This window comes from Pristis pectinata, chromosome 5, assembly GCF_009764475.1.
Source record: "Pristis pectinata isolate sPriPec2 chromosome 5, sPriPec2.1.pri, whole genome shotgun sequence".
Taxonomy (NCBI): domain Eukaryota; kingdom Metazoa; phylum Chordata; class Chondrichthyes; order Rhinopristiformes; family Pristidae; genus Pristis; species Pristis pectinata.
The window spans coordinates 104,512,297-104,622,218 of NC_067409.1; the positions used below are offsets into that span (position 1 = coordinate 104,512,297).

Sequence of the window (109,922 nt, forward strand, 5' to 3'; positions counted from 1 at the left end):
GGGGAGTGTTGTGCCCGTGATGGAGCTGGCTGAGTCTACAACCCTCTGCAGCCTCTTTTGATCCTGCACATTGGAGCCTCCATACCAGGTGGTGATGCAACTAGTCAGAATGCTCTCCACCGTACATTTGTAGAAATTTGCAAGTGTCTTTGGTGACACACCAAGTCTCCTCAAATTGGACCTCCTAAACCCACAGGAATGACAAGGGCAGCAAACGTATTAGAACACCATCACTTGCAAGTTCATCTTCAGGTCATACACCATTTTGGCTCGCAAATATATTGCTGGTTCTTCATTTTCACTAGTTCCAAATCCTGCGATTCCCTATCCAACAGCACAGTGGGAGTACCTCCACCAGAAGGATCATGGCAGTTCAAGAAACAAGCCTTGCCAGAGATGCCTACATCCTGAAAAATGAATAAATAAAAAAAATAAACAAAAAGCAAAATAGATTATTTGACTGTGCATTTGCAAAGTCACCACTACAACGATCCCTAAACCTTTGCGATTGCCATGGATAAAGATACGGTTTTGGTAAAAGGCTCCAAACCACGAAGTGGAACACATTGTTCTTCACATTAAGGTTACCCAGAAGTTAATTGAAAACAACAAAAGTACCAAACAAGACAAGCAAAGGATTGCAAATATTGCTAAAATCCCCCTTAAACATCACCAGTTATCTGAAGAACTAGAATCAATAAAGGACGGATAAAATAAATATCTAACTAGACTGCTAAGGCAATGCAAAGATATATAAATAAGAACAATAAATTCCATAATTGCTTGTGGGAAAACTAGTAGAAAAACCAGTGGGAAAGTTACAGGAAGCTTCAGAAATCATTTATGGTCTATCAGATGATGCACAAACTAGCATCTGTGTTAGAACAGGATTGAGGGCTTTGGTGAAAATTCCTGGTGTCCAGAGTTCTTACAAGGGGGCAAAAGAATTATATATTACCTGGCTTTTTACAAAACTAAAACAGTCTCACTCCAATGTCTGCCCACTGCTTACCAGCCTACACTATGCTGGTGGCTCAAATGTACTCTTATCTTTCAAGGAAGATTTTCCTGGGGGGTTGGGGGGGGTATCATGTCAGCGGCTGTTGAAGAATGTAAATTGTCCTTGATTTGGAAAAGCAGGAGCACTGGCACAAAGCTTCCATTGCCAAGTTTATACTAGAACTTACAACACAATGGCCACAGGAGGACATAGGTCTAAGGTGCTGGGGAGGAGGTATAGAGGAGATGTCAGGGGTAAGTTTTTTACTCGGAGAGTGGTAAGTGCGTGGAATGGGCTGCCGGAAACGGTGGTGGAGGCAGATACGATAGGGTCTTTCAAGAGACTGTTAGATAGGTACATGGAACTGAATAGAATAGAGGGTTATGGGTAAGCCTAGTAATTTCTAGGGTAGGGACATGTTCGGCACAGCTTTGTGGGCCGAAGGGCCTGAATTGTGCTGTAGCTTTTCTATGTTTCTATGTTTCTACATCTCAAAGCTACGCTTTTAGAAAGGAAAACTAACAGCTCATTACTCCTTGTGAATTCCAGAGGACTCAGCTATGATCTGCACTGCTCACACCAATGGCAGTTAGTGTTTAAAGGATCTGAGATACTAATAAATTCAGCTTTTTTTTTAGCAGTTTTCCATACTTTCTGTGAAAAAGGGACATTAACACTAATGCATCATCATTACTTTTAATTAGGACTGCTTAATTAAGCCATTTAAAAGTATATTTATATGATAATATAAAGCGATGCTGTTTCACATTTTCTGTAATATAATCTCTGCTGGAACATATTGGATTAATGTATCTTTAGGACAGAGAATTAAAGCTGCAAAATACACTGAACTACATTGCTATGGAAAACAGAACAGAGTGGGTCAAAGATTCATGACATGATTACAACCAACTATGTCAGACTCATATACCGTATACAGATAAAGAAGGAGATACTTATCCCTGTTGGAGAAACTGCAGGCAAACCACGTGACATGATGGTTACTGAGCCTTTTTGAAGTCTAAGGAGACATTTATGGGTCAGCTTTGTCCTTTGTGGAAGTTGAAGGAATGCATCACAACTTTCTGTGCCATTGTTAGTTTTCAGGATCTGGTACGGACACTTCCTCTTACTTACCCCTCAACCTGGACCCCACCAAGGAGCATCATGCCATTGTCTCCCGCACCATCACCAACCTCATCACCTCCAGAGACCTCCCCTCCACAGCCTCCAGCCTCATAGTTCCTCTACCCTGCACTGTCCATTTCTACCTCCTACCCAAGATCCACAAGTCTAATTGCTCCCGTGGGCCTATTGTTTCTGCATGCTCCTGCCCCACTGAACTCGTGTCCTCATATCTTGACTCCATTTTGTCCCCCTTGGTCCAGTCCCTTCCCACCTACGTCTGTGATACTTTGCATGCCCTCCATCACTTCAACAACTTTCAGTTGCCCAGCCCTGACCACCTCATGTTCACTATGGACACTTCCATCCCCCATCAAGAAGGCCTTAGACAGGTACATGGATAGGAAAGGTTTAGAGGGATAATGGCCAAATGCAGGTGAATGGGATTAGCTTAATAGGCATCTTGGTCGGTATGTATGAGTTGGGCCAAAGGGCCTGTTTCTGTGCTATATAGCTCTATGACTCTATGAAAGTTTACACCAATAGTTCCCAGGGTTTCTAATAGCTTAGTATCAATCAAAGCAGAACTCTACACTGCTCAATAGTGGATGTGAAACCTACTTTGGTTTCTTTGTCTGGGTCCCTCATCAAAATACTTGCACCTTTTCAAAATTTCCCCCTTTACCCCAGCACCAGAAAATGCAAAGCAACAGTGAATCAAAATGGCTGGCTGGGGCATGATGCTCAATGGAATCCATTTTTCCACCCTCGTCCTCTGACGGACACACAAGATGTGCTCAGTGTGACACAGGAGCTTGTCAATTCATCTGCTTCAGCTGCATGGATCCTGGGACCATCAAGGTTCATTTGGGCCTGTGGAAAGCAGGCAAACTGTCAATCATTAAAAAGAAATCTTCCTGGGTTCAAAATAAAACCGTGTTTATTAGACTCAGCAGAAAGGGAGTCTCATGTGCATTTTCAGAGGTTTGTCCAAAGAATGCTGATACAAAAGATAAAGAGAAAAAAGAAGCAAGAACTTTTGTATTAGATTTTGAAAGTATACAGCCTGATGTGCTTTCATGTAAAATGGTGCAAGAGATACATTCAGCTTATGAAACGGAAAGGCTTGAGATTGTTGTTAGAAGCTTTTTTAGTGCATCATGGAATAAAAAAAACTGAGAATTGTGTTGCAACAAACATATAATATAACTCCAAATAAGCAAGTTGAAAATGCTGATGCAAGTTTATGGGCAAGTTTATTTATTTTAAATAATTTACTGCACAGCCAGTTGAGTTTACAATGTGTTAATTTTGATGAACATCTACCAGCTGGACTGCTATAACCTCACATTAACTGCATGAATATTAATTGTCTGTTAAATCCCAGTGTAGACCTTTTCCCAAGACTGTTCAAGAAAACCCAATTGTTAACAGAACTGTTCTCATGGCAACAATGAAACTGAAAGCCAAGGAGCTTTCAAGTCCTGAACTGAGGTCAAAGAAGCTGGATTCAGAGTTTTGACAAACAGTTATGCTTGCTGCTTAAATAGCAAGCTCTAAATATACTTCAGTGTTTTATAGTGTTAGCAAGGTGGGAGTAAGCCAAGTTTCAAATCAGAGAGCTAGGGCCTTAGGAAAAGGCATGAACAAAAGAAATCTTTTTTAAAGTAATTATTGGCCATTACAGTTTGGTAATGTGGATGCATCTGTGGTGTTGATGAGAAAAAAACACAGCAAAGTAATGCATCAAGATTGACAAACTAGAGGAAAGGTAAATGTGGGTTCCTTTTTTAATTACAGCTACACTTGCATATCTATAGATTTGTTGTCACTTCTAATATCTACAAAAAGTATGGTGCTTTGATCTTATGGTCCTGCTCGAGTGATTTGTATTTACTATGATTGGCACGACAATTAGAGACTCCTCCTTTGAGATCAACTATTTCCAGCCTCACCCCAACAATATTATTCAGTGACAATACAATATTATAGTGAAAATATTATTCAGAGATTTGCCTAAAAAATATCAATGCACCTCATTTTCATGCTTCACTGTATACTCCACTAAAAACTATAACTTGCATAAGTAAACAAGTGTAAGTTTACCTTGGCAGTGTTGATAATGTTCATATCTATGTTAAGAGCTTATAAACTTTATGCAAAGTTTATGCATTTATAAAACATCTTCCAGACAGAAAAACCATCTAAAAGCACTTCAGAGGCCTCATTTGAAAAAAAATCTTGCGCCAAACAAAATATTAAAAAAGGTTTTAAAGAAGTAGTTTTGATGTTCGAGAAGATGCGGAAGAGATTAGAAAGTCAATTTCAGTGCATGGAATGACAGGGTATTTCCATTGAAGGAGACTCCAATAATTCCAATATAGATACAACACTAGCATCAACCCAATAAAGTGGAAAATTGGTCAAGTAAGTATGGTCCACAAAAAGAAGAACAAATCCAATGTTGCTAAATACTGCACAAATAATCGACTCAGAAGCATCAACAAAGTGATGGCGATCTTGTCAACAGTGCAATCAGGTAAAACTTTATCACCAATAACAAGCTCACCAATGCCCAGTTTGGCTTTTACCAGGACCACTCAGCTCCAAACCTCAACAAACCATTGGTTCAGACATGAAAGAAAGAGATGAATTGCAGTGGTGTGGTGAGAGTGTCTGCCTTGTCATCAAGGCATCTTTTGACTGAGTGTGGCATCGACCCTGATGAAACTGAACTTAATAGACTGCAAAGTGAAGACACTCCGGTGGCTGGAATCATACCTCACTAAAGAAGGTGGTTGTGGTTATTGAAGATAAATCATCTGAACACCAGGCCATCACTGCAGGAATTTCTCAGAGTAGTGATGGAGGCTCTCTGCAGCTATATTCGTCATAAGGTCAGAAGTGGGGCTGTTTGCCAATGACAGAACAATGTTCAATTCTATTCATAACACCTCACAAATGAAGCAGCAGTCCACATTTGCATGCAGCAAATCCTAGATAAGATGCAGGCCTGGACTTATGGGTTACAAGTAATGTTGGTACCACAGCTAGACAATGACCACTCCAACAAGGGAAAGTCTAATCAGCCACCCTTACATTCAATGGCACTACCAGAATGTCAACATCCTGGGAGTTGCCAATGATAAGAAACACAACAGGAACCCAATGTCTGGGTAAACTCCTGACACCCTGAAGCCTATCCACCATCCACCACCTGCAAGTCAGTGATGAAAATCACTCCCCTTGCTGGGATGTGCAACTCAAGAATCTTGACAACATTCAGGACATAGCTGTCCACTTGAATGACACTCTGTCCACTATCCTAAACATTCTTTTCCTCCACCACTATCACATTGTGGCTACAATGTGTTTACTATCTATAACATTTACTACAGTTACTTATCTAGGCTACTCCCTAACCTGTGACCTTTATCATCAAGATAAAGACAACACCCCTCCAAGTCACTCACAATCTGCAATTGGAAAGCCAATGCTGTTTTTTTATTATCACTGGGTCTAAGTTCTGGAACTCACTACACAACATTGTGGGCCAAACCTTTGCCACGGGTCATATCTCCATCTGAAGTGTGGTGAAATTCTTGGATTCTTAATTTGCATTATTAGGATTAGGTTTTTTGTTTGACATCTCTAACTCAGCATTGGTCAAATATCCTAAAAACCAAGTTAAATAACTAAGAACATCTCAATGTCACAATTAAATCAAATAACTCACTTTTGTGTGGATATTTTACCAAAATTCCCCTTCAACATTTCAGTTACTTTGTTCTTCAAGAACATAGCACAATACAGCACAGAACAGGCCCTTCGGTCCACAATGTTGTGCCGTCAGAGCTAGTCCCTCCTACCTACAGAATGCTCGTATCCCTCTATTTTCCTCTCATTCATGTGCCCATCCAAGACCCTCTTAAAAGCCCCCAATGAATTTGCCTCCACCACCCTATCAGGCAACATATTCCAGGCATCCACCACTCTCTCAGTAAAAAAGTACCCCTCACTTCTGTTGTGAACCTACCCCCTCTCACCTTCAATTGAAAGGTTTTAAACGGTTGCATTCAGGCGCACTGCCTTTCATAAGTAAACCTTGGCATTTGCTTGTTTATCTCATATCAACAATAAACCTTACACTGTAAACAAATGGAAGTCTGGGAGAGAATCAAAGCAATATATCCTAAAGCAATAAACACAGAAGTCTAATTATATATATTGGGTTAAATGCAATGAAACTAAGATTATTTTAAAACACATTAAGAAAATGTTAAAATATGTTAAAACTTGGTTGAGTTCTCACTCATGTCAATGTATTGGAGCTCAGTAATCTGGGTGGGGGGAGAAGAGAAAAGTGGAAAATTCAGCTACAGGATCCGTCCCTTTACATGGTCTGTTAATCTGTAAATACTGACTGCCTGGCTCATCCAAGCCCCTGCATTAAATTTCTGGAAGACTGCCAGAACCAGATTATCCTGAGTCAACCTCTTCAGTGATTGTGGAGGGTGGCGTGCTGTGTCTACGTTTGTGCGTGTGTGTGTGTGTGTGTGTGTGTGTGTGTGTGTGTGTGTGTGTGTGTGTGTGTGTGTGTGTGTTTGTGTGTGTGTGTGTGTGTGAGTGTGTGTGTGTCTGTGTGTGTTTGTGTGTGTGTGTGTGAGTGTGTATGTGGGGAGGGGTAGGAGAATGGGGAAAACTTTTCTTTTTAAGAAGGAATAGGGTGATATTGTGTACTATATGTAAATAGGTCATATTGTACTTTGTGCTGAAGCCCTTACAGCTGTTAAAAGTACTGTACAGTGCTATAAAAGAATAACACAGTGCTTAACAATAATAATATTTTTATAAAATTCCCACGTCCAGCATAATAACATGTAATGAGTAATTTAAAATAAAGAAACAGATTGAGGGCTATTCTGCTGTGACTCTCCTGAATTTACTATTCATGTCACTCACCGTCAACAGGAGGGTGAGAATTTATACCTTTCTCCTTTGTCCCCCTTCTGAAATGGCCATGAGGAAACCACTTTGCTGCTCTCAAAGGATCAATTAACCACAGCAGAGAATGGATGTCAAGGATACGATACAGAGATTCAAGCAGTCCTTAGTCATTTAGAGGCAGCTGAATCCAGCAATCCGGATTATAAATCTAACACTCTCCAGCCTGCTCCTGAAGTATACCTATATAGCATGAATTAAACAACCACGTTGTAAACATTTCTTTTGATTGCGTTGCTGTGCACTGCAGAATAAACGAGGTTGGCTTTATGTTTTCAGATCGTAAAAGGACACAGTATGGAGCTCAGGAGAGAGGAGTCCTTGAATAATGGTCAGAAAGTTACTTTGACGGGTCAGAAGCTAGAAATTGGGGCTTCAAGGATGGAATGGTGGGTGTTGACAGATTGGTGCTTGGGTAGATAGTAAGAGAACACAGGACTGGTGATTGGGCTGGAAGGGGAAGAGGAATGGGAAGGAACGGGATGTAGAAATGTGGGAATCGAGTTCCAGCATTTCATGCAGAGCCAGGAAAAGGAGCATAGTGAGTGGGAGCAAGAGACTTGTCAGTAAAAAGTGAGTGAAATCTGGGAACTTCCAGCAGATTAATTGCTTATACCGTGAGCAAGATCAGCAAGACACAGACTCCACTCCCTTCAGGGAGCAAGTAACACATGCAGGAGGGTAGAGTATGGACTGCAGGAGCCTACTGTACTGCCTCAGAGCAGGGAGGGGCATTCCTATTCCTCAATGTGCCAAAAAAGAGCCATCATTAAAAAAATACTGTACCTTTCTTGGGCAGCATCTAATTATCCCTTTAAGGATATGTTTAGGCCACTGCAGAACGAGGAAAAATACGAGCTTGCACGGCTCATGCTGTACCTTGATTTTGTCACATAATTGCAGAAGCATCCCATTTACGCAAATTTCAGGTGGCAGACCAAAAATAACTCCCACCCAAATACTGGCGTGCATTGTATCCATCTTACACCTAAAAATGGGCAAAATAGCTCAGTAAACACTAATAATAGTTGCTAACTGTGGCTAATGTCAAATATCAGAATGTTAAATCCACTCCACCAAGTAATCTGAGTTCGACAACTCTTGTCAATGACATTCTGTGAACCTCTCAAAGAGATAACTGACTTGTAGTTGATTCTAGCTATCCATCATTCTTTTCTTTTTCTATGAAGGTATGTTTTTATTTCTGTGAATTGTTTCAAAATGCATTAACTTGCTAGAGTTTTCAAATTAATCAGGAACTGCAATGTTAGATTATGAAAAGATTTGTCAATGATGTCTGATAGTAAGCATTTATCAATATTTCATTTGCACTTTTTACAGCTAGGTCATTTGAGTCAGGAATTGTAGAATATATTCATTTGTAAAATTTTTAAAGAACTTATGAAATTATCACTCATGAATTTTCAAATTTTCACCAGTTATCAGGTCTTTCTTCTGAGGATTTTTTTAATATATGACTTTATGGTAAAAACTCTTAAACACCGAGGCTACAAACAATCTGCTAGAGGAACTCATCAGGTCGAGCAGCATCTGTGGGAGGAACTGAATCATCGATGTTTTGGATCAAAACCCTGCATTAGGACTAGCGTCTGCAGTTTTTTGTGTCTCTGAAGTATTAAGGCTGTTTGACATTGAAGAGAACACCGCATACACAGTGTTTTTCATTTACTAAGATGGTGAAATAATGCTTTGGGAAAACTGGAACTTACCAACTCATTCATAACCATGAAATCTATTGTTGGCACGTTGGAATATAATTGAATAATTTTCTAGTCAATGCACAATGGAATTACATGAGGTTTAACATATATGCATAATTACATATATCATTTCTTACATGTTAAGAATTCCAAATTTATAGTTAGAGGAACAGTTATAGGACAAGAGTAAATAAAAATGTTCAAAATTAATATTTATCTTTGGGCTTACACCATTGATACTCAAGTTAATTAGATTGTTCAAATATTATAATATGGTCCAATGCTTCACTAAGCTATACTGCAAGCATTCTAAGTCTCTACATGGATGAAAATCAAATCTGTGTTTTTACATTTGCCAATGGAAATAATATACACTAATGTAAACATGATTAAACAGCCACTACCATATTATAAGTTATAAAGGCCTCATACATTTAAATTTATGATTACTTATTTTCCAGCAAAGCATTCAATTTAATTGTGTACTTATTCACAAACAACACTTCTAGGAAACTGCAAATGAAATATTGTTCTTGGTAAATGAATTAACCAGTGAAAAATTTACAAAGTGAAGTGGATGTAATGATGTATTATAGAAAATGATGCACCACAAGGTTTCAGCAAACTCTAAATGAAAGGAATAGAATACAGCAGTTTTACTCAGAATGGCACTTTATCATACATTGAAAACTCCACATTCCACAAACTTTGCTGTTTTGTGCACCTTCCATACTTTTGCTTCACTGTTGACAGCCAGCTGTCTAGACTTTTACAAGTGGGATCCTCACACTCTGTCTTCTTCCAAGATTCTCTTTCTCCTTTCCTTTAAACTTTGCTGAAGTGTTTTCATTATGCCTTCTTTTATCTCTATATGTATCCATGTCAACTTCTGTCTCATTGCACTTTTATGAAACATTATGAAATTTTGTTGAAATTGAAATGATCATTTTTGCATTTTACACTACTATATACTGAAAGACATGTAAAGAATAGACAAAAGGGAAAGTGGTCATCAACCTTCAATGTTGCTCTGTTATTGCTTGAATTTATTCTGTGATTCCTAATTTTTTTATACACTAATTATAACCTTTTCTTCAGGTCTCATCTTATGATTGAGTTTTTAAGCAGGACAGGGAAAAATATCACAGGCATCAAAATGCTGAAATTAAGTTATAAGAAAATAGTTATATGATACAGAGAGTATGTTACAGAGAATTGGGTGCACTGTTAAAAGACAAATTGAATAATTAAATAAATGATGGCAGCTTCTATCCCGCTGTTAGAAGACTATTGAACAATCCCGTAGTGCAGTAAGATGGACTCTGACCTCACAATCGACCTCTTATGATCTTGCACCTTATTGTCTACCTGCACTGCACTTTCTCTGTAAGTGTAACACTTTATTCTGCATTTCTGTTATCATTTTACTTTATACTACCTCAATGCACTATCATAATGAATTGATCTGTATGAACAGTATGCAAAACAAGTTTTTCACTGTACCTCAGCACATGTGACAATAATAAACTAATAAATTTGGCGAAAAAGTTTTATTTAATTATTTAATTTGTCTTTTAGCAGAACACCCAATTCTCCGTAACATACTCTCTGTATCATATAACTGTTTTCTTATAACTTAATTTCAGCATTTTGATGCCTGTGATTATTATAAATATTTGCAGCAATCCTGCTGCACATGGCTACATTCTGATCATGAGGAAACAATGCAGGTTTTTAAATTGTTAGTTCTTCAAGTTCCTTCTTCCCTTGTTCTCTTCCATCTTAATTTACAAGAGGGATACTAGTTTCTTTCTGACTTTTTTTTGTTGTTTGATACAATTCAAGTACTTCATACTTTATTCTGTCTCTCATGTTACCTCAACTCTTCTATCTCTCAAAGTCCAACTCTCAGCCTCACCAATGAAGATGATAAATAAGTCAGGCAGGGTGACATTGGTAAACCTGAGAGAACAGCTGATGGAGTTCTGGTGAAGTGGCAACAGTCCAGTGTGCCAGTGTTGAAGTTTATATTCCCATGAATAATACAAGGAGATACAAATCTTGCAGGCTTATGATACAGAGAATATGTTATTCTCCTATTGTAGAGAAAAATTCAATACTCTCAGATAACATATGTTGTATGGTATTTCAACCCAAACTAGATCTCATTGCAATTCTCACAGCACCAATCACCTTGAGCCACGAACTGGCAGAGCAAAGCACAACAAAATAACCCACTAACAAAGCAGATTCACATTTATTGCTTTAAAATAATATTTTTAAAGTATATTGCAGTTCAAATTTTGGCAATATATCACTTTCAGGTTATGACATCAACTTAGCTCCCAAAGACTATCTGTAGTCTTGGAAATATCACAAATAAAGATGCTGATAATATAGAATGGGAAAAAACAGAGCAATTAAATTAACCATATCAGAGATGCCAAACCCAAGGTGTTTTTGGCCTGATTATACTCCCACAGACAACCATTGCAAAAATAATGAATCTGTATGATTATTGAAAAATTGCTCAATAATACATAAAGGAATGTGAAATTTTAACAATTTTAAAGCAGATTCAACAGTAAACTTTCAAAAATGTATAAATACCTGAGGGGGAAAAGCTTCAATACCGCGAGGGAGGAGCAGGAGAATTTAACTAATTTACTTCCTTTCAAAGAGCAGGCACAGGCATAATGAGCTGAATAATCTGCTGTGTTGTACAATTCTGCTAACATTTTAAGAATATATGATGCAGTTCACCTGATCGCTCAGAGTTTTTTTGCAAAACACCTGGAACATTTGTGTTTGATCTGCTTGTTCTCAGCCAAAAAAAGATGTAAAAAGCATCTGGCCTTAAGGGAAAAGTAATGTACTTTTGATTCTGTTTGTAATTCAGCAATCTGTACTGAAACACCTTGACTAAAACATGCTTTTCCTTTCTAATTTAGCTTAAAAGAATTTATTTTTGAGACTCATGATTATAATTCCTCATCATTCACTACATAGCCAGTTCTCATGTTAGAAGCCTTTTATGAGAAGCCTTAACAGGTTATTTGACTGCAGAGGGCACATAGCCAAGACTAATTCAAACAAGACTCACATGTACATTTACCATAGGTTGTTGGATAACAAGGAACAAAAGTACATTCACCTTTTACTTTCAACCCAGGGGCACAGATGTGAATTGCAGCATCTGCATCTTCTTAAGACAACCAGTGCAGATCAGATGTTCCTGATCTATATACTCTAGTCACTGAACAATCAAAAGAACCACCTTGTATATATTTTTTTAAAGAATTAATGATCGCATAGCATAGGAAGTAGTTATTCAGTCCATTGTGTCTGTGCCAGCTAAGAGCATCCACTCTCCTACTTTTTCATAATAGCACTGAAAGTTTCCCCTTCATGTATCTGTACAATCCATTTTTGCATTGAATCTGCTTGCATATGGTTGAAATTTCACATTTAAGTAAATTTGCAACAATTGCATTAATTCAGTGAAAGCTATATCCAGACACAAAGCACTCTGGGGCATTTCCCTACATTGAAGACAATAAATAAGTGCAAGATTTTCTTCCCTCTGTGGGAGTCTCGTAATAAACAACGATAAGTAGATGGGCACTACACTTCATGTAGTGTGAATTATTATTGCACCATGTGATTGTAACTGAAATGGAGCTGGATATTTCCACTAGATGTGGTAAGGAAATAGTACTGTGTTATAAGCCACTAACCTTGAGGATTGAAATGACAGAAATATCAAGGGAAAAGTCAGGGTTGTTTTCTCATCAGAACTACCTGATGTCTTACTGGCTTGAAACATTTTGTATTGTGAATGCAATTGGGTGCCCTTCCTAAAAAAAAGCATGCGGGTTGCTTGCTCTGTTGAGAAAAGGTACAATTTTGCAGAAGGTTATTACTTTGCATATACATGATCACATAGCAATAATCTATGATTGCATTTTTGTTTTTTTTAGAATTAAAATTCATATGCACAAATATTAAGACCATGTGAAAATATCATTCAAACTGTCATTTATCGAAATAAAAAAATAGAACTTGCAAATACAATCCCATTTTTGACTCTTTCACTTTAAAAGGAAAGAAAATGATAATCAACTTAATCTACATCCAATATTTTTTTAGAAAGTCTTAAACTATAAGATAAATAAGCATATTTATGGAAAAGAATAAGTGAAATGCAGTTCTAGGGGCTACTTCAAGAAAATCTCTTTGCAAGCAACCCTTATGTAATAAATAGATTCCAAAATAGCACAATGTAGTTGAGATAATGCAACTTCAAAAAAACTTGCTACAAATGAAAGTGGATGACATTCGTTTATTAATACAGCCAACTACATCCATATAAATTGTTAACAATCTAAAACAAATAAAATGTTTGCAACATAAAATTATTTGATTAAATCCATACTCTAAATGAAAGTCTTGGATTTATTTTGCACTCTTTGCAACCTCAGGATGTCCCAAAGTTCTCTACTGTTGACAAAGCATCTTTGAAATGATGTTTTCATTATCCAATGCAGGAAATGGTGCAGCCAATTTGCACACAGCAAGTTCCTGCAAACAGTAATGTAATAATGACTAAATAATGTTTTTGATGGTCTTGATTGAGGGATAAATACTGATCTCACTCCTATATTTCTTTATAAGTGCCTTGGGACCCTTTAAATCCAGAAACCACAGAAGAGAACTCAATTTAACTTCTCATTTAAAAAGTAACATTTCAGCCCTCTACATATTGGAACATCAGCAGAGTGTTTTCCACTCAAGTAGCCTTCTGACTTGGCTGAAATAAGCCTTGGCTAAGCTTGTATCTTGAACTTCCAAGAGAAAACATTACAACCCCCACCTTCACCCCCCCCCCCCCACCCCCGGTTTCAAATAGCACAATTATAGATAGGCCCAGAAGTCTGGCTGAAGAGTCAAGTCATTAAGAGCCGCTTTTAAAACTGTCTGATTTTCAAGAAAAATTAATGACATTGGTAAACAATGAAGGGTTAGTTAAATACCATTATTTTCTGGAAATGGAAGGACAGGTGCCAAATGCTCCATGGGTAAGTGAATTTGATAAAGATAAAGAATTAGAAACATTCTTAAACTTCGGAGCAGGCATACAATGGGCCAAAATATACTGTTCTCAGTGTCTGCCATTTGTCTTTAGTAAGCATCACAACACTCAGATTAAAGGCAGAAAAGATGCAAATTTACAAGGGATCATAATTAAGCAATTTCAAAATATTTACTCATAATTATGTCAAATCTTGAGAAAAATCAGAGCTAAAATCCAATGCAATATCAAACAAAACTCTATCCGATATCCAATTTTAATCTCCAAAACTAAGATCAAATCAGTTGTATATACACATTAACTTCGTGAAATGATGCAATGCTGTCAATGCATAGAATAGCAGCGTACCAAGCTGATGACATTTCCAGTGCTTCTGATAATGATGTGCTCAGTAGTGTAGTGGCTAGCGTAACACTATTACAGTGCCAGCACCGCTGTCTGTAAGGAGTTTGTATGTTCTCCCCGTGTCTGCGTGGGTTTCTTCTCGGTGCTCCGGTTTCTTCCCACATTCCAAAGACAAACGGGTAGGTTAACATGGGTTTAAATGGGTAGCGTGGACTTGTTGGGCTGGAAGGGCCTGTTACTGTGTTGTAAATAAAGATTTTTAAAAAAGTTTTTCATGGTAAAGCTATTTTTATGTCTCTGACACACATGGTTAAGTGAACACTGGATTTCTTCAGAGAACATGGTCATTCTGACATGTCATTCTTTACCCTAACGCCTTTAAAAGGCTCATCCTGGGTCAATGTATCAAACCAATCAAATCTTTACTGATCATTCTGTTGGGGATAAAATCCCACCTAAAACTGACAAATGAATCACTGCAGATGGAGAGAAATTTAGACTCATGCATATATATATTATCTGAGTATGACATCCAAAATCATTGGTGGGAAAGTTGCTTACTGAAGGGAATTCTGAGAGACAGGGTCTATCTGCATTTGGAAAGGAAAGGACTGATTAGCGATAGTCAGCATGGCTTTGTGCATGAGAAATTGTCCCTCACAAATTTGATTGAGTTTTGTTTTGGAAGAGATGACCAAGAGGATTGTCAAGGGTAGGGTAATAGGCGTCATCTACATGGACTTTAGCAAGGCCTTTGACAAGGTCCCACATGGTAGGTCGGCCCAGGTTAGAACACGTGGGATCTAAGGTGGACTAGCCAACTGGTTACAAAATTGGTTTGGTGGAAGGAGTCAGAGGATGGTAGTACAAGGTTGTTTTTCAGATTGAAAAGTGGTCACCAGTGGTGTGTTGCAAGGATCAGTGCTGGATCCCCTATTGTTTGTCATAACTAAACGATTTGGATGAGAATGTAAGTGGCATGATTAGGACGTCTGAAAATTACACCAAAATTGGTGGTGTCGTGGACAATGAAGAAGGTTGCCTTAAGGTAGTAAGAGGATCTAGATCAACTGGGAAAGTGTGCAAATGAATGGCAGATGGAATTTCACTCCGACGTGGAGCGACATGGTAGCGTAGCAGTTAGTGTGACACTATTCCAGTTCCAGCGATCGGGGTTCAACTCATGTTGCTGTCTGCAAGGAGTTTGTACGTTCTCCCCGTGTCTGCGTGGGTTTCCTCCGGGTGCTCCAGTTTCCTCCCACATTCCAAAGTCGCACGGGTAAGGTAACATTGGTTTAAATGGGCAGCGTGGACTCGTTGGGCCTATTACTGTGCTGTAAATAAAGTTTAAATGTGAATTGATGCATTTTGAGAAGTTAAACCAGGACAGGATATAGACAATGAATGGCAGGGCCCTGGGGAGTGTTTTTGAACAGAGAGACATTGGGATACAGGTACGTTGCTCCTTGAAAGTGGGGACACAGATAGACAGAATGGCAAGGAAGATGTGTGGCATGCTTGGAGTACTGGACACCATTCTAAAGGAAAGATGTGATTAAGCTAGTAAGGGTGCAGAACTGATCCACAAGGATGTTAATGGGACTGGATGGCTTGAATTAAAAGGAGACTGGATAGGCTGGGACTGTTTTCCCTGAAGTGAAGACGACTGAAGGGTGACCTCAGAGGTTTATGAAATCATGAGGGCATAGGTAATGTGAATGTTCAGTCTTTTTCCGAGGGTAGGGGAGTCTAAAACTAGAGGGCATAGGTTTAAGGTAAGAGGGGAAAGATTTAAAGGGGGCCTGAGGGACAAATTTTCCAAACAGAATTGGTGGGCATATGGAACAAGCTGCCAGAGGAAGTGGTAGGGGCAGGGATAATTACAAGGTTTAAAGACATTTGGACAGGTGTATGGATAGGAAAGGTTTAGAGGGATGTGGGCCAAACGCAGAAAAATGGACAGCATGGACAAGTTGAGTTGAAGGGACTGCTTCTAAACCGCATAACTCTAAAGTTGGGCATAACAAGTCTGATCATTACTACAAGACCAAAAAAATAGTTTCAGGCTTCTGTAAGGTTACGCCTGGAGTCATGTCACGATGGTTGCTCAGCAAACTGCAACTACAAATTCCACATTAACGCCCTTGATGATGTTCATTCTGCTCATTGAATTCCAAACTTTTGCTTCAACATCCCCAATACATAGAACTGTGTATAGAATTATCTATAATTTGCCCATTAATTTTCTATTTTGTAGTGTTTCAATAATATGGTGAAAAATACCATCCTCAGATACTCCAACTGAACTTGTTTTAGTTCTCAATTTTATTTTAATTTTGATACATTCTTATACCAAATAGGTTTCCAAAGTGGATCCTTGGACCCCAGAGAGTGTACAGGGTCATCAAATTCCTGACAGTTTGATGTAAATCTTTTTCTCATCTTTTATTTATTAACATACTGACATGTTATTTCCATTGCTATACATCAATTTACAAGTATCTGCAATCATAACATTGAGGAAATAGTTACAAATATTAAGACAGTGGGCCCCAGGTTATACTTCAACTGTTCTGGCTGACCACATGTAAACATTGTAAATTATTACAGTATGGCAAGTGGTCAGTGATTTATCCAAAGAGGGTGAAGAACATCGAAGACAAAGTACAAATACATCCGTACCTTAAGCACCTTCTGGAAGCCAGATTACATACTGCATAGTTGTAGATTTTGAAATGGTTCCTTGCACAACTGGTTGGATGGGCCATAGCACCATACATGGAATTAGTGAAAGGGAAGTATGAGAAATGTGCATTTAATTGGCAATTATCTTGTTCAAAGACACTCATGATATTAATTTTAAAATGGCTTTCCAATATGATAGCATATAGGTCAAAAACTTTTGTTCAAACATGTGCTTTCAATAAAAATCCAACCTTAACAGAAAAATACTCTGTTCCCCCCACCCCTTCCACAGTATAAGGAATTGCCAGAGAACTGTTTACTTGACACTAACTAGTACTTTTATAAAGATATGTTGTCAACTGCTGAAGTGTGGGAATGATGATTCCGGAGGTACTTATTAGTGCTTCATAATACACCCAGGAGATACAGCTGCTGCCTCTCAGTATCGGAAACCTGGGTTCAATCCTGACCTCGGGTGTCATCTGTATGAAGTTTACACATTCTCCGTGACCACGTGGATTTCCTCTGGGTGCTATTGTTTCCTCCCACATCCCAAGGATGTGTGGGTTCATATGTTAATTGGCCACTGTAAATTGCCCCTTCTAGGTACAAACTGGGCAGAATGGCTGAGAATGTGGGGAAAATATTTTAAAATGAGATTAATGCAAATAGATGCTTGATGGGTGGTGCGGACTCAGTGGACCGTAGGGCCTGCTCACCATAAGACATAGGAGCAGAATTGGACCATTCGGCCCATCGAGTCTGCTCCGCCATTCGATCGTGGCTGATTTAACGTGCTTACATGCTGTATAACTGTGTAAAGAAAAGAAATTACTGTTTCTAAAGGTAATGCGAGTTGGACTCCAAGAACTCCAGATTCTATGTTATTCCTAACTAGTTTTTTTGCACTCTGGATTTTTTCATATTATGTATCCCTTTAAATTTATGATTTAAAACAAATTAAAACATGTTAAAGCAAAATTCCATTGAGCATTCTGGTAGCAAAGAACTTACTTTATTACAAAAATTGCTGTACAGTCCAGCAATATAGAAATTGAATTCATCATGTATACTGGTACAAAAGTATCTCAAAATCAGTTTTAACTAAATTCATCTACCCCATACAGTTGTGATGTTGCCTTTGTCATCGCACACATACCAACTAAATCCATTCAATGTAAACACTAATGCATCCAGAATGTAAAAAGGCATTTGCTTCTTTCTCAGTGATATTCTGCTGTGCCTCATGTTTTGGAAACAAATGATGTATTCCTTTAAAGCAGTCAAGAGTAATTTCTCAGGCTACATAAAGCTAGCCACATTCAGGTTGGTTTCCTGGAAAAAGGAAGCAATATAGTTCTGCAAAATAAAACACATTGAGTCTAGCTACGTGGGCAGATGATCTTCACATCGGATAGCTCTGTATTTGGACATTTCTTCAGGAAAAACTTTGCTCAGTTCGTGAATCAGAAGTCCCTTGAATTTCTGAAATTAAAAAAAGGATTAATTGCACATTATAGAATATGGCAATAGAACAGGCCCTTCAGCCCACCATGTCTGCACTGCTCATGATGCCAATGTAAACTAATTCCATCTGCCTGCACATGGTCAGTATCCTATTCCCTGTCTGTTCTTATGTCTGTCTAAATGTCTCTTAAACGTTGCTATCATATCTGCTTCTAACACAACCCCTAGGAGCAGGTTCCAGGCACCTACCACTTTCTATGTCAAAAAAAACTTGCCTCGCACACCTACTTTAAACTTTTCCCCCATCACCTTAATCCCATGCCCTCCAGTATTTGATATTTCCACCCTGGGGAAAAAAGACCGTCTACCCTATCTATACCTCTCATAATTTTATACACTTTTATCAGTTCAGCCCTCAATAGTTGATGTTTCATAGAAAACAATCCTAGTTTGTCCAACCTCTTTATAGCTAACACACTCCAATTCAGGAACATCCTGGTAAACCTCTTCTGCACCCTCTACAAAGCTTCCACATCCTTCTTCTAGTGTGGCAACCCTAGATGCACAATACTCCAAATGTGGCCTAACCAAAGTTTCACACAGCTGCAACAGGACTTCCCAACTCGTATACTCAATACCGTGACCGAAGGCAAGCATGCATGCCCTGTCTTCTTTACCACCCTGTCCACTTGTATTGCCACTGCCAGAGAGCTATGGACCTGCACCCAAGATCCCTCTGTATATCAAAGCTCCTAAGGGTCCTGCCATTTACTGTACACTTTCCTATTGCAGCTGACCTTCCAAAACACATCAACTCACGACCGACCGGTTTAAACTCCATCTGCCATTTTTGGACCCAAATTTCCTATTGATCCATTTCCCGCTGTAACCTTTGACAATCTTCCTTACTATCCCCAACTCCACCAATGTCCATGCCATCTGCAAACTTCCTAATTAGACCACCTACATTTTCATCCAAATCATTTACATATATATTACAAACAGAGGTCCCAGCACTGACCCTTGTTATAAAGTTGAAAACAAGCATGTTTATATTTAAGGTCATCATTTTAGTTTGTTTGTTGCCTTAGGTGCCTTGTGAGGCATATCCTGACTCCTCTCCACCACCATGGTTGTGTTCTGTCTAGTGATCAAGTACCGCTGGATGTTTCAAGGGTAACATTTCTATTTTTAAAACCAGAGGAATGCAAATAAGTACACATCAATAATGGAAGAATGATTACTTATTCATTCAATTCTTGGTACTATTACCAGACTTTTCTCAGATTAGAAACAAATAGCACAGAGGTGCTCGATTACCAGGTTATAACAAAGATAATTAACACCTCAAGCTGTCTTGCTCACTTCCTTCCAGTTCACCGTCATAACACAAAGTTGTAAAATTAGAGAAAAGAAAGCAGGGATATGTTTAACAAAAGTACATTAGGAGGAAGTGACTATTTTAATGTACCATGTACCACCAAGCTCAAGGACAGCTTCTATCCTGCTGTTATAAGACTCTTGAATGGACCTCTTATATAATAAAGATGAACTCTTCACTTCTCAATTTACCTTATCACTTTATTTATCTATATGCATACACTTTCCCTGTAACACCACATTCTGCATACTGTTTTGCTTTCCTTTTGTACTACCTCCATGTACTTATGTATGGAATGATCTGTCTGAATGGCAGACAAACAAGCTTTTTGCTGTATCTTGGTAAACTTGACAATAATAAACTAATTTCCAATTAATGGTATTCTGGGAAGGACGGTTTCTCCAAACATTGTAATAACAAAACACCAAAAGGAGCATTAATTGAAACAGGTGTTCAGGCATTTATCATCACATCAACCAGTTTAATCCCATTGTACTTTTTTTTTTAGAAAAACCCACAAATATTTTAGGGATAACAAGGATCAAATCTAACAGACCTGCAAAAGAAATTTACAACAGCCTCTTGAATTCATAAAGGCTTACGGATACAACTTCCATTCCAGAACAGGCAGAAAAAGCTGGAAATTGCATACAACATGGGTAATGATTTATAGCTTCAAATAATTTTTTCTGAATCTCAAAGCTCTGTAAAACTTATTGGTTTGCCCATCCCTTCCTGTAAATCTGAGCACATTGTGCTAAAAAGGACAAGATGATTAACGTATGCCTTTCCACAGGGACAAAAACTTAACCTCAACCAAAAACAGGCTCAAATTAATTTGAAACTTCACCTTTTTGTTTCAGTTTAGTTTGCATCCTGACAGACAAAGCCACAACAGGCAAAAGAAATTCTGCCCTTTTCACTGCAGTATTTTCACTAAAGATTCTGCCCTTTTCACTGATGAAGCAAAACATCAATGAGCCCTGGTAACAATTATGGCAATGGGAGTGAAGGAAGAACTCTTCCCTGGTTGGACGTACCCTGTACAAAGGAAAACTACTACCAAATGCAGGAGTTGGAGGTCAATCACCCTAAGCCAGGGACATTGCTTCAGGTGTTTCTCAGGGCCGTGTCCCAGGCCCAACCATTTTGAGCTGTTTCAATTATCGTTGCTCCATCATTGGGCAAGATGTGAGTAGGTGTGCGCTGATGTTTGCACAATGTTCAGTTCCATCTACAACTCAGCAGAAAAGGGTGCAGCTCATGCCTGCATGCACCAAGGCCTAGATAACAATCAGGCATAGGCTGGTAAGTAGCAAACAACACTCAAACTACACTGCCAGGCAATGGCATTTCCAACAAAGCAGGGTCTAACCACCGATCTTTCACATTCGACCTCATTATTATTGCAACATCCCACTGATCAACATCCCACCAACGTCCTGAATTTGGGGAAGAGGGGGTGCAGAGTAAAACAGTTACCTTTGACATAAATTTAACCAGACCAGGTGCATAAACACTGACTACAAGAGCAGGTAAAAGACTGGATATCTTCTGGCAAGTGACTTACTTCCTTACACCCCTGAGCCTTTCTACCAGCTGCAAGATATAAGCAAGCAGTGCCATGGAATACTTTCCACTTACTTGGATGAGTTCAGCTCCAACACTTAAAATTCAAGACAAATCAGCCTGTTTACTTGATACAACATTCATCCTGTTAAAAATTCACTCCCTCCATCACCGGTGAACCACACCTGCAGTGTGCATCATCTACAAAATTCATCACAATTACTCACTAAGGTTACTTCGATAGACAAAAACCCACAACCTCTGCTATGGAGGAGGATAAGGCCAAAAGAGAATGGGAAAAATGCCAGGTTCCCTCCAATATACATGCTATTAAAATTTGGAAAAACATTGGTGTTTACTTTCTGAAACTCCCTACTCAACAATGCTGTGGAATAACTTTCTCCAGAAGGATTGCAGAGGTTCAAGGCGCTAGCTAACCTCCACCTCCTCAAGAGCAGTTAGTGTTGTGCCATTAATAATGGTCTTGTCAGTGATGCCCTAATCCTGAAATGAGTAAAATCTCAACACGCTTAAATGTCACAGCTTAAATAACACCACCCACCTGGGACATTCTCTCCTCTCCCATCAGGTAGAAGATACAGGAGCCTGAGGGCATGTACCCCCAGACTTAAGGACAGCTTCTACCCCACTGTGATAAAACTATTGAACGGTTCCCTTATACAATGAGATGGACTATGACCTATGACCTCATGATCTACCTTGTTGTGACCTTGCACCTTATTGCACTGCACTTTCTCTGTAGCTGTGACACTTTACTCTGTACTGTTATTGTTTTTACCTGTACTACCTCAATGCACTCTGTACTAACTCAATGTAACTGCACTGTGTAATGAATTGACCTGTACAATCGGTTTGCAAGACAAGTTTTTCACTGTACCTCGGTACAAGTGACGATAATAAACTAATACCAATAAATAAATGTTGCACCTCTAATGCTGAACACAAATACAGAAAAAAAAACTGTTGTCCCCTTGAAATATTCAATTCAAAAATTTCAGATAACATGGCTTTCCTATTTGTTTCAGAACTGGCCAGTTCAGATACAGGATTATCCAACTGTGACATTAACTCAGTTTTTCTCTCTCCGCACATACGACATGATGTTTCATCATCCTCTCTTATCTCAAATTTTTAGCAACTGCCATCTTCTGATCCTCGCTGTTCCAGCATGTCTGACTGTCCTCATTCATCCTCTATTATTCATTCACACTCCTCCAGACAAATCAGGAATGATTAATTAGCATTCATTCCTCTCACTTAGACAGCACTAAAAGCAAACGTGTCACCTGGACAACCTTGGCCTCCACCCAATCCTTTGGTTCTCTCCGTCTTTCCCAGTCTCCACAACTTAAAACACTTGTTTACTCACATTTCTAGTTCTGACAAAGATTTCTGACCCGAAACAGCAATACTACATTTCCTCTCTCCACAGATGGTGCCTGATCTGCTAAATATCCCCAATATTTTTCTGATTTTATTTCAGAAAATCTAAGGTGGAGTGTATTGCATCCAGAAGTCATCAAGTCATCTCCAATTCTGTTATATGACTTTAACTGAGTTGCCTACTTGCCAATCCTTCTACAATTGAAAAAAAGGTTTTTTTTTTCCATTGTTCACTTCGAACAAGCCACCATACTTATTGTTTTCCTTTAACTGCCATGCCTTTCAGTCAAGTTTCAGAAATGATCTTTTTATACCAAAATAAAAATTCACCTGAACTCTTCAAAACACTTTCCATGTGCTCAGCCCTTTTCAAATCCATTTCTAAGATATATTCAAACTTATTCATTGATCTTCCCTTGGCTTTCAATCCAAGAAATTCAACTCCAGGATGCTCTCAATGAACAAGATCAGCTATGTGAATCCGAAGTGCAGGACACTGGGGAAAGTGAGCAGCAAGTGCAGTGGCTGACCTCATTTGGTGAAGTCCAGGCCAGCACGTTTCCAGTTGTCACAAAGAGCCAAGCTGAAGATCACAGATATGTGACAGTCATTTAAAAAAAATGAAATTAGAAGAAACTCATTTACCCAGGGTGCTGGCAATGCCAACACTGCAGAGGAGGAGAGGAGTAGTGCAGATGCTTTTACGGGGAGGCAACTTAGGAATGGGTGGGAAAAGGAATTAAGAGTAAGTTAAAACCATGAGCAGTCAAAGGGAGCATAAACATCAGCATTGGCTGGTTGGTTGAAGTAAATGACATGTTTCTGTCCTGTGTTTTCTTTATACTTCAATGTAACTCTACAGTGAGCAGCACATCTATTGATAGATAAACCATAAATGTTTTTCTGTCTCTGCCTCATCGGCCACTTCTATCATTATTCTTCCTCAACATTTTACAGGCAGTCCCCAAGTTACAATAGGTTCTGTTCCTGAGAACTGTTCATAACCTAAACTGTTCGTAAGTTGAAAATGAACGAAGGTTGTGTGGGAGTGGATCACAGAAACAGCTGTGACAGGAGAGTGAGAGGTGTGGGAAGAGCACCCGCCAGCCTGCCTCACTGAGCAAGTGAGTCCGCTCAGCACTCGCAGCTTTGCTTGGCTTGACCCAGCCCGATTGTTGAGGCTTGGATGGGGGTTGGGAGAGAGAGGAGACGTATAAATGCCCGGATCCCACCTGACAAAGGATGCCTACAACTCCACAGCAGCCAGCAAACCATTCCCCATTCTTCCCACTGATCTCCCAAACGCATGTTCATATGTACAGGGGGTCCATAGGTCGTGCTTTCGTAACCTCGGGAGGACACGTTATGCAATTCAGCCTGTTCTCAATGTGGCCGGTCCTCGTCCACATTTCTCAATCATTTGATCTTCCCTTTTTTTTATTTGCATGAATTTCCACTGGCTTCTTCACAAAAACCCCTTGACAATTTTAATTGTTCAACGTCATTTGATTCTCCTTTTCCCGTGCTATCCACTTTTCATCAGCTCTCTCTATCAAGATCCCCTTGTAGCCTCCTAGATTTTCTTTTTACTATCATCAACACGCAAGCCATGAACTATGTACTTGCACAGTCTATTACTGCACTGAGATTCAAATTCAGAAAAGTTTGCTAATTTTCCTTCTAACCTAACTAGATTTCAACCATGCTGATAAATGTTTTAAGATCCAGAATTAAATTTCACAAAAATGTAAATGTTTTCCATATCAATCCTCATTATCTTCTGAGGGCCTCACAAAACATTTAAACTTCATGGCATTTGCTTAAAAGATGGGAATAAAAAAAGCATTTCAACTCATTGCATATTGAATTGCGTATTCTCCTTATTTCAAATAATAACCTGACTGACATCTTCAAATGGAAGCTTACATCATTCCAACACCAATCAGAATCTTGCCCTCTTCATAAAAATTCTTGAGTCAATACAACAGACAACAAATTAAATTCACAAACACTTCTGTGGGTGCTGTAAACAATGTCAAAATATTTTTCTTCTATTTTTACTTCCAAATGATTTACCGTTCATCTGGGATTTAACACTCCATGTTTGACTGTTATAGTTTTAACAGGACCTAATATTATTAAGCACCAATCTTTGATGATCCCTTAGAATTATGCTTTAACCATTGTTTATAAAAGCTTTCATTAGATTGCATACCTTCAAGGTATCAATTTTCCCTTTGACTTGTTCATTCTTGGCCAAGGCTCTCTCCAGGCATTCTTTGGTGTAAAGTTGTGGGTTTCGACCTTGATCAATGTACCTGTATTTAAAGTTAATAACCACCATATCAATGTGCAATTTTTCTAGATATCCCTAGAGATATCGAACAAGTCATCACCAGAGCCTTGAGATGTTGGAAATGAAAGAATGGCAAACGTCATAAATAATGTCCATTGCTGATATCTCTGACCATCCAATCATGCACTCCATACCCAACCACCAATTTTCACCTCCTGTTCCTCTATATTCACCACTGGAAACCAACTACCACCATCAATCTCTCACTTTCAAATCCGCATCTGTCTAAGTTTGGGCCTTTTATGTCAAGATATCTCTGCAATTGTTTATCTACCCAGCTAATACCCATATCCACCTTTGAACACCATCTTCACCTTTACTCTTTCCCATTTCTAAAATTCCAAATGGTGCAAGCTGTAACTTTCACTCTGACCGATCCAAGGAACACAAATGCTCTTCTACCAACACACAAGAATTATCAATCCATTACCAAAGCTGTAGAAGCACCTCAGGATCCATAGACATCGGTCAAAATCCCCAATATCAACTTGATAGCAAAGTTGGCTTACCTTCATTATCTGCCTCTTTAAATCCCTAACAGCCCTCCACACTCTGCTTCAACAAGCAGCTGAAAGATGTACTCAGCGAAAGCTACCCAGTTACTCCCTGCTGCTACGCTTATCAGCACAGACCAAGTAAAATCAGTCCTCTCAAATCTTGACCAAAAACACTCTTTTCACTTTCTTCAAGATCATAGTTAATGCACTCCTCCCTCAACCTCAATCCCACTAAATAGATATGCACCCAACAATTATGTTTTCTATTCCATTGTAAATGATTCCCTATCTACTAGAATTGTGCCAACCATTAGCACTATCAATTGAAAATTAATCTCTACAATGGGGAAATGCATTGTTAAAACACCAATATTTGGTTTGCTACCATGCTGTATTGTAATCATTAAAATTAGGCTTATGTCAGAATTTTTTTTTGCTGTAAACTTTAAGCTACAATTAATACTTACTCAAATACTTCCAGCGGTACATTAATATCATGCAACTGTTGTCGGCATTTGTCAACATCTTGTAGTCCCGTAATCATAGAATTTCTGAAGGTTAAAAGGAAATTATGCTTTTACTATTATATTTCAAAAACTTCCATTAATTATCTCAGATGCTGGTGGAAAAATATATTAACTTTTTGATTAGTTTAATAAATTTAATGTAGCTTTATCCTAACCTGTTTGAAAAATTGTGTTTTGCATGTGGCATGGGATATACTTTCACAATTTGAGGAATTTTTTCAGCTTTTTAAAGCTGCACTTGCTTTACCTTTTAATTTCAGATTTTAGAGGGCTGATTTCTATTAACTACTTCTCTATATTTACACTATAAACACCTGGACAAGTCTGCCAATGGACTAAGGTAAAAAAATAAGTATGCTTAAAAAAAATTAAGTACACAAAAGAGAAAGAAATAAAATCACATTAATAGAATCAGATGAATTATAAAGTTTACATTGAGCATTAAACTTGACACCGACTAGCAGGGGTGAACAGCATGTTGGTCTTTAAATTCCAAACATTTCTATATAATGCTAAGTTCACAGCATTCTTGAAAAGCCTCCAGAATTTAATGATGCCACTATATTAATTAAAAGGAAAATGTATTTTGACAGGGTTACTCTAGTAAGACAAGTTACTAGAGTCTGACTTTGAGGGGAGAATGCGAGTTGAATACTGAAATTAAGTTCTACACACGTTGTCCACCTACAAAATGGAAACAAATGTCTGAACCACGCAAAACCTTAAGTGTCTGCTGGCCAGCTAGCCTTTAGCTACCCGACCTATTGATGACACCCTCTTCCCCCCACCTCCCTCAGTGCCCTCCCCTTCCCCCCTCTCCCTCAGTGCCCTCCCGTCCCTCTGCCCTCCCACCTCACCTCTCTGTGCCTTCCCCTCCCACCTCCCCTCTCTCTGTGCCTTCCCCTCCCACCTCCCCTCTCTCTGTGCCTTCCCCTCCCACCTCCCCTCTCTCTGTGCCTTCCCCTCCCACCTCCCCTCTCTCTGTGCCTTCCCCTCCCACCTCCCCTCTCTCTGTGCCCTCCCCTCCCACCTCCCCTCTCTCTGTGCCCTCCCCTCCCACCTCCCCTCTCTCTGTGCCCTCCCCTCCCACCTCCCCTCTCTGTGCCCTCCCCTCCCACCTCCCCTCTGTGCCCTCCCCTCCCACCTCCCCTCTCTCTGTGCCCTCCCCTCCCACCTCCCCTCTCTCTGTGCCCTCCCCTCCCACCTCCCCTCTCTCTGTGCCCTCCCCTCCCACCTCCCCTCTCTGTGCCCTCCCCTCCCACCTCCCCTCTCTCTGTGCCCTCCCCTCCCACTCCTCCCCTCTCTCTGTGCCCTCCCCTCCCACTCCTCCCCTCCCTCAGTGCCCCCCCAGTGCCCCCCTCCCTCAGTACCCTTCCCTTCCCCCCTCCCTCACTAGCCTCACCCTCCTCCCCCTCCCCCCTCCCTCACTAGCCTCCCCCTCCTCCCCCTCCCTCCCCTCCTTCCCTCCCCCCTCCCCGCCCTCCCTCCTCCCCCTCCCTCCTCCCCTCCCCGCCCGCCCTCCCCTCCCTTCCCCCTCCCTCCCCTCCCCCCCGTCTCCCTCTCCTCCCCCCCCCTCCCCCCCGTCTCCCTCTCCTCCCCCCCCTCCCCGTCTCCCTCTCCTCCCCCCGTCTCCCTCTCCCTCTCCCCCCCCGTCTCCCTCTCCCTCTCCCCCCCGTCTCCCTCTCCCCCTCCCCCCCGTCTCCTTCTCCCCCTCCCCCCCGTCTCCTTCTCCCCCTCCCCCCGTCTCCTTCTCCCCCTCCCCCCCGTCTCCTTCTCCCCCTCCCCCCCGTCTCCTTCTCCCCCTCTCCCCCGTCTCCCTCTCCCCCGTCTCCCTCTCTCCCTCTCCCCCGTCTCCCTCTCCCCCCTCCCCCCCCGACTCCCTCTCCCCCTCCCCCCCCGTCTCCCTCTCCCCCGTCTCCCTCTCCCCCTCCCCCCCGTCTCCCTCTCCCCCTCCCCCCCGTCTCCCCCCCGTCTCCCTCTCCCCCTCCCCCCCCGTCTCCCTCTCCCCCTCCCCCCCGTCTCCCCCTCCCCCCCCGTCTCCCTCCCTCTCCCCCTCCCCCCCGTCTCCCCCTCCCCCCCGTCTCCCCCTCCCTCTCCCTCTCCCCCCCGTCTCCCCCTCCCTCTCCCCCCCCGTCTCCCTCTCCCCCTCCCCCCCCTCTCCCCTCCCCCCCCGTCTCCCCCTCCCCCCCCGTCTCCCCCTCCCCCTCCCCCCCCGTCTCCCTCTCCCCCCCCCCCGTCTCCCTCTCCCCCCCCCCCCCCGTCTCCCTCTCCCCCCCCCCCCCCCGTCTCCCTCTCCCCCCCCCCCCCCCCGTCTCCCTCTCCCCCGTCTCCCTCACAGTTTCTGGTTGAGGCCCGCCTGGCTGCTGGGCTGGAAGTCGCTGACGATGATGCCGAGCTGCCGAATGTTCTCGATGAATTTCTCCAGATGCTCCTCCAGGCTGTCGAACTTCTCCGCCATGGTCCGCGCCACCCACACCCTCAGGCCGCCACCTTGGGCACTTCCGCCCCGCGCGCTGTGGTCGCCGGGATGCAGGAGGAACGACCGGGTCCTCCGGCGGTCGGGAGCCCGAGCCGGAGCCGAGTGGAGCCGAACCGAGCCGAGTGGAGCCGAACTGAGCCGAACGTTCGCTTCTTGCAGCCTGAGGTCCATCTCTGAAGCAGCCCCAAGTGCAGCGCAGTCCATAGGCAGAAACTGCCCACTCCAGAGTTAATAGAGATTCTGCAGGTGCTGGAATCTGGAGCCTGTGCTCCTCCCCCGACTTTTTTTAAATTCTGGCGTCTGCCCCTCTTCCTTCCCAGTCCTGATGAAGCGTCTCGACCCGAAACGTCGACTGTTCATTTCCCTCCATGGATGCTGCCCGACCTGCTGAGTTCCTCCAGCATTTTGTGTGGGTTGCAACCGAGTCCAGCGTTAGAATGGGTCTGCATTTAATTAAGATAAGATTTCTTTGTCAGTCACATGTACATGGAAACACAGGGTGAAATGCATCTTTTGCACAGAGTGTTCTGGGGGCAGCCCGCAAGTGTCGCCACGCTTCCGGCACCAACGGTGACACAGGAGACTGCAGATGCTGGAATCTGGAGCAATGCACAATCTTCTGGAGGAGCTCAGCGGGGGGCAGAGGAATTGATGTGGGGTTTCAACCCGAAACGTCGACAGTTCCTCCCTCCCCCTCCCACCCCCCCTCACCCACAGATGCTGCTTGACCTGCTGAGTTCCTCCAACAGTTTGTTTCTTTGTCACTTCTTGCAACTTGTTTGTTGCTGGATTTAATTTCTCTGAGGATCTCCCACCACTGCCCTCCAAGTGAAGGAAGTTGCTTATTGTGGTGTAGGATTTGGGGATCAGCAACTGAGGACTAGTTCATCCTTTGAACACAACAGATAAATCGTTTGGGCGCTTGTTTATTACTTGACCATCATTGTTTAGTGGGGTTAGGATGTTTCTGTTCCTTTGGTCAAACTACATGGGCGTAGTGACTGTAATAGTTTTGATATCACAAACTGTTCACTATACTTAAAAAATAGAGACATAGGAGACTGCAGATGCTGGAATGTGGAGCAACACATGAGCTACTGCAGGGAGTCAGTGGGCCAGGCAGCATCTGTAGAGCTAAAAGGACAGTCAACTTTTCGGGTTGAGACCCTTCGTCTGGACTGAAAGAGTAGAAGGGAGATAGCCAGTATGAACAGGTGGGGTGGTGAGGAAAGCGAATTTAGGTGAGGAGGGGTTGATTGGCAGATGGAGTGAGATGGGGGACGGAAAGGGTAGAGGTAGCGACAGGCTGGAGGGTGGTAAATGGAGACAACAAGGGGCTGCAGAGTATGGAATCTGATAAGAGAGGAAGATGAAGTGGTACCAAATAAAGGAGGGACGGTGGGCAGATGGGAACAGTGGGTATAGGGGACCCTGTGGGGGAAGTGTGTGGGTGAAGAGCAGATGGCATGGATGGGGCAGGAAGGAGGGTTGGGAAGAAGGGTATGTGTGCAAAGGCCTGGGTAGATCAGAAGCAGAGAGAGAGGGACAGAGGGGGAGCAGGTTACCTGAAACTGGAGAATTCAATGTTCATGCCATCAAGTTGTAGACTAAGCAGGTGGAATATGAGATTCAGTTTTAGTTTGTGTTTGGCCAAACCCTGGCGGTGGAGGAGGCCAAGGACAGACGGGTCGGTGTGGCATTGGGGAAAGGAATTAAAATGGCTGGCAACTGGGAGCTCCAGATGGCCATTGCAGACAGAATGCAGGTGCTCAGCAAATCGGGTACCTCCTCGGCGCTTGGTCTCGCCGATGAAGAGGAGGCCACACTGAGAGCACCAAATGCAGGAGACGAGGTTGGAGGAAGTGCATGTAAACCTTTGCCTCACCTGGAAGGGCTGTTTAGGTTCCTGGATAGAGATGAGGGAGGAGGTGTCAAGAGACAGGTGTTGCACCTCCTATGATTGCAGGGGACGGGAAGGGGTGAGCGAACCACGGAGTCGTGGAGAGAGTTGTCCCTGAAGAAAGGGGCAGGGAGGGAAAGATGAGACTGGTGGTGGAATTATTTTGCAGCTGGTGGAAATGTTGAAGAACAATGTGCTGCATGTGGAGGCTGGTGGGTGAATGGTAAGGACCAAGGGAACTCTATCCCTGTTCTGCCTGGGGAGAAGTGGGGTGGGAGCAGAAGTAGAGGAGATGAGGATAAGGGCTCCATCAACCACAATGGCAGGGGTTGAAGGTTGAGCCACATTTCCCGATGTCCTGGCGAGAAAGATGTCACCTCAAGACAGATGCAGCAGAGACAGAGAAACTGAGAGAAAGGCATGGCATCCTTACAAGCAGCAGGCTGGAAGGAGGTATCGTCTAGGTAGTTGTGGGAGTCAGTTGGTTTGTAGCAAATGTCAGTAGAAAGTACATTATCCACTGCAAAATGTTTCGGGATGTCCTGAAAGGGATGTGAAAGATGGTATATAGATCCTAGCCCCTTTCATTCTTTGTAAGGGGCAAGTGAGACTCAATTTGATGCTTGCTTTCACACTGAGTTTGTTTTTCTGTGGTAATATTTCAGTGCAGGAAGCAGCACAACTGTGAATGGATTGGAGACTAACCTCTGGAATTTTGCAAACATGCATCCTACCTTTCCCTGAAGATAATACTTCAGAGCTTAGTCATGCCTTCATATCCAGGGACACATAAGATAACCTCTCCAATCATCAGAAAGTCAGAGTCACACATCTCTCCCAAGCCTCTGAGAAAGGAAGTCTAAGAGAAGAAAGACATAGTGAGGGAAAATATCTACATAAGGAGACGTACTAAATGCTTTTCCCCCCTATATATCGGGCTTCCCCTTTTCCTATCTTCAGTCCTGAAGAAGGGTCCTGACTCAAAACGCTGACCGCCTGCTTTTCTCCACAGATGCTGCCTGGCCTGCTGAGTTCCTCCAGCGTCATCGTGTTTTTCATACTAAAAGCTTTGAGCTTTACCGAAGAGAAAAAAGTCAAGGAAGAGGAAGCAGCAAAGATAGTGGATGCATTAGTTGTGAACTTCCAAAATTCTTGAAATTCTGGAAAGGTTCCATCAGATTGGTAAAAAGAAGAGCAGTAGGTCAGTTGATCCTTCAATACAAATATGGTTGATTAACTTCAATGCCCTGTTCTTGTCTTCTCCACACATCTCTTCATCCCTTTAACATTAAGAAATCTATCCGCCTCCTTCTTCACAATATTTAATGACAAGTCTTCCCCTGGCTTCTGTGGTAGAAAACTTCACAAGTTCACCACATACCAGCTGTAGAAATTTCTTCTGATGTCAGTTCTAAGTGGCATACCCATAACCTGAGGCTGTGATTCCCTGATTCTGGACACCACAGCCATCCAAGAACATTCTCCCTGCATCTTGGTCTGTCCAGTCCTATTAGGATTTTACAAGTTTCTACCTGACCCTCTCTCATTTGTATATACTCCAGTGAATATCCTTCTTCTCACCAAGACAGTGCACAGCTGCAGCAAGACATCCTTGTTCCTGTACTCAAAACCTCTCGCAATGAAGGCTAACATTCTATTTGCTTTTCTAACTGCTTGCTACACCTAAACACTTGCTGTCTGCAACTGGTGTTCCAAGGAACCAAGGTCTTATTGCACCTTCCCTTTTCCTTTCACTTTGCACCATTCAAATAAGGATCTGTCTTTCTGTAAATAATAAATTTTCCACCACTATTAAAGGAAGGAAGAAGAGAGAAAACAAAATTACTGACCAATTAGCTTAACACCAGCAAAATGTTGGAAGCTATAACTTAAAGAATGATTACAGAGCACTTGAAAATCATAACACTATTATTATGGCAGAATTAATATTTGTCTTCAACACATTTATTAGAGTTCTTTAGATAAAGGGAAACTGGTGGATGTAGTATATTAGGATTTCTAAAAAGTATTCAATAAGGTGTCATAAAAGGTTACTGTATAAAATAGTCTGGGGTTGAGAGTAATGTGTTACTTTAGATAGAGGATTGGTTTTATTTTGATAGGAATTAATTGATCATTTTCAAACAGGCAAGTTGCAACAAGTAGGGAACCTCGAGGATCAGTGCTGGAGCCGCAGCTATTTGTGGTCTATATTCATGATTTAGAAGAAGGAATTGAATATGACAGACTTGATCATGCTCTCTCTGATTCACCACCTGCATTTGCCCAACCTCTTCCAGCCTTAGATGGCCCCATAGACTTGGCGATGGGAGGCTTGGATTCCACTACTGTCCCATAAAGTGGAGCCGGCTTCAAGCAACAACTATGTGGATCTTGAGAGATTGTCCCGCAATGCCCTGCTAACCTTTAAACAGCACAGTACTGGTAAAGAGATGCCTGACTTTAAAATTATTTTAAGATACCTTAAACTACAAGAAACTAATTAAAACAAAAATAAACTAAATAAAGGAAAAATAAATTACTTACCTGTGTTTTTCTATTTAATCAAGAAGGCAGCTGTATTGAAATGAATGGGGTCATGCTACCTCTGCTTGCCATAGTTGGCATAAAGCTGAGGGTTCAGATCCAGAGTGACTCTGGTGCCACAGCGCAGTCTGTGTTCCACTGCTGCACTGAGTGGCATAGTCAGTGGCAGAGCAGAAGGTCAGATGCACTGGCATCTAAACCTCCAGCTCATCTCTGATTTCTGCTTTTCCATGCACATGAGGGGACACATACTGATTTCCTACTGAATTGCAGGTAAAGATCAGTATGTTCCAGCCCAAATTCGCTGATAGTGAGGATGATGGGAAATTATATACTAGCAATTGAGGGAGGAGAGTGAAGCTTCACCAGATTTAGTCCAGTAATAGCAGGTTTCTATGCGTGGAGAGATTAAGCAGAACAGGCCTACAATCTCCTGAGCTTAGAGGAAAGAGAGGGGATCTCACTGAAATGTACACAAAACGGGGTGGATCCAGAGCTGTTATTTCCCCTGGAGACTTAGACGATGAGTATATTCAAGACAGAGACTGATTTTTTTTTAGATATTAAGGGGATCCTGCAATATGGGACAAGTGCAGGGGAGAAGTGCTGAGATAAAATAGAAGTCATGTTTGTGTTAAGTGCTGGAATGGGTATGAGAGGTTGAATGACCTACTCCTGTTTCTATTTCTTATGTTTATATGTCCTTAGGGATTTACCTAAAAAGGAATAGGGTAAGAAAAGGTGGCAGTGAACAGGAAGATAGACAATAAAATTGTGTTAAAGATGAACAAATGGATACAGAAAGAGGGAGATAATGAGTGAAGCAAAAGCAGAAAAAATAGTCTGAGACGCTGAACATATTTGATTCTATTTAATTTATATCTGTTTGATTCAGTTCAAAGAGGCTGTTGCAGAAAGAGAGACTTTTTTGCAATGCCAGTGTTCATCAACAGAGCTTTGCAATTCTTCTCATTTTGTTGATCATAAATCTCATCTCTGTAATTCCTATTATATTGACAGCTGTGTTATTCATACAAGGTAGTCATTTGGGAATCAGATAAAACCTTGTTAGATCCACCTTTTCTGGGTACATATAGGGATAGTTGTGAATAGATTTTAATCAGAATCAGGAAAGCTTTTATTTTTGATGCAACTTCATCACATCAAATATAGAAAAAGTAGGATAAAATAATAGTTCAATTCCACAGGGATCAATGTCAAAGTTTTTGTAGGAATATTGAAAGATTTCTGTTGGTTCGCATGGTTGCTATGGTTCTCATAGCCATTAAGTAGATATTTCACCAGTGACAATGCATTAGGCAATTTTTTTTACTCCAGGGAAAAACTGACATAACTGATTTGTGTTTGCAACACATGGATACAAGAAGCAAAAGTGGCAGAAAATCAGAAATGGAAACAGTTGACGACAGCTAAAATGGAATCAACACGACACGCATAGAATGCTTTTTAAATTAAATCTTAAAATAAATTATTAGGAAAAAACATTTACTATGACCACTAGATCCCAGAGAGACATGGGTGGAGAATTAGAAAACCAAAATCAAACAATGCATATGGCGGAAATCTAAAATGGAAACAGAAAATGTTGTAAATATTCAGTGGGTCAGGCAGCACCTGTGGAGAGAAACAGAGTTAACATTCCAGGTCAGTGACCTTTCATTAAAGTGACTCTGATGAATCATCAGCAATGTGAGACTTTAACTCAGTTTGTCTCACCACAGGTAGAGAATGAGAATTATCTCTCAGCAGAGGGAATCCAGAACCGTTTTATGGCTGAAATAATGGGAGTGCAAGGAAAGAAGTAACAGGTTCGCAAAGGAATAGCATAAGGAGGGAGGAAAGGAGCCACAGCATAAGTACAGGGTGGGCAAAGAGGGAATGACACCAACATATCACCAAATTGGCAAAAGTTAGATGATTACAAATCAGTGAACATAAATCCATTTTATTCAGCTCAAATCATCCTCATTCCAAATCAAAAACAAAAGGGTTCAATACAGGGTTACTTTAAATAACCTTTGAATTCTGAGCAACATTAGTAGTGAGAAGTCAAAGAAAGAACAGAATTACTGCATTTGAGCAAATAGATCTGATACGGAGTTAAAATTATAATGTGGGAAAGTGGAGGTTCTGACCACTCACCACCTGAAAAGCATACGGTTGTAAACTTAAAATGTAGGTTAGTTTGGGTTTAAAATGGGCGGCGCGGACTCGTTGGGCCAGAAGGGCCTGTTACCACGCTGTAAAATTTTAAAAAAAGTGACCAAGAACTATTGATAGAATGGAAAGTTATATTGAAATAGTGATTAAAGGAAAGATTTCAAAGAACAACCATGAAAAGAGTAAGCTCGAGTTGGTAAATTATTTTACAGAGGTTCTTCCACAAGATTTAAATGTCTGGTTATTTGGCCAGGGGACAATCACTTTGCAGTCTCAAACCTACTGCAGAGTTAGTGAACAATTGGTGATGGCCCAATTGCAGTTGTCCCACAGATGACAGACACCATGTGAGTTAGTGAAAGTCCAGTTCAGCCAATCATAGTATACCTTGGGATTTTAACATTACTCGAGCAGGTGGAATATAGTAGAATCAGTTGCTGGTCCAAGAAAACATATAACCTATTTTGTGAAGACCTCAATTGTGGCATGGAATTCATTGAATGTGACACGATACCTGTACCCATTACTATGAATAGTGAACTGTAGAAGGCTCACATGTTGATTTATAAACTGAACTTGGTGAAGTTTATCAGTTTCTGGAGCACAAGGTTCTCCATTTTGTGGCATATTAGCCCAAAAAAATGTAACCATGATTACATTGAAGATTGAAAATCTATTTTGTAAAGGTGAAAAAAAATAAGTGGGCCTTATTGTAGTTTGATGCACTGTTGAAATGTTCATAATTAGTGACCTGTCCAAGTATTCTATATAAAAGATTTTTGTGTCATAAAAATACTATTTTAGCCATTTTTCATTCAAATGTAAAAGGAGAAAGCTTCATGAGGAAATTGAATCACAATGTTCATGTAAAATTGTAGAGATTTTCCTGGGTCTGCTTGCAGTGAATATGGAAAAATTAGGAAATTAGAAGCAATGCATGTAAGGGAACCGGTCTGAATTTCCTTTCATTCACTTAAATAGATTGAAAATCAGGCAGGATTCATTGCAAGTGTGTTCTTCTATCCAAATAATTTTCCAATGTTCACTGCACTCACATTTTTAAAACCTGCACACCAATGAATAAAGATGTAAATTTTGGTTCTAAGGGGACCTTATCTCTGACAAAAACCACCCTATCAAGAACCCTAGAGCAACTGCTGGAATAAGCATGAACCTTAAAGGACCTTTTGCATAACAGAGACTATACAGATAAAAAGACGTTCACCCTTGACCTAAATGTACTGAATTTTAGGCCTTATCTGGATTAAACTGTTCTACAATCTGTCAAATCTCATTAGACATGTACTCATGTGTGTATTGGTCCAGGTTATACAAAAATGGTTGTAATAATTTTCCTCTGTCTGTGAACGTCAGATATCAAATGTATCCTGTAATATATCAGCTGATTTATATTGCTCATGTGGCTGCATTGTACTACAGCAAGATACTTAAACCTATTGTATCAGTCTGGTAGAATATGAGTTTGCCATCATAATTTTCTATGTGGCAATTCTTTATTATCAATTGTGCCATAAAAGGAAGACAGTATATTTAAGCCAACTGTCTGCCCTCATGCAGGGAAAGAAATTTATATCATGAGTCACCATTGGCCAAAACTGGCACCTCATAATTCAGGCAAAGAGCACCGTTAGGATTAAACCCACTAACATTACAATAACCTCGCAGTCCTCTTCCCTTCCTGCCCCAACACCACTGTGTTGGCCAATAATGCTCTATATTTTTGGAGCCTTATAGAGAGACATAAAATAAACAGCAAGAAACTAGTAGGATTACAAATAAATGTAGTTTTGAATTGTTAAAAAGAGAAAAAGAAAGTTAATGATATTCCAAGCTAATTTTATTTTGAAGATCTCAATTAAGTATGAAAATACTCTCAATACTTTTATTTCCCCTACCAAAGAATATAATCTTATAAAGATATGAATCATTTTTTTCTCTATACCTTTTTACCAGCGTATGTGTCTCCTGTGTCCTGAGTACTCTTTATTTTATTAATCTTTGAAAGATGACTTTTCCATTAATCAATAAGTCTAATGCCCATGTTTTGAAATAAATTGCCTATTTCAATCCATAATCCCATAGCACCGACACCTTTCCCATACACCTCTTCTCTGCCATTGCACATTTTATCACGCTTATAATTGCATTTCCATAAGCCTTTAACAATTAATTGTGCATCTGCTGGAGTTCATTATTGATTAGTTTTCTGCTCCCAGCTGATAAGTGTGTTAGCCGACTATGTATATTCTGTGATTGTTTGTTAGTATTACTGGCCAATTTGGCAGCTAAACTAAGCACTTTATCTTGATCTTGGAACCTAGAGATTTAAATTGCCATTTGTCTTCAAAGCATATTGCCAAAACTTAATGTGGGATTGTAGGTGTCTCAAGGTGCTGATTCTCTTGTTCACATGGATTTTTTACACTTCCATTCCCTGTGTGGTTGGAGCTGTTGTCCTCATTAATATTTACCATTGGAATGTTTCTATATGTAAACCAACAGCCTCCGGCTGTACCTCTCCGTCACCACTCTTCATGCCCCCACCTAGTTGCCCACTGCTTGTCCCATGACCAATTCTGAACAAGCAGAATGTATCTGTGATGTCATAAATGATAATGAGATGAGTTTCTGGCTACGTATCTACTCCATCACTAAGATCATCTGTTTCCACCTCGTTTACAAGTCTGTTTTTTCTTCAGACCGTCTGCAATTGGTAATCTCATCTATGTTTTTGTAATTGCTAAACCCAATTACTCCAATAATTTTCTGCCACCCCCTCCCCCTTCCACCCTCATCTTCTTCCTTGGGTACTTCCTTGGGGTTTAGGATGACTTACATCCACTCCAGTTCTGTTGGTTCTGGGTAGCTGAATTGTCCATTGAGGGACTTGCAGACCCTGCCTTAGGTGGAGCAGATGGTGCTTGATGGGGCACTGGATGGGTAGCTTGAGAGATGGTGCTCGACTTCTGCCTTGTGCTGAGCAGCCGTGTGTTCCCATTAAAGTGCTCAAGGTTCTCAATGCAATCTTGAATGCTTCTTCAATTTGAACCATTATGGACCAGGAATTACCATGAGTTCGTGGGAATATTACGATTTTTCAAGGAGCCCCGAGAACATCTTCAAACAGTTTTCTCCATCCATCTCTGAATCCCACGCTGTTATGGGGCTTGGAGTCATGTCTCTGTTTTGGGAGTCTAGTGTTAGGTATGCGATTGATGTGATGTGACCTGCCTGTCAAAGCTGACTGACTCTAATATGCTGGGGATATTGGCCAAGGAGAGAATGCTGGAAATATTAGCCAAGGAGAGAATGCTGGAGATATTGGCCAAGGAGAGGACACTAATGTTGGCTTATCCTGGGAGTGGATTTGGAGGATTTTGAGAAAATTGTGATAGTGGTACTTCGCCAGTGTTTTGAAGTGCCTGTTGTGGGTAGTTCGTGTCTCACAAGAGTACCGGAGGGTAGGGATCATCACTGCCAAGCAGACTATGGCCTTGACCTTCAGATGCTCTTTTCCTCAAGCTAAGTCTGTGCTGGCACACTGGAGGCAGTGGTGAATTTCATCATGTTGAGAATTGACTCTCTGGAAATGGGAAGTTGTCCATGTTTTCCGGGGTTTTGTGTGGCATCTTTATGGTTGGTGGGGGAGGGGGAAGGGTGGGGATGGGAGCGGTCAGTTGATAGAGGACCTTCGTTTTAAGTCTGTTCAGTACAGGCTGCAATTTCTGGCACACTTCCGTGAATGAGTCGACAATGACTTGGAATTCAGCCTACAAATGTATGCATACATGAGCATTGTCTTGTGCTTGTCTCACAGATGAAACAGGATGTTGGTTATTACAAGACGGTGCTCCAAGTATTTTGTCAGGAGGAGAATTCTATCGGAGTTAGCTTTCCCTATTCCCTCCTTGCCCATCATGCCTTTCTTTCTGATTCTATTTATCTTAAGCTCATTTGCACAAACCTACGCTAATCCCATTTTGCCACTTTAGGTCCATAACCTTCAATGCCTTGCCTTTGCCTGTCTAAATGCCATAGTAATTGTATCTGACTTCACCGCCTCATCTGGCACTGAGTTGCAGATATCAACCCCACTCTGTAAAAAAAACGTTCCCTGAAATCCCTTTTAAAACTCCTTCCCCTCACAAACCTATGCCTTCTTGTTTTTGATATCCCTACCATGGGAAAAAGATTCTATCTACCCTGTCTATGCCTCTTATAATTTAAGATACCTCCACTGGGTCACCCCTCAGCCTCCTTTGTTCCTGGGAAAACAAGCCCAGCCTATTCAGCCTCTCCCCATAACTAAAGTCCTCCAATCCAGGCAACATCCTAATAAATCTCCCTTGCACCCTCTCCAGCATCACCACATCCTTCCCATAGCGTGGCAACCAGAACTGCACTGTGGACGAACCAGTGTTCTGTAACATAACATGCCAACTTTTATATTCTCTGCCCCAACCTATGAAGGCTATACCATAAAGATGCCACACAAAACCCTGGAAAACATGGACCACTTCCCATTTCCGGAGAGTCAATTCTCAACATGATGAAATTCACCACTGCCTCCAGTGTGCCATATGCCTTCTTCACCATCCTTTCGACCTGTGTTGTCACATTCAAACTATGAACTTGAACCTCAAGGTCTATATTTGTTCATCAACATTCCTTAGAATTCAGCCATTTTCTGTATATATCCTACCCCTACCTGACATCCTGAAAAGCATTACCTCGCACTTGTTGGCATTAAATTCCATCTGCCAATGCTCCAACCCAACTTTTCATCTTATCTATGTCCTGTCATAGACTTAGACAATCTTCATCGCTATCTATAATACTGCGATTTTTTTGTGTCAACTGCAAACTTACTAATGATACCTCTTACATTCACATCCAAGTCATTAATATTTATCACAAACAACAAGGGTCCCTGCACTCATCCCTACAGTGAACCACCATTCACAGACTTCTGGTAATGTTGTTGAATGTCAATTTACAGAATGTCATTTTTCAGATCATCATTAAACCATTTTTTTGTGGGTAAGGAAAGCAAATTAAAGGCATAAATTACAGTTGAGGTAATGCAAATTATGTTAGCAGTTGGAAGGATTTGCACCATTTTGTGCGTCTATAAGCAAATGGATTGCAAACACCTGTTTTGAAAATTTAAAATAGAATGCGTTACAACTTTAAGTGTACCAGCACCGTTTTGGACTTGGATTTCTGGTCAACCCCTAATGGAAACGCCGATTTTATTCTCCTTGAACCCCTCCTACCCGCCAACACAGTGCTACCCGAAACCTCCCTTTGTGTTACTAATGGTTTTAAAATAATGCAAATTTCTAGAAAAGGCACAAAGGGACAGGGATTAGACCTTTTAACTAGTGCAGGGAAGACCGAGCAAACGCCGAATAGACAGATGCTCTCGAATTGAAATCTGAGCAAGCGCCGCTTTTGTATGTCTTCGTGCTGGTGATATATCTCAACGTGAGGTTGACGTAGCGGGCAGCAGGGACACAGACGTACAGTGTATATGTATTAAGGCTCTGGGCTGGACGTCGGGTGCGAAGCGCCAGTGATCGAGAGCAGTTTCACATTCGGAGGGAGGCTGGAAACGCTTTAGCGCAAATGACAAACGTGCGGAGGCCGCCTAGGAGCTGAACTGCGCTGGAACACATCCTTTCTCACCTCCTGCCAGGGAGACAGCAAGCACAGCTCCGGGCCCAGGTTGAACGTTTTTATTTAAAAAGAAGAGATTAATATATACATTTCCTGGGCAAAGCAAAATCTTGGTGGATTTTTTTAAATGCATTTTGCAAGATCTGGAGAGAACGCGCAGCAAGAGATTGGAAGAACCGCAAAAAAGAGGGAGGGAGGGAGGGAAGATTGTGTGTGTGTGTGTGTTTTTTGCCATTGTACTGCAGTTTGAGATTGCTAAAGGAGCGGTCATTTTACCGACCCTGTATTGATACTTAAGGGCTTTTTGTTTAGAAGAAATTACAAAATTGATATTCCCTAACTCCTTTGCACTTATTTATGGGATTCTAAAAATGACTTCATTCTAATGAGCTGCACCAAACAGCAATCGGGTTTTACTTCTTCGCGTCGACTGCTTGAGAACCCTCCGGGAGGAAAATAAAACAAGACACAACCGGTCGCTACTGCAATTCAGCTCGCCGAGAGATGGCCACCCTGCTTCGGAAAATCGGTCTGATCCGCCTGCACGACCGCGACACGGATGGGGCAAAGCACCAAGGCTCCCGCAAGGCGAGCAAGAAGAACGGGGGCAAGCAATGCAACGCTCCGAGCAACGAGAGTATCCTGCTGCAGTCCGACCACCACCATTACCACAGCAGCAGTCACCACCAGCAGCAGCCGCACAACCACAAGAGGTGCGAGCAGCCCCCGACCAAGGACGCCAGCAAGGACAGGCAGCAGCCGCAACAGCAGCAGACCGGCAGCAAGGTGCCAGCGGGCGGCAGCAGCAACGGCTCCGTCCCCGGGCAACTCCCCAACAAGCAGCACTGCGCCCAGGTCCGCAGCCGCAGGCTCATGAAGGAGCTGCAGGACATCCGCAAGCTGACCGACCACTTCATCAGCGTGGAGCTGGTGGAGGACAACCTCTTCGAGTGGAACGTCAGGCTGCTGCAGGTGGACAAGGACTCGGCGCTGTGGCAGGACATGAAGGAGACCAGCACCGAGTGCATCCTGCTCAACCTCAACTTCCCCGACAACTTTCCCTTCTCGCCGCCCTTCATGAGGGTGCTGAGCCCCCGGCTGGAGAACGGCTACGTGCTGGACGGAGGGGCGATCTGCATGGAGCTGCTGACCCCGCGAGGCTGGTCCAGCGCTTACACCGTGGAAGCGGTCATGAGGCAGTTCGCTGCCAGTCTGGTCAAGGGGCAGGTAAGGTCTCGGCATCGAGCACCCCCGTCGCAAGCCACAGCCAACAGAATTAACCATTACCGACTACCGAGGAGTGAAAACCCTCGGCGTGTTTTCCCTTTGAGATACTTCACCGTTTATCAACCCCAGACTTTAAGGCGTCAGCAGGGATCATCTCAAAAGCAACATGCTTTCGCTGTTGTAAATCCGAAATTAAACATAAATTGTTGGAAGTACTCAGTGGGCAGGCAGTATCGGTGAAAGGGAGTCACGGCTTTAACGTTTCAGGTTGATAACCTCATGCCCATTAAGATTTTTGCAGATGCCAGCATGCACTATATTCTTTGACGAGCGGTGTAAATATAGTAATGGTTTTAGTCTAGATGTCAGGGTTTTAATAATAGTGAATATTCTCGGGACTGGACTGTATGTCCCAACATTTTCACATACACTGTTCACATAATGGAAATCTACTATTATAAGTAAACTTACTTAATAGAGATAGCAATGAAATTTCATATTTTGAATCATTGTAAATGCATAATTTTCTCATAATTAGTATAAGTATATCAAGAATTAAGAATAAACTGACTAACTTACATTGGAAATATAATAGAACCAGTGAGTTTTGGCCAATGAGATTTTGTTTTTCCCACAGACGTCAACAACATTTTGCAATATAGCTTTGGGATATTTTAACTAAATCTTCAGAGCACTCTGAAATGAATTGTAGTGAAAATGACCTTTTAATCAGATTAATCAGATACCATATAACGTAATGTATTTGCCAACTTTATCAAGAGTTGATGCCAATAATTCACCTCATTAAGTTACCAAAAGCACAATAGCTATTACCATTCACTGTGCCAAGTAAGCATTAGTGTGGTTAGGCATCATCTTGAGGGCTTTGAGACAGCAGACCCCTCCCCCAGTTATTGGCTTTTCAAATTAATGAGATAGTGAATTAAGTTACAGGCAATTTGATGTGCAGATACCATTTTAGAAAACTCATTAGCTGCTATTTGAGTACAAAAGCAAGTATCACTTTATCAGTACAACAGTGGGATATTTAAAGCTCCAGGCCTGTTTTTAAAAAAAAACATATGGGTGATAGACTGCAGAGTGTTGCAGTTGGATCACAGCTAAGTATGAGGTTGGGAGTAGAATGAGTTGTTTTTCTGCAGATTGAGCCAATGTTGGTTGGATGTTCTGATTCTGTTTTATTTTCATACGTATTGCATATCTGTTAGTTGTTATTTAGTGATGAGGAAGACAAAGTGTTTTGCTGCGGTAAAACCACTGACGACAACTAAATAAGTAGTATTAATGTATTAGGTCAAAGGATAGCAGAGTTTCCTAATATTACAATTTTCCCAGTTTAAAGAAAACGAATGCTTTTGATTTATTCTTTTTTCTCCAAAGACAAATTGTGTTACTTCAGTTTTTAGCAATTTTTGGTTCCATTTCAGTTGCCTGTGTTGTTGGCTGTAATGAATTGCTATACAAAATGCTACTGCAGCCTAAACAAGGTCCTTTCCTCAGCTGGAAGCTCAATGTTAATAGAGGGATGGAATGGAATTTGTTTAACTAAATTTGTTTAGTTGTAATCTGCTCTACTTACTTTTCAATTTCTTACCGCTGGAGATGTAATTATTGCTGTGCCAAGTGGTTCTGTTGAGCACCTCTGTTTGTTGGTTGTTTAGTTTATTTGTACTAATGCAAAGTTTCTGATTTTGGAAATTCTACTAAAAGAAAATACTCACCAATCAGGCAGCATCTGTGGAGGAGAAAATAGAGTTGATGTTTCAGTCAATGATTTTTCTTTAGAACTGACCGGCATTTGCTGAATCATTAAAAATGACCACCATTCTGCTATTGAGCTTTTCAGGATGAATCTTTTCCTTGTTTGCTTATTTCTTTATTACTCATTTTTTTCCTGCATCTTAATCTTCTGTCATTTAATCTCTCCTGTCCATCCTATCAAGCATCTTCCTGTTTGTTCCTTCCTCCCTTCCTTTCTTTCCCTGTCTCCATTTAAACTAGTTACGTCTTTAACTCTTTCCATTTCCACTGATAGGTAATCAAACTGAAATCTTAACTCTGTTTCTCCCTGCACAGATCCTGATTGACCTGATAAGTACCTTCAACACTTTCTGTTTTTACTTCAGTTTTTTGTACTACTTGACTAGAGATATATCCAAGCTAATGACTAACGTATGGAAAAAATCTGAACCCCCTTCCTCCTGCCTCCACACAGACATATAGTCTTCAACAATTGTAGACTTTTAAGTACACATTGTTTAATAAAAATTCAATGCTAACTGAAATATCAATAGTTCTCCATCTAATTGTTTACCAGGTCCATTTATTTCAGTGCTTTGGCAGTTTCACTCTTAACCTGATATATGCATCACCAAACTGATGTTGCTTCAATCTGGAAGTAGCTGCATTCTAGAAATCTGAATATTATTTTAAAAACTGCAGTGTAAACTTCTGTTGTTTTAGTCTATCTTTCCACCCCCACCCACCCCCACCTTCCTCCCATTTTACAGTTTCCTGCTTCCTTTAGCCAGCAAGGCATTTCTAGTCAACAGACAGATACCAATGACCACTGTCACTCAGCTGATATGGCACCAGAAGTCACCTATTAAGTGATGGGAAGGGCATCACTGATAATATTTCACTCTGCTGCAAGACGAAGTACTGTATCATTCTGGTTTTAGCTGTGTCCCATCTCTCAACCTGGTAAGAAAATTATGGAGAGTAGCTGAATATACATCTACTTCTCTTCCTTTATGTAGGATTGCCATGCATCATTGGATCATTGGTGGCCTGGCTCAGTAACTCTGGGGCCAGAAGGGTTTGGTTTTAGGATATATTGTAGGGTTTGTGAATACAAAAATGTAAATCAACAACATTCAATTACATAGCAACTTGAAGGCAGTAAGATACTTCGGGGTGCTTCACAGGTAGATTGTCAAGGTGACACTAAGCTACACAATGAGATGTTAGAATAACTGACCAAATGCTTGATCAATGAATTAGATTTTAAGGCACATTTTATAGGAGACAGGAGAGCTGGAGAGCCAGAAGGAAGGGGTAACCACCAGAGGTGGAGTGATGAAAATTATGTTTGTTCTATTGCTTCAGTGCTGTATTGTTGAAGATACTGTTTGGTAAACTGAAGCCTTGCCAGCAACTTCTTTGCCACTGTTGTTGAGATAAAGTTGATCAAGAATCAAACTTGGGAAATTGTGTCCGGATCTTGCAAAACTTTGCACTTACTAGGATTTCGTTTTGATGGATGAATGCCAGAAACATAGAGGAGTTATTCTGTCAAAGTTTCTGTGATATCCCAGCATTATGGGTGGCGTACACTGAATACACCCACACAAGTTTGGGCTAATAAAAGAACAGAGGTGAATTTAGACACTAGTTGATACTCTACCAATCACTCATGGAGTGTTTATGTACACTATAGAATTTTGATAATTTTAATTTTGTCTTGGGCTGTATAGTCAACCTATGTTGCTTCCAAGTTTCCTCACCAAGCTCTCATCTCCTGACCATTCAAGGTTGCAAGTGGCGGGAGTGGAAATACATTGGGGAAGCCTCCACAAATATGTATCAGCCTGATTCTACAATAGCCACTAGGATTAGAACCCCATGAGATCAGTGGTTCCCAGCTGGTCAATTACCAATATCTTTGCAAGTACCCTACCAGATTGGAATATTCAACCCTACCTCTTCTCTCAAAGTAGAAGGCAGTAGGTCCCTGTCATCTGAGATGCATCCCATCCTTCTTAATCTATCATGCAAATAATTTTACATGGAAACATAGAAAAACTACAGCGCAATTCAGGCCCTTCAGCCCACAAAGCTGTGCCAAACATGTTTTCTCCTGAATTTCTTAATAGATTCCCAAGTGACTGTTGCTTCGCATATTCTGGCCATGGTCATGAATGGAGCAGGAGCTGGAGGAACTCAGCTGGTCAGGCAGCATCTATGGAGGGAAATGGACAGTCGACCTTGAGAGTTGGGACCCTTCATCAGGACTCCCGACCTGCAGTGTTGACTGTCCATTTCCCTCCACAGATGCTGCCTGACCTCCACCTCCTTTGTGTGTTGTTCCAGATTTCCAGCATCTGCAGTCTCTTGTGTCTCAATGATCGTGAATGTACTTGACAGAACCTTTTCAAAGGCATTTTTTCATTATTTTATTTCTGGTTTAAAGGCTTTTTAATTTTATTTTATTATGTTTTACTTTTCTTACTGACAGATATTAATTTGAGTCCATTGCTTCTGTATTTAATTTATTGCTTTCTTCTTGGAATCCCTTTTCTAATGCAAGTGGATAAAGCAGCTGGAGCTCCTGATCTTGATCATTACCCCACTTGGGAACTGCTTTGTTGTGCGACTGCCCTTCAGTTAAATGTTAAGCTGAGGCACTCATCTGCTTTTTGATGATAATGTTTGAAGAAGAGCAAAATTTTCTCTTTGTACCCTTCTCAGCATCTTAGCTTCAATCAAAACCACTAAAAGTAGCTTGACTGGCTATTTATCATTTTACTATGTTGTGCACAGATGCCAAATTCACCCACAGTGATTATAGTAGATGTTGCAGATTTGTTAACTTATTCTTAGAGCTACCTGGCAGTGTAGCAATCAATATTTTTAAAATGTCATCAAAGTTTAACATCCATTTTGTGATTAAGAAATATTTTTAGATTTCTTTTTCTACATAGTAAGTACTGATATATTCAAGGCAATTTCCTTTGGTATAATTTAAGGAGCCATGTTAAGATGTGTGCAGTCTAATCACAAAATTCCATTAAAATGTCTGATTAATATTAACTTTATGTTAGGATCAGAAACCTGTCAGTCAGTTTCCTCATTAATTGGCAACGTTCCCTGCTTAAATAGAAATACTTAAAAATAATGAAATATTGCAAATAGAAAAATGTTAAAATTCATAATGCTTTGAAATGGCTTTTTAAAGGGGATCCTAATGATGAAATTCAGAGATTTGATTAAACATTTTTCAATCAAAGTTTTCTGAGGCAGATAGAAGTGAATTTACAATTTTAAAGGGTAGACCATTCGCTATTTTAGCAGAGAAGCATAGAGTAGAACACTGAGAATATATTATGTTAAATTGGTTATGAGTGGGGCAAATGAAATGTAAGAATTTGATTAAATAAAATAGTAAACAATGTTTTCAAGGCTGTGAGAAGGATGGCAGGGTGTGGTTGAAGCAAGAAGTACCAATATATAAGGGGAGGCTGGACAAGCTTATGAGAGAAAAAGGAATAGAGGGCTGTACTGATGGACTTAAATAAGGAAAAATGAGAGATTAAACACCAGCATGGACAGGTTAGGTCAAATAGCTTGTTCCTTTGTTGTATATCTTAAGCAATGTATCCTTACAATCATGTAGTCTAGAGTAAAGCACTTACTGTATATCACAACTGGAGGGCACTAAATCAAAGTTACAGAAATGGCTAGCTTTCTTGATATCCAGATGGATTTGCTTTTGTATTCCAGATTGCCAATCAATAAATTTGCCAATGTCTGATTTAAGAGTATTTCACAGGAAGGCAACTGAACAATGTGATATGCTTTGAAGGAACTCTGCTTTATTTTAGGAAGTAATTTTGGATGTTCTTCCTTAATCAGACTTTTACTAAAAATAGATTTATAATATAACATATTATGATAATATTACATGCATGATAAAGTTTAGACTAATTATCATCATTGTGAACTATATGACTTTATCATAAAAGTAAACAGTATGTGGAGGCGTCAGAGAGGGTGCAGAGGAGATTTACCAGGATGCTGCCTGGATTAGAGCGTATGGAATATGAGGAGAGGCTTAAGGTGCTAGGGCTTTATTCACTGGAAAGGAGGAGGATGAGAGGAGACATGATAGAGGTATATAAAATATTGAGAGGAATAGATAGAGTAGACAGTCAGTGCCTCCTTCCCAGGGCACCAATGCTCAAGACAAGAGGGCATGGCTTTAAGGTTATGGGTGGGAGATTCAGGGGAGATGTCAGGGGGAGGTTTTTCACCCAGAGAGTGGTTGGTGCATGGAATGCACTGCCTGGGGTGGTGGTGGAGGCAGATACATTGGACAGGTTCAAGAGCTTGTTGGATAGGCATATGGAGGAATGTGAGATAGAGGGATATGCGGGAGGAAAGGGTTAGATAGTGTGAGGGTGGTTTGATGGACGGCACAACATGGTGGGCCGAAGGGCCTGTTTTGTGCTGTATGGTTCTATGGTTCTATTGTTGGTGGTTGAAAATTTGAATCTTGGTTGACTTACCACAAGACTAACTTTTTAAGTTACTTGAAAATCTCTCCATTCCTCACTTCATTGAATGATTTTCTTAACAAAAAAAAACCAAAGGAAACAAGTCACGATTGCCAAGTCTGTATAGAACTGTGTAATGGTGGACAATTCATACAATAAAATAAATGCATCCACTGATACAGATTTCAATTTCTGAACTGAAGCCTGTGTATGGCAATTTAGAATAACCATTGTTAGTTCATGACTACTGTGTTTGTAATGATTTCCTCAATAGTAACATAGCAATGACATTGTGTATAGACAGTTTCTCTTCTGAGAGGGGAAGAGAAGGAAAGACAACTACATACCATCACCTATTAAAACAGTGGAGTAATAATTAGTGGCCAGTAGACCTTTGAAAATTAGCAGCCCATTGAAATATTTGATCAAGTCAAATAATGATGTTGAGATTTACTTAGCTCTTTCAGCTCTACCTCTGGCTCTTTGTTTAAAATTGGTAATAATACTTGTGGTAAGCATATCAAGTATTATCTACAAGAGAGGTCTTATAATAAATTTGATCATCAAGCAGTGGCCTAGAAATTCCTTTCCTGCTTTCTGTTGACAGTAATACAGTGTGGTATGTCATGCTAACACTATCTTTAAGTCCCAAAATGGTTGTGATTGCCCAATGAGAGGTTCTTAGAGTAGCTTTGTTGGATTTTTCTGATGTAAAGGCATGTTGTGTCAGATACAGCAGAGGCAATTATTTTGATCTGGTCCAAGATCCCGCAGCTACCAGCACTTAGCCTCACAGCTGCCACCTTGGGAGGCAACCATTGAAAAGGGACTTACACACAAAACAAGTGGCACTCTGCCAACTAATGGAGAGTGTTGATGCTTCAAGGCTGCATGCTGCCTTGACTGAGAGGAGAAGAAGAGAGTTCCCAGAGGCTCAGAGGAACCTAGACAGGCTATTAGAGAAAATTACCAGCATGAGGCATATTCTGTGTGAAAGTGGAGCCTTGGAGACCCTTTATGACTGCAGCCAGATGCTCTCTTCAATGAGTAATACTCCTTGAAAGCAGTCCAAAATCCCTGAATTTGGGGAAGCCTGCAATATTACAAAATCCTTGTGTCCGTTACCCTGGTCAGAAATAAGAAGCTTGGTAGGCTATTAATGCAGAAATGAGCCACAAGCCTGGATGTGGTTTGGATCAGCAGCCGAAAGCTGGAATGATCCCAAGGCTAGACACAAAGTGACTGCAGATTGCTGGAATCTGGAGCAACAAACAGTTTGCTGGAGGAACTCAGCGGGTCAGGTAACTTCTGTGGGAGGAAAAGAACTCTCAACGTTTGGGGTCAAAACCCTGCATCAGGACTTGAGGTCCCCCTGCGTCCCTGATTGTTTCTCCTGATGCTGAGGCTATAGGAGGCTGAGATTGATCATGGCTTTGACTTCCAAAGCCATTTTGACTTCCAAAGTGCTGATGCATATGTGAGGTCATAGATCTCAGTGAGGACTGTCTTTGGTGAAGCCTATATTGTGTAGACATTGCTCCTCAAGAGAGCTCTAGCAGTGAACATGGATCCCTATAAACTCTAGGAGGATTGGTTCTTAGGTGATGAACCCTTCAGTGTCCTTCCCATATGGTCTCTAGGGCTGCCTATGATCCCCCTGAAACCTATAATTCATCTCCATGCCCTCCAACTAGAGAAGCATTAGGGGTAGTTTTGAGGTAAGGAAAATCATTGGAGATACCAGGCAGGCTGTTAGTCTTAAGCATGAGCTGTGTGTAGAGTGAGTAGTGAGATTCAAGAGTGCTGTGGAGCAGCTCTGGTTTTGGGTGCTGGCCCTTTAAACAGCATTGTTTCATGGAAACAGGGTTAGGAAAAGTGAGTTCAGAAGAACTATCATTCTTCAGAGCAGTGAGGTTGAAGATTCCACTGGATATGAAAACTAAGCTGTTGCACTATTAGTGATGCCACTTGAACAAGCATCAAGCCAGAATCATATACCTAGCATTAACAAAATTCGTACCTGAAAGGCGGGACAAATTTCCTGCCAGTTGTTGAGACCTTTTGCTCTAATCTGGGTTAAACCAATCTTCAACTGCACAGCACCATTTTGTTCAGATTTTAGAAAAGAAATGTTGAGGCCATTCAATTGTTCCTTGTTTGATTGTATAAATCAGATAAAGATGATTTCACTGCTGAAAATGGGAATTGACATTTGAAATGTTCGTGTGACTAATTTTATAATAGTGTGTGTATTCGGGATTATAACAAAAATACCCTGTCCTACCTCTACCCCCACCACCCACAAACCCTGCCCACACAACACCCTGCCTCTGCATACAAAATGTTTTGTAATTGATGCTCCTTGCCACTCTCCTGGGACAGGATATTGAAGGCTGAACTCTTGTAAGTCACTCTGCGCACTAATCCAGATGCGTAATGGTAGCATCCTGACCGCAATGTGAGCTGGCAGGAATCAGATACTGGGAAGTGCGAGTGCCATCCCCATCCTAAGCCCCGTGTTGGGTTGGTGCCAGATTCCTCCGCATTTCACGTAATTGAACCCAGTCTTTCTTCCAGTCGTGAACCAACATTTCCACTTGTTTTCTGCGGCTCCCTATAGTGCATGGCTGTCACCACCTTCTCCAGCTACCTCATTGAAGTCCTTGAGCAAGCCTTTTGCAGCAGTGCCAGCATACAACCTTGCTCTGCAGTGATTTAGCACCCATGATTTCCTTATCAGGGATCCTGGTTACAGGCCACTCATGCCTAGTGTTTCTCCGTGTGAAGATGCCACCTCTGTGTTAAACTCTAGATTGCTGGTGTATTTTCATATTTCCTTACAACACAACAGGATGCCAATTGGCCCAGCACATCTATGCCAGGACTCAGAGCATCTCCATCAGCCCCACTCCCTGCAACCTATTCCTCCAACTCCCTCCCCAACAATTCTCTGGCCACCTATCTACAGTAGGGGTAACGTTGGAGCAAACTAACCTGCCGACTAGCATATCTTTGAGATGTGGAAGGAAACCAGAGCACCCAGGGAAAATCCCACATAGCCAGAAGGAGAATGTGTGTACATCACACAGACAGGTACTCGGGTTGCTGGAGCTGTGTGGCAACAGTGCTAAGAGCTGAGCCACTGTGTCACCCCTATGTCGGTATCAGAACTGGGGGCTCTGGGTTGGAAATTAAGTGACGATGTGCCATCATCTTCACTGCTTTCTTTCCTGCCTGAAATGACAAAGGTATGAAGGTATGTGGTTGTGTTGCGGAGTAGAGGAAGGTTAGAAATGCATAATTACACCATCTGGCAGGCACAGTAGTGTTGGGCAGGCACGGTAGTGTAGTGGTTAATGTAACGCTATTACAGCGCCAGTGACCCGGGTTCAATTCTGGCCACTGTCTGTAAGGAGTTTGTACGTTTTGCCCACGTCTGCATGGGTTTCCTCCGGGTGCTCTGGTTTTCTCCCACATTTCAAACACGTACGGGTTAGGAAGTTGTGGGCATGCTATGTTGGCGCCAGAAGCGTGGCGACACTTGCGGGCTGCCCCCAGAACACTCTATGCGAAAAGATGTATTTCACTGTGTGTTTCGATGTACATGTGACTAATAAAGATATCTAATCAGAGAGGATGTGGGTTGAAGGTGAGTTGGGATATGAGAACGAGGGCGCCATTTTCTGCAATGGTTTCAGCTAAGTTCCTGTGAATGGTCTCAGCAGTGAGAATTCCAGTAAAGGCCAGTACTCTCTCCTTCACTGAGGTTAGGATATGGCTGAAGATGGAGCCTTATGCTAAATGCATCATCTTTGTCCTGTAAGATAGAGAGATATATACTATGCAGTCTGCTGTTGTCTTGAGTGATTAGCTGGCAGGATGTGAAACATAGAGGAAGGTCTGAGGCTTGCAACATGGGCAAGTGTGACATTGAAGGGAGAAAGTAAATCTGAGGTGTGTGTCCTGATTGATAGAGATCATGAGCAGGTGAGTATTGAGCTGTGTCTGAGCCTGGTGGTACACTTCCTGGGCACTCTTGTGAGATCAAAAAAATTGCAGAAGCTGGTGTACTGCATTAGTTGTTCTCAATGCGGTCTCCTCTACATTGGCAAAATCAACTGCAGGTTGGGTGATCACTTTGCGGAGCCCCTGTGTACAGTCCGTAGGGGTGATTCTGAGCTTCCGGTTGTCTGTCACTTTAATTTCTCCATCCCACTCCCACTCTGAAGTATTAGTCTGTGGATTCCTGTACTATCGCAATGCAAGCTTGAGGAACAGAACCTCATCCACGGCCTGGGAATTCTGCGATTGCAGGTAACTTGATTTCTCAGCCTGGATTAGTCATCCATCTATGATATTGGCTCAACTTGTTTTTTTCCCCCTTTTTTTGTTCTCTTATCTGGGAGTGAAGGACATGCCCAGCATGACCTGCCAGGCACGTCTTGGTGTTGTGCATTTTGCAACTCCCCCATTCTTTTGTCTATTTTCTCACTCTCTGACTGCTCCATTCATTCATTGACCAGATAGTCTCGTTTACAGTTTATCCCCATGGTCACCCGTTTCACCCAATCAGAGGCACCCCCCTCCCCTACCCACCCGGCAGCTTTCCAATACTCTTTTGTTTCCTTTTCAGTTCTGACGAAGGGTCTTCAACCTGAAACATTAACTCTGTTTTTCTTCCCACGGATGCAGTCTGACCCGTTGGGTGTTTTCTGGTTTTTCTTCTACTCTTGGTGAGGTCATTCAACTCCTTGTGGTACAGCATCTTAAGTCCTTGGGGAATGTCTTCCACTGCAGTCTGGTCCCATAGCCCTCGCGAGGCACATCTGAAAAGTCGCTTGGCCTCGCGCAGATGAAAGACTTCCCTCCTCCTTTGCATTTCGTCCACTATACAAAAGACTTGTAGGCTGCTTGCTCCACTTCACCTGAAAACCAGCTGTCCTCAGCTGGACAAGTCGCAGTACATTTCTCCTTTAAGAGATGCTGGCTAGCTTTAAGTATTTCAGCCTAGCTTTAACCAGATCTAACTACTCATGATATCAGCACCCTGCTGATTTGTTCAATGTCTACAATGTGGGCGCTGAAACCTTTAAATAAGCAGGCAGTCTGACGTGGGTTTGGAAGCTGCATTGAAATCAATTGGCACATCATGCTCCCCGTGGGGCTGTGAAGTTTGATCTCTGTAGCTTCACGCTGGCAGTAGCAGATCTGTAGCAATGATCAGTGCTAAGAAATGTACCAATATTTGACTAACTATATAAAAGCTGCAAAATTAGATGGATTCTTGCAAGGGAGTGAAGGGGTACCAGGGGCAGGCTGTAAGGTGGACTTGAGGTTCTAGTCAGTTCAGCCATGAACTTATTGAATGGTGGAGTGGACTTGACAAGCCGTGGCCCATGTCTGCTCCTAATTTGTTTGTTCGTAAAATGTAGATTATTGTGCCCCGCAGTGTTACAGCAAGAACCAATGAAATTCCAAAAGCCTTCCAATAAAAACACCAATAAATAACATGCAAAATACAAAGCCTGTTAAGCATGGAGTCCTATTTCTATTAAAGGTCAAATGAATGTACTTAGTCGCAGCAACTTCCCTGAAGGAGTTATTCATGCACATAATCAAATATGCAGTGGGCAATGCAGTCAAAACCAAGTTGTTGGCAGACCTTAACCAAAGTCAGTTTGAAGAAATGTATCAGATTTTTTTTGTGCATTAAACCTTTTTTTTGGAATGCTGGAAAGTAAACTTAAAGAATTTTTGGTTGTACCCAAAACTACAAATCCATACTATTGGCTGAAAGTAAAACAATCCCGGAAATGAAACCAATCAAGCCTTTATCCAAAAATACACTTGCCATTGGTATTGATATTGGTTTATTATTGTCACTTGTACCGAGGTACAGTGAAAAGCTTGTCTTACAAATCGATCGTACAGGTCAATTCATTACACAGTGCAGTTACACTGAGTTAGTACAGAGTGCATTGAGGTAGTACAGGTAAAAACAATAACAGTACAGAGTAAGGTGTCACAGCTACAGAGAAAGTGCAGTGCAATAAGGTGCAAGGTCACAACAAGGTAGATCGTGAGGTCATAGTCCATTCATTGTATAAGGGAACTGTTCAATAGTTTTATCACAGTGGGGTAGAAGCTGTCCTTAAGTCTGGTGGTACCTGCCCTCAGGCTTCTGTATCTTCTACCCGATGGAAGAGGAGAGAAGAGAGAATGTCCCAGTTACAGCAAGTTTAACAAGCTACAAGAGGGAAAATCCTTTTTGCTGGATCAAATCCAAGAAAGGTGTCCTAATATTCTTCAAGGAACGAGCCACAAACAGGGATAATATCACAGAGTCACAAAAGAGACTGCAGATGCTGGAATCCAGAGCAACACACACAAAATGCTGGAGGAACTCAGCAGGTCAGGCAGCATCTATGAAGGGAAATGGACAGTTGACGTTTTGGGTTGAAACCTTTCACCAGGACTGGAAAGAAAGAAGGGAGATAGCCAGTATAAAAGGGTGGGGGGGGGGGACAGAGGTGCAGCAAGAGCTGGCAGACGATAGGTGGATCCAGGTGAGGGGGGGGGTGATAGGCAGGTGAGGGAGGGGGAGAGTGGGAATGATGTAAGAAGCGGGGAGGTGACAAAAGGCTGAAGAAGATGGAATCTGATAGGAGAGGGCAGTGGACCATGGAATAAAGGGAAGGAGGTGAGGAGGGGAACCGGAGGGAGGAATGTGTGGCTGATGGGCAGATCGAGAGGGTGGGGGAGGGGAAAGAGATGGGGTGATGGGGGCCAGTGGGATAAGGGAGAAGCGGGGGTCAGAGGGGAGTGGTTACCAGAAGTTAATATTGATATTCATGCTGTCAGGTTGGAGACTATCAAGGCGGAATATGAGGTGCTGTTCCTCTATTCTGCATCTGGCCTCAACTTGGCAGTAGAGGAGGCCATGGACAGACATGTCGGTATGGGAATGGGAAGTGGAATTAAAATGGCTGGCCACCAGGAGATCCCAGCTAGTACGGCAGACAGAGTGAAGTACCAGTCGCCTTTAATATCACCTTTTATCCAAACCCCTCATGTGAATGTGGTGTGGGGGGGTGGGGGGGCAAGAAAATACCTGCTGATGTTGAAGGTAGAATTAAAGGTTGATCGAATTGAAAATCATATTTCAAATAGCCAGGCTGACATGTTTGATCTTTAGCCTGATGATCGAGAAGTCTAGGGAGGTAACAATATTCTGATGAAGAGTCTCTAACTTGAAACATTGACTCTGTTTCTCTACCCACAGATGCTGCCTGACCTACTGAATATTTTCTGTTTTTGTTTTCCAACATCTGCACCAGATTTCCAGCATCTGCAGTATTTTTTGTGATTTTCATTGACAATATTCAGAGCCTTATGACTTCTGAACAGAACCGCTAAGAGTCAAAAGCCTGCAGCTATCATCAAGGCCAATAAACCAAATCTAAACTACATAGGTTAATTCAACATTTTGGACTTAGATAATGGATTTTTGCATCCTGATCAGAAAGAAATGAATTTGACCCAACTTTCTTAAAGAACCTAACCAGTCTGTAGCAGAAGGCCAGCAGAATCTGTCAGAAAATGACAGAGACTTATTAACAACAAGTCCCCTCGGCCCAGAATTGCAGTACAGAGAACCTCCACTGGTACCTTGTAAGACAGTGACATTAGAGAATAGAGAAGTGAGACTGCAGATGCTGTAATCTAGAGCAAAATACAAACTGCTGGAGGAACTCAGTGGGTCAGGTAGCACCTGTGAAGGCAGAGGAATAGTCGATGTTTCGGACTGAGACCCGGGATCAGTCCTGATGAATGGTCTCAATCCAAAACATCGATCATCCCTCAGCTTCCACAGATGCTGCCTGACCTGCTGAGTTCCTCCAGCAGTTTGTTTTTACATTTAAGAATGACGAAGCTACGAGTTCTTGTTCTCCCAGGTCATTATACTAGTGTGTGTGTGTGTGTGTGTGTGTGTGTGTGTGTGTGTGAGTGTGAGTGTGTGTGTGTGTGTGAGTGTGTGTGTGTGTGTGTGTGTGTGTGTGTGTGTGTGTGTGTGTGTGTGTTTGTGGATAGTGCTGGAGTGCTCATGCTGGGATGGTGGAGAGTAGGGCTGTTGGTGGGTGTGACAACAATGTTGAGTCCAAACCAAAGAAGTAGTGTGGACCCCCCTCAGAGCAGTAATTTTTATTTTAAAATCTGTATCACCTTCATGAGACAAGAAAATCAGAAGGTGTATAAGGAATCTGTGTGGAGAGGCCTGGCAATTGTCTCATCCACAGTGACGGTAAAATATAAGAGGTTTTCCATGTACAAGGCAGGAAGACGTTGGAAATATGGGTGTAGTGTCACCTGCAGTAACCATTGAGATCACAGCCTGTCGATCTTTGGGAACATTCTGTCAAACTATAGTCATACTTTTGGCAGATAAGTATGATCATGTATTACATTGTATTCAGTACTCCAGTAGAATTTCAACACAGACAGGTTCATTTTTTGAGGAACAATTAGAAGTAAAGGTAATTGAGCTGGCATAGCATACTAAGATGACAGGGTGGAGGGAAAATCCATAAACAAGCATGATTAAAAATAAACACAGTCCATTTGGAAAACTGTTGTAAACGAAAGCTAGAACGCAACAAATATTAGTCTAAACCAAGATTCTGAGAAGCTTTATTCATTGGACACCTTGTGCAGGCTAACGTCATAGATCAGATACAGACAAGGAAAGCACACTTTTGCAGCTGCCCAAGGCCAAAATTGGAAAGGAATTTTGAGATTAATCTGGTTATGTTTGTTTATTTTATTTTGCCGAATCTCAATAACGTGGATCATACGTCAGGAACAAGGTGGTGTGCTTTCCACGTGCCTGGATGAGTGCAGTCAAAAAAAACTCAAGAAGCTCAACACCATCCTGTTTGATTGACACCCAATGCACCACCTAAAACATTGATTCTCTCAGATACCGGCAAACCATGGTTGAATATGTACCATGTACTAAATACACTGCAGTTACTCAACTGTGCTACACCAACATCACCTCCCATGACCTCTATCGGCAATAAAGACCAGAGCAGCAGGCACACCATCACTTTCGGCTTCCATTCCAATTCACCCATCATCCTGCTTTGGAAGTATATTGCCACTCCTTCACTGTCACTGTGTCTAAGTTCTGGAAATCTTTACCCAGTAGCAACACAGGAGTATGTCACCAGACGGCAGAAGTTCACGCAAGAGGCTTAGCATCACCATTTCAAGGGAGATTAGAGATGAGAAATAAAGGTGACCTTGCTGGCAATGAAATTAATAAATAAAAAAAATACTCAGAGAAAATTGTACTTAACATAACAGAAAGGTGTTGGCTGAATATCCGTGTACCCAACCCAGCCAAGCATCTGAGGTCCTGCTGACCTATTAAAGTCCTCAAAAACTATAAACAGGTGTTTCAGAAATAGGTTTTTAAACAGCACTGACAGGACTGCCATGGAAAAATACAAATACCAGGAAGTTATATTAAAGTGTAGATTAGGTTTTGGCTAGAGAATGTAGTTCAGAGAGCCACACTTGAAAAGGATGTCAAGGCCTTGGTGAGGGTACAGAGTCTCCAAAAAAGCAACCAGTGCAACATCCTTGATAAAATTGCATGGTAACATGGGACATCAAGTTGGAAAGAATTCAACACCCATGACATCCAAGCAACAGGAATAACACAACCAAATTGTACACTCAGTGTATTCACATCAAAAAGAGTTCTGAATTTTGTCCTGTTCCTGTGTTAAAAGGTGTCAGGGAGATCAGGGAGGCAGATCACAAACACATCAAAATTATGGTGAGTGATATTTATAATGTTCCAAAATTAGATAAAAAAGGATATTAAGAAGAAATGTAATCTGAAAATGCCAGAAATGCTCAGCAGGTCAGCCAACGTTTTTGGAAGAAGAAACAACAAATGATCTTTTGCCAGCAGAAAAACGTTGCAGGTGTGACGAGTTATCACCTTATCATCTCCCAGCTTCTCACATCTTTCCGACTTTCCCCCTTCCCCCACCCACCTACCTTCCCCCTCTCACCTAGATTCACCTATCACCTGCCAGCTCGTGCTCCTCCCATCCCCCCATCCTTTTATTCTGGCTTCTGCCCTCTTCCTTTCCAGTCCTGATGAAGGGTCTCGGCCCGAAATGTCGACTGTTCATTTCCCTCCATAGATGCTGCCTGATCTGCTGAGTTCCTCCAGCATTTTGTGTGTGTTGCTGCTGATATTGAAAGATCATGTGCTTTTCACTAAATCCCAGCTGAATTTCATTGGAACGGTGCCGGAGGCTAAAGAAAGAGTAGGAAAAGTGCAAATGGAGGCTCATAATCATGTTTGCAGAGTGAATGGATCCATTCAGCAAAGCAATCACTCAATCAGCATTTGGTCTCCCCAGTGCAGAGGAGCACAGTGATCAGCTACTTCAGTGTACCGAACAGGGTATCAGGTTTCACCTGGAAGGAGTTGCTGGGGCCCTGAACAGTGGCAAGGGTATTGGTTTATTATTGTCACTTGTATGGAGGTACAGTGAAAAACTTGTCTTGCATACTGATCATACAGGTGAATTCGTTACACAGTGCAGTTACATTGAGTTAGTACAGAGTGCATTGAGGTAGTGCAGGTAAAAACAATAACAGTACAGAGTAAAGTGTCACAGCTACAGAGAAAGTGCAGTGCAGGTAGACAATAAGGTGCAAGGTCACAACAAGGTAGATTGTGAGGTCAGAGTCCATCTCATCATATAAAGGAACTGTTCAATAGTCTTAGCACAGTGGGATAGAAGCTGTCCTTGTGGTATGGTGGTATGGTGATATGTTAGGGAGAAGGTGAAAGGGCAGATATTGCACCTCCTTTGCTTTCATGGCAAGATACGATGAAAAGGAGAGCAGGGATTGGTGTAATGAATGAGTAGTCCAGGATATTGTGGAGCAAGCAATTCTTTCTGAAAGGGGAGGGGCTGGAAGATGTGCTTGTTGGAGGCATTGCACTAGACATGGCAGAAATGTTGACGGATAATCCACTGAGTGTAAATGCTGGTGTGAAAGAAGCTGAGGCGTATGCGATCCCAATTACGTTGAGAAGAGTTTGGCTTTAGACAAGCTGATTATCTGTTGGTAGGGAGATAGATTAAACTAGTTAAAATGGAGTGAAGGACCATGCATCAGCGCCTCAGCCCGAAAAGTCAGCCATCCCTTTGCCTCCACAGATGCTGCCTGACCCACTGAGTTCTTCTAGCAGTTTGTTTTTTTCTCCAGCTTCCAGCATCTGCGGTCCCTTATGCCTCCAAGCTAGTTAAGATGTAAAACAGAAGGAGATTATTATTATGTTTATTGTCCTGCCTTTGGGGCCAATTATCAACCTTATCTCTGATAAGAGGGAAAGGAAACATTATTGCATGAGGAATAAACAGATAAAATAATTTTAAAAATCTGATCTTGAAACTTTTCTTTAGGTTGTGATATTGGGTAAGTTTTCTTATCCTTAAAAATATGGAACATTTATTCCCTGGGGACCAAGCAGCAGGTTCCTGTGGGGATGAAAAATGCTCTGAAGCAGCAAAGGCTATTTTTGCCTGATTTTTCTCACCCTGTTTAAGGAGCATCTCGTCCCTTAGATTTTAGGATTTGAGGCATTGCATCCTGCCCAAGGAGAAGCAGGCAGCAAACACAGCAGGGGCAAGCTCAATCCATTGACCAAAGTTGGTTTTGATCTTAGCTAAGAGGCAGCAGAATGTGGACCTCACTGCCACTGTAAGTTGCAGCAGCTTATCTTCCTACCTATTTCAATGTACTGAGCCCAGTTTGGGTGCTTTGGATGTGCTGGCCTGGAGAACAGAAACAGGAGATTTACCCACTGGAGATTTTTTAAAAATGAAAGCTTCTATGTTCTAAAGAAATGCTTCTGGAATTATTGGCTGCAGTGGAAAAAAAGTTCTGCACAGGTTCTTGCATGCTTTTCTTGTAGAGACAAATAGTTGGCAGAATATTCAAATGACAATGACCAGGTATCCAAGGGTCAATGAGAAAACCACAGAACATAACTTTCCTGCAACAGGAGAAGAATTTGTTTGATGAGAAATCACAAACACTAGCAGAAGCAAAAACAGAAAATGATGAATGTGACTAGCTTGGAGACACAAGAGACTTCAGGTTAGACAGCTTCTCCAGAGAGAAAAACAGTTAACATTTCAACAGAACTGGAAAAGTACATGAGTAGAAAGAGGGCTGAAGTCCTGTAGGCAGAGTTCATGGTGCTAGGAACGAGGTTAAAAAGCAGGTAGTAATCTCTAGATTACTACAAGTATACACATGCTGGTGAGTACAGATGAACGAGTGGCTGGAGAGATGATGTAAGAAGGAAGACTTCAGACTCTTGAGGAATCGAGATCATTTCTTGGGGAGATAGGAACTCTATAAGCCAGATGTGTTGCACCTCAAGAGGAGCAGGTTTCTTGCCAGTGCTCCACTTTTCTCCCACACTTCAAAGACGTGCTGGTTGGTAGGTGAATTAGCTACAGTACGTTGCCCCGGTATAGCCGAGTGGTAGAAGAATTGGACAAGTGTTGATGGACACAAGAGAGAAGAGGTTACAGGAAATACAAGATGCAAGATGGCGCCGGAGCATGGCAACACGTTGCAAACTGCTCTGCAGGTCCACTCATTACCTTTACTATAATCATTCTCACTCTGTACTAACTCAATGTAACTGCACTGTGTAATGAATTGACCTGTACGATCGGTTTGTAAGACAAGCTTTTCACTGTACCTCGGTACTAGTGACAATAATAAACCAATAAACCAATAATAAACCAATAAATAAGGGAATAGGATTGATGGGTTGCTAAGAGAACCAGCATAGACCCAACAGGCTGAATAGGCTCAGCCCATGTTGTAAGGAAATATGAGATGAAATTAGGAGAATGTTGAAAACTGATCTGACGGCATCATTTCACAACATTCCATAACAGAACTGTATGTAGAGTATCACCAAACTGAGAAGTATAGAAATTTACAGCACCAAAGGGACCATTAGCTCTTTCGTGTCCATGCACACCAAGAAAGAGCTGTTGACACTAACTCCTTTTACAGCTCCCACTCCTTGGCCTTGAATGTTAGGGAAACTTAGCTCGCCATGGCACATTTTAAATCTGGTGAACGTTTCTGCTTCAACCATCCGTTCAACCAGAATCCACCAGTCTAGGGGTGATATGATTTTTTTCCTCATTTCCCCCTACATTTTCACAGTGGTGATGGGAATGGGGTCAAATATCCATCACTCACCAATTAAAAAAAAAGAAATCCTCCTATTTATGAAAGTAACCATTTTAATATGATGCTTAATTTGTGGCAAATCTTCCACAGAATTCCAAATTTAATCTGGTGGCCATGTGCTAAAAACATGCCATGAATGTTATTTTTTTAAAAGATACTTGGACAAGTCCATGGATAGGAAACGCTGAGAGGGATATGGACCAAACGTGGGCAAACGGGATGGGAATCTTGGTTAGCATGGAACAGTTGGGCCAAAGGGCCTGTTTCCATGCTGTATGACAGCTGTATGCTGTAAACAAAACTCTGACAATTTAGCAGCAATAAAATATCCTTCCCAATGAGTGAATGGTTTGAATAGCACTTTTTTTTCTGATGCTGCATTCAAATTTGGGAGGTTTGATCGGCGGGAATACTTCTTGGGAATAGAGACACAAGTGACAGAAATGATGAATTACTCAAAGAAACACGCACAGTGCATGTGTACATCTTCAATATGTGATCCCAGCAGGTAGGATACCTGGTGGGGAATTCAGGTTGGAAAATGAACAGTTTAATGCTGTGATTCAGCATATGTTGTTTACTTCAATATTAGTATCAGTGTAACACGATGGACCTGCTTCATCACTCGGTCTCTTGAGCATTTGTTGTTTAATTACATGTATTGATAGCTAACTCTGTGGAACAGAGTGCAAATATGTTAGAATTGGACAATGACTTTGAGTAGACACTGATTTAATCTCCTTTGTCATTATTTCTGAGGACTGGAAAAAAGATGCATTAAGTTTCTGTTTTATAACATTTGTTTTAAATTCATTGACTTAAACAATGAACCATGAAATTTCACAGATACATGTCAAGCAAATATTGAGTATGATACATAAGGACCTTATTACCACAAATAAGTAGGCAGTATTGCAGAAATCTTTTCCATTCTTTGAAGACTGTTGTCTTTAAAAATAATGATAAGACCATGCATGGACGTCTTAGTCACAGGTAAAAGAGGTTGGGCAAACTTAGACAAGTTGCTCTGGAGTGTCAGAGGTTGAGGTGCAACCCGATAGTACATAAAATTATGAGAGACACCAACAGAGGAGATGGTCAGTCTTTTTTCCAGGGTGGAAATGTCAAATACTACAGGTCATAGGTTTAAGGTGAGAGGGGGAAATTTATTGAGAGGAAAGTTTTGTTTTCACATGGAGAGTGGCAGGTGCCTGGAATGAGCTGCCAGAGGAGGTGGTAGGAACAGGTACGATAGCAACATCTGACAGGCATTTAGACAAGCAAGTGAACAGGCAAGGAATGGAGGGATATAGAACATGTGCTGGCAGGTGGGAGTTGTTAAGTTGGCATCATAGACATGGTGGGCCGAAGGGCCTGTTCCTGTGCTGTACTGTTCTAATATCATGTTAAAATATGTATGTTAAAATATCAGGGATATTGGAAATCTAAAATAAAATCAGAAAAGAGGAAAGGAGATCAACTTGAAATGTTAGAGTGATAAAATTATACAGCACAGAACATCCCAACATCCCACCACATCCATGCCGACCTTTCGCCCATCTACACTAATCTCATTTGCCCACACTAGGTCCGTATCCTTCTATGCTTTGCCTATTTAAGTGTCTGTCTAAATGTCTCTTAAACATAGTGATTGTATCTGATTCCAACACCTCCTCTGGCAGCCAGTTCCAGTTATCATCCACTCTCTGTTAAAATCTTTCCCTCAAATCCCTTTTAAAACCCCTTCCTCTCACCCCAAACTTATGCCCTCTTGTTTTTGATATTCCTACCATGGGCTAAAGGTACCTATCCTGTCAATGCTTCTTATAATTTTATATACCTTTATCCGATCACCCCTCAGTCTCCTTCTCTCAAGGGAAAAACAAACCCAGCCTATCCAATCTCTCAAAATGCTGGAGGAACTCAGCAGGTCAGACGGCATCTATTGGAGAGAAATAAACAGTCGATGTTTCGGGTTAAGACCCTTCACCAGGACTTTGGATCTTGACCTGAAACATTGACTGTTCATTTCTCTCCATAGATGCTGCCTGACCTGCTGAGTTCCACCAACATTTTGTGTGTCTTGCTCCAGATTCCAGCATCTGCAGAATCTCTTGTGTTTCCTATCCAATCTCTCCCCATAAATAAAGTAATTGATTTCTTTCACGTTCCCTACATTTCCAGAATTTTCTGTTTTGCCTACTGCTATCTTAAACATCAATGGCAATTAAACTATTTAAAATAATTGTGAAAATGCAAAGTTATAACATTTTAATTTTGAAATTTACATTGTAACTTCAACGCAACATAGTCACCATTAACACTATGATCATTGTGCCTCAGTGCCAATCATAGACAGCAGATAATTCTAATTTTTTGAAGTCAATAGCTAACTGGCAGTGTAGCCTTAACTTTAGTTTTGAGTTCACAAATTTCTATGTAGGTACAAGTTTCTGACAGTATGTTTCTGAGGGAGGGCTTAATTATTTATGCAAATAAAATTCAGAGTTTTTAAACAGAAGTCTGTATCAATTTATCATTGGCTCCGGCCACAAGCATGATACACATACGATACCTATCTAATTATTTGGCAATATGGCTACATTTTACAAGGACGTTAATGGAATCTATTTGGTTATCTTATCATCTAGTGTGTGTATCAATAATTAAACATTCAGCACGAGATACTAGAGGATTTTATGTAAGGTATGATTAAGAATGGCTTATGAAAGTAATTTGAACCATAGTGGACATCCTATACACCACCATACTACGATATACCCAAGCATGCTAAGATTCAATTGGATGCAAGATTTTAAGAGGCATGGGCAATACGAGTAGTAGGTAGTGTAGAAACATTTAGTGGTATCTGTATGTGGCAGAAGAGCTTAATTCGCTGAGTGATGTGACCTCAGTCTCTTTTTTTCAATTCTAAAATCTTTACTGTTTGCAACCAGTTCCTCTGTGTGTTCCTGACAGCAAACATCTAGTCAGCTTTCTTTCCACCTATTGAGGATAATTGGTGTCCAAGTAGGATACTCTTGAGTATCATCTAGGTTGTCCATCTTTTACCTCCTGTTTTTGGTGTCTCCCACAAACTCTGTTCCCAAGCTACTGACTCCATCTCTCTCCCTGACTGTGGCTGAACCAGACCGATGCAAAATTTTAACCATATTTGAGCTGGAAGTAAACTTTCAACCATTTTTTACCTCACCAAGTGCATCATCTCCTGAAGGATATTACCCACAATTACATCAGTGTGTTTCATTAAGCCTATCCATTGGTTGAATTTTTATGTCCTATTTCTGCTGCACACAGAAATGACAGCTTAATTTTAATGTGATTGTTTCATTTATTATATTTAATTGATGGTTATGAAAGGGAACTGCAGAATATGAGGTTTGCTGACAATGTGATTGGCTTTAAGGAAGGCTGAACCTTCTGATGTTCCCCAAAATCCCATTCCATCTATATGCTGCTCCTCAGTAACACTATCCAAAAACATAGCATCAGTTTCCAGAAGAGCACAGAGGATACCCAGCTCTGCCTCACCATCACTTCTCTTAACCCTTCCATTATCTAATATCTTATTTTGAAAGATAAACTAAAGATTGAGTGGACTTAAGCTGGTGATTTTGGTGCCTGCCACAAACTCTTAACTGTCTCTCTGACTGTGGCTGAACCAGGCTGTTGCAACTTTGGCATCATAGTTGTCCTAGAAGTGAATTTAAGACCATATAACTGCATCACTAAGGCAACCTTTTTTTTTGTCTGAAATATCACCCAGTTCTGCCCTGTCTCAACTCATCTGCTGCTGAAATGCTCATCCCTTTTGTTATTTTAAACGTATCTAATCCAATGCACTCCCAACTGATGTGCCCCTTTCTACCATCTATTTACTTGAGATCTTCCAAAGCTCTGCTGCCCATGTCCCAACCTGGTCCAGTCAACACTGAGCTACGTTAGATTTCAGTCATGCAATGCATTGATTTTAAAATTCTCATCCTTTTTTAAATCCTCCATACTACTGCCCCTCCTTATCTCTGTGACCTCCTCCAGATCCACAGACCTTTGGTAAAGTTGTGTTTTTTCAGTTCTGGTCTCTTGCAAATCCTCAAATCTAGTTACTAGATCACTGGAAGTTGTGCCTTCCACCAGCAAGATGGGTTTCCCTCCCTAAATCTCTCTGCAGCCCTACCTCATTCTTTTTCCGTCATTGTGTTTCTTTAAGCTCACTTCTTTGACATTATATACCTTAATATTTTTTTACGTGGTTTGCTGAACAAATTATTGTTTAATAACACTCCAGTGAAAGACCTTGGGACCTTTTGCCTTATTAAAGGTGCTATTTTGTTAGAGATTTTACCAGATTTAGAGTTTCTAGGTTAGAGAACCATTGCAACTCTCCAAACTGTAATATCTGGAAGTGTGGCTCACTTGCTAAATTTCTATTACATTAACTAAATCTTCTCACTGTCTCCCTCCAATCAGCCTATCCATTACCCTGTAAGAATCTTCTGCTGCCATGTCTCCATATATGGGCATCCTCTTTATCAGCAAGACAACATCATGGATCACCTGTCAAATTTAAATAACATTTTAGTAGGTCAATTCCCTCGTTAATGACGATGGAATTGCTACACTCACTGGATCCCAATGTAGAAGGTACACCAAGGTTCCTCTGAAGTAGTGGTGAGGTTTAAAAAAAGCACCATTTCCCAGAGAAAATGATTGATCAAGCTTTCTTTAAAGTCCCCTTTTTATGCAGCATTATGTGATAATCGGTTGTTTCCTGTTACTTGGGTGAACAAAGGTATCTGGTCTATTTTATGTTGTGTTTTCTTTATTTGACGTAGGGTCGAATTTGCAGAAAAGTGGGGAAGACAAAGAAAGCCTTCACTCGCAAAGAAGCCGAAGCGACATTTAAAAGTTTGGTGAAGACGCACGAGAAGTATGGCTGGGTTACTCCCCCTGTATCCGATGGCTGAGCCACAGAGCTCCTAAAGTTTTCAAACCCAAAAACACTTCCATTCTCTCAGTGCTGTTTACGATCCATCCTTTCTATTTCAGCTTCAATTAGACATGGCAACACAAAGGAGACATTTACGTTATTTATGAAAAGAGATGTTTACGGATAAAAGCCTAGAGGGATTTTTTTTGGGGGGGTGGGGTGGGGGGAGGGGGGAATGACGTGCTTGTTGCTGGAATTGAGTTCATCTGAATTTGGTTCTTCTGCATCATGTTTGCATCATTTGCCCATCCTACTACGCTGTAGTATGCTTCTCTCCATGCTAATGATAAACAAATGACATCATGTATTCCATTCCTCACCATTCTACTAATTTAAATTTAAATGAAGCAGTTAATATTTAATACCCAGGTGGCAAGCATAGGTTGACATTTTGCTGTGCTGTTTTTCACAGGTCAGTTGTCAATGCAACTTGAAGATAGTAATTTGTGTGGAGCTGTTGCTCTATTGTTGCTAAAATTAAAATTCTATGTCTTGTCGCTGGTTATTGATCACTGAAAGTGAACTGTCCTAACTTCAAATCCAGTGAGATGAAAGTAGAAGGTTGAACATGTTTCAGCATCATTGTTGATTGGCACTACTGTACATTATTTATGAAAGCAGTCTTTAGCAGGGGTAAACACCTCTGTCGTTCAAACCAATATCTCATAGGGTTAATGTGCCTATGTGGTAAATAATGTCACAGTTAATAGTAGAATTGTACATCAAATATGTGTGGGAGTAAGGAAAGCAACATGCTCATGATAGATTGTAGAGGAGTAGCTTTTAAGACACTGCAGAGATACGATTCAAATTCCTGCATTAATTAAATGTCTTAAATGATTCAGATGTTTCAATTCCTACTGTATCTGCATGTTTAAGGAATAAGTGGTTGCTAGTTTGCTGAAAGAATGTTGCTGTCATTCGTTCTGTGTCAAGAGCTATTACATTTTGTCAGGTGGTAATGGCATTTGTGTTTTTCTGTTTAATTTATTTGTGGTTTGCCAAATGCATAGCCTTTTGAGCATGTGACGGGTATTCTGACTGAAGGGGAAAAAAAACTTCAAGATACCAAGTTTGATAAAAGTGTCTGTGTGGGGGTCAATCGCACTTATGTACAGTTCTTTTGTGACCAAGTATTTGGAGAGGCATGTAAAAGGCAAAGAAAGAAAGAAGAATGGATGAAAATATCATATTGGACAGAAAATAAATGCTCTTTTTAACCTGCTCCAGTGTAAGTAATTTTTCATTCTCTTGTTGCATTTTTACTCACATTTTGAACCATATAGCTGGTATAACTTAATATATAAAATCACTTTTGCAATTTCCGTGCAGACCTCAGGGCCCAGATATGAACTGTCCCTGACTTTTTTTAATATCTGCAAGGCCAGCATTTAGTGCCCATCTCTCATTTTTCTGCCTAGCTGTAACGCACCTGACTAACTTGCAACCTATTCTAGAGAACAATTAAGAGACAGGCACAATGCCATAGAACTTTAGTAATGAAGCAGAATTCACTCCCTTAAGGACACTGTCAGTTTCAGCACTGTTCTTACAGATAATCAGTTTTAATGTACACACTTGTTACAATGAATTTATGTTCACAAACTGCCATACTGAGACTGGCAAATTGTCAATCCAAACCGCTAGAATACTTGTCTGGTAAAGGAGTCACAGTGCTGCTGTATCTGTCAAGATTTAAAATGCTACTATTTTTAGTTATAGAAAAACAAGTACAAATTTATAAAACTGCACATATAATACAGGTAGAATCATTGGTCTGAACTTTTACTGTGATATGCATTCTAGATGGGTGGCTTGCGAGAAGGGAAGGCAAATTTGGGAATCTCATTGAAAAACTAGACATTGTGGGTGATGGAAATCTGAAATAAAAACAGAAAACACTTGATACTCAACATGTTCTGATGAAGGATTATTGGCCTAAAACAACAATTCTGTTTTCTCTCTACAGATGCTGCCAGACCTGTTGAGCGTTTTCTGGTTTTGTTTTGGGTATCTCAGTGTCAGACCATGTCATTTTTACTCTTGGGCTTCAATTAAATATTTCATGCATAACTGATGTCAAGATTTCACTAAATAGTGACTTATTTCAATTTAACTTGGCAGATTTAGGTTTGACATTGCATGCATCTGACTCATTGTGAAGAGACTTAACAACTGATTGACAAGTGAGAACAAATTTTCCGATGTATCCAGTTAATTTTTCTGAGCCTTTAGTCTTATGGAAGAAGCCTCACTTCCTTAAGCTGCTCTCAACAAAAAGATTCCCAAAGCAATTATCACCCCTTCAGCACCATCTCGATTTCCTTTACATTCATCTGGAAGCAACACGTGCAATTTATTGATACACATGACAAGCAGTGCAAACAATGTCCAGAACCCATTAAGCTTGATCAAAGGTCAGTGGGCATCTAGTAAAGTTGCATATCTGCCTTTCTTCCTAATACTCCAAGGATAACCCCTGGAATCTCTGGGAGGGAATCTAATGAAACAATGGATTCTTCTTCAATCTAGTAATGGATCAGGTGTGCCGACATTTTGCATCAGAGGGTATTAACTGCCTTGGTAGCAGGGAGCTGACCTCACCGATCCTGGCACCTGGTGTTCACTGCAGCGCTATACAATTGAGCATCAAATAAATAGTGTGCCTGCTCCCATGTCCCTTGTACCACATCTAGCTTTAGCTGACCTGAATCCACACACAACTTCTGGTGGTGGTTCCTGCAGGGAAATACCACTTTTTAAGCTTGTGTTGTTTTAAGCCATGCAGATAAGTTCACGGTCCTGAACTTGTGTGATTATTTCGCATAACTCCAAATAAAGGTTGGGGAAGTCACGTGGTTTATGGACGTGACTACTTGCACTTGTGTGTGCAAAATTCTCTGTTCTACAGTTCTGGACAAAAGTGGTGTGGCTCCCCAACTCAGTACCATTTTATCACATTTCATACAATATCTAGATCAGCAGTTTCACATTCTGAAAAGGTTCCAACAGTTATTTTAAAGTCCAAGTAATGGACCTTGTTCACCTGAGAAAACCTACTGGGGTATACATGGCATTTGTGGTCAGTCGCAATCCAAAAGCTTGGAAAGGATCATTAAGCTCCCCATTTGCCTATGGAATGGTGCTAACAGCCATTTCAAGAAAGTAGTGTTTATGGTGGAGTCCAAACAAGATGGTGTGCGGCACATAGAAGAGCTGCATTTATGTAACATGTTGCACAACCTCAGGATGCTGTAAGGCACTTCACTGCAAATTATTTGTGAAATGTGGCCATTGCTTTTACATTGGAAATCCAGCAGCCAATTGACACTTAGTAAAACCTATAAATAGCAATGTGACATTGACTAAATGTTTTTAGTGACTTGTTGGGAGATTATTATTGGACAGCACTTAATATTAACAACATTGCCTTCCTTCCAATAATATTGCAGGCTCTTTCACAACTAAGAGGAGAAGGGTCCTCAATTTTTAACATGTCACCGAAAGACTGTATTTCTGACGGTGCAGCACTCCATCACTACTGCACAAGAACACAAGAAAATAAGAGCAAGAGTAGGCCACTCGGTCCCTCAAGCCTGCCCTGGCATACTGTATGATCACGGCTGATCTATGCTGGTTTCAACTCCTCTTCTGTGCCATTTCCCCATAACCCTCAATTCCCTGATCTTTCAAATATTTATCTATCACAGGAATGTAAGCCTTGACTTTGCCCCTGCAATGGGAATTAAGCTCATCATTTTTTTTGACTCGGAGGTGAAAGTGCCATTACTGAGTCACTGTATACTTATCACAATAGCCATGTGGCATATTAAAAAGTGGTGCTACATGTCCTGATTTCTCGACCATAGTGTTAAATTTACGAGAACACAGCGTGTCTTTTGTTTCTAGGTTTCTGCAAAGATTTCAGTAACATAATTGTATTCCTGCAAGAAATGATAGCAGTTAAAAGAAGAAAGAATTCTCTGATAACGGACAGAAAATTACTGTCATGTGATACTGCAGCACCCTGAACAGAAACCAAACTGCAATAACAAAGCAAATCATCAACCACAAAAAAGTGCCTTTGTTTACTACAAAGCCACAAAACAGTCTGAGGGATCAGACGACTTCATAAATCATTTGAAATTCTCTATTACAGCCAACAATGTTGCCTTGGATCTTTGATTGCTTTATAGCATTGTGTCACATTCAGAATGGTCCATTATTCTATTGATAATGAATGATCCAGCAGGGGATGAAGTGCACTCATACTTTAATTAGGTTCAAGACCCCCTCCCTGCATCAGACAGATGATCTTTCTTTTCAATATGATTAACATTGTACTCCAATGATTGTTTGCTAACTTTATCTTTGAAATGTTGGCTGACCCAAGTTTATGAAAATGACTTGAAATTTGCATCCAAGAGGATGGAAGATAAATATTGATACTCTCAGGATGAAGCAGGAGAGATAAAGCCTGTTTGCTGGTAACTAATTTTATCAGTGGCTAAAGGACCATCAGAGAAGTTTTTAAGAATTGGGTTCAATAGAGGCTTGAAATACACTTCAGTTTTATGGTTACAAGGACGGTGTGTTTGGATGGTGAATCTTAATTTCTGGGAGCACAACAGCAGCTCAGCTGATGCAGGCAAGAAGCACAGGAGCTATAATCTTCATCCAGCCAGAGTCTGTATCCAGTCTGATGCATTATCAGCAGTCCTGCCAGCTATGCCAGCTCACAAGTAGGTACCTAGAAGGAGATGATCATGAATCAGTGTATCCTTGTGGATCAAAGAGGAACATGCTAATCCCACCATATAAAACTATAAATCCAACCTCTCCTGGCCTGTTTTGTGGGTAAACCTCTAAGGACTGTTGGTTAGGCTTCTCAAATAGGACAGGAAAACTAAATAGTGCAATGCCTTATCTCTAGCTATCTATCTCCGAAAATTGCGATCAGCATCCAAACTACCACACAGGATTGTGATTTCCATAACGAATAGACCCATCAACAGATGGATGGCACATCCATCCAGAGAAGGTCCACTTAAAAATGTCTGCAGTGAAAACTTCGTGTTGTTGCCAATTAGATTCAGGACACAAAAAACTTCACCAATTACTTTGCCTAATAACTATTTTATTAATCACAATTAGCACAAATCAACTCAAAGATTCATGACATCGTTTCAAACAAAAATCAACACCTCAGTTACCTGACTCTTAATTAAACAACTCTTAAGTTTAGTTTCACAACTTACAAAACTTACTAACAGTAATCAGATATTACTTGCTTTAGGTGGGGTTTGACTTAATGAGTTCTTCTCCAAGTACTCAGCTCAGGGACTTCTGCGATGGTTATTCTTCCAAGTTGTAGCTCCTGACCATTCTGTGAGGCACCTTTTTATACATTTCTTTGTATATCTCCTAGATACTGCTTTGATTTTATGGATAATTGTATGTCCAGAAGTCTACTACCTTCCTTATAGGTACTTACTTTTTTAACCCTTCAAATTCCTACTGGCTTTCGTAATCACCTCAGCCACCCTGTCAGCGATTATCAGAGTATTTATGCTTTTACAAATTATCAGGCAGTTCCTGGTACACAGTCTCTCATGCACAGTGGGATGTTCTCAGGGTTGGTCACATAATCACATTTCATGTTGACCAGGTTTCTTTCTTTCTTTCTTTCTTTCTTTCTCTCTCTTTCTGTCTCTTTCTCAATCTCTCTTGCTTTCTCTTTCTTTCTCTCTCTCTCTCTCACACTGGACTACAGTGTTAAAAAGGGTGTTGATTGATCCCATTTTAAGACCATTAATGCTCCATAAATGTTCATTTGTTCATGTTAAAATAAGCCACTTTAGGATTATTAAGAAACATAAATATAATTTCCTAGACAGTTTGCAAGGGTAAATGAGTGAATGGATGGGTCATAACCTCAGGAAGTTTCCTAGTTTATTCCCTGCCTTGTACTAAATTATTCAAGTTCATTCAAGACAGCAATAGGACATACATTCTTTGCTTCTGTACCTTAAAAGTTTTGTGTGTGTGTGTGTGTGTGTGTGTGTGTGTGTGTGTGTGTGTGTGTGTGTGTGTGTGTGTGTGTGTGTGTGTGTGTGTGTGTGTGTGTGTGTTGCAACCAGGCTTTTGTATGATGTTTCCATGGTCAAACACAAGGACTATTATAGAGAGGTACAGCACAGAAATAAATCCTTTGGCCCACCGAGTCTGCACTGACCATCAAGCACCCATTTTTACACTAATCCTACGCAAACCCATTTTATCCTTCCCACATTCCCATCAACTACCCCCACCTCACCAGAATCTATCACTCACCTACACACTATGGGTACCTTACGGTGACCAGTTAACCTACCAACCAGCATGTGTTTGCAATGGGGGAGGAAACTGGAGCACCCGGAGGAAACTCACATAGTTACAGGGAGAACATACAAACTCCACACAGACAGTGCCCAAGGTCAGAATTGAACCTGGGTTGCTAGAGCTGTGAGGCAGCAGCCCTACACTGTGCTGCTCTTTTCCTTTTGCAGAGAGGCTAGCAGTATCGATGAAGTAATAGAGGATTCACAGAATTTTTTTTGGAAAGGAGGCTCTGCCCCCTTTCAGCAATATATAATTCATGGTTTATTTTTTATTTCAGAGGCAATGGTATGAACAATGATTAAATATGATGTGTTATACTTTACATCAACATACACATTCTCTCAAATACCAATCTGCAATATTATTGTATGTGATATATTTATTTAAATTTCCTTTTTAACATTTCATATTATGCTCATCTCTCTCCGATATGTTCTTTCCAAGAAAAAAATCCTTTCAGAAATGTAATTAAGTATTATTAATGTCGTCTGACAAGATATTCACAACTCAATATTAGATTGATAATTATGAATAGTATGCAGCTCACAAATTAATTAATTATCCTAGTTAATTATCCAAATCTGACATCTGATTAATGATCTTGGGCACATCTCATCCTTGAACCTATTATCCCTCCTCAAATATAAAGGGTCACAGTATTTTTTCAAATGAATTCAGAGAGTGATTCACTTCCATTTTGATCAAACCCCAAGTTTGAAAAATTGCCTATTAATGGGCAGCTTAATTATGAAGAAAATTAAGAAATAAATTACAAAGGCACAGCACTCCACATCTCAAATGCAGCCAAGCTCCAGCTGTGAATCTGAATGAATTACCTCTTCCATTGTGAGATCCTAAGATGAACGGCACATCTTGGCTGCCAACACAGTACAGCAGATCACACAAGGTCAAACTGATACCGGCAGACTTCTGTTGCCAAAAATTATAAGGATTTATGACAGTTACGGTCAATAACAGCTACTTTTATGTTACTCCGCTGTGTTATTAGTGAGTTATTTTGAAATCAAGCTTACCAGCTTTAGCAAATGAGCATCACGATTTAATTTATTGGGATCTGGGCGTCACTTGCAAGGACAACAATTATTTTCCATTCTAATTTCCCTGAAACTGAACGGTTTGCTGAGCCATTTCTGACAACATTTAAGAGTCAACTACATTGGTGGATCCGGAGTCACATTTAGGTCAGACCCAGTAAGGATAGCGGATTTCCTCCCATGACAGACATTAGTGAACCAAATGAGTTTGTGCAACAATCCAATTATTCTTACTAATGACATGTTTTTTTCTAAATTCCAGATTATAAACAGAAGTTAAGTTCCACAGCTGCCATAGTGGGATGTGAACTCTCTGTCAATCCATTGGTCTGGGTTCCTGGTCTGGTCACAAGTGCCATCCCACTACCATACCCTGCCCATGCTGCTGTTCTTGTTAATGAGCTCAGGTACTACTGAATAGACTTACCAACTCAGATTAGGTGTATACTTAAAGATTTAAAGATGCACGATTTTGCCTCCAATCTCCTCGCCCTGACTGTCTCATCATCATGCCCCCAGCTGTCCATCCTTAAAATGCACTACCTTTCAATGGCAGGTGTATAATGAATAGATCCTTTGTAACTCAGTTGGATAAAGTGTTGTTAAATCACTAATCTTTCCATCTCCAGTAGTATTCAGCCTATAAATGAAAGTCCTGAAATAAAAATATTATCAAAGCCTTTATGATTTTTGTTCTCTCTCCAGGATCATTTGCAATTGTGTTATGGGTGTTGACCTTCAATTCCTAGACACTTCAGGCTAATCCAGGAGAGCCAGCAAAGCTACCTGAGGAGCATTCCTAGCATCAGCCTAAGAGAGGTATTATGCCTGTTCAATATGCCAGTAAGGATCCCAAAGTCATTCCAGGACCCATTCTAAAATGTGTTTTCAGAAATACTCCTGATCCATAAAAGTTTCTTGATCTACATGTCAGATTAGTTTATTGTCACGTACACCAGGGTGCAATAAAACTCCTTGGTCGTGTGGAGCTCACAGAGTAAACAGTATACATGGTAATAATAAATGCAACAATAAGTACAGTCATGACTGCAAAACTATAGAATGGTGCAAGGAGTGCAATCTGAAGTAGTGCAAAAGAAAATGCTAAAATGACAATAACGGAATAACCAAGAACGTGTCAGCAACACTGGGAAGGGGATGTGAAAGTGGTGATTGGTTCAGAAGCCTTATAGTGGTGGTGAAGAAGCTGTTCCTGAGTCTGTTCATCCGGGCTTTCAAGCTTCTGTATCTTCTCCCAGAAGATAGGAATGGCCAGGTGGCAGGCATCCTTGGCAATACTGTTAGCCTTCCCGAAAGATACATGACTTTGCTGGGTGAACCTCAGAAGAAGACCATTTGACAGCATAGACATATAGCATTTGGCTAATGGTTAGAAATAAAAGTGTGAGATGGTTAATAGGTACTTCTAAGACTAAGGAATATGAAGAGTTAAGTTCCTTAGGGCTCAGTGAAAAAGAACACAATATCAAAATTTGCATTTAATACAAAAGTAGGAGTGTAGTTAGTTGTGAAAGGAATTTTAAGTAACAGAAGATACAGTTAAATAAATTTGGCAGATGAATGCCAAATGAAATTTAACACAGAAGTGAAAGATAATGCATTTCAAGAGGATAAATAAGGAGAATAAATATAAAAATGAATTGTAGAATTTTATTAGTAGTAGCAGACCAAAGGTATTTAAAATTCAGATTCGCAGAGAACTTTTTTTTATATTCACTTTCAGGATCTGGGTATCACTGCAAGATCAGCTTTTACTGACCATCCCCAATTGTCCATGAGAAGATGGTGGCAAGCCACACTCTTTAAACACTATAGTCATTATGGTGAAGGTATTCCCATATTGGTTATGGCGTTTTAAGATTTAGAATGAGTGACAATGAAGGACCAATGATATATTCACAAGTCAGGATGGTGTTTGACTTGGAAGGAAACCTCCAGGTGATGGTTGTCCCCTGCTGCACTTGTCTTTCTTAATGGCAGAAGTTGTGGGTTTGGGAGGTTCCTGTCAAAGTATTTTTTTAGATGCTAGACTCTGCAATCCATTATGGGTTGGTGGTGGAGGTAATAAATGTTTACAGGGGTTAATGGCGCCAATCAAATGGGCTGGTTGTCCTGAATGGCATTGAGGTTCCTGAGAAACATTGACACGGTATGCATACAAGCAAGTGGAAAGCATCCCATCACACACCTGACTTGTGCCTTGCAGGTGATGGAACGGCCTAGGGGTGACCTGATGATAGAAGGAAGGTCATTGGTGAGGCAGTTGATAATGGTCAGGCCTAGGACACTGGTCTGAGAAACTTCTGCAGTGATACCTTGGGGTTGGGACAAAACCATCTTGAGGTATGTCAATGATTGGAGTGTTTTCCCTCTGATGCCTATTGACCAGTTTTAAGAACATAGAACAGTACAGCACAGAACAGGCCCTTTGTCCCACAATGTTGTGCCGACATAGCTATTCCCTCCTGCCTACAGAATGCACATATCCTTCTATTTTCCTCTCATTCACGTGCCGGATACATTTCCACTGGAATGGATACAGTGGATACATTCATGTGTCCCATTTTATTGGGATACCTTAATGCCATGCTTTGTCAAATGCTGCCATGACAAAAAAGGACAGTCACTCTCACTGCACCTCTATTATTCAACTCTTTGATCCATGGTCCTTGTAAAACCTAATATGAGCATCAGTGAGCAGGTTATTGGTGAGTAAGTGTGGCCTGATGGCACTTTCAATGACTATTTCCTATCATTCTGAGAGCAGGCTGATTGGGATGTTTTTAGCAGGGTTGTATTTGTCCTGTTTTTGCGAACATGACACACCCGGACAATTTTCCATGTTGGGTAGATGTCAATGTTGTAACCATACTGGAACAGCTTGGTTGGAGGTGTAGGTAGTTCTGGAGTGCAAGTCTTCAGCACTACAGATGTTGTCTGGTCCTGTAGTCTTGATAAAATTGGAAAATATTGGCAAACCATTGCAAGGGATATCTAAAATTAGCCCATGCAGTGCCCATTTTTCAGACACCAAGCTGTCTTACAGGTTGCTAGTGTGCCAGGCATGAGTGCATTCTCATTATGAGTTGGAAATGCACTGTCCACCATATTGATAATAGCCAAGTAATCGGTGAGTGGTGTCTATTCTTGAAACAGCTATTGGACTTCTTGCTGATCCAAACAGAAGTACTTGTTTGATGCCCCCAGTGCGAAGTTGGTTTGCTCTGAATCTGATGGCACCAGGCAGGGTTAAACCAATCAGCTATTCCAATCGCATGAGCTTCCCACAAGGCACATTGGGAAAAGTGACCTATATAGTTTCTAATTGTCCTAATGTTTTGTGGAAGAATACACTTAGAGGTGTAGAGTCATACAGCACGGAAACAGGCCCTTCGGCCCAACTCATCCATGCTGTGTTGCCCAGCGAGCTAGTCCCATCTGCCCGCGTTTGTCCCATAGCCCTCTAAACCTCTCCTATCCATGCGCTTATCTAGATGGCTTTTAAATGTTGCTAATGTGCCCGTCTCAGCCACTCTTTCTGGCAGCTCGTTCCAAATACGCACCACCTCTTGCGTGATGTAATTGCCCCGATGTCCCTTTTATATCCCTCACCTCTGATCTTCAACCTATCCCCTCTTGTTTTTAGCACCTCCTCCCTGGGACAGGTATGTGCTTTCATCCTGCCTATGCCTCTCATGATCTTATATACCTCTATCAGGTCACCCCTCAATCTCCTACATTCTAGGGAATAAAGTCCTAGTCTGCACAACCTCTCCTTGTAACTTCATGGGCACTTCTGGAACTAAGGAAATCCTGATCTCAAAAGACCTGTCTACTAAAGCTGACAACATTAAGGAAGAATGAATACTACAGATAAATACTACAACTAAAGGCTAACAGAAGCATTTAAATCAGTTATTCAACTGGACAGATGAATTAATTTAGGACTAATTTTTATCAGTGTTGATCAAATTGTATGTCAGAAGTATAAAATGCTTGAAATTAAATTAAAACAGAAATACTTAGCAGAGTACCAGATTCATCACTTCCACTGTCTATATAATCTGACATTGTAACTAATAAATGTAATAGAAATGTGGAATACAGCCAGGCCAATATATTGAAAGCATCTTTCTTCTCTTCTTCATCTTAAGCAGCCCTTCGGGATTGAGGACGGCTTCCTTCCACTTAAGTTCTGTGGGTTCTGAGGTGGCTAATGAGGATTGTGTGGGGCCTGCAGACTCTGCCACAGTTGGGGCAGGAAGTGCTTGATGGGGTAAGTGGGTGGGTAATATGGGAAGTGATGGTCTCTGGGCTTTTGTGTACCGCTGACAAAAAGATTCGTGGTTCCAGTGCCATCCTCAGCTAAGATGTCATTCTTTTTTAAGTAGGCCTTCAGAACTTCCTTCAATCGTTTCCTCTGCTCTGGCAACCTCTTGCAATGAGCTTGGGGTGGGCTGCCTGCCTCAGGAGTCTGGTGTCAAGCAAGCAAGCAAGCAAAGTAGCCTGCTTATTGGAGCCAGCTGAATGTAGAGCCTAGATGTTGGAGAGGCTGCTGGGATTGGTTTAATTATCCTGCCAATGGCTTTGGAGGATTTTTTGGAGATTACCTTTGTGGAGCCACTCCAGTGGTCTCAGATGCCTGTTGCAAGTACTCCATGTCTCTGAAGCCTATAGGAAGGGAGGAATTGTTGATGAGCTTTGTGGCAGTGTTAAGGTTTGGATACTACCAATCAAAAGGGACTGTGGGGAATCATCAAATTTGGCAGAATTCAGAAATTTGTTTCCATTCCTACATCTGCTACACAATTAAATGAAAGCACAATTCTAGCCAACAAATCTAGTCCAATGCAGAGAGTTGTCACAAGAACACAAGAATATAGGAGCAGGAGCAGGCCATCGGGCTCTTCAAGCCTGCTGCACCATTCAATATGTTCATGGCTGATCTGTGCTGGCCTTTTCTGTGCCAGTTCCCCATAACCCTCAATTTTTTTAATCTTTAAAATATATATCTATCTTTATTTTAAATACATCTAACGATCTGGCCTTCACCACCCTTAGGGGCAGAGGATTCCAGAGATTCATTACCCTCTGAGCGAAGAAATTTCTATGCACCTCGGTTTTAAATGACCAACTTCTTATTTTGTAGCTATATCCCCTTGATCATAACTCTCCCAGTCAGGCAAGGATATATCATTGCTCGAACCCTTGCTTCAATTTCTTCCACTGTGATATTGGACCTCGCCTCCAACAAGCTTCCCACAAAGAACAAACAGGAAACTGTTCAAGTTACATCACCTCAACCTCAGGCATCGAATTGAAGTACACAGATTATGCTCCTATTTGTGCAGCAATGGACCCCTGGTCACCATCAAATCATTCACAGAATCATATGAGAAAGTGAGCTTTGTACTAAACATTTGCAAATCTAAGGTCATCTAACAATCTGCCCCCTTCTGCACAACACTGACCACCAACAATGAAGTTCCTGGAAAACTTGGGCTGTTTCTCATACCTGGGAGCTGACTCTTAGTGAAGCCGGACATCGATGACAAAATTCACCACTGCCCCTAGTGCACTGCCAGATCCTTTGGCTATCTCAGAAAAAAGATAAAAGCATCCTATGGTTGACCGGAGCTTCACAGCACATTTGTTGGATCAGCTAAGGAGTGCTTCCCTTCTCAACCCTCTTGGACCCTTCTCCCCAATGCTCGTTCAGTCAGGCCAGCTGCCTGCACAAGATGCAACTGATTGAAGCCTTACCATATTGTTTTCCTCTTCACCTGTACTCTCTCTGTCTTCCCAATATACGCAATGGTTAAATCTCAGCTTATTCTTGCTGTAAGTAACCTGTAATGGTGTTATCGATGTTATTTCATAATGCTCATTCATCATCTTCCGGGCTTGATTCCTTTTGTTTCTTGCAAAATGAAGGTGTCACAGTTCTTTGAAAAAACAGACAGCAAAGATGGTTTCAAATCTCATTTCATTGTGTAAGACCTGAGAAGTTTTGATCACTGACAAAGCTTTGCAATGACTCTTATTTGCAACTGGGCACACAATTGTATGAAATGCATGTGCAGTCTTTGAAAATTTGAAACAGAAGAACTGATGTGAACAAGTATAGTCCCAAAATCTGAGTTTGTACCCAAGCCGGTCATCGTGTTTATCTCCAGACATGAGGGAACTAGTCATTGTCAGGGTCTCATTAGGTTTTGCAAAATTGTTCTTGGTGCCTCCCTATTTGGACTATGCCAACATATGCAACATTTCTGGTGAATGGGTGTTCACAACTATTTGGTGGCACTCAATATATGTTGCGGTGCCATTACTGATATGTGTGCATGCTCTTCAAAGCCCTTTCTTGGTGCACATACAGAAAGGTCCCAGATTGGCCTCGGTCAGTTTAATTTGTGGGTGGAAGCAAGTCATTTTCCATCCCATGGAACTACCTAAGAAGAAGTTCTTGTGATGACAAAAATCTCAATCACTCAGATGGGATTAGATTTCATGAGGAGAATAATGACACCAATAAGTTAATTGTGTCTAATTAGACTGCATCATGCTCCTCAATTTTGCTCTTGGTTTATATCTGACACAATTGATTATTTAGTTCACAAGCATGAAATATATTTAACACTTGAGTATGGTGCTCCTACAATATCCATAAGTACTCTATTTTGAAATAAACTTGGCAAACAAAGCTTACACAATGACCTATTTGCTTCTGTTAAAAGCTCTCTCTTTTGGAGCTGGCCAACAGCCAGCAACATGTAGGAGATGAGTGTTTTTGACTTTTGTTTTGATCTGACTGTCAGCAGCTGGCTTTGAATTAAGCTCTTTCGAATGCACAATAATTTCGAACTCCAACTCCTCTTTCTATTTTTAGTAGTTTTCACATTCATATTCCTGCAAGGAGTCCCTCCTTTGCAGCGCTGAAGCAACACAATCGACTTTGATACTTTGACATTGCAATGTCAATTCCCCGTTCACCAACAATTCCATACTTTACTGCTCTCTGCTACTGATCCCAACAATAGGCATGTGGCCATAATGCAAAAGTGAAAGGCAGAAATCAAAAATATGAAACCAAGTTTATAAATCAATGTAAGCTCTATCGCATAGAAATATGTATTATCTCGGAGGCTGCCTTCTATGTGCCTTTGTCTGTCCTGGAGCTTGTATACAATAGCACACATCTGGCTGCAGCAAAGATGAAGCCAGTCTGCTGACTTTCAGAGGAGGGCTAGAAATGACCTTGCTGGGTGACTTTAGCAGTTCCATACCTGGAAAACCAAGCTTCTCACTGTACCATCTTAGCATGAAAAGCAGGAGGACAGCTTGGCTGGCTGACAACAGCTTGTATTTAATGTATTAAAATATCCTTGGGCACTTTATCTTATCTTATCTTCACAGGAGCATTATCAAACAGAAACGTACCAAAATTTGAGACTGAGGGAAGGAAAGGGAACAAAAAGTTTAGTTAAAGAAGTAAAGAGATCTGGAATTGCAGAGCTTAAGAGCAAGGGAGTGAAAGGCATGGCTGCCATTGGTGAAATGATTATCTGGGGTGCATAATGCACCAGAAATGGAGAAGTGCAGAGATCCAGAAGACTCATAGAGATTAAGGCTGCAAGGTCACAGAGAGACATGAATGAGATATTAATGGTGTTGGAGACAATGTAGTTCAGTTAGTAATGGGTGAAATCAATGCAAGTTAGACATGAGTGTCAGTTTTGGATGACTAAAGGCTTATGGAGTTGAGAAGACGGGACACCAGCTAAGAGAGCATTGAAATAATAGTCTAGAGGTAACAAATGCATGGATGAGGGTATCAACAGAGAAAATGCGCTGGGTGATATTATGGAGGTGGGAGTAAGTGGTCTGGGTGATGGAGCAGACATGTGGTTGAAAACTCAGCTCTGCGTCAAACTAGGGTACTAAATGATTTGGCTCAGCTTCAAACAGCTTCCAGGAATGGGAATAGGACTGAGAAAGCCTATTCAATAATAAGGACTAAAAGCAATGGATTCAGTCTTATCCATGCTAAAGTGTGGGACATCTCTGTTCATCAATTGGAAGGACGAAAAAAATGGACAATGGAGCAGTTCAAAGAGAAGGTGCTGAGACTGAGCTTGGAGTCATCATAGGACATGAGAAACCTAAGGTTGAAACTTTGACTCGTTGAGAAGTAGGAGACCAAGGACAGATCCTTGGTGGACTTCAGAGTACAAGAGAGAGAAAGAAAAAAGTCAGGTGATGCTGCAGGTGTGTTTCAATAAATGAGAATGGAAGCCAGCAAATGGTTTTCCAGTAACATAGTAAAAGGTTGGTGTTGACCCACCAACAGTAAGGGAACTGGCAGAGTAGCAGGGTGGGGTACTAATGCCATGATCCTGAGAATCGTGCTGTAGAGAATCACTACCAGGCAGGTGCCTCAGTAATTCTGATTTACTGCTGGAGTGTGGTGACAACTCTCAAGTGCTTTTGAACTCTGGCAATACTGAGCTCACCAGCAAGCTATGCTTGAATGAGAGGAGTTTTGAGCTCCCAGTGCGGATGGCAGATTTCTGCTGCATGGAAGCTGGGACATCAGTCACTATGCAGTCTATTGTGGTTGTGTTCACAAGTTCACCAAAGGAATTTCTCACTACTCCCATGATGGAAGGAAAGGGCTCGTGCACTTCATAAATCCCTGCCCAAGGTTCGTCCCATACTCTTCCATATTACATTGCACTTAGTCTTTCTGGTAGGCCTGCCAAGGCACTAAACATTTCATTGCAAGTACTGCTTTGCTTTCTTCTATAAACTGGCCCATCAAGGCTTCAGCTGATTGCTGAGCACCGGACATTGTGTGTGACTTTGCCCTTTGATTAGCTGTCACAGAGTTTCCTCTTCCTTTGCCCTGGCTACAGGCATTGATCCCCTGTGTCTCTCCATCTCTAGATGCTTATTTTCAATTACGCATGGTGCCATTACCCGATCTGGTGGCTGCAAACATTAAATGGAATGGCGTTTTGAGTTCACCTTCGTTGTCTTGTTGCTCTGACAATAGGTTGCAACTCTTGGCTATCTGAAAGGAGGAGATGAAAGAGAATGGGGTTGTGGTGAGGGGAGGTGACTGTTGTAAATGGGGCATGCCTACACCATCCGCTGCTTGTAATCTAGAATGGATTCTGAGGTGAGCAGGAAGCCCAATAAGAGAAAGAGGATTAGATATGAGGAAATTATCAGCCTACTATTCTTTCCAACCATGGCATCAGTAATGGCTAATGCACTTTCTTCTCCACGCAAGCAAGGTTACACACTTTCAGCGGTCCCCTCACCTATTGGCTGAAGCTGCCTCCAATCATGTGCCTTATCCAGCAAGTAGGAAGGAAGTGTGTCACTGAGTGACAGGGAAAGTGATTGTGCTAACTGTGTAATGCTGAGGGGAATCCCTGAATGTTAGGTATGAGTTCGGTTTGCTTGTAGGTAAATAATGGGGGTAATGCTGCTTTCAGCAGCGCCAAAAGTTACCCGTGAAGCTGGCATTTGAAAAGCCTTCACTGACTTTGACCACACTGGTGTTGGGAGGGCTGGGAGTGGGTGGGAGGTGCGGAATTGGGGTATTTGTTGAACTTCTTGCAGCACTGCCTTCAGGTCGTCAGAGCATGTCACCTGGCATTAATCACTGCAGCCCCATGGGTTTTCACTGACTCTGGCAAGCTTTCTGATGGTTCTCCTGAGTCTCTGGAATTAGAACACTTTCCACCTCCTTCCCCAAGACCGTCAATACAACAATAGACAAACTTGCAACCTGCTCTCTTCTGTGTAGTGGCATCGCTCAAAGTGTCAGAGCCCAGAATGACTTTTAGAAAAATTCCACCGGTTCCTGCGATCATAATCTACACATCCTTCTTGTATTTCCCTTACAACATAGTAGGAGGCCATTTGGTTCATTGGGTGTCCTCTGGTTCCCAGAACAATACCATCAATCTCATTCCCCCACTTATATCTCTGTCACCTGCTCTCTCTCACATACCCATCAACTCTCCCCTTGACTCTCTTGCCATACACATAAACTAGGGATAATTTGCAGTAACAGTTAACCTACCAAAGCATATCTTCGGGGATGTGGAAGGAAACCAGAGCTCCTGTGGGAAACCCACACAATCACAGGGAAATTGTACAAACTCCACACCGACAGCACTGGAGGTCAGGAACAAATCCAGATCACTGGAGTTACAAGACAGGAGCGCAATGATGCAGCGTAGTGGATGGGTGCGGGCTGACTTAAGCAGTGCTGGCTAACTTTAAGTGGTGCTAGCCATTCACAGTGTTGAATTGTGTTGAGGTGCGCAGCCAATGAACAGCTACATGCAATGATCAGACAGCACAAAAATGGCTCACTGCATTGGAAGCAATGGGCCATGGTTATTCAGAAGCCCCTATGCCTGCTTTTGGGGGCTATTGAATTCTCAAGAAAATTCTCAAAAGTCAAACAAACAGCTAACAAGAACAACTTTTAATGTAAAAGGCCTATTCTGCAGAAAATTCAACAAGATATACTTATCCTGCAATCAGATGATAGTGTGGAAGGAGGCACAGAAACACCAACACAGACTGAATGAGTTGTCCTTGTGCTGAGATTTTTGCGTAACTTCCAATTAATTCTGTACAGAGCAAACCTTTGGTTCAGTGGCAACGTTCTTACTTCTTCCAGAAGGTGCAGGCTTCAGTTCATTTACAAAACATCTACATGTTGATTTGCGATGAAATGTAATACAGAGAATTGTCACTTTTTAAACCAAAATTACCCATAGCGAATCAGAACCAAGCATATTTTTCAGGTGAAGCAGATTACAGAGGCTGGTGATATATAGTCATACAGCACAGAAGCAGGCTCTTTGACATACCCAATGCACTCTCACCATGATCTCCTCACATTGCTCTCAACTCACCCTGCATTCTACCACTCAGCTGTACACTAGAGGTAACTTACAGTGGCCAATTAACCAACAATCTGCACATCTTAGGGATGTGGGAGGGAAATGGAGCATCCAGAGGAAATGCTCGTGGTCACAGGGAGAATGTGCAGATGCCACACTGACAGCCACCTGAGGTCAGGATTGAACCTGGGTTGCTGAAGCTGTGAGGCAGCCAGTCTACTAGCCACACAATTGTGGCTGAGTTGCACAGGCACAACCCATTATATCTTTAAATAGCAAAACCCAGCTCTTCTTTCAACCAATATTTGATTTAAATTTATGAATAGATAACAAGTTTATTCATTTGAGAAATGAGTCGGTGAAAAAGCAGGAGTTTCCCTGCATTTCAGGGACTGTATGGCAAGTAGCTGACAAGCTACTGCAACGTCAAAGATGATCAAAGTAAATCTGCCCAACCAGTCTGTGATGATGTTTATACTCCACACATCCCCTCCCATTCCATTTAACCAGCCTTTCAAGATATTTTTCTCTCATTTACTTACCTAGTATAGTTTGGAAAATATTTAAGTTATCTATCTCAACTCTTTCCTGTGGTGCAAGACCCCACTGTTTAAAACTTTCTGAGTATAACATTTTTCCCTTATTTCATATGGTTTTTATGAGCAGATATCATATATTTACGCCTCAACAACCCACACAAGATGCTGGAAGAACTCAGCAGGTCAGGCAGCATCTATAGAGGGAAATGGACAGTCGACGTTTTCAGATCAAGACCCTTCATCAGGACTGGCTTTATATTTATAGCTACAGTATGCCTCCTGTCTTGAATTCATATGTAAGTGGAAATATTCCACGTCTGAACCAATCTCTTCATCACTTTAAAATCTCTAATAGTTCTCCCCTATTTTCCCTTTTCCAACCTTTCTTGATGGCTATTGTCTCTCTGTTCTGTCACCACCTTTACAATTCTTTGTTGTGCCTTTTTATAGCATGGAGACCAGAACAGTGCACAGTACCATCCATAGTATCAGCAACTGAACTTTATTGTAGATAAAGATAAAACCAATCGGAAATAGTGTTTTATAAACCAGCTGTGCATACAAACACATGAATTTAATTCATAGTTGACAATTTGGAGTAGGTTTTCAGCACCCAGCCTTTATAAGCCAATCAGATTTTCACTCTATTCAAAAGTGCCCAAAGTTATATCAACAGAATATGAAAATCTGAGGAAATATGAGCCAGTGTGATTTTAAGTTACTGCTGATATTGAACTTTTGGCTAGAAATGCACTCTGACTACTAGTGTTAATTCTATGCTCCTGCAATTTTCAAATTAGGATTGGCATGTGTGGGGAGAAAGAGCGAAATATAAAATAGTAAGGGAATATCTGCAAAACACTAAAAGATTATTTGAATCCTAATGGTTTAGGTGCTTCCCAACTTAGAATAATGGGGAGAAGTAAAATTGAGATCAGCCTAACACTGACAATGCCCACAACACCATGGTTCGAACTGCCTTTGTTTCAGATTTAAACGCAGGTCACTGCATCCTGATGCTGATTAGGGTGATGTTTCCATTTGTGATAGAATTTCTATCTCTGCTGTGATGAGTGATCAGACTATCCAAAGATTCTGCTTGAAAATGTAAAAAGTATAATGCACATTAGTGTTTTTTCTGTTTTATATGTCTTCTCTTGACTTTGTCTTCAAAGGTAAACAAAAACCTACAGAAAATAAATGTGAAGCCAGAAACACATTGTGTATATTGTGTGCTTTTTCCAATCAATGTATTCTTCTATTTTATTTTGAATATATTCTTCTAGCAATGAGAGTTAAAACTTGAATGGAAAAGAAAAGTGTCTACGAAGATACAGACCAGTATTCTGACTCTGCTATGAACTTTGACATGTGACAGATGTTGGTACTTAATAGTATATAACTTTTTTTTCCTTCCTTCAGGTATCAAAACCATTCTGTACCATTTGGAACACTGATTTAAATGAATATTAATTTGGAAATCAATTTGTTTGAATTATGCATTGTCTATAGCTTTTAGACTATTTTCTTTCTATATCATAGCAGCTGGTTAATTTCTTTATTCAAATGAAAACGACGTGCACTTCCAACTGAGTAGACATTCGATATCGACTAACAGGCACATAATTAAATTTACTGGGTAGGATTTCTGCATTTGGTGCAATCAATAAATCAGGCTCAAATTGTACCAATTTTGAAATGTGCTTTATTTTCCTAAGTTTCAGTTCAAACTCATATACATATCACTGAGTGCAAAATCGGCCATGAACCTAAACATCTAAAACTTTTTTAAAATTGCTTTTGAGTTGGTATTCCTTGCTTTAAGAGTAGTATCTGGTGAAATTTGACTAATTCGATCTATCACAGAGTATAAACAGTTTTAATCACAGTAACAATCCACCAGCTGTGAGTGGCATGATTTTATAGCCATATAGATCATGGACATCTTGGGACCCCCTTACTCACTAAAGCCCTTTACAGACATATGGTCAGGAAATATTGCAAGGGTACATCAACAGTAAGAGCTGGTTGAAAGTCTTATTAATATAGCTGGTTTACTTTATTCTCTCTCAGATAAGGTAAAATTCTTCCAGGTATGTGAATTTCATTCTTTTTCTAAAACTAATGCTTTAGATTCATAACATTTTGTGAATAATAATCTCCTCTAATTCCTCCTCCTGAAAGATAAAAGTAGGCTCAATATTTTGAAAATTTGATAATGCACACTTCATTCACCCTTATGGTAAATCTGATGCCTTATTGAATTTAGGTTCTTGAATCTGGTCTCAGACAGGAAGAGGTGCTGAGAGAATTTGGGGGGAAGAAAAGTATTGTTTACCCTTTCAAATTCATCTTCCTGTTGAGCACTGCAGCTTCTATGTGTGCTTAAGAAATAACAAAGATTTATGTGCAGAAACTTAATGCAGTTTGTTGAACAGAATATTTCTTTCACAATACAATCCTAAATGTGACAGCTGTGATAACTATATGTTTGTCACCACCTGTCACTGTTTGCTACCCTACCTTGGAACTGCTTGTCAGAGGCGACGGGAGCAGATGTGTTGTGGATAGCAGGAGATGAAGTTCATTTCCCTGCATCAAATGTCTATTGTACTTGATGTTTATATCTAATTGGCAACATTAAATCTTAAATTAGGTTACATTCATTACTTCCAGAAAAACATTAGTTGGGTCAGTTAGTGTACCCTCTTTGTTTCACAGCAGTAACAACATCAGTGTTGCCTGAGTTCTCTGGTGCAGGGCTCTGGTGTTCATTATTGATGTAAAAAAAAAGTGAAGCAGACAACATTTAGAGGCAGTCCAAAATTCACTAGGCTAAATCCTGGGAGTGAGAGGGTTGTCCTATAATAAGTTGCTAAAGAAGTTAGACTTACATTCTGGGAGTGTAGAATAAGGGGTAATCTTACTGAAACTGAGGGGGACATGACAGGGTAGATGTCAAGATGTTTCTACTATTGGGAGAATCTCGAATGAGAGGACAGCTTTGCAAGATAATGGGCTGATCATTTAAAAGAGAGGTGCATAGGAACTTACCACAGAAGGAATCAGATTCAGGTTTTATTATCATTGTCTTATATGACATGAACAGTGCAAGACATAAAATTACTATAAAGTACAAATACATAAATAGTGCAAAAAAGGAACAGTTGTTGTGGTTACCCACAATAAATAGATGACCAGGAGAAGCAGAAGATTACTCAAGAAGTAAACTTCGATTTGCAAAGAAAAGTTGTGACAGCCAGACAGTCAGTTACCAGTCACCCTCTGACTACTGCTCTCTCTGACTGCCCCCGAGCAAAGTTCGAAGGCCCTTTTTATGTCTTTTTTTCATAGCTCAATTACATTGTTACAATCCATCTTGTTCTCTCTTATCTTCACAGTTTCATCCTTCAGCATCTGCCTCCTTTCACAATTGTCTCCTGGCTCACAACTATTTATCTTTTCGCCACAGTCATTTCCTGACTCAATCACAGAGTGCCCCAATTAGTTATGGCATGGGAGTACTGGTACTAGGCTACAGAACTATCAGTTATAAAACAATACTAGGCTTATTCACTACAAGGCTAACAGGTATAACACATCACAATGTGTCTCTATTACTTATGAGTTCTAAGACTCTCTGGCACCTGACCTTATTAGTTATGAAAACTATCAGCTAGAGAACTACTACAAAATCATTAGTCGCACTAGCCATAACAACCATTAGCTACACAATAGATCAACAGTTGTCTTCGTAGGAATGGGATAACCATCTGTTTAATGAGCTACAATAAATCAAAAGTGTCTCCCTAGGAATGGGCTATTTCTTTAATGAGCTATATGTTTCCCACACTGAGAGTTTCCCGCGATCGAGCTGAAGAAGAAGGAGGCCCAGTGGCCATCTTAAGGAGATGAGCAGCCATCTTAACACAGAGCAGACTATGAATAAAAAAAAGTATAGCCTCTACTTTCTATATATTCCCCCCTTTGAGACCTAACGGCCCTCACATAGAGAGAGAATTCAAAAGGGCATGGCATTTAGATGCTAAGCCAATCATCCCAAAAACAGGTATAATGTACTTTTTGTGCACAAGCCCCATGGATTCATCTCTATTTCCTGAGCCAGAGGGCCAAAAACCCATCCCTCCGTAACAGAGATGGGGAGAAAAGACCCTGAGGCCCTCACAGACTATTCCCAACATAAGCATAATTGTCGTCCGCAGTGTTATCGTCATCATTCGGCCACATCTCCGAGTCAGATCATAGAAGCATGTTGTTGCAACTTCCTTCTCCGGGTTTAACAGGTCCTTCCTCCAGCTCTTTCGTTGTCTCCTTTTGTTTTTCCTGTGTATAGATAGACTTGTGTATCATAGTTAGTTGTCGCATGTACTGTTTTAGTTCCAGTTCTAACTGTTCCATACTAGGTCCTTTATATGGGCCTCTCCACTTGGGCACTGGCATGGGTCTGCCAGTGAGCATCTCATGTGATGTCAGGCATGTTATACAGTTAGTCTGCATGTGATAGCTCATCAGCGCTAAAGGCAGGGCTTCAACCCAATTGAGCTTAGTGTTTGCACAGATCTTATTCAGTTTAGTTTTCAAAGTCCCATTGATTCTTTCCACTATACCCTGTGACTGGGGATGATAGACACATCCAAATCTCTGTTTTATCCTTAGAGCTTGCAATACCAATTTAACCACTTTTTGGATAAAGGCTGACCCATTGTTGGAACTGATCTCTGAGGGTATTCCAAATCTTGGAATTACTTCGTTTGTCAAAAATTTTACTACAGTTCCTGCTCCTAAGTCTTTAGAGGGCACTGACTCTACCCATCTGCTAAATCTATCAATCACCACCAGCATGCATCTCTTTCCTCTCACTGCCTTTATCATATCCACATAGTCAATCACTAAATGTTTGAATAGTCCTTCAGGTACGGGTATATGACCTATAGAAGTCATAATTCCTTTTCCTAACGTTGTTTTTGTGCACACACCTCACATTGCGACAGGATATGATCTACCAAAGCCTGTAAATAGGGTGACCAGAAACCATCCTTTTTTATCTATCTCATCACTTCCCCCCTTGCACAATGGTCTAACCCATGTGCCTCTGAAATGAGGGTAGTCAACAAAGGGGTGGGTGCTACCAACAAACCATCATCCGTGCTCCATCAGCCTTCCTGGTTCTGCTTGGCTCCTCTTTGTCTCCACATTGTTTGTTCTGCTAGAGTTGCCTTACCTCGCATTTCAATTATGGCCTTGTCACAAACCAGCAACAAAAGAAACACACTGAGCATGATTCAGTGTTAAAAACTATTTTATTAATCACTACTTATGATAATACGTAAAATAAAAGTAAAAATGTTAGTATGTTAGAATTCAAGAATGTTAAACCTCAAACGTTAACCCCAAAACTAAACTCTTCGTGTGTGTGTGTGACAAAGTCCAAAACTCCCAGTTCCTGAATGGTTCTTAAAGTTCAGTTCCGCAAGCCATAAGGTGAAACATGAGCAAGGGCTTCTTCAACAACCACCGTTGTCTGAAGATAAGATGTAGATGTAGAAAAACATAGAGAGAGTACATACGAAATCCAAATGTTCCACGATGGAACCCAAACGACACTCCAGTGTTTACTCGGTAGTGACTTCCTCACCCCGAAAAGCATCCGAACCGTGGTCATCCACACACAAATACCTGTTTCCTGCTACAGGTCAGCAACAAAGTGAACTCCACCGGATTACTTCCAACTTCCATACATGGGTTTCAGTGGCAAACACAGTTATTGTTTCTCATCCATCGATAGAGAAAACAAGCAGGCTGGTGTCTCTCTCCCTTCTCTCTCTCTCTCCTTCTTCTTCTGACTTCTTCAACAACGTCATTACGTCCTTTATCTTCTATTGACGTAAGCACGCCCCACACACACATACACACACACTCTCTATCTTAAAGGGACTTTCACTGAGTCCGTAACAGCCTCCATTACGGGTTCTGGACTCAGACTCACCTGAGGTACAATAACAGCCAAACGACATCCAGAGGCTTTCCTGGCTGCTTCATCTGCAGAATAGCCAACGCTCTAGGTTTCATCATCACTATTATTAAATCTAGAATTTGCTGACAATGCTGTATAGGGTCTCCATTGCTTTTCTTGAAACCTCTTTGTTTCCATACTGCTCCAAACAAATGACATACTCCATGAGCATATGTTGAATCAGTATAAATATCAACTTTCTCGCCCTCCATCATCTCACATGCTGCTGTCAGAGCCTTAATCTCTACTAACTGAGCTGAACAGGGTTGCGGACAAGCTTCCAGCCTAATTGTTTTAAACTGAGACTGATCCTGTTGCACCACTAAAAACCCTGCGTGGTTCCCGTCGTGGTCCCTGTAGCAAGAGCCGTCCACAAATAAAATCTTTTTATCCTCATCATCCAATGGTTCTGACTGTAAGTCCACTCTTAATTTGGCAAATATCATCATATCCCTCACACACTCATGGGGCTCTCCTTCATAACCCAGTGGAATATAATCAGCTATGCTACTTGTGGTACACCTTTGTATAGTTATGTCCGGAAATGTCAATAACATCTGAAATGCAACTATCCTAGCTGGTGTCAGTACAAACTTTCCCTTTTCCAATAATTCTGCTACCTTATGATGCGTGTACAAAATCACAGGATAACCCATGGTCACAAATGATGCTTTCTCATAAGCATAGTGCAATGCTGCCAGTCCCTGATAACAAGGCGGATATCCCTGGGCCACCTCATCCAGTTTCGCACTATAATATGCTATTGGCTGTTTTGTTCTCCCTATGACCGTCTCCTGTGTCAGCACTGCTGCAGCATAACCTTCCTGTCTGTTAGACACATAGAGATGAAAAACCTTTTCATAATTAGGCAAGGCTAGTGCTGGGGCTAACTGCAATTCCTGCTTAAGAGTGTTAAAGGCTATTTCTGCCTCCTCATTCCACTGCAGAACACCCTTCAAGTCTGTATGTCCAGCTTCCCTCATCATTTTCCTCAATGGCGTCACAATTTCAGCATATTCTCCAATCCAGTCTGAACTGTATCCTGCCATTCCCAAAAATGTCATCATCTGTACTACTGTCTGAGGTTTAGGAGCTTTAGTGATTGCCACAACTTGATCCGACACAATCGACTTTGCTCCCTTAGATATTAATCTACCCAAATATTCTACCTGCCGTTTACAAAACTGCAGCTTCTTTCTGGATACTTTATGACCTCCATATGTCAATCTTTCTAACAAGGCCAGAGTATCCCGCTCGCACTGTTCCTCACTTTTGGAGCAAACCAACAAATCATCCACATACTGTATCAGTGTACTTTCCAATGTTATACCCTCTAGGTCTGCCTTCAGTGCCTGGTTAAAAATATGTGGTGAATGCTTAAAACCCTGCGGCATCCTAGTGTAAGTATACTGGTTACCTCTGTAAGTGAAAGCAAACAAATACTGGCATTGCTTCGCCAAAGGAATGCTGAAAAAAGCCGAACACAAATCAATTACCGAGAAACAAACTGCCTCCAGTGGAATATTAGTCAACAGCGTATGCGGGTTTGGGACTACAGCTGGCCAATCTTCCACTACCTCATTTACTGCTCGCAGATCATGTACCAGTCTCCACTTGGACTTGTCTGCTTTCAAGACAGGTAACAGTGGAGTATTACAGGGGCTACTCGTGCTCTCAAGCACTCCTACCTCAAGCAATCCCTGTATTGTTAGCACTATTCCTTCTTCTGCTTCTGGTTTCAAGGGATATTGTGGCCTTCTAGGTGGAATTGCTCCCTGTTTTAGTTTTATTTCTACTGGGCTTGCTGAGTTTACTCTTCCTACATCTGTATCGTGTTGTGACCATAAAATGGCTGGCAGTGCCTCCAGGCTTTTATCCTTCTGCTGGCCCTCTTCTTCTACCAGCAATGTCATATGTCGTTGAGGGGTTACTTCGACCTCCTTAGGGTTTCCTACCATCTCTATGTCGACTGCTACTCTGACATAATTATCGTCCCCAGACTTCCAAACCGTTGGTGTCACTATCTGCCAATCAATAATTGTTCCTGCTTGCTTCACCATGGGCCCCAAATCTTCGGACTGGTATCCCTCATTTACTAACAGTCTTACATGGGGTGCAGCTCCTGGCACCCTGTACCATTTCTCCAGAAATGCATTTTGTTTTATTTGCGAGGCAGCTCCCTGTTTTCCTATTATTATTGCCTCACCTTTTAAATGCTGCTGAGTATTTACTTCATTGTGCCATTGTCTCTCTATTTCTTTACACTGAGTCTCATCAAAAATCACTGTACAATGCAACTCAGTCTTAGGTGGCTTGGCCTTAGGTAGTATTGCCAGAGCGCCCTCTTTCCATTTTCTCCAAGTTTTCCAGATTTGATCTTCTATGTCCCCTATCCAATACACATTTGCTCTTTCAGCTGCCTGCACCACTAGCTGAGGGCTTACTTTTCTCACGCTTAACCCCTTCAGGGTGCATTCTAATTTCAATCCCAGTTTTAGCATTGCGTCTCTGCCTAACAAATTGATCGGGGTTCCTTTGAACACTAAAATCGGTAAAACTATTTCATTATTTCCCATCTTTAAACTCACTGGAGCTGTAAATCGTGTTAACTGTGCTTTTCCTGAGAACCCTGCAGTTTTAACAAACTTTCCTGACATTGGAAGGTGGGAGGCGTATTGTGGCTGTACACAAGTGTATGTGGCTCCAGTATCTATCATCACTGATGTTATTTGCCCTTCTAGAATGATCTGAACAATGGGCTCTTCTTCTGCCTCCCGTGTTATCATTGGCTACTGTCCCTTCCCACCCGGGTTCTCTGGGCACCCCTAGCACCTTCCATAGGGGTTGACAGGTCCGGTCGGACCTGCTGGGCCTGGTCCTTGATTAAACTGCTGCTCTCTACTCATTGATTCCTGCTGAAATGTGGGAAGCCAAGGTTTATAAAGACAGTCTCTCCTGATGTGCTTTGGCTGATTACATCCCCAACATAATCCTCCTGTCCCTCTTTCTACCTGTCTGTTCCCTGGCCCTTTTTGCCAATTACCCCTCTGCCCCCTTCCTTGGAAGTTCCAGTCCTGTCTGGGCTGTTGTCTAAATTTATTTTGCCCCTGATATGGCGTTTGAGGAAACACTCCCCCAAAGATGTATCTTACTGGCGTGGGGCTTTCTGGCCCTTGTCTGGCAGTATAACAGGTTCCTCCAAAAGCTGGCGCTATGTTCATTTGGGTCGGCACAATCAGGTCAGTTGTTGCTGGCAACCTCTTTTTGCCTTTTTCTTTCTTTCTTTCTAAGCTCCTCAAGCTGCATGTGTGTCAGCTTTCTTTTCACCTCCTCCTGCTGCTCAATCAGCTTTTGTTTGTTTCTTCGGTATTTCTCAACTGCGTGGACTACGTGGTCCCTAAATTCTCGGTGGGACATCAACGTCAGCCCTACCACCTCCTCGAGTCTGGACTTGACTTGGGGGGGCATTGCATCTACAATAGCAGTCCGAAACAACGTGGTCATCAACTGGTTGCCCTCCACTCTTGCTCTGTTTCCAGTGTCCACTTTTTCAACTGGTTTTCTAGGTACGCTGCCGGGTTTTCAGTCTCTCCCAGTGGATCCCCTTTTAAAGCTTTGGGGTCCACTTTAGGTGGATAGCAGTCTCTGAGGGCCCTCCATACCCTTTGCCTCACTCGGTCGAAACTGCTTCCATCAACATTTGGGTTGTCCGCCACATTCGTTAAGCCCGCTGAAATCATCAGTTCTCTTAGTTTTGAGGTTCCCACTACCTTCACCAGTAGTGCCTTCAAGTCACCTATTGCCAGTAAACCTCCTGTGGTCTCGTCCTCAAAGGCTCTAATCCATTTTCCTGCTCCTTCATATATACTGAGTAATGCATTTATCAACCCTTCCAGGTCCTGGGACCCCCAAGGAATATACTGTTTCTGTCCTCCTCCTTTTACCAGTAGGGGGTGTAATCCCACTCTGTCTCTTCCCGATCCCTGGCTTTCTATTTCATCCTCTGATTCCTCGCCACTCTCTGATTCTGTCTCTATTTGTATTTTGTATTTTCTGCCACGTCAGCCTCTCCGAGGTTGCTTTTCTCCCTCGCTTCTCTTTTTGTTCTCTCCTTAGATTTCTTTCTTCCCCCTCCTATCTCCAGCAGTCCTCTCACTACCGGGCATTGTTTCAGGTTCCCTTCGTCTGGATAGGGAGGGGTTTTTCTCTGCTCCTCTTAAATCTGGATATAGAGTCGACCCTTCCTCTTCTTCTATAGGGAGTTGTTTTTCTAACTCTTTGGCACCCTGTCTAGTTACTACTGGTGCCTGATATATTTTCCTTACTCTTTCTCCTTCCGTCCTAAAGAGTTTTAGTATCTCTGCCTCCTGCTCCCTCTTCTGGTTTCTCTTTTTTTCAGATTTGTCTTTTGGTTTGTAGTTTTTGATTAACCCCTTCATTTCCTCACACAGACTTAAGTCAACAATTCCGTCCTTTGGCCATTTTCTAACTAGATCTTTGGTTCCCTTTTCCCATTTTTCCGAAATTTTTGTGATATCACTTTTAAACACTGGAAATTTTTTTACTTATTACTTCAACTGCAGTTCCTTTTCTCATCATGTTGTTTTACAGGGTGTTTCTCAGAATCTCACAACTCACTTGTTAGCGCTATTGTTCCCTATACTACTTCTACACCTAATTCTATAATTTTTATTGCCCAATTTGCCAGCTTTTGTATTATTTATAGTCTTATCCAATTTATCAAAAGATTCTTACCTCTTTTGTTCTGCCCGTGCAGACCCCTTCCTAGGGCAGTATCCGCAGAACTTTCCTTTACACCTCGTCGAGGACTTTTTCTGCCCTGCCCGTTCAGACCCTCGTCTCCTTCGACGTGGTAGCCACAGGGACTTCTCTTACCCTGTCCGTGCAGACCCTTGCTCCCTGCAAGGCAGTATCCACAGGGGCCCTGCCCATTCAGACCCTCGCTTCCTGCGAGGCAGTATCCACAGGGACTTACCAACACCACGTGGAATTTTTACTTTAATCAGTTTCTATCGTCTTATCTCTACTCACCCCACTGTGCAGTTTTCTTGATCAGTCCTCTGAGTGTCCTTTAATTTCAATTTATGCCAGATTCTTTGGATTGGAGAGAACCTTCGACAATCGTTTAACACTTCTGCATCCGGAGACCTCCCACACCCAACAGAGTTTAGGTCCGAATTAACAGCGAAAACACTTAACTTTTTTCTGGGTCGTCACCCTTTACTCTGCTGGTCTCGTGGGGGTCCCCTAGGGACTAGGAAGTGTCCTTGATTTGTCATTCTTTTCTTATGGGTCTCTTTCCGACCCTGCTCGCAGCGCCAAATTTGTCGTGGTTACCCACAATAAATAGATGACCAGGAGAAGCAGAGGATTCTTCAAGAAGTTAAACTTTTATTTGCAAACAAAAGTTGTGACAGCCAGACAGTCAGTTACCAGTCACCCTCTGACTACTGCTCTCTCTGTCTGCCCTGGAGCAAAGCTTGCCGCCTTTTTTTTATACCTTTTTTTCATACCTTTTTTTCATAGCTCAATTACATTGTTACAATCCATCATGTTCTCTCTTACCTTCACAGTTTCATCCTTCACCATTTGCCTCCTTTCACAGTTGTCTCCTGACTCACAACTATTTATCTTTCGCCACAGTCATTTCCTGACTCAATCACAGAGTGCCCCAATTATTGATGGGCATTGGGAGTACTGGTACTAGGCTACAGAACTATCAGTTATAAAACAATACTAGGCTTATTCGCGACAAGGCTAACAGTTATAAAACATCACAATGTGTCTCTATTACTTATGAGTTCTAAGACTCCCTGGCACCTGACTTATTAGTTATGAAAACTATCAGCTAGAGAACTACTACAAAATCATTAGTCGCACTAGCCATAACAACCATGAGCTACACAATAGATCAACAGTGTCTTCGTAGAAATGGGATAACCATCTGTTTAATGAGCTACAATAAATCAAAAGTGTCTCCCTAGGAATGGGCTATTTCTTTAATGAGCTAAATGTTTCCCACACTGAGAGTTTCCCGTGCTCCAGCTGAAGAAGGAGGCCCAGCGGCCATCTTAAGGAGATGAGCAGCCATCTTAAACACAGAGCAGACTATGAATAAAAAAAGAATAGCCTCTACTTTCTATATATTCTATACAATGAGGTGGTGTTCATGGGTTCATGGACTGTTCAGAAATCTGGTGGCAGAGGGGAAGAAGTTGTACCTAAAATGTTGAGTGTGGGTCTTCAGGCTCCTGTACCTCCTCCCTGATGGTAGTAATGAGAAGAGGGTGTGTCCTGGATGATAAGGGTCCTTAACAATGGATGCCACCTTCTTGAGGCACCGCCTCTTGAAGATATCTTGATTGTGAGGAGGGTTGTGCCTGTGATGAAGCTGGCCAAGTCTACAACCCTCTGCAGCCTCTTCCGATCCTGTGCATTAGCGCCGCCATACCAGGCTGTGATGCAACCAGTCAGAATGCTCTCCACCGTACATCTGTGGAAATTTGGAAGAATCTTTGGTGACATACCAAATCTCCTCAAACTCCTAATGAAATAGAGCCACTGGCATGCCTTCTTCATGATTGCATCAATGTGTTGGGCCCAGGACAGATCCTCGGAGATGTTGACACCCAGGAACTTAAAGTTGCTCACCCTTTCACTGACCCCTCAATGAGGACGGGTGTATATTCTCCCAACTTCCCCTTCCTGAAGTCCACAATCATTTTCTTGGTTTTGCTAACGTTGAGTGCAAGGTTATTGTTGTGACACCACTCATCCAGCTGATCTAACTCCTGTACACCTCCTCATTGCCACCTGAGATTTTACCAACAACAGTGGTGTCACCTGCAAATTTATAAATGATGTTTGAACTGTGCTTGGCCACACAGTCATGTGTAGAGAGAGTAGAGCAGTGTAAGAGCAGAGAGAAGAAGGTGGTTAATCTCTGGAATTCTCTACCCTGGAGAGTTGTGGAGGCAAGAATCAGAGGTATGTAAAGAGGAGGTAGATAAATCTTTAAAAGATCAGGGAATTGACAGCAAAGGAGAATTGGCACAGAAGAGACAAGGCCAATCAACCATGATCATGGCAGATTAGACATGATCATATTCAATGGCAGGACAGACTTGGGCAGCCAAGTAGCCTACTCCTGCTCCTATTTTCTTACGTTCTAACCTTTAGGGTAGTGTTCTAGCTCCTTCCTAATGTGAGGTGAGCAGAGTGGATTCTAAAGAGAACCTGCGCAGTTGTAATCAGAGCTAATGAGAAACATTCCAGCCTCCACTGAGCATGAGGTGACATTGTAAAAACATCTTGGACCAGTCCTTGAAAAGAAGGTACGGGAAGTTCAAAAGTGAAGCAAAATAGGAAAGAGAAAAGAGAAGGAGCAAACATATATTTATGTTATGTTAATGCAATGTTAAGTTTATGTTAACATATGTTTGTCCTCATCCTGTAAAGTACTATGCTGCTGCTGCAAAAACGCTAATTTTCATTGGCATTTATACTCTGTGTATGTATGCCTAAGACAACAATAAACCTGAACTTGAACTTGAGGCATACGAACAGGAAAAGGGTTATTATAATAGACATGGGGTTGACAAGAGGCAAAGAGGAAACCTAAAGAGGTACTTTAGATCAGCCTTCAAGGAAGAAGATGCTGCTGGAGTCTCAGCAAAGAAAGATGTAGTTGAGATTTTATGATAAAGTGAAGCTAGAAGGGTTAGCTGCTTCTAAAGTAGATGATATGTCTGGTCCAAATGGGATGCATCCTATGTCATTAAGGGAAGTAAGGGCAAAAATAGCAGAGCCTCTGTCCATAGTCTTCCTAACATCATTAGTTTCAGGCATGGTGTTTAAGGACTAGAAAATTGCAAATGTTACACCCGGATGTAAAAGTTATAGGAATAAACCCATTAACTACAGACCAATCAGTTTAAATTTCATGGTTGGGAAAATTCGAGAGACAATAATCAGGGACAGAATTAGCAGTCACTTGATCAAATGTGGATTGATTTAGAAAAATCCTGCAGGGTTGATTAAATCATGTTCAACTAATAAAATATTTTTTTCATGAAGTAACAGAAAGGGTCAACAACAGGGATATAGTGCAAATGGATTTCCGAAGGCGATACTACAAGGCTTCACATAATATTCTTGTCATCGAGATTGAAGGCCATGGAACAAGAAGAAGCTGCACCAGTATCAGTGGTAAACTGGCCAAGTTACAGCAAACAGGGAGCAGCAGTGATAAGTTGTTTTTCAGATTGTACAGTGGAATTCTCCAAATTTGGCCCAGGACCATTGCTTTTCTTACATAATCATTTGAACTTAGAGATCTGAGGGTGACTCATATCTTGAAGGCATAGGGAGCTGTGAGGAGGAAAGTAATAGACTTCAAGATGTAGACCGGCTGATGGAACTGGTAGATAGGTGGCAAATCATATTTAATGCTGAGGCATAGAATAGAAGTGCACGGAAATCAACTTTTATAAAACTTTGGTAGAGCAAGTAGTGAAGTATTGTGTCCAGTTTTGGGCATCACAGTTTAGGAAAAAAGTAATGACTTTTGAGAGCATGCAGAAGGGATTTACTAAAATGATTCCAAAGACAAGGAATTTTAGTCATGCGGATGGACTGGAGAATGCTGTGAGGATAGAGACATTTAAAATCAACAAGGGTGTGGGCACAGTAGATAGAGAGAAACTTTTCCCATTAGCAGAGGGATCAAGAAACAAGGAACACAGAATGAAGGTGATTTGCAAAGAATGTTTTAAGGAGTGGTTATGGTCTGGAATGCATGACCACAGATAGTGGTGGAGGCAGATTCAATTGTAGAATTTGAAAAGGAGATGGGAATGTATCTGAAATGAAGGTGTCTGTTGGGCTTTGGGATGAGGGCAGGGGAGTGGGACCAGCTGAAGTGCCCTTACATGGAGCGGGAATGGAGTCAACAGGCTTCTTTCTGTGCTTTAACAATTTTGTGATTAGGCAACAGGAGCTTCCTGAGATGACAGCCGTCCACCTCTCGTCACCAAAGGATGTGAATGAAAGAAACAAAAGACTTGCCGTTATTCCACATTCCTTTCAAGGTGCCCCCAACAATAATGAAGTACGTTTCAAGCATAGATCTTTCTGCATTGTTGGAAAAGGAATGCCATATTGTCCAAGAAAGCTCCCACACACATCAATGAGATTGTCCATTTCAGGAATGGTGAGTGAGGAATAAATATTGGCCAGGAAACAAGGGATAACTCATCTAAAAGAGGAGATGAGTATTCAGTTAAATGTCTCATCCAAAAGATAGTACCTTGATCAGTACGGCACACCCCTAGTTCTACACTGGAGTGTGAGCCAAGACCTTTGGGCTCAAGTCTCATTATAGGAAGGATGTGGAAGCTTTAGAGAGGGTGCGGAGGAGATTTACCAGGATGCTGCCTGGATTAGAGATAATGTCTTCTGAGGAAAGGTTGAGCGAACAAGGGCTTTTCTCTAGGATGAGAAGGGACTTGATAGAAGTGTATAAGATTATGAGAGGCATAGACAAAGTGGACAGCCAGCACTGTTTTCCCAGGGTAACAATGGCCAATGCCAGAGGACATCCGTTTAAGGTGAGTGGAGGAAAATTTAGGGGAGATGTCAGAGGTAGGATTTTTTTTTTTACACACAGAGAGTGGTGGGTGCCTGGAATGCACTGCCGGGGATCGTGGTAGAGGCTGATACAATAAGGACATTTAAAAGACTCTTAGATAGGCATATGGTTATAAGAAAAATGGAGAGTTATGGGCTTAGGAGGGAAGGGTTAGATTGATGGTGGAGCAAGTTTATACAGGTCAGCACAACATTGTGGGCTGAAGGTCCCATACTGTGCTCTACTGTCCTATGTTCTGTGTAGTAAGTCTGAGTAGGACTTGAAATCAGAACCCACTCTATTAATATGCATAGGAATATGAGACTTAATGAGGGTGATCATGCACCTTCACTACTTACATAATTTGCATTTTTTTGGTTTCTTTGCAAGAGTTATGGTCATTGAGCAGTAGAAACCAGTGGAGGCTAATCACCAAAAGATGAAAAACATCCACATAGGAAAGCTGTGGGACTTCAAACAATCCAGTGGGATTTTGGACATTTGATCACCTGACGTGATGCTTTCTTTGTTAGGTTTTCAATTTCTTCTGACTGTAGGAGAGAAAGGGCCAAGGGCAGTGCTCAAAAATATCACTTAGGAATAAAAGGGACGCACAGGATGTGCCTGTGATTTCTGAATAAACGCATGACTGATCAGAATTGTTGGGTTGAACTAGCAGTCATTGAGAAAAAGCAAAACACTGAAACTTATGTCTTCACCACCAGTAACAATTCTCACACACAGAAAGACCAAGACTAAAAGTAAAAGGACACCAAAAATGATAATTATTTGTCACCATTTGATTACTTAAGAGGGGACTACACCAGCTGTGCCGATAATTCTGATAAACTTAAACAATATAATCCTATTTGTGCATTATTATTCTGCGCAATCTATATCATTAATAACAGGAAGTCTTGAGCCAGCATGCTATAATTTAGGTATTGTAAAACTTAGAGGTGCTGGAGTCAAATAATAAAATTCAGGTGTGTTCTGTTCAGGCTGTAATTCTAATGAAGATCATTGTGTTCAGAGCCTTTGGAACAAGTTCAAGCTGCCTGTGATCCCTTGAGATTTATACATGCACCTGCCAACCAATTCAGTTCATATGTGAGACTGCATTAAATTACCAGTCTGCGACATATGCTGAGCTTTTGTTTTACATCTGCAGCAAAAGGTTACACACAGCAGGCGATTTGGATCCATCTGATGCAATTCTCAGTTATTGCATGGTCAGACTTGCTGAGCAAAGCCATTGTTGAAAGGGTGCCTGTAATTAGCAGGGTCTGAGTAATCAAATATGTTGCAATCTCTCTATATTCTGGTAGATTTTGTCCATGTGATTAATATGTCAGTAAATGTATACAAAGTTCTGATCTTCATGATTTATTATTATTGTCCCCAAGGATGAGGATTAGAGGAGCTTTGTCCAAGAATTTCTCACTGAGAAATTCACAAACTCTGGACTTAGTGCATATCTTAATGGCAAGGGGGAGAGCTGGGCCAATAAAACAAAGGGCAAAATTTCACTGGCTATTATCAGTGATTCTGCTTGGAATTGGTGGCATTTAATCAGTTAAATGACAGATGTCCCAAGCTTCCATGCACGCACTGTTAAAAGCATAAGTCGGTTACCTACCGACAGCCTTGGAAGGCTGAATCTGGAGCCCAGCAGTGGAGCCGTCTTGGTAATGCTGGGCAATCACCTCTCAGAGACTGTGCCAGGCCGGACCCAATTGATTTCAGTGAGTATTGCAGGCAAAGGGTTTGGAAACAAAGCAAGTTAGTGAAAAAAATACTTTGCTTTATTGCTTTTAGCTATTTAAAGTTTTTGAGTGTTTTAATTAACTTTATTGTACTTTAAAATACTTAATTTATCAAATTTGAAAATTACTTCAATTTTTAAGAGTTTTTAAAATGTCTTTGAACAAGGGAGATTTTGCTGAACTTAATATTTACAGTCTGAGCGCTGGGCATGTCCCACAGTCCCGCTATTTAACATTACACAGACAAGGAGGCACCGTGTGCTTCTAACTACTACATTAGCTCATTTGATCTCAACCTATCAAAGATAGCTCCTTTGTTCTCCCATCATTTCCTGCTCCTGAATACAAACTTGTTTCCCCCTTTCCCAGTTCTGACTCAGGGTCTCAAACCTGAAATCTTAACTGTTTCTCTATCCACAGATGCTGCCTGACCTGCTGAGTGTTTCCAGTATTATCTTCTAAATTTGTAAATATTACTCATTAAGGTTATGAAAGTGAGCTTAACTGATGACAAAGTAAACAATCACTTTTCAGTTACGGCTCCATTTGTTCCATTCTTTTGATACATAGATTAAAAGCAAAAGGGTAACAAGGGAGAGGGTAGGACAGCTCAAGGGTAAAAGAAGGCATTTATGCTGAGTCAGAGGATGTCACCAAAGTACTAAACAAGTACTTTGCATTGGTGTTCACTAAGGAGAAGGACATGGAGGATAATGAGATCAGTGTGGGGTATGCTAATATGCTAAGGCACTTTGAGATCAAGATGGTGTCGAGTCTCTTGAAGAGCATTGAGGATAAATCCCCAGGTCCTGATGGGATATATCCCAAGTTATTGAGAGAGGCAAGAGAGGAGATTGCTGGGGCTTTGACGAAGATCTTTATATCCTCACTAGCCACAGGCGAGGTCCTGGAGATTAGCCAACGTCATTCCTTTGTTGAAGAAGAGAACTAGGGATAATCCATGAAATTATAGACCAGTGAGCCTCACAACAGTGGCAGGGAAGCTATTGGAGATGATTTTTAGGATTACGATTTACTCACATTTGGTCTGAAATGGGTTAAGGCTTTGTGAGGGCCAGGTCGTGTCTTGCAAACTTGTTTTGAGTTTTTTTGATGAGATGTTGTGTATATGGACTTTAAGTCGTTTGACAAAGTCCCTCATGATTGGTTGATCAGGAAGATTAAGCAGCATGGGATCCACAGTGACTTGATAGCTTGGATTCAGAATTGGCTTGCCCATAAGAGACAGAGGGTAGTGGTGGAAGGGTGTTATTCCGGCTGGAGGACAGTGACCGGTGATATTCCACAGGGATCAGTGCTGGGACCTCTGTTGTTTGTGATATCTATAAATGACTTGGGCAAAAATGCAGATGGGTCCGTTCATAAATTTGCAGATGACACAAAAATCAGGGGAGTTGCAAACACTGAAGAAGGTCATCAAAGGATACAGCAGAATATAGATCAGTTACAGTTATGGTTGGAGAAATGACAGATGGAGTTTAATCTAGGCAAGTGTGAGGTGTTGCACTTTAGGAGGTCAAATAGCAAGTATCCAGTTAATGGCAGTACACTTAAAAGCATTGATGTGCAGAGGGATCTTGGAGTCTAAATCCATACCTCCCTGAAAGTAACAAAGCAAGTAGAGTGATAAAGGCAGCATATGGCACACTTGCCTTTATCACGAGGGGCCTAGAGTACAAGAGTCAAGAAATCACATTGCAGTTGTATAAAACTTTGGTTAGGCTGCATCTGGAGTATTGCATGCAGTTCTGGTTGCCCCAATGTAGGAAGGATGTGGTGGCTTTGGAGATGGTGCATGTTTACCAGGATGCTGCCTGGATTAGAGGGTATTAGCTGCAAAGGGGAGATTGGACAAACTTGGATTTGTTTTCTCTGGAGCATCAGAGGCTGAGGGAGGATTTGATAAAAACGTATAAAATTATGAGAGGCATAGATAGGGTAGGCAGCCAGGATCATTTTCCCAGGGTAGAAATATTGAATACAAGAGGACATAGCTTTAAGGTCAGAGGAGGAAAGTTTAAAGGGGATGTGAAGGACAAATCGTTTTTTATTAAGCATATGCAGGGAAAGGTAGGTGCCTGGAACACAGTGCCAGGAGAGGTAGGGGAAGCAGACACAAAATGGCGTTCCCAAGAGGCTTTTAGACAAGCACATGAATATGCATCAAATGAATGGATATGGATCATATGCAGGGCAGAAGGATTAGTTTAATTTGGCATCACATTCATTGCAGACGTCGTGGGCTGAATGGCCTGTTCCTGTGCTGTACTGTTCCATGATCTGATATTTATATTAGCATTTCATTACATCACACCAAATGTGTACAGAAAGAAGGAACACCTTCCAAGGAAAGTACACTTATGCACAATCACTGTTACTCAGCTGCTGTAATAACTTGGGATTTTACTAAGGATGCTTTCCATGTGATTCAGATTTCGTTTTCAAAATTTTTCTCACCGCTTCCCACCGTCCCAATCCATATCAAAAGTTGGGAAGCTGTGATTAAGAATAGACTTCCATTAGCAGTTTCAGACAAGTTTCTTCTTCCTAAATTAGACAACTCATCCAAAAATCAGCTAACCTCTTTCTCCTGTAGAAATTTGAACGGGAGAGGCAGTAGAGTGAAATTTCACGTGGGACGCTCTAGATGAATACAACAAAACATTGCTTCAGCAACCAACTTAACTCATAATTTTTGGAAAAGATTCAGTCATTTGAAACATTTCTCAGCTTAAAAAAATGATAATATTTTATTAGGTACCATCTGTAATTATAGCTGTGCATGCAGAGTTTAAACAAACAGGATCATAATACTGGTAGAAAGATCTAAGTGCGTCAGCTTTATTGGAGCTTAGCCAAAGTGAAGCCAAGCTATAGCTGGAGGTTAGTTGAAGGCCAATGGTTCTATTTTGAAATGAAGGCACAACCATTAATCACAAGAACAGAACAGGTGCAGATTATGAAGGTGTTCTTCCATTTATAGTTCCAAAAAGGGCATGCAAACTGTCCTAATAGAAACCTCAATTAACTTAAGTAGCATGCTTTTTTAATACTTAATACCAAAAATAATTACTTACATTGACCTTTCAACAGAATGAGCTGGGTAAGAAAAATAAATATTTTTTATTTCTACTCCGAGTTAATAAAATTGATTCTTAAACTGGATTGTGAACAATATAGTAAAGGCAGTCTGTCAAAGAATTTGCTGAAAAAGAGAAGGAATTGAAATCATTTTGGTGGAGGATGGTCAGTGGAGAAATGAGTCACGGGTAAGATGGAAATGGCAGAGCCCTGTCTAAGAGTTATACAAGGCAAAATAAGAACACTCAGGTCAATCAACATCTCTGGAGCAACAGTTAATAGTTTGGGTCAATGACTTTTCATCAGAACTCCTTCCATTTCAAATGAAAGGTTATTGACCTGAAATGTTCCTCACTGACCTGCTATCTGACCTGCTGAGCATTTCTGTCACTCTGGAGAATCATATTTTGGGGGTCCAAATATACCAGCAAATTCTAAATTTGGGAAATATTAGAGTCAAGCCATGCCATTACACATCATAGCATTGTTTTATTGATCATGCGATTTACGTTTAATCCAGATAGTAAATAAAATCATGACCAGGCATTGTAAAAGTGCTCTTTCCAACAATGAGTTTTTATGTTTTCAAACACAGAATGACAAATTTATATGGAACCCAATAATAGTTTAGTCATATCTGTAAATATTGATGTATTTTATTCGAGAAGAAAGTACACTGTGGTTTTGTCAAAGCAGATTTCGATTGGAAATGCTAGACAACCACCACCAGCTTCCTAGACAAACAGCAGGGGAGAGTGCGATATTGGGGGGGGGGGGTCGGTCGTGTAAAAATCAGCTGTATCTCTGGTTATCTGCTGACCCCTGCTGGAAGCATTGATGGTGCACAGCAGGACCGGTTGACAGGCTGATTGTTTTTCATATCTTCACACCCTTCCTTTGGGCTGTTGATTCCTTTCATGTTGATTACAGACATTAATTACATGGCCATAAGTATCTTTATACTGTACCAGAAATCAGTGTCCTGTCCAAAGGTGGTTTTATGAGCTTCTATGTCCCATATAATAGATTGTGAGGGGGGGTGGGGGAACAAGGCTTTGGTAATGCACCCACTGGAGTGCTAATAACTTCCTAGAAGTCACCATATACCAGGAATATCTGGAGTAGGGTTTGAACCCTGATTCAGAGGAAAGCCATCATTAACGCAAAAGCTCATTCACCTTAGTAACCTGAACAGATATTATTGCAAAGAATTTGTAATTTTTCACTCAAGTATCTTCAATATAGTTCCTCATCCACTGAGCCAGACTTTGAATATTAATTGTTTGCAAAAGAACAATATTCAGTCTGCCAAATTAATCAAGCATTAAATTTTATGCTTGACCAAATGGGCACTTAAAGAAAATATTGGAATTATACCCACCAGATCAATTGTTAGTTGAAAGTGAAGAATCATCTCTCATTTTCCCCTCAGTTTTTTCAGTAAATAAACCCCCCACCAAAAAAATAGCAAATGCATTTTTACCCATTACATTATCAAAATTCAGCTGGCTACATAATGACATTGAAAAATATCACTAGTTCTACTTATTTCAGTAGAATTCATTTCTGGCTAAAATATTGCAGATAAAAATCGGTGTAACAGTGCCAAACAGCCTTGCAATGTTCTTTGACACATGACACACAATGCTATATATATATAAAAAAGTTTTGCTATTTTCACAAAAACTTCCAATTCTTAGTGTATTATCCACTGACCTTTCAACATTTAAAATGCCAGTGAAGAAGTAATTTTTGCAGGTTGACATAGAATGAAGCTGCATCATTGTATTAAAAAGGCTGTGCATAGAAATCAACCATGTACTTACTCAGTTAACTGCCTGTGGCAATAGGAACAAAGCTGTCATCAAATGCATTGCAGATACCAGATGACTCAAAAGCTGCTTTCACCTTGACATTACAGCAGAATAACACGCAAGCTGCTAACAGTCTGCAATTTTACAACTTCCTAAAAGACTTTACTGCAATTTGTGTTGTGTGGACACAACTAATTACATGTTCTTGGACCATGTCCTAGTAGTTCCAAATAGGCGCAAATCAGCAAGCCCCAAAAAGATATTGCAATGATAGGCAAAAGTATGAGAAAAAAAATCAAATAAACTGTTAATTAAAACTTGTTGCAATGCTTTACAAATCTGACAGAATACAGTTGGGGCATAAATCTGGTCGGCAAACATGGAAATTCCATCCAGATGTGTTAGTTGGCTTTATAAAATATTTAAAATCAGATAAACTTAATGAACTGATAAATGTCAGAAGTGCAACATAATGACACAATCCTTCAGCTGACCATCACCCTCCCTCCTTTACTGAATGAAATGTTGGTCCTCACTTCTCCTTGAGTATTTTGATCTCTTTTACACACACTGCATTAAGCGCATTTATTACCTCCTCCATTTATTCCAAATAGTTTTTTTTTCAGAATACCTCACACCATCCCACTGATGTTCTTGGGGGACAATGACAGAAATAAAAATTGAGCTTAAGTCTCCAAGTACCAAGAATCTCTGAAACACCAGTAAAGTCCCATCAATATTCAGCCCATACAGGTTTAAGGGAAGGACAATCTCCACATTCTATTGAATGTTAACACCACTGTCATACCTCCAAAACCCTCATCCTCAGGACAGGTCTTTAGAAAATTATTTGGACCTGCCAATATAAATAGTGGATCAGAGGTTTAGAATGCGGCTCAGCTCAACTCCCAATTCCCCCAAACTTTTTCATCACATGCAGGAGTGCGACACGTTTCAATTAATTGGATGAATGTCACTCCAACAAACCTCTCAAATTACAAACTCCACCATCAAGGGCATAGACAGTAGGTGTATCGGAACACCTCTATCTCCAGATGATATACCATCCTTGCTTACTAATACACTGTTCCTTCTTTATTACTTGATCAAAATTGTGTACTCTCCACCCTATAAGCACCGTGGAATATGGTCAGAGAATAGGCCTTAACAAGTACATTAAAAGTAGAAAGATTTAGTGGAAGAATTGCAGAATTTGGGATATTGCCAGCTGAATGCACTTTTGCTAAATGCCAAAAAAAAATTACGGCATTTAGCATAAAGAGGCTAAAACTAGAAGCATACCAAGCTGTTGAGAGAGAGACAGAGAGAGACAGAGAGAGACAGAGAGAGACAGAGAGAGACAGAGAGAGACAGAGAGAGACAGAGAGAGACAGAGAGAGACAGAGAGAGACAGAGAGAGACAGAGAGAGACAGAGAGAGACAGAGAGAGACAGAGAGAGACAGAGAGAGACAGAGAGAGACAAGACCTTGGTGGGATTTTAAGACAAAGATGAAAATATGTGATTTTGAAACACTGTTCAACCAGTACCCACTGTAGGTCAACAAGTGCAAGAGGGATGATTGAACAGAATATGATGCAACTAATCAACATGTTCATTACATCAAAATATTTATGGCTTGGTTTTTTATCTTCAGCATTAGTTGCTATGTGAGATCCAGCATCTAAATCTGCAACCCCATTGCAACAGTAGCATTGCCTGTAATATGGGCATCCACACAAAGTTTGACAATATTACTCCATGCAAGTTATTAAGATCATTCCCCCCCCCCCATTAACC

At 41.2% G+C, this 109,922-nt stretch overlaps 2 protein-coding genes across 2 annotated transcripts; one reads left to right on the plus strand and one right to left on the minus strand.

The window, feature by feature from the left end:
* Nucleotides 1–16,594: 16,594 nt before the first annotated feature.
* med10 (mediator complex subunit 10) lies at nt 16,595–28,697 on the minus strand. Its single transcript, XM_052016747.1, has 4 exons — nt 28,510–28,697; nt 26,114–26,197; nt 25,009–25,111; nt 16,595–18,457 (listed from the first exon to the last, which is right to left on the minus strand). The coding sequence occupies exons 1-4, from the start codon at nt 28,629–28,631 to the stop codon at nt 18,359–18,361; spliced, it is 408 nt and encodes a 135-aa protein (XP_051872707.1). The 5' UTR covers nt 28,632–28,697; the 3' UTR covers nt 16,595–18,358.
* Nucleotides 28,698–41,207: 12,510 nt separating this feature from the next.
* ube2ql1 (ubiquitin-conjugating enzyme E2Q family-like 1) lies at nt 41,208–68,055 on the plus strand. Its single transcript, XM_052016746.1, has 2 exons — nt 41,208–42,207; nt 66,677–68,055. Exons 1-2 carry the CDS (start codon nt 41,485–41,487, stop codon nt 66,806–66,808), a joined length of 855 nt encoding a protein of 284 aa, XP_051872706.1. The 5' UTR covers nt 41,208–41,484; the 3' UTR covers nt 66,809–68,055.
* Nucleotides 68,056–109,922: the final 41,867 nt, after the last annotated feature.

Coding starts and splice junctions, on each gene's coding strand:
- med10 (XM_052016747.1), bottom strand. CDS start 28,631: ATGGCGGAGAAGTTCGACAGCCTGGAGGAGCATCTGGAGAAATTCATC. Junction 26,198..28,509: donor GCGGGCCTCAACCAGAAACT/GTGAGGGAGACG, acceptor TTTAACCTTCAG/AAATTCTATGATTACGGGAC. Junction 18,458..25,008: donor GGAAAATTGATACCTTGAAG/GTATGCAATCTA, acceptor TTTTAATTTCAG/AAATTCAAGGGACTTCTGAT.
- ube2ql1 (XM_052016746.1), top strand. CDS start 41,485: ATGGCCACCCTGCTTCGGAAAATCGGTCTGATCCGCCTGCACGACCGC. Junction 42,208..66,676: donor CCAGTCTGGTCAAGGGGCAG/GTAAGGTCTCGG, acceptor TATTTGACGTAG/GGTCGAATTTGCAGAAAAGT.